Genomic DNA, 141,742 nt, shown 5'->3' on the forward strand with positions numbered 1-141,742 from the left:
AGTCAGACTCTAGGATGTGGGGTGCATTTCTCTTAGTTTTCTGAACTCTGTCCCCACCAAACTCTTCTATTCCTTACCCTGTTGAACCTGCTGAGGTTGATCGACTACTCAGAGGGGGGTTTCTTTCACTAGTGACTGAAATAGTCCAGGTACTTTTCAATTCCTGGTGCTCCTTGAGAAAAACAAGTGTAGTTATCATGGGTTTGCAGGCTTCTTCTCAAGGATTGCACAAGGGAATTAATGATTGCCCATTTATCATCACAAAAACCCAGGAGACAGACCCTGTTGTTTTCTCTGCTTACAGATAAGGAAACTGTGACACAGGGAGTTTCAGTAGTGTGTTCAAGGTCGCACAGCCAGGACAGGCAGAATGTGGGATTTTGGTGTAGATGGTGTGTGGTTTCAAAGCCCAGGGAACAAAACTACAACCTCTCTCAGCAAGCTCTCCCTGTACTATGGAAGCTTGGGGAATCCCTTCATTTTTCTATACTTAATTTCATAATAAATGAGGGAAGTAGTATCTACTCTATTCCTCCAAATTATTGTGACATCTTTGGGGGACACGGAAAAACTGTAAAAATACAATAAAAGATTCAGCATGGTTGGTTTAATATCCAAATGGAGGGGTGCCTGCATTGGCACAGCTGGTAGAGTACACAGCTCTTGATCCCAGGGTTGTGAGTTCAAGCCCCACACTGGGCTTAAAAACACAACATCCAAATGGAGAAATATATGACATGACTTATTTTTTTGGTTATAAACATTTTAAAGCCATAGTGGTTCACTTGCCTTTCCCGTTTGGTCCACTGTGTTTATCTGTTCTTCTTGATAGGTGTTTTGAAGACGTTGCAAGAAGCAAGAAGAAGTTGTCTTCTGCAACTCAAAGTAACCATAAGCTCTTCTGGGTGAGGCTTCTTTTCTAGGTTCTTCAGGGGAGCACCTCATGCTTTTAGGTTCTAGGGATTGAGGAGTTTATATAAACAAAATGAGAAATGCATAAGGTTCAAATTATTTACAGTGTCAAGTTGAAGGCACAGGTATATGGCCTGTGGAGTTTTGTGCTAGGAAAACATCTGAACAACACAATATAAGACCTTTTTCTTTGTAAGGGGCACCTGGATGGTTTAGTCGGTTAAGCATCCAACTCGATCTCAGCTCAGGTCTTGATCTAAGGGTTGTGAGTTCAAGTCCTGCAATGGGCTCCATGCAGGCCCTTTGGTCCACTGGAAAAAAAAAATCAGTTGACCAGAGATATATGGATTTATTTCTAAGGTCATGAACTCAAGCCCCATGTTGGGCTCCTACTTGAAAAAAATAAAAAAAAGAGATACGTTTGCAAATATTTTAAACTCAATTCTCCAAAACATGTGGCATTGCAATTGCATTCAGTTTTAAGTAAGGATTATCTTTCTTCCTCAGGGAGAAGAGAGGAGGATCCGAAGGGAATGCATGAGAGAGAGAGAGAGAGAGAGAGAGTGTGTGTGTGTGTGTGTGTGTGTGTGTTAGTAGCCAACCATTCTTTGGTTTATTCTCCAAATATTTGCGTTCCACTTCGTAGTAGCACTAGAAGGTGAATAATATTGGTTTGTTGCTCTTAAGCAGTTTATGGTCTAGCCAGGGAGACAGAGTGGTAAGCAGCTAGATACAAGACAACACAGGGTGGGCTTTCAAAAGAGGTCTGAACAAGTTCTACTGGGAGCAGGCAGGCCATGGGGGCCAAGGGGCTGCCTGAGCTAACAGAAGGGTTCCGGGCCTTTTTTTTTTTTTTTTTTAATGTAGTGTTCAATGATTCATTATTTGTATATAACATTCAGTACTCAATACAGCACGTGCCCTCCTTAATATCCATCACCCGGCTACCCCCTCCCCTAACGCTCTCCCCTCTGAAACCCTAGGATTGTTCCCCAGATTCCATAGTCTCTCATGGTTCTTCCTCTCCCCCTCTGATTTCCCTCCCCTAATGTCCGGAGGGTTTAGGTCTTAAAGGAGGAGCAGGGATCTGACAGACGTGAAGTGGAAAAAGGGCAGAGGGAGGTGGGAAATCCTGGGCACATCTGGCTCAGAGAAGAGGTGGGCGTTAGGTGAGGCGGACGATGGGGTTGTGTGTGTCATGGGGGTGACAGTGCTCGGGGCCGGGCCAGAGGGGGCGAGGGCCTGGCCTGAATGCCACTCTAAGAGTATGGACTCCCTCTTCTTTGTAACGAGAAGCCACTGAGGAGTTCCAATCCGAAGAGAGACGTATGGAGCGTATCATGGGAAGACTCACTTATTAAATGTGGTCAACGTTAACGGAGTGCCTAGTATATTTCTGGCCCTACGGCTGGGTCTGGGTCCACGTCGGTGAAGAGGAGAGATGAAGCTGCTGTCCTCACAGAGTTTACAGAAGGCGTGTGAGGCAGACCAGTGGCCTGTACGGCAAGACCACGTAACTGGCAGTGAGGTATGGGCTATGATAAAGTCCAGGCCGTCACATGGGCATGTCTGGGGGACACTTAAGTTAATCCTGGAGGGTGCAACCTTTACTCTGAGGCCTGGAGAATGTATCAGGGTTGTCCAGGAGGTGTATGGGGAAGAAGCAAGCTGTAGGAAGGTGAAGAGTGTAACTCTGGCATTAATTTGGGATTTGACCTCTGTACTGGGAAGCTGAGAGATGGCTCCTGGCTTTCATTCTCCTCTGTAATCCTCTTCACCTCGAGTGTGGTCTGCAGCCTGCAGAGTCGCTGATAGTGAACAGAATACAGCAAATGTGATGTCACAGCTGGCATTAGGTTACAAATACACCTTGGCTTCCTTTACCCTTTCTTGTTCATCTTCCTGCTCTGATGGAAACCAGCTGCCATGTTGTGAGCTGCTCTAGGCAGAGGTCTACATGGCCAGGAGGCGGAAGGAAGCCTCTAGCCAGTAGTTCTTGAGGAACCAAATCCTGGCCATGCAGAGCGACCTTGGAAGAGACCCCCCCAAGTCAAGCCAAGAGATGAGACTGTTGCCCCAGGCGACACTGCTCTCTGAGGTCTGTGAGATTGTGCCACAGAGCCACAAAGCTCAGCTGCACGGGGATTCCCAAATCACAGAAGCCAGAGGATGATAAAGGTTTGTTGCTTCCAGCTGGTGGGTTCAAGGGCAATTTGTTATGCAGCAGTATGTAGCAATACAAATGCTAAAGGAGTTGAAAACCATGGGTCAGTAAGTTTATTCTCCCATCCTTCCCAGTGGTGGGGAAGAGCTGGGGAACAGAAAGGACCTTCCCCTTAAATTCTCTTGTTCCCCTTATCTCTGCTCACCACCATACCTCAAGGTGCAGCAGCCAGAAAGTAGTCTCACTGGTTCTGCAGCAGCCTCTTGAGGTCCAGATGGGGTAGGGCTCAGTCCTTTTCTCCAATGGGAAAAGTAGACTCAGAGGGAGGAGAGAGAAGGAAGTGGAGCTCCCAGATGCCAGGATCCTCTCTTTGGTTTGTTTGTGAAAGTGAAATTAAGTGTTGGCTGAATTATACAGAGCCAAAATGCACACTTGACCTGGACGAGGTTTGTTTAATGGGGAAACAGCCACACCCAGACAGAGTGGGTGGGAAACCAAGTTCCACTGTGAGGCAGAAAAATAAAAATACTTGAGAGAGAAAGGGCTCCTAGCGAGTCTGGAACCTTGAGTCCAGCAAGGAAGAAGCCTATAACCTTGAGTCCCTGTCCACCTACCTGGAGACCCTAGAGTCCACTTGGGCTCAATATCAGAGTCTTTTTCACCAGCCCCCAGAAGCCCCCAGGCTCCCCTGGCCCAGGTCCCATATCCCTCTGAACTTGACTTTTCCAGTTCCTTGTACACAGCTAGCAGGTGGAATCCATACTTCTGCCTGGTGGGGAAGAGCACAAATTAATATACTAATAGAAAATGAACAAAACAGGATTTATGCCTAACTAGAGGTCTTTTTTGTTTTTTAGATTTATTTATTTATTTATTTGACAGACAGAGATTACAGGCGGAGAGGCAGGCAGAGAGGGGGAAGCAGGCTCCCCGCTGAGCAGAGAGCCCGATGTGGGGCTCGATCCCAGGACCCTGGAATCATGACCTGAGCCGAAGGCAGAGGCTTTAACCCACTGAGCCACCCACGCACCCCACCTAATGAGAGTTTTAAAGAAGGCCTCAAGTCTGTAACTGCCTTCAAACAGAAAAACATAATAAAGATGTCTGCTGATAGGGCCCATCTTGGGTTCCTGGACTCCAAATGCACTTAAGAGAGCTCTTTAAAAAAAAAAAAAAAAAAAAAGATTTTATTTATTTATTTGACAGAGGGGGGCACAGTGAGAGAGAGAGAGCACAAGCAGAGTGGGAGAGGGAGAAGCAGACTCCCTGCTGAGCAGGGAGCCCGATGCGGGGCTTGATCCCAGGACCCTGGAATCAGGACCTGAGCCAAAGGCAGATGCCCAACGACTGAGCTACCCAGGTGCCACTTAAGAGAGCTCTTTACAGTATTTTTTAATATTTACAAAGTTTTAAGTTAAATTATATAGTCATTTCTGTTATGGCCCCAAAGGCTAACCAAGAGTTTACTTTTTCTTCATGGAAACATCTCGTAGAAAATCAAATGTCTTTTTGGTTTCCTAGTTTTATTGAGATATAATTAACATATGACCTTGGATTAGTTTTCTCTTTTTTAAAGATTTTATTTATTTATTTATTTGACAGAGAGAGAGAGAGAGCGAGCGCACACACACAAGCAGGCAGAGAGGCAGGCAGAGAGAGAGGGAGAAGCAGGCTCTCTGCTGAGCAGGGAGCCCGATGCAGGGCTTGATCCCAGGACCCTGAGACCATGACCAGAGCGGAAGGCATTTGTTTAACCAACTGAGCCACCCAGGCGCCCCAAGACATGGTATTAGTTTAAGGTGTACAGCATAATGATGTGATACACACACACACACACACACACACGCACGGAAAAATAAATTTAGTTAACATCTGTTACCTTACATAGTTAAAATTTCTTCCTGTGATGAGAACTTTTTTTAAAAAAAGATTTTATGTATTTGTTTGCAGAGGGAGAGAGAGCACAAGCAGGGTGGTGGTGGGGGGTAGAAGCAGAGAGAAGCAGACTCCCCTCTGAGCAGGGAGCCCGATCCCAGGACCCTGAGCCTCTCAGAACCCTGAGTCGGAGGCAGATGCTTGACTGACTGAGCCACCCAGGGGTCCCAAGAACTTGTAAGATTTACTGTTGGGGCACGTGGGTGGCTCAGTGGGTTAAGCCTCTGCCTTCGGCTCAGGTCATGATCCCAGGGTCCTGGGATTGAGCCCTGCGTCGGGCTCTCTCCTCAGAGGGGAGTCTGCTTCCCTCTCTCTCTCTGCCTGCCTCTCTGCCTACTTGTGATCTCTGTCAAATAAATAAAATCTTAAAAAAAAAAAAAAAAGATCTACTGTCTTGGCGACTTAGAAATGCACAACACATTCTTGTTAACTCTGGTCACCGTGCTGTACGTCCCATCCCCTGGACTTTTAACTGGCAGTTTGTACCTTTTGACCTCCTCCTTCCATTTTGCAGCCCCACCTCTGGCAACCACCGATCTGGTCTATGCCTCTGAGTTCGAGGAATCCAAATTTCTGATTATCCCATAAATATATTTTGATAAGGTTATGGAATCTTCTGAAATAAGAGATGCATGAATGAAAACAAAGACAATAGGACATTCTTAATCTTGAAAAGGTTGGGAACCACTAGTTTTGACCAGCCCCTATGTCACAAAGGAGAATGCAGGTTGTGTGATGTGAAGGGAACGCTGTTGTGTGGCAGAAAGTCTGCCGAGAACCCAGGCCTCCTGGCTCTGTGTCAGCAATCCTTCTACAACGCCATAGCAGCTCTCCCTTCATGGAAAGCACAGATTACATTTCTTAAATGTTTGGACAGAGGCAAGGAGCAAGAAATAGCAGCAGGGAGGGAGAGTTTTGTTTTGTAAAGCAATACACGAACAAAAGTTGGAACTTTTCAACCAGGAAAGATGCTTCCTTGGCTTTGGACGTGTCTGGAAAAACTGCGAAATAAAATGGAAAAAAGGATTATTAGGTTATTAGGTATCAGATGGTATGCTGGGCCTTTCTGGGTTATTTGCATTTATTACTGATTTGTGCCTCCTGTGGTCTTGTAACTATTTTACAATTCTGTAAATTGTAGAAAACTGCTCAGAATGCAAATAACTCTTGTCCATAGAGATGCAAATGAGATCTTTCCCATGGAGAAGCCAGTTTTGCATTTAACATACTCATTTCAGCATTCCTGATTGCCTGTGTATGCGTGTTCCTTGGGTCCTTCCCTCAACAGTTTTTTGACACCTTAATGGTTCCCTCATTAATTCGTCAAATAAAATCTTTGATGTGTGTTCATTTTATAGTTGTCTGAGAGTCATGATTTTATCTTTATTTTCAATATTTTATTTATTTATTTGAGAGAGAGATAGAGCGAGCACTGGGGTGGGGGAGAGGCAGAGGGAGAAACAGACTCCCTGCCCAGCAGGGAGCTGACTCAGGACCCTGGGATCATGATCTGAGCCGGAGGCAGAGGCCTCACCGAATGAGCCACCCAAGTGCCCCTGATCTTATCTTTTTAAAAACAATTATCTTTTAAAAGGAGGCCTTGAATATTCCATCTGTGGATGTGTTCAGGCAGAAGCTGAACGGCTATCCTTGCTCCTTATTCCAGACTCCTATGGCCCTTTCCAGACTTTAATGTAAAGCTCTTCAAATATCTTGGGATATTTCCCTCAGGAGACTCTCTTTTTCTAAGGCGCGGGATCCCGCTATCCCATCCCCACTAACAAAAATTTAAGGGAAGGTGGGATACGGTTTCTGACTTACTCACCTTTTCCATGTATGACCACCAGGGGGCGCAGAAGCCTGCCTTTATCAAGGTCGGGAACCCCTCTAAGGGGAGGCGGGGGGTGGAAGGAAGCGGACCCTACAGGGAGGATCCGGGCTGAGAACCAGAGTTCACCCACCGACCGCTTGCAGACCGTATCTTTATGGGAGGCGATGAAGTCAGCGTGGAGCAAGCACCGAGATCGCAGAAGAGGGCAAAGTTCTGTTAGAATGACGAAAGTACTTACAGCCTTTTAACCTGAATACAGAGCGCACAGTCCTGACCTGAGCATCGAGTCTCCGGAACGCCAGTCCCACTGGCGGAGCTCGGCCCGCGGCTGGACGGATCATTGGTTCCCCAGGAGGAAGACGAACGGGAAAGAGGGAAGGGTGCGTGGGGCGGGGCATGCAGGGAGGGGTCAGCACGAAGAACCCGCCCACTTTCCCCGAAGACACATCCCACCTGCGGACCCGCACCGCGGAGGAGCAGAGGCGGCTTCAGCTTTCCAAATAGACGGAGACACTAGCGCGCGTCCCCATCTCAGCACCTCGCGCTCTGCGGCGCGAGCCAGTCGTTCCTCCCCCGTCGCCCGGGCCTCACGGCACACCCAAGTGGGGATTCACCCTGCCTTACAGACGCGGAAACCGAGTCCCCGGGCGAAACGGCCACTTCCCCAAAGTTGTACACCTTCTGAGCAGCAGGTGCTGGCGTCGGCGCTGGACTGCGCCCCTTCCTCGGAGGAGCCCCGACTGCCGGCTGTGTCAGACCCAAATTCTTCGCCCCCACCTGCCCCGTCCCGTCGCATTCCCAGTTATTTCCTCCAGGAACGCGCGTCCACAGCGTCCGCCCGCAGGCCCCTGGACGGCCAGCTCCGGCGCCCGGAGCGCCCTTCCTCCCGGCGGCGCGCCTGGCTCTCCCGCCCACCTGCGAGGCGCCGAGCGCGTCGCCCGAGTTCTCGGTTCGCCGGACCGCGCGGGGCTGGGGCTGGGGCTGGGCCCGGCACAGCCTGGAGCAGCCGGGGAACGGCGGGCGGGCAGACGGAAAGGGTGGGCTGTCCGTCGGTCCCGCGGGCCCGGCCCTCCCTCAGGACTTCCCCGCCCCCTGAGGGGGCCGCCGCGCGGGTAGCGGGAGCTGTGGGGGCGGGGACCGGCTCGGGCCCTTTAAGGAGGAGCGCGGGGCGCGGCCCAGGTGAGGGGCGGGCCCGCCGGGCGGATCTGCGCTGCGCGCCGGCGCCGGCCCGGGAGCCGGATTTGGAGCGCTGGGCGCCGGCAGGGCCGGAGGGGGCGGCGCGGCGGAGCCTCCCGTGGCCTCGGACGCTCCTCCTAGCCCGCGGCCGCCGCCCGCCTCCGCCTGCGCCTCCAGCTCCGTCGCCCCGGCCGGCCGGCCGCCACTTCCGGCCGCTCACCTGGGACGCGCTCACCTGCCTCGGGGCGCCTGGGCACCAGGATGAAGGACCGGCTGGAGCAGCTGAAGGCCGTGAGTCCCGCCGCCCCCGGGAACTGGCGGGCCGGGGGCTGCAGCTGCGCGGGACCGGGCCTTCCCTTTGCTTCCCACATCGGGGCTAGAGGGGGGGCCCCCGTGCGAGGCTTGAGCTCCCGGAGCTCCAGCCGCATCCGCGCCCCTTCCTCACCCCCCTCCCCTCCTCTTCGGGGTCATGTGGCGGTGATTCATCCCTGGACTGCGATTTCCGTGGATGCCTGCCGCTCTTCCCCCGCCCCGCCCCCTTCCTCCAAGCTGGACTGTCACTCCGGAGCTGGGGTCCGCGGGCCGGGGCTGCCTGAGCCCTGCGGGATTCTCTGTGAAGTCAGGGGTCACCTCCACCTGCCTGCTACTGCCTGGCACTCTGCCCAGGATCGGCCTCCTCTTACCCTCCTTGTCTCCCTCAGTGGGGCGTCGAGTCAGGCTGCCCCTCCCCTGGGTGACCTCCTGAGCTGGGAGCTGGTCATGTGCCAGGAAGGGCTTTGCTCCCCGCCATTCCGAGGTCTATAATTATTAATTTCTCCCCCATCCTTCGGACAGCTGGGCAAAGGATCCGAAGATAGACTGTCTTTGGTCCCACCGCACTAAAGCTGAGAAACAGCCTACTTACCCTTCTGAGCTTCTGTTTCCTTATCTTTTGAGTGAGGATGATCATGCCTTAGAGATTTGTTATGATATCAAATGACATAATGGGACTTGATGTAGAGAATTGTTAAAGCGTGGGTATTTGAGTCATTGACTCATTCTACAAATAATTACTGAGTACATTCTATGGGGCAGGCCCTGTGCTAAGCCTTGGGGATTGGGTGACACAGGCTCTGTCTTGATGGAATTTTAAATCTAGCCTTTGGCAGATACAGAACAGTCCCTCTACCTGGGAGCTTGTTAGGTAGCGAGAAGTCTAGGCCTCTCCCCACCCCCGCCCCACCTGGACCTACAAAATCAATCTGATTACTCAGGAATCTCCCCAGTGAGGCAAAACCACATTCAGCTTTGGGGAGCACAGGAATATATAGAACTGGGTTTGCCTCCTGGCTGCACTGCTTACTCGGAGCCTAGTTTTGTCATCTGTAAAGTGTGTGGTTGTGAGGACTGATAGTGGGAGAGCACACAGACCCCTTTTCAAGGTACAGAGCACAGGTAGGATTAATATACGGTAAATATTATGCTGGTAGCTGTAAAAGCTTTTTGGAAAAATCCAGTCCTCCTACAAGCGTGAGGGACTGCCAGGAGGGCATTGGGTTGGTATTTCTTTCTCCTCCCTTGTCTCTGGTGGGACCTTCATGCCCCCCTCGCCTGCTCTGCCAGCTCTGGGTCTTAGGGCTGCAGAGGGGGCCAGGGTGATGGGGAACGGAGGATGCAGAAGGCACAGCTGCAGAGAGTGGGAGGGAGACTCCCTGCCTCCCGCTCGCCTTGTCATCTGAGCCTCATAACATCCTGGTCACTGACGGGACAGATTTTATTGCCCCTATTTTCATACAAGAGGCAAGTAGAACCCAGCTTGGGTAGGGGGCGTATCCCAGGGCTGGGCAGGGCACAACCCGGAGTGCATCCCAGGCTCCTGACGCTCTCCACCGGACTCTTTTCCTGAGGTGTGCTGGCTGGGGAGGCAGGGAGGAAAGAGGAGTATGGTTTTGAAGCTCTTCCTCTATGGGCCAGCACACCCACCAGTCCTAAAACAGCGCTGAACTGAACAGGGGGCGGAGGCAACTCCCTTGTGTTAGAAAATCCCTTTGCAGAGGAAGATAGCCCACAGCCCCTTTTAAGCCAATTGTCAACAAATAGCAGAGAACTTTGAGTTCTGAGTTTCCTTGCCAGGAAAGCCAAGCAAGTCCCTTTGGGTTGGTTCCCTGAGTCTCATTGTCACCCTCTGTCAAATGGGGCTTCGCCTCCAGGGAAGGTCAGGGTGCCGCCCTAGTGTTTTGGAGCAGAGAGGACCAGGCTGCAGGTTCAAAGGTTCTGATTGTGGCCCAGCCACTGAAGAGCTGTGTTCCTTCCTATCCTTTATCCTTCTGCTTCTCTGTTCCTCTTTTGTTAAATAAGAACTTTTGTTCACCTCAGAAGCCCCTCCTGGTTCACGTCTTCTGTGAGGTCTGTTCAAGTTTGCTTGGATTTTTGTTTCTAGTCTGCACCCCGCCCCTATGCCCCTGCGGGTGAGAGGTGCCTTCCCTGCAGCAGGGCAACCCTCCCTCTGATTGCTTTCGTCGGTGAAGGACATTCTTTACACTGCATGAAACCCGTTTCACGTGGAGGAGTCCTGTGCAATCTCCTCTGTGGGATGTTTCTAAACCTTTAGGGGAGGCGAGCTGATAACTGCCTCCAGATAGTGGGAGGGATGTCACGTGCGGGAGATTAGCTTTCGTCCTTGTAGATAAAAGGAGATTGAAGTTGATGCGTAGAAAGAAGGACTCTCTGCACAAAAGCTTTGTCATTAGTGAGAGCTGCCCAAGGACAGACTGGGCTGGCCGGAGAGGTTGGGAACCCTCAAACTGGAGGTGGGGGGGTGGGGGTGGGGTGAGGCAGGAAGCTTGTGGGAGGTTGAACATTGTAGGAATTTGAGCAGTGAAGGCAAATGAAACGATTTCAGGCCCTCATTCACCCTAATGATGTGTGGATGCTTTGTTGTGTGTGAGTCGGTTCTAGGTGAGGTGAGGCTCTGAGGTTTCCAGGACCGAAGTCTCAGGGTTGCACCCATAAAGCGGGTCATTGTACGGTCCCCCCATAGTGCCGTTGTGGAAGTTGAATGAGATAATCTGAGATAATCATCGGCCATAGGACATGTGAGTTCCCCAACCTGATCTGCTGGGAGCACCGTCCACACTGAGGGGCATTCCTTCCAGAGGCCAGGGTCACAAGACCTGACTCATCCCTTTCCCTGTTCTCCCTGGTAGGCTTAGTCAGCAGCCTGCTTCCCCAGAGAGGAGGACAGGCTCACCAGGAATGGGCACTGCCTACCCCCAGCCCGTCTCATAAGGCGGTTCTTGCTGATTTCTCACTTAGCCGACTTTGGGGTCCTTGGAGTCCATGCAGTTCCTGTCCGTGCTCCCTTTTCATTCCGCAAACATGTACCGAGCACCTGCCATGGCCCAAGCACCAGTGATGGGTATTTGGCTTTACTGGCGATTACCGCCTGTTCTGCATGTTCGTAGGAAGTTCACAGACAGGGAGATGCAGGAGAAGCAGAAGATGACAATCCCGTCCTTGGGGACGCTACAGTGGGAAGAGCCTGTTGACTGGCCTCTGGGGACAAGGCACTAGAGAGTGCTTGCCAGAAGGGATAGTTAGCTGGTTTTGTTGAGACCAAGTCTCCTCTCTCCAGGACACGTAAAATCTGAGAGGGGAGGCTCTGGGATTTTCTGAGCCACTCTCCCACTCGTGAGCGCTTCCCTTCTTCACCACGGTCAGTGCTTTGGGACTTGTATGTGCTGGGAAGGCTCAGCCTCATCCTGTTGGACCTCTTCCTCCTGGACATCATGTTAGACAGAATTAGGACACAGAGTCTGGGTCTTAAAGAGTAAATGGTCACGTATGAAAGAAGAACCCAAACCAAAGGTAGGTGATGATAGCAGGGAAGCCAATGATGTCGGGAATAGAAGTCAAGGACTTTGGACCCCCTGAAGTTGGCCTGCGAAGGACTAGAAATAACTTGGGATACACCGGGCCCTCCAAAGCCAGTGCCAACAGGGACACACTAATGAAATCAACCATGTTGGGCTCGAAAGGCCAGACGGACTCTTTTTTCTTTCTGTTCTGTCTTGTGTCTTACTGCATCCCCCAAAGGCTCCTTGGCCTCCTGTTGCATCTGACGTTCTGGGGTCTCCTTGGGATGGGGGGGCCCCCATGGTAAGGGTTCGAGGGTAACCCCGTCAGAAGCATGGGGCTGTACTTCCCCTTTAAAGCTTACTTCATTCAGTAAATATATATTGGGCTCCTCTGGTGTGCTAGGTGCTTTGGCTCATAACCAAATCTTGACATCCTGACTTGAGAATCTCTTGATGGAGATTCAACTTAAGAACCTTTTCACTGAGCTTCTGTCCTTTAGTGATAAGATTTCTCACTGGTCAGTGGTTTCCTCCGGGAGGATTCACCCCATGGGAGAGTGGTTGAGCTGGAGCAGACAGGAGGCCCCACGGGGCTGAGTGACAGGGGATTGAGCAGGGATTACGGACTCATCAGCCAGAGGCCAGAAGAGAAAGCGCTTGGACAGAGAAGGGGATTAGATTTATTTTTGTTCTGGGAGTGAGGGGAAGGCCGGGGCCTGGCAGAAGCTGGGGGAGAAATGCTTGTTTGTGTCATGCTCTCTCCCTTCTCCAACTATCAAAATTCCTACCTATCTTCCAAAACACATTCTTGACACTCCCCCTCCCTAACTGCAGCCTGATCTCCTCCTACCGTTCTAGGTGCCCACATGGTCTGCACTGCTTTGTAGCAAATGCCTTTCTCCTGTGAGGCCAGTGGGGTTTTTGTCACCACGAAGCAGGCTTGAAACCACCTTCATTTGTTTTTTCATGAATTGGACTCTTTGTCTCCTAGGTCCTCTTGTCTTTAAGATTGATGATTCTAGGGCCACCTGGCTGGGTGGGACTCTATAGCAGACTATCCTTAATCTCAGGGTTGTGAGTTGAGCTCCCACTGGGTGTAGAGACGATTTAAAAATAAAATCTTAAAAATTGTTAATTCTCTTCCTTGTTGTCACCATATCATCAGCTGCTGTAAAAATGACCCTTTCTTGAGCAGCTACTGACTCTCTGACAGGACTTGTGTTAGGGGCCTTATGGACGTTGTCTCTAACCCTGTCAACTGTGCAAGGCAAGGTGATGGTTTCTATGGTTCCCATTTCACAGGTAGGGAGATTGAGGCTCAGATTTGATTGACGTTCCCAGCTAGGAAATGTTGGGATCAAGAATTGAACATGTCTGGCTTTTTAAGGTTTTCCTGCGTCCATATTTAGATCGTCTCCCAGCCACACTGCACTGCACACCCCTTGATGCAGTGGCAGAGAGGAGATTCCTGTGGGGCTCCAGTGCCTGGCACTCTGCGTGGTGGTCATCTAGCCAACATTTGTGTATTGTGTATTGACAAATCCACGGCTTGGCCCTTACACAGCCCTTACTCATGATTATGGCTTCGGCTTTCCTCTCCAGTACGTATAGGTTGGTGAAATGCAGCATTTACTCAGGAAGCCTGTGACTTTGCTTAAGAAGCCAGGGGTCACTGATTCCACCATCAAGGACAGGATGGTTGAGTTCTGAGGCTCCTAGCTATTCCTTAACCCTCAGCCTGGTTCATCATGGAGCATGGCCCCGTTCAGAAGGACAGTGAAAGAGAAGATGTGGATGCCACGGGTGAAAATGTAGCTCATCCCATTTTTCCCCTGGCAAAGCCTTAGACACCTCTGAATGCTCCGGTCCAGGGTCACCGCAGGGCAGCCTCCAGACCCTGAGTGGGCAGCACTTCCCACTCCTCGAACTCTTTATTCTTGCTGGTGGGTAACAGCAGGGACCGAGTGTTGGAAGCTGCCTGCCTGGTGTGTGTGCTGTCTGGGGGAGCACAGACCATAGAGCCCCCAGCAGGGAAGGCTGTAGACCATGCATCCAGTGAATGAATGGGGACAGTCTGCACATGAGCTGACTTGGGATTCTGGAGCCCCCGAGGGGCCATACCTACAGCCACTTGGACTTCAGGTCTATGTGGCTTCCTCCTGTCACCAGTGTCCTCAGTCTCCCTGGTCAGGTCAGCCGGCTTTCCGGCAATGGGCCATTTCCACGGCAGCGTTCCCCTGCGGGCACTGTGAATGCGGTTCAGCCTAAAGGAGGTGGGGGGAACAGCTGCTCTCTGGGGTGCTTAGCTGCTTGGGTGAGGGCAACTCAGTGGGGCATTGGGCTTGCTTTTTTAAAAAAATAAACTTGTAACTTTGGACTAATTTTGGATTTACAGAAAAATTACAGAGACAGGGCAGGGAGACCCTGTCTACCTGCATCTGGTGTCTTCCCTGGATAACACCTTCCATTATGATGGTGCGCTTGCCAAAACTCAGGAACCGGTATTGGCCTGTTACTACCCGCTGAACTCCAGACTGGATTTGGATTCCACTCCTTTTCCCACGAATGTCCCTGTCTCTGACCTGGGCTCCGGTCCAGGACTCCAGATGGCAGTTGGGTGTCCTGCTTCCTTCACCTTCCCTGGCCTGCGACGGTTTCTCTGTCATTCCTTGTTTTCCACAGCCTGGTTGGTGTTTCCACGGCTTGGGTGTTTTCATGCCTTGGAAGCGTGTTTCGGGAGGCCAGCGCTGCATGCCTGCGCGGGGGTGTAGTGGCGGTTGGAGGCGTCGCTCGCGGCCGTGGGAGCAAGGGCTCTCCTGGCTCAGGCGCTCACCATCTGCGCCATCTTGGGCAGGTTGCTTGGCTTCTTTCTGCTTTTATTTTCTCAGCTGTAACATGGGGAGGGTCCCCAGAAGATCGCTGTCGAGGTTAAATGGTAAAGGTAAAGTGCACGTCTTAGACGAGTCCTCAGCCCGTGGGGAGCGCTCAGTAGCTGGGAGCTCGGGTACCTAATAGTGAAGTGTTCTAGAAAGATCGTGATGGGATGGGGCGGAAAGGAAGTGTTGAGCAGGAGGCTGGGGATGAGTCGAGAGGAAGATGGTTTTAGTTCCTCCATTCTGTGTCCTTGAGAATGGGGTGCTGTGGGGGTGTCGGAGGGTGGGGTGCAGAGGAAGAGGGAGTTAGAAAAGGCTGGAGTAGGGGGCAAGAGCTGGAAGGGGACCTGACCCGTCCAGGGAGAAGCAGAAGATATTTTTCAGTTTCTTTGAATGGCTCCTGGGATGTGAGAGGACACAGGAAGAGGGGTGGACTTCTCACTCCGGTGGCCTTCCTGCAGGTATCCTTTGGGTAAACCTACTCATCTTTTAGCATTTCCCCACGGGGTCACCTTTGTAACATTCTCTAATAGACATCTCTCCTTCCCAGGAAGGAATCCCCTTAGATTCAGGCAAGGTTGGGCACCCCATCTTCGCCTGGGTGTGTGATTCCTTCAGTGCTATCCTCGCTCAGCATGTGGAGCTGTAACGACCGGTGTGCCTCCCAGTGGAGCTAGTGAGGTCCTGGAGGACAGGGCGTGCCACGCTTGGTCTGTGCATCTCCAGTGTCTGTACTGTTGTCTGGCAAATGATGGTTGTTCAGTAAATACTGTTGGGTGAGTGAATGGATGGGACTTCATCCTGTGGGAAAGAGGATGTGTGGCTGTGGGGTGGGCTGTGACATCCCATCATCTCTCTAAGTTCATGCACCATGAGCCCAGTGGATTGGGCCAGCAGCGTTCCATCCTGGCTTGGTTCCATGTTAGCCGTGTGATTCTGGACGAATTAACCCCCTACCACAGATTCCTCATCTGTATAGACATCTACCCAGAGGACGTTTTCCCCCACCTCCTTTTCTTTGGGTGAACTTCCATCCCTTTTCACTGTTCCTTCTCCAGACCTAGCTCAGGTCCCGAGAAGCAGAAACAGTTGGCAGTTAACATGGTACTGGGAATGAAACTTCAATGATTTTTATATCCAACAAATGGAAAGCAGGATCTTTTCAAACACATGTAGAAGACTGAAAAATACTGACCGTGTATGAAGACATGAAGAAAATATATGTCGGATTGCACAGAATATGAAATCTTTTAGGCCATGTTCTCTGATGATGACATAATAAAATTAACAATACAATAATCCTCCCCCCTGCCCCACCCCATCCCCCTGGGAGGCTTACCTGCTTTAGAAATTTAAAACATCTTTCTAAATAACTCTTGGATTAAGAAGAAACCAAAAAGGAAATGACAGAATGTTTAGAGTGATAATAAGAGTAGTGGATATCAAAATTTGCTAGAAGTTGGCAGAAGCCAAATTCAGAGACAGCTTTATTTCTTTAAATGCATATTCCAGAAAAATGACTTTATTCAAATAAATGAAGGAAGTTTCAGTTCCGGCTGAGAGACCTTCTGTCCTCACCTGAGAATTGGTATTATTTATTTCTACCACCTTGGTAGAAACTCTGTTCAGAGGACACAGGCCCGGTTCTAGATTAGGTGGCATGGTCTTGGGCATTTAATATGTACACAGCACTGCTCTCAACATTACATGTACTGACTCATTTAATCCTCACAACAGTTCTGTGAGCAGATTCTTCATGTTGCAAAGGAGGGAGCCCCACCAGAGAGGTTCAGTGACTTGTTTAAGATCATACAGCAGCTGAGCTGCAGAGCTGGGTTCTTAACCTGGGATGTCAGATGTGTCTGTGTGTCTCTGTATAGGTGTGTAAGATTCATAGGATTTACATACGTGGATAAATTTTAAATAAATAATTTATTTATTTTGGGGGGGGGAGAGAGAGAGTAGGGGAAGAGGGAGAGAGAGTCCCAAGGCAGACACTGCTAAGTGTGGAGCCCGATGTCAGGCTTGATCTTATGACTCAGATCATGACCTGAGCCAAAACCAGGAGCCTGTTGCCTAACTGACTGAACCACCCAGGCACCCCTGTTCTGGTAACTTTTTCATTCATGTGTATAGATTAATCCAGTTCACAGCATCCCCTGAAGTCAGCAAGGCTGTGTCAGAAGCTGGAGTGGGAAGGAGCTGCAGGTGGAGTGCGGAGGGAGGGACCAGAGCGCTGGTCCCCGCAGACCCTCTGTCAAGCCCTCCTGCTGCCCCTTCCTGGCCAGAACCCCTGTGGACACAGTGTTTAACTGCCTGCTCGAGAGGTGGCTTCGTGTCAGTGATGAAATACACACCTACAACAAGAAGTAGTGTTGTTGAGGCAGAACCTGTGGCGTGGGGCCGTCAGGGACTTCGGGTCCTGTTCAGTTGTCCACGGACTCGCTGGCCTTATTGGCCAGCCTGGCCCTGGGCTGGTTCCTCAGTTCTTCGTTTTCCAGACAGGGCCACTGTGGGCCTCAGGTTACTCATCTGGAAGACATCTTGAAAGTAAAAGTGCGAGGCTCACTAGGGTGTTGTTCACGGTGGATTTCCTCTTGATTCCTCTGGCAGGCTTCGGTCAGAAGGGGAAGTGTCCCCCTCCCTGGAGGCTTTCACTGGAAGAGAAAACAGGCTGGGAGGGAACATGGGTGTTGGAGAAGGGCCATCGGCCGCTGTAAGTGGGGAACACGAGCACCGAGTACCTCTTGAGAGCTGACACGCTTACTCAGAATTTCTGGCTCTTTTAATTGAAGAAGAGGGACTGGAAAAACCAGATGTTGGGCCGTGTGTCATGGGCATGTGTGTGTGTGTGCGTGCACACTTAGAATCCTCATTGGTGCTTTTTGTCTCTGGGAATCCACAGCCCTCATTCCAGAGGGAAGCGGATGGGGGAGGGGCAGCAAGGGCAGGGAAAGTCTCATGCCATTGTCCCTTTGAATTTAACCGGGGCAGAATCCGGGTTTATGCAGAGGAGTGGGTAGCTCCCAAGCAAAGAGCTGTTCCTTATGTGGAGGAGGAAGTGTACAAATTTGTGTTCACCTGCTTGAGCCAGGAGAGCCCTGCCCACCCCCCCACCCGCTCCAGCCGCAATCCTTTAATACCCCACTGGGGGAAGTTAAGGACCAGATGTCCCTTCCTAGTCCAGACTGCTAGTGCCTTCCCCTCTGAGTATTTCCCTCATCCCGGGCCTTCTGGCATGTCCCGGGACCCTCCTGTCTTCCTGCGGCCTGGCAGCTGTGGCAAGGCGGGAATCGGGGACGTCTTCATTTGGGATGCTCCCTGTTTCTTTCTTTGTCCCCCCCCCCCCCCCCCCCGTCTTGCTGCTCTGATGTGTATGATCCTTGAGGAATGGCTGATGATTTAAACTTACATTGCAGCCATATTGTTTTTTTTTTTTTAAATTTTTAATTAACGTACTGTCAAAATATGATGTTATCTTAGTTTCAGGCATACAACACAGAGATTTTGATAACTCTCTGTGTTACGCAGAGCTCACCACAGTAAGTGTGATTACCCTCTGTCCTCATACAACCTTATGACAGTATCCACCGTAATCCCCGTGCCATACCTTTCATCCCGTGGTTTATTTTATAACCGGAAGTTTGTACCTGGAAAGGAGGGAGAGGCTTGCTTTCTCTATCTCTGTGCTCCAGAAGGCATCTATTTGTTGAAGCCTGTGGTTTCCTGGCTAGCTAAGCTTGCTGGTTTGCCTGCCCGCTTCCTTTTTTCTTCCTTTCTTTTTTGACAACAGGACTCTTCAAATGCAATGTTATATTCAGCCCTGGGGTATAAAACAGATAAAAGGGAAGGTGTGCAGATTTCAGAGTAGGGAAGGGCCTGCCTGCTTGGCTCCCCGTCCCTGGCTTCCCTGGGTGGTTTGGGAGGCACATCTCGAATGAATGTCCTGGGGTTCCACAAAGCCGGGCTGGAGAGCTAAGCTCCTTACTTGGTGAGAAAACCCAGGCTTAATGAGACAAGCGCCCAGCTGGGCTGCTGCTCGCTCTGGCTGCTGGTTGCTCTGGGCGATAGGCCGCTTTGGGAAGGTGCACTGGAATAACAAGGGCATAAGACAGACAACCCAGGTGTGAGCGTAGACGCTGCCGATCAGCGGCTGGGAGACCCCGGGGAACTTTAGCACGTCCATGGCTTGCAGGTCCTCAACTATAAAACATGTACGGGGCTTGCTGACATGATGAACGTGAAGCAGCTAGGGGGTCGTGGCCAGGGGTCTGTGGGGGCGAACAAGGGGGACCCGAGTCCAATGGACTGAGGTTAACAGAGAAGGCGGTTAGTGTGGAGTGAGAGGAATTAGGGCTTTGGCCCTTGCACTTTGTGCTCTAGGGCCCTGAACTCTCCCCACTCTGCGGAGGAGGTTGTGGTCACGGCTCCTTCACAGGACTGTGGGGCACATTTGGGAGGCAGGGGTGGGCGACAGACCCAGTGCTGCCCCCTGGTAGATCTCCCATCTCTTGGGGTGGGGGTGGGGTGGGGCGGGCAGCAGGAGGCTGTGCCTATGGGAGGGGGAAGGAAGTGGCCGAGCTCAAGGTTCTCAGAGTTTCTGCTGCGGCCCCACGTTGCAGTTCCTGCAATGTTCCTGTTACCACACGCCTTGATTCTTTGATAAAGATGGTGAAGTTCTTTTCTTGGCTGTGCTCAGTCTTGTGGGCCGAAGAGAAAGGGTGCTGCATGCTTGGGGTCCCTGAGGCCTCAGTCCAGAGAGCCTTGGCTGTGTCAGAAGAAACAAAGGGTCTCCCTGGGACCAGTTAGATCTCCCAGTGTAAAAGCCTGGTGGGAGTCCCCATGTCCCACGACTCCGGATAACCCGTGATGACAGGCTCTTGCTTGGATTCTCTGACCGGACTCAAGCTGTGCTGTTGTCGTTGGTGTGGCTGTGTTACATTTTTGGAAGTGGCCCAGCCTGGTGGGAAAGACTGTGCAGGGGAAGATGGGAATCCAGAAACCCGAGCTCTTTTCCTGGCTGTGTCCATAACTCAGCCTTTGGCTGTGGGCCTTGATTTGCTCATCTCTAAGTGAGAGAATTGATGATAGAATCTGTACAGTTGCCTTCAGCTCTAAGAGTCATGTCTCTCCCCCCCCCTTCCCCATTTAAAGATACTTAAATTCAGGTTGCAGCTGTAGAGAAGCTGGCTAGATCTTCTGCATGGCGGCATTTTTGAGTTGTAACTACGTGCTGTCTGTTGCCTAAGGAACTTTAAAATATTATTGAATCCTCACAGAAGCATTGGTGGATACTATTATCCCTATTTTGTAGTAAGGAAACTGAGGCTCAGAGATGCTAAACCAGACGTGTAAGGCTTGGCGACCAGTATGTGCTGATGTGAGCCTTGGATCCCACCTCGCCGGGATGCCCTGGAGCCGACCTTACTGTCCTAGCTGTTAGTGTGAGAACTTCCTTGAAGGAGGAGAGCTCCCTCTTTTAGACAACATGTCTTTACAGCAAGATGATAGGGAAACTGGTGTGTACCCAGTGTTGTGCTGGAGACCTTCCAGATGTGCTGTTTTCTAATGCCCATCAATGTCGTAAGGTGTGTAGTGTTATTACCACTTATAGGTAAGAACCCCAGAGCAGTAGGAGACTTGGTTGGGGTCTCACGGCGAGCAAGTGGTTAACAACATGTTTTAGACCCAGGTTGTGAGTTTCCAAAGACTTCTCTTTTCCTGGCTCACACATTTCTCTCACTGGAGATGGAGCAGTCTGTGCCCCCCACCCCCCCACCCCCCAGGCCTTCTCCAAGCCAAGAAGCGATGTCTCGGATGGGGGGAAGCTTTGTGCAAATTCCAGGGGCCTCAAAGATGTATGTTACGATGGATTGCTAGGTGCCTGCCTTCCATGCTCCAGGACACAGTTGTTCTCAGCTTCCAGAAACCTCCCTCCGTCCATGCCAGGGTGGTAGCCTCATCCCACTTCCATGACGTCTGTAGAGAGGAAACTCAACAAACACTTGTTAACTCACCTTCCCTGAGGAAGACTGGGACCTTGTATTCCAGTGAGGGTCACAGAGATCCTTCACGGGACACGGAGCTCTCTCTGGAGGCTGCCAAGAGGCCCACGTACTGATGATAGTTGATAAAGGAAGTGCTCTGTCTCCACTTTAGAAACTGCTGGCTAACCCCGGAACAAATAATGCATTATATGTTAATAAACAAACAGACAAACAAATAGAAACTGCTGAGTGCAGGCTGCATCTCTGCAGAGGCTAGTCTATCACTGGGCTGAAACTGATTCCATTTTTTTACATATCTGGCCCCTGGTCAGTGCTCAGTATACACCTGAATGAATGACAAGAGCCAGTTCCTCCAAAACGGAGTTTTTGAAATATTAGAAGAGTACTGTTCAGCTCATTGGAGGAGTGCTAGGAACCTCTGTGGAACATGCCGGAAGCTGAGATGCCGCTTCAGAAGGGTAGAGGCAAGGGTGACTGCAAAACCAGCAGGTGTCTCTGTTGGGCACTGCTGCTGGCCGACTCAGCTCTGTTCACTGTGCCGTTCAGATCCCTCAGGGAGCCGGGGTCCAGGTCGGTCCCCTTTACCTTTCCCACACAATTCTGGGAAGGTCCTCTGCACAGAGGAAGGTGTCCTGGGCAGGCAGGGACACTCAGAGTGTCTGTTACAGTAGGTGAGGCAACCCTGGCCCTCGGGGTTTACAGCCAGGGTGGGGAGGAGATGAAGATTGATAAGCGAAGGAATAATTAACAGTAGGCTGTGCTGGGTGCGCTGTGACCTTAGTGGGGACCGGGAAGGCACACAGAGAAGCTGGTCTTGAGATTGACTTTTAAAGGCTAGGTACAGTTTTTCCAGCTGGTCCTTGTGTGACATTTGAGCAAATGAAAGAATGGTGTGTCCTGGAACAGCCAGGAGTTGCCAGTGCCTGGTCTAGAGAGTTCACCCTAGAGGGTGGCGTGTGGGTGGGGCCAGCCTTAATGGGTCCCGTGTGCTCTTTTAGGCAATGGGACTTTCAGTCCTGGAGGAGACGAACAGAAAGAATGACTTTTTAGGAAGTCGATTTCAGGGGCTGGAGCGCTGCCCTCAAATTCAGTTTCTTGGAATATGGCTGTCAAGTTTGGGTTGCTGATGGTTCCAGACAAGCCAGAGAATGCCACGATGGGGGAGCCAGCTGGTCAGAACGGACTCTGCAGGTGTCTGGAGAGTCTCAGATTTCAGTGGGAATTCCTAGTAATTCCATCATCTGCTGAGGGTGGGGTTGGGGGGCGTGGGTGGTGGTGGTGGTGGTGGTGGTGGTGTGTGTATGTGTGTGTGTGTGTGTGTGTGTGTGTGTGTTGGGGAGGAGGTTGGTAGCAGGTAGAGAAGAGAGGCCCCTGGTGGGTTCAGAGTGTCTGGGTGACACATCTTGGTTTAGAAAGCCCCCTGGAGGTCGTGGAGAAGCAGGTGTAGGGGGATTGCCGCTCCCCACTTCTACTGCCAAGGACCCGTTTTCCCTCTGTGCTTAGAAGTGGTCAGTGTGTTGTGTGGCGCTGGGGAGAACGTAGAAACAGCTGAGGCCCTGGATGCTGAGCGGGAGTGGAATCAGTTCCTTTAGGTAGCCGTTTTATGATTTTGCAGAGGAAGTGGAATGAGATCAAGAAACCTGGGGTCCCCAGGGGTTGCCGGGGGCTGAGGGGAGAGCTTCCGTTTCCTTATAAACATGCGTTCTGACAGGGAACAACACACAGTGCCGGGTTTTTTGCAATAGGTGGTTTATGAAAACAGGAAAATCTTTGCTCCCACTGTGAGGATCAGAAGCGAGTGCTGTGGAGGAACTGAGGCTAGAAACTGTTCCAATAGAGATCTCTGGTAGGGCAGACACGCATTTGAACACTGTGGGGAAGGCGCTGGCAACATGGGGTCCAAATCCAAGAGACAGGCTAGAATCTGTTTCCACATTTTAGCTGTGTGACTGTGGCCAAGTTGTGCAATCACTCTGTTTTAGGTTCTCCAACTGGATTGAGTTATTATACTACCCCTACTACTACGTACCCTACTACCTCCAACAACAACAGTAACAACAACATTAAAACCTAGCATTTATTGAGTACTTACAGTATGCCAGGCACAATGAAAACGTGTTTTAGCTTCATTGTCTCATTTCTTAACCACTCCCCCTTCTTTAGTGCATTGTCCACATTTTACAGATAAGGAAGCCGAGGCACAGTGAGGTCGGTAGCTTACCCATCCCTCCCTTTCTCTCCCACCCCACTGCCAAAAGTCAGTAAGCGGTGCAGCTGGGATTGAAGTGCACACAGTGTGAGGTTGGAGTTTGATGCCTCATAGAGCTGTTCTGAGTTTTAAGGGAGATCCTATATGTATAATGCTTAGTATGGGCGTAGCGCCGGTTGGTGCCCACAGCCCCGTCTCGGGTCCTGATCCTCACTCTGCTCCTTTCTGTCTCCCACAGAAGCAGCTCACACAGGATGATGATGCGGACGAGGTCGAGATTGCCATTGACAACACGGCTTTCATGGATGAGTTCTTTGCGGAGGTAGGAGACCATCTTGAATGTCCATGAAGAAACTCGGCTCTTTCAAGGGTAGCAAAGGATGGTCGGTCTTTTTCTGGGGTGGGGGCGGCCAGGTCAAGCAGTTGCCCAGAGATTCTCTTCCATACATACTTGGGAGGGGCTGGATCTTTAATCTTACTGAGAAAGTCAACGGAGGGTTAAATTATACGTAAAGAGATGTTTTTAAGGTCTTATGCTACATGACACCATTTTTATGATACCCTTTCTTGCCTAAATTTTGTGATTTCAATACAGGATCAACCATGGGGGTCACGTCAAGAGTGTAGAAGAAAAAAATACTACATTTTTTGGTCCATGATTCAGATAGATCCTATTTGTTGTTTCCAAAAACTCAGGCTCTTTAACTTAAGTCTAGTGATAACTGTAGCACTTAAGAAACGAGCAGTTTATGTTTTTGGAAGTTCAACAGGGGCAGAGATCCCCATCTGTAGATCCACATAATCTTTGATCTTGAAGGTCCTCGTGGGGAATGCCATTGTTCGATGGTGAGTGGTGGAGTAGAGTCATGGGTTCACATCTCAGCCCTGCTGCTGACCTGTGGTGGTTCCTTCCCACACATGGTTTCCGTATCTGGATGGATACTATAATCCTCCGTGGGGTTATTACGATGATATCCTGGAATAATGTTTGTAAGGCATTCAGTGTAGTATCAGACCTGTTCGGGTCTGATGGATATTCCTTCAAAACAAAAGCATGAAAAGTTCCATGATGGAAGTTTCTGCCATCATACTGTGGGTTTTTTGTTTGTTAATTTAGGCTTTTTATATTTTTGGAAAGAAGACAAGGAGCGCTACATTCTTTCCGCAGGAAGAATGGGGGTACCTCCTGTCTCTAGGTCGGGGATGTGGGAAGTCGCCCTCGAGCCCTTGTCTAAATAGCATGGCGGTTCACGGCAGGTCGTCTGTGGGAGTCGTTAGCGGGTAGGAGTGAACTGCAGCGTGTGCTGGCCTGATGGGGAAGTTGTCTGTGAACGCCCGCAGTTCCCCACGCTCTCCCTGGGTGGGTCTGTCCTTCTGGTCGAGGAGTCCCTGTGAGACCCAAGAGCACTTGAGTTTTGTGAGTCCAGTGCTGTCCCAGGTGTGGATCGTGGCAGGAACAGATCTTTTCAGGGGTGGGGAGGACCCCTGTAGGCACGGTAGCTTGTTCTGATCTTGCCTTGGAGGAGCAGAGACGTTAGAGAACATCTTCCCTTAGATAAGGCAGCTTTGCCAGAAACAGTGCTTTGCCCCTTGTAAGCCAGCGTGAGGGTCCCCGGAAGGCAGGGTCCCATGTGAGGTGGGAAGATGGTGGGCCTCCACAACGTGGACCCAGTTCCTCAAGCATTTCTTAGCAGTTGATTTTGGTCCAGTCACTTAACGCCCTTGGCCTCTAATTCCTGCTCTGGAAATTGGGAATGTCAGTACGTACTTTCAAGGTTGTTATGGGGGTAACGTGGGTTTCAGACATCCGGCAAGGGTTCTCTGAACAGACAAGTGCTGGCTGCATCAAAGTCATGTTTGGAATCTTAACAAGACCTCAAGGGCTGCTTTTCTTTTTTGCTTTCTTCTTACCAGATGCTTTTCTGTCATTGAGGAAAAGGAAAAAACAAAAAACAAATCCAAACCCTGTCATAATTAGAGTGGGGGAGGGGACTACACAGTGGGGTGGAAAGAGAGTCATCTTTGGAGTTAAGTTCTTTATCTGCTACTAGCTGTATGGTCTTGGACATGTTTCTTGACTTCCCCCAGTCTCGATGAGCTGGTCTGTGAAATGGGGAGCAACACAGTCACCTTGCAGATTTGTTGGGGAGTAAAAGAGTTGACCCCCAGAAAATGCTTTGTTTGGGCTTAGGTAAATGTCACTCCCCTGCTTTCCATCTGACGGCCCCCCGTCAGTGGACGGCCCCCCGCCCCAGTGGGGCGGGGACGGGGGGAGGGTTAAGGGTGGCCTTGGACCGCTTGTGTTCGTGGGTCCTGGTCCAGATCTCAGCACCGCCCTGACCAGCAGCATGACTTTGGAAAAGTTGTTTCACTACCCTGAACCCCAGCTTCCTCTAAAGCAGGACTAGTGGTGTTACCTGCTAGATATTATAAATGTAAATGGAGAATATATGTAGATGTACCGTGCACAGTGGCTGACATACAGTATGTCTTCATCTGTCTGAGCTGTGCTCGCTGTTCCTGATGTGTTTGGGAATGTGGACTGGAAATAGCCTTGAAAGTGGGATAAAGTACGTGCCAGGTGACGGGGGGTTTGGACATGAGGAGGGGCCCCTGCATGTGGCTGGGGACACACTGAGTGCATCCTGCGGGAGTAGAGCCAAATAGATGGCTTGGGAAGGCACTCTTGCGAGATGCCTTGCTTTCTGGACTTGTTCCAGCAAGCAGGTCCCCGCGGCTGTTTGTTGAGGACTGAGTGTGTGAATCACAACCCGGTCAGAGGGGCGGGTGCAAGGTGCAGGTGAAGTCATGGGACCAGGACGTTTTCAGAATGTGCACTGCACTGTAAAACTCAAATGGGTTCTCCAGCTTCTCAGCTGTTACAGAAAAGAATTGGCCCTTGGGTCCCCAGGCCTGTGATGATTACGCCAGGGGCCGGTAAATGATAAACCTCCGATTAGTGTCTGATTTGTGCCTGTCTGTATTTTCTTTGCTCTGTTTGCTCAGTTGGCAGAGAGAACACATTTGCAGAGGAAACGGACCTGCCTGCGAAGGCAGAAGCATCAGGGGCTTACTCTGTATCCGTTCGTCCATTCACGAGAATACACACAGGCTTACATCTCACACGGCGTGTTAAGGGCTGGGACTAACAACATTCTGTGTGACAGGGTCCTTTGCCCTCTGGTGTCCCTTTATCTGGTGATTCACCGAGATAGAGACATCAGGCCCCGGGGGGAGCACAGCAGGGGAGAGCGGAAGGTGAGGGAAGCCCCGGTGGTTCTGAACTCCACCGGCCCCTCAGACTCACCTGCGGAGCTTCCCGCCTGTCCATGTGCCCCATTCAGGGGGCCTGGAATGGCTTAGACTTCTAGGTCTTTGGGAAGTCTGTCCAGATGAGGATGAGTCTTCTGCTTCTGCGGCTATAAACTGCGTCAGAGTGACAGGGGAGCCTTTGAAGGTGTTCAGCAAGAAAATGCTGGGCACAGACTGTGTTTCAGGAAAATCGTTCTGGTGGCAGTTCGTGGAGGCGGGGGAAAGGCCAGCAGTGGAAGGACTAGGCGGCTGGCTGGTGCAGCAGCCTGTGGGAAGGGGGATGAGGACTCTGACCCGGGTCTGGGACCGTCTAGGGGTCATACCACGGCATTCCGTCTGGGGTGCTTTTGAGTTATTGTGGCTTAAGCAATAAAGGTGCATAATCAGTTCCCACGTGAAGACGTCCGCGTTGAGGTTGGTGCGGTGGGTTGAAGGTGGTGGGGGTCTGGTTCAGTATGTCTGTGATCTTCTTGGCTTTTCCCTTGGGACTGGGAAATAGAGTCTGTTCTGATTCCCTGTTGCCATACGACAAATCACCCCAGTATTTAGGGTGTCAAAACAACCATTTTATCGTGCCAACAGAGTCTGTGGATTAGGAATTCAGGCACAGGGCACAGTGGAGGTGGGTGGCTTTTGCTACATGATTTCCGGGGACTTAGTTGGGAAGACTAGAACAGCTGGGTGCTGGAACTTAGAGTGACTTCTTTATTCAGATGTCTGCTGACTCAAGGGAAATCTCCATAGAGACCCTCCATCAGAGCGCCTCTGCCTGACCCGTCTCTGCGACTTGGGTTCCTTAGCCCGGCCGACTCAGCATCCTCAGGGTCTCCTCTCTGTCACATGGAGGCTCAGGGCTCCAACGCAGGGTTCCGGCTCTGGAGGTCCTATGGTACATCATTTCTGTGCTTGGATGTCAGAGCAGTCACAGGCCTGCCAGGTTCACAAGAGTGGTGCATAGATACCCCCTCTTAGTGGGAGGGCCGTTAAAGAACCAGTGCCACGTTTTAAAAACTTCCAGAGCCACAGCTCCATAACACCACCGTGTACCAGCATCGCAAGAAGTCAGAAACGGGGAAGCCAGAGCAGTCCCGGATCCTTTTATGAGGTGAGAAAACCACCCAGATCCTCTAAGTTGACTTCCCCTTGGGGCCCACTGACCAGCAGTGGATCACATGTCATGGCCACTGAGCTGGGAGGGGCACCAGGGATTGACATGGAACTGATCCTGACTCATCGTCGTGTGGGGCTGACGACATTGCCGCCCAGGCAGACTCGAGTTCTGTTCACAAGGAAGGGCAGGGGCAGGGGATGGCTATTTGGTGCATCAGAGTGCTCGTCAGAGCTGGTGAGCAAATATGTTTGAAAATGCTTCATACTCTTTTCCTCCTGTGGGGAATTAAAATGTACATGAATTTACTAAAGGCTCTGAGATGTCTCGTAATAAAGAAAACTGTTTAATTTGCTTATCTGAGCATTTTTTTTTCACAGAATGCTTTCTGATGCATAACTTCTATTAGCAGGGGTGAATAGTGACGTTTCAGAAAATGCTATTATAAAGTTTTTGGTGTTTTTTTTTTTCTTAAAGATTTTATTTATTTATTTGACAGAGATACAAGTAGCACAAGTAGGCAAATCAGCAGGCAGAGGGAGAAGTAGACTCCTGGCCAAGCAGGGAGCCCGATGTGGGACTCAGTCCCTGGACCTTGGGATCATGACTTGAGCCGAAGGCCGCCGCTTAACCGACTGAGCCACCCAGGCGCCCCAGAGGAAGTGTTTTTAAAAAAAGTCTGTGAGACTGTTTGGCAGTTCCAATGGTCTATGAAGCTTGCTTGTCTCCCGAATTACTTGCATTCACTTATGTACTCAGTCAACAGACTTACACTGCGTCACGCCCCATGCTTGGCCGGTGATGGCTGTGAGGTAGTGCAGGCAGGAGGAGGTCACTGCGTCAGGGCTGGGACAGGTGAGAGTGCAGGGCGTGTGTGCCAGGGGCTGGGGGCCTGGCAGGGCGCAGCGATGCCTACTTAGAGGAACTGGAGGCAGAGGCATTTCTGCAGAGGCTTAACTTTCATTAAAACTAAGAACCTCAGAGTGAAAGTAACATGGAAACCTCGGGATCGAGTCACATCTGGCAGGTTAAGGACTCTTGAGTTTCTTTTACAGGTGGAATATTTGGGTGAATCAGTGAGCTGGGCAGTGTGAAGCCCTTGCCCGTCGCGTGTCTGTTTGCCCTTCCTGGGCTCTGCTCCGTACCGAAGGTCACTCATTTCCCAGGTTCCCTTGCCCGCTGGCTTTGGTGCGTCTGCCCTAGGGGAGGCACTGACAGAAGACTCAAGGAGGAGGGAAGAGGCCAGGTTTTCCTCCCCAGACATGCCTCCTCTGTGGCCTCCGTTGTTGCTGGGGAGAGCCTGCCCCCATGGTGCCCGTTCTGCTGGGCAGCTCCAGCATGCTCTGACTCCCATCAGAGGGCCCCTGGCCTTGGGCTCTGGTGACCCTGCTGTTGGTGATTTCCAGCATGCCTCACCGTCCTCTGTTCGGCCTCTTGGCCCTTCCATCCTGGGGGAAAGAATCCCTGCATTCTGTTATTTTGGCTAAAATAACTAGAGAGATTTTTGCTTTCCTGACCACATTTTGAGTGATGCAAAACCAGAACGTACTTAATTGATTTGAGATTGTTATCTAAGAATACAAGTTTCATCGGTCAGAATGACTCTGAGACTGCTCATTTCTTTTCGTTCGTGAAAGGGGAGTTCACTGGTTTATCACTAGTCTTGATAAAACCCCGGACAGACTTGACTTCTGTTGCTTGGGCTGAGACCTCTTTGTTCCTTCTAGTCTGTTTGTTTTCCAAAGCCAAGAAGCAAACAAATCAAAGAGGACTTGACTGAGAACTTATGAAACAGGAACTGTTTTGGATTCTCCTAGTTCTGAGGACTAGAAGGTGTATGAACCGTGACCCTTACAATCCCATTACTTTGTCACCGTCACGAGGTGGCACATAATAAATATGCAGGAATTAATGTATGTCTAACTGGGGGTCCAGAGTATGTGGGAACTTAGGGGAGGCAGATACTCGTAAGTACAGTGGACAAAGCCTTCCACCCTCCCGCACGGCAGCACGCCGCTTCTCCAAAGAAGGGACTTTCTCTGCTTCCCATTATCTAATTAGATTCCACTGTCTCCTTAGGTCTAGAAGAAGGAGGCCATCCATGCCTTGAAAATAACTCCCTCCTTCTAGTTAGAGGGTGGTGATTAGTGTAATCTGGTAGTCATAATTGGTTCCCTGAGGCAACACCCAACGTGGAGAGCGACTGACTTGCTGCCCTACTTGATTTCCTGGGGTGGCTGCGGACAGCATCACAGGGCATTTTGTTAACACTAGGGATTGCTGGGAGGTGTAGATGAGGCGCGCTTGTGAAGGCAGGCATAGCGCCTGGTGCGTCGTACACACGCGGTAATTTCTGGCTGTTCCTGGATTTCTCTCATCATTTCAATTCACTTCATGAGCATGTACTTCTCGTTAAGCCTTTGACATGCGTTATCTCATCTTATCCCCGCAGAAACTCTACGGAGTGGGAAACAGGAAAATCCTCGTTTCACAGAGAAAAGAACCAGGGCTGGGTGTGTGTGTGTGTGAAAGGGGGTGAGCGGATTGTTCAAGGTTATAAAGCTGCTGGGACATGGAGCCGAAACTTGAGCCTGGCCTGTTTGATTCTTAACATTTTCTGAACTGTACTGTCTGAATGGCCACATTACAGACAAGTCATTGAAAAATACATTTTTTAAAAAATCACTTTAAAGATTTATTTGAGAGCGAGAAAGAGAAGAGGGGCAGAGGGAGAGTATCGCTAAGCAGACTCCCCACTGAGTGCAGAGGCCGATGTGGGGCTCAATTTCATGACCCTATGATCATGACGTGAGCTGAAATCCAGAGTCGGATGCTGAACGAAGCCACCAGGTGCCCCCAAAAATACATTTTGAAAAGTAACATACAATCAGTAGGCACTGAGGAAGTACTGGCTGCAAATTTAGCATGATGGTTAAAAAAGTTACGACTTTCAGATGGGTTCCCTCCATCAGCAATGATTCTTGAGGACTCTTGGCGCTTAAAGCTCTCTGTAGGAGAAGGAAGCAGTAAGCCACATGATCCCAGTAAACAGCAACTGAGCCCGTCTCACAAGACAGGGAATGGAACATGAGCGTTAATGTGACACTGGCTGAATACACCGGGACGAGGGAGAGAAGAGAGAGGAGCCTCCCATTGGCAGTTCTTGCACCTCTGTACCTGGTTCAGGAGACAGGGTTTGGGGTCTAACAGACACCCGGTTTCACCTCTTTCTGCAGCATGGCCCGCAGTGAGCGCCGTCCTGTGAGCTGCAGTATTCTCAGGCTACAAAAAGGGGCTAATGAGGGTGAGCTCACAGAAGTGTCCGCTTGTCTCTGACATGCAAGTTCGTTAAATCAGTTCAGTTCTTAAATATGTTCTTGTATAAGGTGATGTCAGGACACGGGAACAGCCCCCAACAAACACAAACAGCCCTGGGGCTTTGGGATTCAGCCTGGTAGGTTTCATACCAGGTTCGCTCCCCCACCCGCCAGTGAGGCTTCAGTTATCTGGCAAATGCACAAAAGAAAATAAGTTGCATGTAGCTGCCACCATGAAATACCCAGAAAGTCACCTTGGAGGAAAACCAGCACTTCCAAGAAAAAACAGAGACACCCGAGTTCAAAAAAGGGAAGCTTTGTGATCAGCCAGTTGCCCCTCCTGAAGGTCTAGATGGGCTCTGTGATTGTTTGGTGAATTGACAGTTCCTGTATTACTAAATCAGAATCCCCGAGATGCCTCCAAGTGGTAGGGTTGATGGGGACAGAGGAAAGAGGGCAGCCAGCCCACACTGGGTGGAGGGTGGAGTTGCTGGGAGTGGGAGCCCGTGCTCCCTGGGGTGGGACGTTCCACAGGCAAGCTGAGGGTGCAGCACCCAGGGCTCGGCTCTCCCATCCACGGGGTCCGATAGGCCATCTGCCTGCTGGTCTCCGGACATCTGGAGTGACAGTGGACGTGAGGCCCTGCAGCTAACAGCTTCCTATCTCATCTTTCTACCATTGACCAAAGTTCAGATCAGGATATTCTTTGCTTTATGAAATAATATTCCAGAATATATATTCTAAGACATCCAATCTGTTGAACATGCAAAATCTGAGGCCTTATGGTGTGTTAGATGTGTGAAACCCTTTTTGAAGTGGTTTGTGCATTTTATTCCAGACAGCCTTTTCCCTCAGTCCTATGTGATGTAATGGAATTACTTTGGCAAGACAGTCCCATGATAGAAATGGAACGTGGTGTGATGCAATGACCTTTTATGAGTTGTGAGAGATAAGAGAAGGGAGGGGCAAAGTGGCAATTTCTGGGTTGACCCGAGGGCCTGATTCTGAGGTGGTCACACCTCTAGAGCCTGCCAACATTCACAGGTGGTAACACAGACCCTTGTTAGTGATGGGTGGTCTGGGATTCTGCTACAAGTTAAAGAGTATAGAGAAGCCAAAAGATCAAGTCTTAGAAATAATGCAAAAAAGCATCTTAGAAATAATGCAAAAGTCTTAGAAATAATGCAAAAAAATGCAAAAAATGCTAATGCAAAATAATGCAAGTTTTAGAAATAATGCAAAAAACATGCAAAAATCAGGTTAGAGTCTGGAGTGCTCTAACATCCAAACATCCCTATTTGAGTGTCATCATACTATGTGACCTGTGATGTCCTCAACCTTTAGGTTCCTCACGTGGACCTCATGCATCACTGTGGTTGGTTCTGCCAGCTGCGAACGTGCTTCACAAATGCGTGGGTAGCAACTTGTACTTTGATTTATACTCTGATCACACGGTTACATTGACAGTTCATCCTGCATCCTGAAGCAAGAGAGTCTGCTCTCGAACTGTGGTTCTTCACAACCACTGTGTTTGTAGAGAGGCAAACTCCGCGGTTCCACTGGCAGCAGGGCTCATTTGAGGGTTAGAGAACTCAAGTTTTATTTTTCCTGTTGTCTGTTAAATCTGGAAAGCTCTGACTAGGTTTTCAGACACAAGTGAATTATGTGCTGGAAGAAGGCATGCTGGACACTGCATACTGAATTATATTTTACTGTATCCCTGATGGTAAGATCCTGCCAGATGGTATTTTACAAAATTTGTTGGTTAATTGCTGCAGTGTTGACAAGCCCGACCTTCTGGAAGTGTGTCAGCTAGACCTGGAGGGCACTGAGGTTTGTGTCAGGCTCCTGCATCAGCAGGGGCCATGGTGCCTGAGTGCTCGTGCATCCGTGTCTTGTGATGCTGGAAATATTTTATGATGTGCACCTTGCATAATCAGGAACTTTAGACAGGTGTAGAAATGGTCTGTGTCTGGAGCATCTGGAGGCTGATCATCTTGGGAAATGCAGCAGAACACGTGTCCAAGGGAAGCTCTGGCATCCCCTGAGGGGGCCATGCTTCCTAGTCTCTCGCTCTCTCTTCTTTGTTTTCACTCTCTATATTTATTCTCTCCCATTCCTTACCTTTCTTTCCTCTTCCTTTTCTCCTCTCTGCTCTCTTTCCACCTCTGCTGTTCTCATCCTGGGGATCTTGACGGGTCTGCTTGATGGGGCTTATTGGCCTTGTCCTTCGACTCATCTTCATGGGTTTTCCCGGCTCTTCTTGTCTCTGGTCTGCAGCCTCCCGTCCCAGATGGGCGGATGTGTTCTTCACGAGGAGCAACACGTGTGGGTTTTCGGTGACTGCTCTGGATGCTAGTTTATCTGGCCATGCAAAGGGCGCTTACCCAGGAGCAGCAGACTTTTCAGTCCTCATTAGCTGTCCCACAAACCCAGAAGGCGGGCAGCTTTCACCAGTGAGCTCTGCTAAGCTTTTGTCTCAGTTGTGGACATGTTCTTCCTCTCCCAACAAAGGCCATTGTCTCTGTGATTCTAGATCGAGGAAACTCGTCAGAACATCGACAAGATCTCAGAGCACGTGGAAGAGGCTAAGAAACTCTACAGTATCATCCTGTCTGCACCGATTCCTGAGCCAAGTGAGTGTTTCCTTAGAGCTGAGTCATCCAGCGACGGCCCTTGGCACTGGGACTGAGCCAGTCTTGCTCCTGTGAGCAGCAGGGAGTGTGTGCGCCGCCTCACACTGTGGACACACTGGCTGCTCTCCGTTCCCCTTTCCCTGCCTGAGCTCACACCCCCAGCGTGGCCAGCACTTGTCTTCATGGTCCTGCGGAATCCACGTGGCTCTGCTCTGCTCTGCTCCCATCCAGCCTCTCTCATGCCTGCAGTGACGCTGACTGCTCCTCACGCCCCCCATCTCCCACCCTTGGCAGTACCTTTGCGTGTGCTGTTTCTCCACCTGAAATGCTTTTCCCTGTCCCCAACCAGATCCTGCCAGATCAGGGCCACCTTTTTTCCATGAAGTGTCCTCCCATTTGTTGCTGCCACCTCGGCAAACTTTCACATTTTTAGAGTGAATTTTAGGTTCCTTAAGGACAAGGAATGAGCCAGACAGTATTATTTTGCTCTGAATTGATCAGTGGCTCCCTAGCACCTGAAGGTTAAAGCTGGAACATTTCAGAGGAGCATGTTGGAATTGTCTTGGTCACATGCCTGCCGTCCTCTGGACCTTTTCCTCCTGCTACCTCCGCACGTCTCCCTTACTTTAGCCAGATTGAACTTGGGCTGTTCCCCAAATAGTTCTTGTCTCATGTCTTCTACATGTTGTCCCTTCTCCCAGACACTCTGCTCTTCTCCTCCTTTCCTGCCTGGTTAATACTCCTGCCTTCATCAAGACGCGGTCTTACCGTCATCTGTCTTTAGAAGCGTTTCCAGATCCCTCCAGGCTGTGCTACAAGCCTCTTCATCACCGTCCTGTGCACACCTTGACCAGAACTCACACCTTACTCCACTCTGCACATGAGAACAACAGATTGATTCATCCCTTGTCCCTTAGTAGGCCCTGAGCCCCTGGAGCCAGGATCTCTGTCTTTTCTCTGAAGGCTTGGTGTCTAGCTCAGGTCCAAGCTTGTAGCAGGGGCTGAAACATGGTTTCTGAATGAATAGTCCTGGCCAGTGCTTACTTTGCTCCATAGATCCTAGAACAGCATTGTGCACGTGGTAGGTATGTCATAAATATTTGCCTGAATCCCATGAAACTCTCTCTTACCTTTGAGTTGAAGCCATCGTGGTAAACCAGATGATTTTCTCATAATTTAATTTTGTGTGCTGGAGAGTACTTGGGAAAGCTTTTTTTAAAAATTCAACTTAATTAAAGTTAGTTAACATGTAGTATATTGTGAGGCTCCGGTGGAGGTCAGTGATCATTGGTTGCATATAATACCAGTGCTCATTACATCAAGGGCCTTCCTTCCCTCCCCTCCAGCAACCCTCAGTTTGTTCCCTAGAGTCAAGAGTCTCTTCTGGTTTGCCTCTTTCTCTGTTTTTATCTTTCTTTTCCTTCCCTTCCCCTCCCCTATGCTCATCTGTTTTGTTTCTTTAATTCCACATATGAGTAAAATCACATGGTATTTGTCATTCTCTGACTCACTTATTTTGCTTAGGATAATACTGTTTAGATCCATCCATATTGTTGCAAATGGCAAGATTTCATTTTTTTTGATTCAAGTAATATTCCATTGTGTGCGTGTGTGTGTGTGTGTGTGCACGCACGCACATGAACGCACGCGCACCCCACATCTTTATCCATTCATCCGTCAGTGGACATCTGTGCTCGTTCCATATTTTGGCTGTTGTGGACATTGCTGCCATAAGCATTGGGAAAGTTTGTTAAAAGACAGCCTGTAGGGCTCCAGCTGTGGGGGTTTTAATTCTGTAGGTCTGGGACCAGGGTGCCTGGAAAAGTGCCTTTTAAGTGAGCTGTCTGTGATGCCTGGGAGCATCCCAGGATAAATACTGCTGGGGGTGGGAGCCTGAGAAAGCTCCCACCTCCCTTTGATTAGTGAGGCTCACAAAGCAATTAGTCTTACTGATTCTGCTTGCCTTTGTTTACCCAGAAACCAAGGATGACCTAGAGCAGCTCACGACCGAGATCAAGAAAAGGGCCAACAACGTCCGGAACAAACTGAAGAGTACGAAGGGAGCAAAGGGAACAGGCCAGGCCAACACGACCCCCTCACATCCACGGGGCCCAGCACCACCCCCTCACATCCATGGGGCCCAGCACCAGCCCCTCACATCTGTGGACCCAGCTTTTCGGGACCAAAACACATCCAGATGATACACTCGTCCCATCTTTCTTTGCGGTTTGGGCACTGCCCCTGAAAGTTTGCCTGTCCTGGAAGCAGGACGGCAGTCGAGAGAGTGCAGAACTGAAGTGTGCTGCCGGCTGCTGAGTTGTTACGTGACTTGGTGCTTTAACTTAGCCCCTTGACTTTTCTCTTACTCGTCCCATTTCCCAGCGTCTGCATCCCTGTGGGCAGAAATGCTGGAGCTGTCTAGATGCAGAACATGTTATTATTCAGTGTGCAGTCATTTCTTGGAGGGCCAGGTCTCCACCGCTTCAGTTTAGACCTTTGTTCAGTGAGACCCCGGTCACAGATGGGGTACCCCTGGGGCCAGAAAGGTCCCTTTCTTCCAGCTGCACTTTTGCCCCGTTGTTTTGGGAATGCAGGCTGTTGGTCAGGGAGTGGAGGCAGCACTTAGCATTTCTTCCCCCCAAATGAATCACAGTCCCTGTTTTCTTGGGCAGAGGGGGAGGTGGCTAGGGGCAGCTTCCAGTAGTAGCTGGGAGAGTGTGCAGAGCCCTGTGTGCTCTTATCCACTGCCCGCGGGGTGGGGGAGGTGCTTCCTTCCTCCGTTCTGCATACGAGCGGACAGGAACACTAAGGTGACATGGCCTTCCCAGAGTCACACAGCTATCGAGTGGCAGGGCAAGGATTTGAGCCTGAGCCTCCTGCTGACAGAGACTCTTGCTGTTAGCTGGGCCATGGTACAGTCAGACAAGACCTGGTCCAGTAATGGGTGTGGGACGTGAGGCCTGTGGCTCCCTGGTGAGCTGGTGTGTCGGGATGGTGGATGCCTGTTGTGTCTACATCTGCGGGCTGGGTGTGAGAGGGGGTGCGGGAGCCTTGCACTGAGCTATGCGTCTTGGAGGAGAGCAGCGATGATGTTGCCAGAGTAAGCTTGCTGTGCTCCGCAGGTATGGAGAGGCACATTGAGGAAGATGAGGTCCGGTCGTCCGCAGACCTTCGGATTCGGAAATCCCAGGTAAGATGTTCCCTGATCATTTCATCCAGTCTTAACTTTGTTGTTGTTGTCATTCTTAGCTGTGGAGCCTCCCCCCCCACCCCAAGTACAGTTCTTGTTTGGACTCATTTGGAAGAACTGGTAAAGGATTGCTGCCCAGGCTGAAGCAGGAGAGGGGCCAGAGGCCAGGCCTTGTGGCCACTCTGCTACCCGGGCTTCTCTAAGGAGGCCCTTAGAGAACTTCTGAGGGTCCCCCTGGGCACAGCTGCAGAATTATTCACCTCCTGAGGGCATGGAGGTTTTCTCTCTGAAGATTATGGTCATTAGTTGTCCAGTTTGGAGTTAGGCTCTCTGGTGGTGATCAAAGATATGATCCGTGTCCTCAGAGAACTGTCAGTCATGTTCAAGTGGCATGAGGAAGCTGTCACGTAGGACCCAACAGAGCGGTGGGAAGACTCAGTGACGTGCACAGTGCTCTCAGCATTCACAGAGCTCGGGCAGAGTTGGGGGCGGTCAGAGGGGGCTGGGCCTTGGGTGGGCAAGAGTGGCAACGTGGCTCAGGGGTAGAGAGGTTCCTTTAAGAGGAGCGTGGGGACAGGAGTGGTGGTTATGTTAGTAGCAGTTGTGGTAGTGATGTGGGTGGGGCAGGGGTGAGGGGCAGGCATGGAGAGAACAGCCTGTCTGGAGAGAAAAGTTAGTTGTGGGCTTGTGGCTGTTGAGGTTTGGTTTTATTTATTTATTTATTTTTTTATTTGATAGACAGAGATGACAAGTAGGCAGAGAAGCAGGCAGAGAGAGAGGGGGAAGCAGGCTTCCTGCTGAGCAGGGAGCCCGATGCAGGGCTTGATTCCAAGACCCTGAGTTCATGACCTGAGCCTAAGGCAGAGGCTTAATCCCCTGAGCCATCCAGGTGCCCCGTGGCTGTTCAGTTTTTATCAAGAACTTAGTGCTGTATTTCAGAGATCTCTGAATACCTGTCCGGGGAACCAGATAGCCTGTGTCCATTTCCTTCAGCTTGTATTCTGTTAGGAGACAGTCTGGGAGCCTCCCGAAAGTGGGACCAGAGTGTGGGAGGGCTGAGAGGCAGGTGTCTCTCGCTGGGCGTCTGCAGTGACTTTGGTTTGAATGTGCGTGCTGCAAATACTGGTGATTTTGCAAGGGTGAAGCCAGTAGGCCTTGATGTGGAGAGGTGGGCAAGGAGTAGAAATCATGGTGAAGACTGGAACACAGGCACAGGGGGCTGTTGAGCGAATGCATTGCGTTATAGGCAGGGGAAGATAGGGAGGTCAGGTTGGGTAAGAACTCAAGAATTTTGGCACGTTTTGGATTTGGAAGGGAGTCTGGCAGCTTTAGAAAGCAAGCCAAAGGTTGTGCCAGAAAAAGGCAGCTAGTCGTGTGGATGCAGGGCTCTCCTTTGGCCTCAGGATTACCACGTGAGGTCAGCAGACAGATACTGGGCACATGCCTTGGAAAGGTCAGCAGACTCTCCTGATGGTGTGAAGTTAGGAAAGCGGAACGCTGAGTCTCATACCTGGTCTTCCCTTCCAAGTGCAACGCTGCCACAGACTGGGCCGTGTGGGGCGAGGGGCGCGGGCTCTCTGACATTGAGGGCTCCCCGGCCTTCCGCTCCCGGGGGCTCACTGCATTCGGATGGTTCCCACAGCACTCCGTCCTGTCCCGGAAGTTTGTGGAGGTGATGACCAGATACAACGAGGCTCAGGTGGACTTCCGCGAACGCAGTAAAGGGCGAATCCAGCGGCAGCTCGAAATCAGTACGTGTGTGAAGTTTGGCGCACGCCCCTGTGCCTTTCCCTGCCCTGGGCTGTCTGTCCCAAGTCGGGAGAACTGGGAGAGCGAGTGGCAGCCCCCCGCTTGGCCTTCTGCCTGCATTCGCACCCGAGCCCAGGAGAGGCCTTCGGTCACTGGCGTGTCTGATGCCCGTCGTGGCTGAGGGTGGCGCGATGCTTGTGGGCCCCGGTTGTTTGGTTCCTGGGGGCGCCAGCATTTCCTCACACGGAGGGGAGGCGCCTGCTGACAGTTGTTGTCCTGGGGACCTGTGACGTCTTTTTGTTGTGTCTTTGACAGCAGAGAACATTTATGAGATGATAGTATGGCGCAGGGTGCTGTGAGGAACGTGACAGATGTGACGGACATGACATGACATTCAGGGACTCGGGGCACTGCAGGGTGCCAAGGGCTCTAAGTGGAGGAAGTGTGTGAAGCAGCACGTGGTCAGAGACACGCGAGTGTGTCTGGGAGTGCTGCCCCTGTGCAGCCTGGGAAGAGGGAGCCCTTGGGAAGAGCAGTGTGGGGTTCGGTGGAGGAGGGCGGGCTCGCCTGGGAACTGGCTCCCGATCCTCCGAGGCACAGTGCATGGGCCGGTCAGCTCTCTGAGCAGGAAGGGATGTGGTCAGACTCGTGCTTCAGGAAGTAACTGCGTGTCATGCTAAGGGTGCACTGGATTAGGGGAGAAATCAGAAGGAAGCAAGACGCATCGGGGGCTCTCAGGGGTGTGTTATAAAGGCCACTGTCTTTAGAGTGAAGTTACCGTGTTCCCACATGGTAAAAGTTCCAGAGACTTTTTTTTTTTTTTTAAGATTTTATTTGTTTGAGAGAAGCAGAGATAGTAACAGAGAGCATGAGTAAGCACAGGCTGGGAGAGGGAGAAGCAGACTCTTCGCTGAGCAGGGGGCTCAGGATGTGGGGCTCGAGCCCAGGGCCCTGGGATCATGACCCGAGTTGATAGCCAGTGCTTAACTGACTGAGCCACCCAGGCACCCTTTTCAGGGAACTTTGAATTGGTGTGCTTTGATCTTGTATTTGATGCTCTGCTTCTTTCGTTATAAAGCTGGCAAAAAGACCACAGATGAGGAGCTGGAGGAGATGCTGGAGAGTGGGAACCCTGCCATCTTCACTTCTGGGGTGAGTGTCCAGGAGCTGGGATGCAAGTCCCTGTCGTGGAGACTGGAGGCTGCTGTGGAGCTGTGTGTGGTTGGTGAGGGCAGGGCTGCAGGTGCAGGGAGGCAGGGAGGCAGCGGGCTTGGCTGGAGTGTGGGTGGGGGCTGTGGCAGGGGTGCTGGCTCATGGTCTTTGTGTGGCCTGTTGTAGATCATCGACTCTCAGATTTCCAAGCAAGCCCTCAGTGAGATCGAAGGGCGGCACAAGGACATCGTGAGGCTGGAGAGCAGCATCAAGGAGCTTCATGACATGTTTATGGACATCGCCATGCTGGTGGAGAATCAGGTAACCGGCCGTGGGCACCACCCTGGGCAGAGGGAGGAAAGCTCAGGTCCTGCTGAGAAGGGCGCACTCCTGAGAAGGGTGGACTGGAGAGTCAGGTGAGGTGCGGTGGGGGAATCTTCGGGAATCTTAGGGGGTAACAGGATCCCAGTGTCCTGGAAAGGAACGCCCTCCCGCGTCTGTCTCAGCCTCGTCCTCTTGCCCGCTTCGTCGGCCTCACTTCTGCCTACTGTGGGGTTCGATGCGCTTGGTCAAGTATTGCCTCCTTCTGTCTTAGCACCTCTTGTGCCTTTTTACCTGGGGATGTGGGTTCTTTTTTTTTTTTTTTTTTTTAAGATTTTATTTATTTATTTGACAGAGAGAAATCACAAGTAGACGGAGAGGTAGGCAGAGAGAGAGAGAGGGAAGCAGGCTCCCTGCTGAGCAGAGAGCCCGATGAGGGACTCGATCCCAGGACCCTGAGATCATGACCTGAGCCGAAGGCAGTGGCTTAACCCACTGAGCCACCCAGGCACCCTGGGATGTGGGTTCATAATGGGGTTGCCTTAAAGCGGCCTCCTGATGGGAACTATTTCATGGGTGACACCAAAGACAGGATCATTTCCCCAGTTCATAGTGAAAAGTTAGCTTTCCCAGAGGCTTTAATTTTTTCCCCATTTTTGTTTTATCTTCTGTGTGTTTTCCCCAAAATTTTGGCACTTTTTGCTAAGGAACAAGAGCAGATAACAAAAGGGAGGGAGGAACAGTAGAATAATATTTATGGGAACTCTCGGAACACCCATGGTTTGACAGCTTATTTTGTTCCTGGGCTGCTCGCTCAAGGCCGTGCGTCCCTGTCACCTGTACGCGGTGCTGGCTCCACATGGTCAGGCGGCCACTGGTCCTTAAGATGCAGTCAGAGATGCCTTGGTGTCCATGTGTGGCACCGTTACCATGAACCCCCTGGCCGCTCTGCCGCCTGGGAAGGACTGACAACTGCTCCTTGTGGAGGGGCTGCAAAACCTAACTGGAGCCTGAGCACCGCTTGGCTAGTTTCTGACAGCTGTCCCCTGCTCAGGGCCCGGCTGCCTTTCCTCTGTCCCCTTCTGGCCTTTCGGACCATTCCTTAAGTGCCCTCTTCCCTGCTCTTCTTTTTTTCTCTCCTCGCGGCCTTGCTGAGGACTTGGTTTGAGAGTCAAGTGTTGGTAAGTGCCTTTCTCTGTTTACAGAGTGTCGTCAAGCAACGGGTTGGGTCGAGGCAGGTCTTGGTAGGGGAGGGGTGTTCCCATCCTAAGATGCTCAGAGTTAATTGGAGTGACCAGACTTTTGTGTCAGGAAGTAATCGCTGGGAGATGGTTGGGAACCTCACCAAGAGACTGTTGTCTCTTAATAACTTCATAGATATAAGATGTAACCAGATAGCTTAGGTAAACCCCGTGCCTGTCACTTAGGGGCTTGGGAGTATCTCTTGGAGAAAGCGAATGTTCCCAACCATGGGTGTTTATAGCTCCCGTTTGCTAGCACTGTTCCGAAGCACAAGTCCACACACTTGCCTCAGGCCAATGAACTTGGTTCAGGTCTGCACGACCAGGAAGAGGCCAGCATCCCAGTTATGCCCTAAGATACTCTTATTTTGGTTTCTCTCCTCATATGCTTAATTAAAAACAGAGCAGTGGTGGTGGGATCAGTCTTAGAAAACGTATTTACCAGGCATCTTGACAGTGTGCTCCAAGTGTCCCCTGCAGTGCCTGTCCCCAGAGAAGTGGTACTGAGGGTTGCTTGTGTGAGTGACCACGACCAAGGACTGGGGGGCCATAGGTAATCCCATGGAAGATGGAACGTGTGCCCCACAAAGGACTTCCCCATGCTCCTCTTTGCACTGGGGATTATATCAGAAAGCCCTGTCCCCAGTGAGCTCTGACTGTCCTGGGGCAGGTTTATGGGGTGTAACTTGTGTCTGTCCTTTGCAGGGTGAGATGCTAGATAACATAGAGCTGAATGTCATGCACACAGTGGACCATGTGGAGAAGGCACGGGAAGAAACTAAAAGAGCTGTGAAGTACCAGGGTCAGGCCCGGAAGGTGAGGCTCTCCAGCTGCCTTCAGAGAAGAGAGTCCATTCTGCTTGCTCTCTCTCGCTCTTTCTCTCTTCCCTCTGCCTGTCTCCTTTTCTGCTGCCACCACCTCTTGCATCCGGGCAAAGGGAGCCATGATTGACCGTATCGAGAACAACATGGACCAGTCAGTAGGCTTTGTGGAGCGGGCCGTGGCGGATACCAAAAAGGCTGTCAAGTATCAGAGTGAAGCTCGGAGGGTGAGCGCCTCAGTCTCCACGGGTCCGGCTTGCTCCTCCTCTCTCTGGTCCTTCCCACCCGTGTCCTTAAGCCCATGCTTTTTCTCTCTGTCCCGGCTTCATCCCAACACCCGTGTCAGCCTTTCCCAGAGAGTAGCTCCTTCCTTCCCTGGCGTGCCTTGCATGGATCTGGCTCACATGTTCTCTACCCAGGAACCCACACTTGAAGGCAGTTCTGCAGCGTGGATGCGTTGCCCAGTGTCATTGCTAGTCTTCTCCTGCACAGAGCTCATGATCCTTTCAGATGTCACACTTGACTCCTCTGTTCTTCAGAAACCTGTTCACTCTCCTCCACTCCATTAACCAGGCCCAGCCCTCTTTTCTCTGCTGTGAACCCCATGCTGTGCTGATCTCCGTGCAACATGACCTCCTATGTTACGGAACACCTGTTATTCCTACTTACAGGTGAAACAGTTGAGGGTCAGAAGTTCCGTAATTGGCTTCATGGTACCGAGTAGTATAGGAGTGGGATTCCGGTTCAGGTTCCAGTCACGCGCTTTCCACTGTACCAGCATTATTTACCCTCTTCCGCTGCCCCTGTTGCTTGAGGACTTCGAAGCTTCTCTGCCCACTGGGGTAGCCAGCTCTGGTGGCTTGCACTTTTTAGACTGTTCTTTTCTGACTACTTCTCCTGGGCTCTGATACTTTCGTTCTTCAGTTCTTTTTCTTCTGCTTCACCCATTGCTTGTGCAGGGATTCAAGGAGTTGGGAAGTTATTTTACCTGATGAATCCAGGCTGGCTCACAACCGGACCACAGTCCCGCTTTCTGTTCCCTAGTCCCTGGACTGGGTCTGATGGGTGGGCGTGTGCTTTAGGGGAGAGACAGAAGTTTGAAATTAGAGCTATTTGAAAATATACACTTCTTTTTGAACAGGAAAAATTGGTCCCTTGATACCATGGCCGGTTGTTGCTAAGAGATCCTGTGATGGTGGTTTTTTAAATCTGTGCATGCACACAAGACTGAAGTGTGAGCTAAGAGTCAACAGAAGCTCCGTATTTCCATTTGCTGGCCTTGCGAGCCAGGAAGTCACTTAAGATATGTAAAATATCCTAGTAGAATGTCTTAATGTAGAGCTATAGTCTTTTTTGGGTTGATAAGAGTCTTTCAGTGTGGAGGTGAGAGGGGTTGGGTTTTGGATGAATTGTTATTTGGTTGTTTCTAATGATGGTTTGTTTTGTTTCTCTTATCCTCTCCAGAAATTGATAATTATCATTGTGGTAGTAGTGGTGTTGCTGGGCATTTTAGCATTGATTATTGGACTTTCCGTTGGGCTGAAGTAATGGTGGCCCGAGTGGCTGCTGCACTGAAATGTAAGTAAATGGAAGGTTCTTGGGGATTCTGGATTGGCTTTCTCTTGAGAAATTGGCCTGGGGTTTCGCATGGCAGTGCTCTTCTTTTGTGATTGTCCTTGGATTCACAGAGCTCTCTCGGACTTTCCATCGCCTGTGCCTTCTTTCATCTCCTTAAAATACTCCTCTGGGCTTCTAGCCCTGGAGAAACTTCTCTTCTGGGCCAGGCTCCCATTGGTTCCTCTCCTGGGGACTCTGTCCCAGCCCTTTTTCTAACACCATGTTTTGCCACCTTTCCTAACACACCTGAGCACCACATTTTTGCTCCTTTTACTTGGGAAGCATGCTCCTAATTGGGAACAATCTGTGTCCTGGGTCTGGGGTTCATCTTCTGAATTCTTGCTGACTTTGATGGATGTTGGGCTTTGCTTTCCATATCCTTTTTAGTGTCAAGAAAGCTCTGGGTTGGGGTGTGGGGTGGTGCGGTTTTGTTTGTGGCTGATGGGTTGGATCTTGAATGATAAAGCAGTTAACATTTTTGAGTGTTGAGTCATGCCAGACCATGTACTGAATACCTCATACACACGTCCTTGAATCCCCACAACACCTTCTGGAGGTAGGTACTGTTGTTTACCGTATTTTACAGACAAAGACACTCAGGCTTATAAAGAGATCTTAAGTCAAAGGACAAGTTTGAACACACAGCTGATGGGGGGTTCAGGAGAGTTCTTTCTTACGTCTTAGCTTCTCTTTGTGAAATCAGGTAGCCATTTATCATTGTCCACAAAGTCTAGAGAACCTTGGAGGAGAGCGAGTTTAAAATTTAGGTTATCGATTTCTTTAAAATCTGGTGAAAAGAATAGAGCTGACCACTGAATCAGGGCTTCATGGGCATAGCAGCGTGATGGGAATGACCTAATTGGCCCTGTTAACACACTTGTAACTTCCTAAATATTACTTTTCTGGATAAAGTATAGGATGTAATGTTAACAAAAACTTATAAAACAGAAACCGTAAACAGAATTTTTAATATTATTGTTGAAGACCTTGTGGCATGCTCACACACTCACACATGGTCCACAGACTTCAGAATATATCAGTGGTTTTAGACCCGGTCCAAAAATCCTGTGTGTCATTCCACATCACTAAAATCTCTTGGTGAATCTAATTTCCAATGCAAGATTGTGAGTATACTCTGAATTATTTAATACTTCCCCAAAGTTGGAGTTTTGCGATTACAATGTTACTATAACGAATGGTGTGACTAATCTATATTTTTCTCATTTTTATTTTCTCTTTATTATGAAATTAGAGAATTAGGATTGCTGAGGTAATAGATACAAATGTCTTCAGTACTCGTCACATTACTTCCACGTTGGTGCCCAGACCTGATCCTTCTTTTCATTTTTTGTTTCTGTGTGCCTCTTCCTTCTTCCTGCTCCTATGAGCCAGAGGGTCTCAAAGTCAGATAATTATAGCACTGAACAACAATTTCTTCTTGAGAATGTAAATGAATCCCTTTTTTAAATGAGGAGACTAATGAATGTGTTGTTTTTATTTTTTTTTTTAAAGATTTTATTTATTTATTTGACAGAGAGAGACCACAAGTAGGCAGAGAGGTGGGCACAGAGAGAGAGAGGAGGAAGCAGGCTCCCTGCTGAGCAGAGAGCCCGATGCGGGACTCGATCCCAGGACCCTGAGATCATGACCTGAGCCGAAGGCAGCGGCCTAACCCACTGAGCCACCCAGGCGCCCCAAATGTGTTGTTTTTAGTTGACTTACCTGATGTCCAAGAAGCTGCCTCTCGCTGAGCAGTGTTGAATTTACTGTAGTGTGTTCCATGTCCATGAAGTCACGACTGGTTGCTCCTTTTAGGTCTGGACCCACCCATCCCTCCCATGTGGCCTGAGGACGAGGTCTCTGAACAGGAGGGAAGACAGCCTACCTTTGACTCCCTAGTTGTGTGCCAGGTACTATTCTAAGACAGTAACATGGTCCCTGTTTTCAGATGGGAAACTCTGAAGCTCAGTGAAGTCAAGAAACTTGTCCAGGCTTACCCAGCCATTTAAGAGGAGCAGCCATGATGACCTCTGAATTTCTCTTTTTTCTTTTCACGGTGTAAGAGAAGTGTGGAGCAGAGGAGTAATGGAGCAGAAGATTCCAGTTCTGCAGCTTGTATTTGAAAAGTGCTGATGAGGACCCTGTAGAGAGAACAGGTGTTTTTGTACAGTGACTGCCTCCCACTGATGTGACAGCCTGTGTGGAAGGATTACAAGAAGTCCAGGGACTTTTTTTCCCCCTCTCATAATACAGCTTTTTGTTTCTGTCACAGCAGGATATTTAGTTCCGGATCCCATATCCCGTCCTGTCTTGGGTTTGTCTGTAGGATTTCTCAGGTTTAGTGTTGACTTCTCTATCACTTTCCTTTTTTGCGGTGACGTCTGATCTTCTGTCTCCACCTTCTAGGTTTGTGACTAAGTGTTAATGTTGCTCTCCACCATCATTCTGTGCACTGATCAGCAACTCCTTCCTGTGCCTCTCTTAGAACCCGATTTCACTCCAGCCTGGTGTGGCCACCCTTGTCTTCAGATGGGAACGGAGTTTGAATGGCTTTCCTGAGAGAGAGTGGGACCTGTTCCTTTGTTTCCTTGTAACCGTCCTTGGACCTGACCCAGCAAACAACTTAGCCCCGGAGGAAGCTAATCTGCCTGATGTAACCCTGAGTTCTCAGAACCTTCTCCTGCCCCACCAACTCTGAAGTACCTTCTCTCCCGGACAGTTTGAACCAACCCAGCTTTTCTTTGTTCCCTCTGAATGTGTCAAAGTAAGCCTTGCGCCTTGGAAATCCGATTCCAAACCTTCCCAGGGTGCTGTATTTTCTACCTCATGGAGTATTCTTCTCCCAGAAATTGCAACGTATTTTTTAAGGGGTATCTTTAACAACACAAAGGGATTCTTCCAAGTGTGGTGACAGTAAGGCTCAGCTCGAGCCTTGTACTTGGCAGGGTCTTGGTCCTCATAGTTTGTTGTCCCTATGTCTTGAAAATATGTGGAACTGGCAGATGTCACTTTGGTCTTAGCAGCTGACTTGTTTGAAGTTCAATCTTAAATTAAGCTCTTGGTATGTTCAGCTTCATGGCCAACTTCAGTCTTTATGTTGTGTTCTCTCATGTTTACTCAAGGAGGCACCAGGATAATACGGTTGTCTGACGTTATCATTTGTAAAGGCTGAAGGTATGAGATATTTGTTTGCCTCTCTGAGTCTTGGAAACCGGCTGTTCTCCTTTGGAGCAATGCTTTGTGAAGCCACTGCCTTGAGGCCAGAAATAACCAGGCACTTAAAATTGGGCCAGGGACAAGGTGCTTGAGTCTGAGGCTCTGGAAATGCTTAGATTGGTGCGAGTGTTCAGTCACTCATTTCATATGTTCCAGATGTACTTTTATAATCGTGTGTGAGACGTACATATATATTTGCCTGTCTCTCTCAGGAAGTAGGAAACTAGAAATGGAGAATATTATAACATCAAAAAACAAAAACAAAAACCTTGGGCTGAGCTAAAAATTAGGTAAGACATTTGCTTATTTGCAAATGAATCACAGCAGAAATAGGATCTTCCTGTGTCATTGAGAAACCTTGTTTTCTGGATGAGTGCTGGGAGGATCATAGATCTCTGGGGTTAGGACTACACTGATCCCACTAAGTTTTTCTGCTTAGCTATGACAAGTTTTGGCACCTCTCCTTGCTGCTGCATAGGTGAGGCTTGTCCTGGGAGTATCCCACAGCAATCTTAGATCATTCCTGGGGCCTTTAGGATGATCCTGTCTCCAGGGCTGAGTCAGCTGGGGGAGACCGGGGACTACTGAGTAGCTGGTATTGCTACCAGGTAAATGAGCTTGACAGGTTCTTTGTCTCCTCCCTCCCCAATTCTTATCATGGAGGAAGCAACAGCCAGGAAATGATTTCAAGTGTAGTGACTATGGTGACCCAGTGGTGAGCCCCTTAGATTCCCTGCCAGTCTCCCTGATGTATAATTGAACTTCGACACTCTAGGATAGAGTGAGCACCTAATCCAGGCACTGCCCTGGGCTTCCTTTGCAAAGGCTATGTACTCCGTCATTGCTCAGCACTCCGACAGAGCCAAAGGGATGCGCTCTTCCCATGGCTATGAAGTCAGACAGTGGACTGGCTCCAGCAACGAGGGAAGACAAGCTCTTAACCATAGGCCTTTGCTGAGCCCTGGGGCTTAGTTTGGAATACAATAAGTGAAGGTTTTTTTTGTCATTTGTGTTTTTTAAATGTAAACTTGATTATTTTATTGATAATTTAAAAATAAATGACTTTATATTGATCGTGAAACAGTTCTTGCTCTATTTCCCTACAAAATAGTGGTTGGGTGCCACCATGTGGTGGTTTTTGTTTAGGTTTTGGAAACAAGGGTTAACAGTGCTTTTTATCCATGTGCCAGACTGCATGGATCAAAAGTTCTAATTTTTGAAAATGTGTTAACTCTCAAGAATATGGTTTAACTATATTTGAGTTTCAGGTTTAAGGTGGTCTCCCTAAGAATTCAGTTGACTCATCAGGAGTATCTGTCTCTAGGAGGAGATGGGGTAGCTCTGGTGTGGTGGGAACCAGAAAGCAGAACAACATACTGAACATCCTCAGAGACTGCTGTTGATCTCATTTTGAATCTCTTGCCTGAAAGCATCGCTTCTAGTAACATCCTGGGTTCTTGAAGCCAGATCCATCACCCTTTCCCTTCACGTCTTCCTCCGTGTCTGGATCCACTTTCGCCTTCCTTCCCCTGCAACTCTGCGCAGTGATGCTGCTTCTCACATGCTTTTTCTTTCCTTGTCTGGATGAGCAGAAGAAGATCATGATCATGATCTGCTGTATTATCCTTGCGATCATCTTAGCTTCTACCATTGGGGGCATATTTGCCTGAAAAAGGTGAGCCATTTGTGGGGAGATGATTTTTTTCTTTCACTTACTTGAAACTCTTACATGCTTATTAAAAGCACTTGTCGCTGGTTCCCCAGATTTGGGAGGGAACAGGTATTAGACTAGAAAAAGGCTGGAGAGAACTATGAAAAAAGGTTTCATAGAGAAGTACGGATGAATAACGAGTTGGCCATAGATGGGGAGGCAGGGGGCAGTCTGCTCTGTTTAGAATGATTTGTAGAAGGATGTTGACTTCCAGCAGCAAAATTTGGGTGGTGGTGTCTGGGAATGGCTAAAGGAGAAAGAATTAGTTCTTGCACTGGAAGCACCCCTCTCTAGTAGGAGAGAGCCAGCCAGTAACCCCAGAGTAAATTAATGTCCTCTCTTTGAGGGTTAGGACCGTTAGTGCAGACTTGCCGAGTAGACTCTTTGCCCCTGCAGAGGAAGCATTTGGTGATCCTGGATCCAAACCTCCTGTTGTATAACCTGTGATTTTCTTCCCCTTCCATTACCCCTTGTAGTCCTCACCGATGGAGCCTCGGCCGGCACTTTTAATCCTCCTTCCACTTTCTGTGGTGCCATCACTTCTCCACTGCAGATTCCTCAACAGCTACTCCTTTCCACTGTGAAACCTATGACATAGGGTCTCCATCAACCACCTCTTAAAAGTTATGCAAAGGTAGACTTAGGACAGTGCGGGATTGGGGGGGGGGGCAGGGCTGAAGGAACACGAGCTGGTTAGGAAGGTGGTGTCAAGGAGAGGCTGAGGGGTAGAGAACACGTGCTTGTTGGGGAAATAAAACAGAGCCAGGCAGGTATTGGAGCACACCCAGCTCATCAGCATTTAATTTTCTCTGACCAGTACCAGGCCTGTTACATCTGGTCTTCAGGTTCTTCTAGGTCTCACCTTCGACCAACGCTCCATCTACTTCCTTCTTCAGGGTCTGATAGTCTAAAGTGAAGATGGTCTAACCACAGGTGCCACGCATGTCTTGCTCACAGCTGCGTCCCCAGTCCTTAGTACAGTGCTTGCCACTTACAGATGTTCAAGGATGGGTTGACTTAATTAGCTGTAATTAAGCTCTGATTTCTGCTCACGGTTGAGTCTGTGGGTTTTACTTTGAAACCTTTTAAGGCATCAGTGGTAAGTGGGTTTGTTAGTATGAGAGGCTGTGTGCAAATACCTGTGAAGGGGCTGATTCACTTATGCAAATATATGACAGGCTTCCCACTACTGTGACATGGTCTTTTTTTATGAATGGCGATGGGAGTTGACAGTCTCTCACTCTCAAAGACTGCTGGTCCCAGGATTGTGGCTCCCAAACAAAAGAAACAGGTTTATACCATGACTGAACTCCCAACAAGCATCAGGACCATGCTCTATGAACTGTAACAGAGAGGAGAGGTCAGGTCAGAAAAGTGACAGGCAGCTACCACTTGCATCGTTTCTTACATGGTTCATGTTGCTAGGTGAAACTGAATTTTCTTGGCCAGCAGTGTGCCTAAAACTATCCTGAACAATGGCCCCAATTCAAAGTTCAGATGTGTTCTAATGCAATTTAGTAATTATATTACAAGAGCTTCACTACAAATACATTAACCACTACCATGTGCAACTCTTGAGGACCATGTAACTGTTTAGATATAATTGCACTTTTGAAAGATTACTTTCTTTGCCACACGTCTTTTTTAAGAAAGCGGAATTTTAAAAAAAAAGCTGACGTTTCAAGTCAGTGTGCTCTTTCTACCCATTTTCAAAAGCAAATGGTGTACGATTTCTATCCATTTGTATTTCTTTCAGTTTGAATAGGGGATAGAAAACTGCTGGGTAGTTCTGGAAGAGATGAATCTTGTTACAGACCAGACAGGAAGGTGGAGCCATGGGGATTTGAGATACATGGGGCCTTTATCCATCCAACAGTAACTAGTTGAGTGCTGTGCGGCACCGCACTGTCCTAGAACCTGTGGGGCCACAAAGGTAGAGCCAAATACATGCCCTCCTCGGAGTTTCAGACCTAAGAAAGGCCAACTTCAACTTTTATCACTTACTTGTGTTAAAAGGCAAGGGTATGTTCCTTATCATATTGTCCAACATTCCCCTTTGTCTTCTAAAATTGAGAGATGGGTAGTTGGGCATGAATAAATATCTGTTGAATTAATGTACGGACTGGTGTGTTTTTGCTTTCCAAAAACATCTGTAACTAGTAAAGACAGCAACTAGCTCCTGTGCTATAAAAGGTGGTACAGAATTCTCCCAGTGTCCAAAAGTAGTGTTCCTAAAACTGAAACAATGTACAGTGAAAAATTACCATTTCGTGAAAGCAAAAATCTTCAGATTTCTTTCAGCTTGAGGAAAACAGGTACCAATGTAGCTCTTTGGTAAAAGTGAAGTGATGTGAAGCAGACTTGGACAGCAAGGAAACCCAGGCAGATGTTAAATCCAACTTATACAGAGATGGGAGATGGAGGCATTTGTTTCAGCCCTGAAGATATACATCTTACAGCTGGGGAGAACTGGACCCACTAACAATCAGTGAAGCTGGCTCGGTAATCATTTAAGGATTAGGAGTGACCAATGAGAAGTTACATCCAATAAAATATATTTATTTTATATAAATATAATGCACTTAAAAAAATCAATGGATATTCTATAATTTTTCACAAATCATTTACTCGTACTGTTCCTGGGTTAGATTATCAGTGCCACCCACAGACTCTTAAAGGCAGGCTGAGGGGAATAAAAATGTAGATTTTCTTTTGGTACCTTTTGTATATTTGTGTCTCCCATTCTCACTATACACGTTCAGGCATATAGAACTTTCCCCAGTACCGCCCCTTCTGGGTTAAGTCATACGGGCTCAGGACTTTGCGTATCCCAAGCATGTTGGCAGTGGCTATGCGCTCAAAGGTCCAGGGGTTTTGGTTGTTCTGTTCCCGTTCCTCTTGATCTTTCCGCATCTTCTCTAGAGTCTCCCGGCTCACGGCCTTTGCTGGGAAGGGCAACTTGTGGGCAACCTGGTCCAGGAAACCTTGTACCTCTTTGAATTCACAACGCCCACCCACTTCTACTATGAGACGGCCAGCCTTCACGGGAGTCACGTAGTGATCAATGGCACCTTTGCCTCCCCCCATGCGCTGTCCCATACCCTTGCGGGTGATGGGCTTGAAAGGGGCTGGTACTCTCCATAAAGCAAACATGTTCTTGGGGTCCATAGAGCGGTTGATCGTCAGGCGCATCATTTCAAAATGGCCCCAGTGGAGGTAACCACCACCCAGTGCCTAAAAGTGGATGAAAGAATTAGAAATACGTGGGGACTTAGTTATCTTGCATGTGCTCTTTCACAGTAACTGTGGCTTCAATAATTTACAAAAAAATAAAAAGTTCTGGTAAGGACCATGGAGAAAAGCCTAGGGTACAGAAGTAAATGAAAACAAGGTGGACCCATTTCAATGGATAACCAGGGAAGGCCTCTTTGAGGAGCTGGTATTTATTTACTTAAAAGATTTTGTTTATCAGAGAGAAGTGGGGCACACAGCACAAGCAAGGGGAGCAGGGACATGATCCCAGGATCCTGGGATCATGACCTAAGCCAAATGCAGATACTTAACCAATGAGTCACTCAGGCATCCCGAGGAGGTGATATAAAGCTGAGACCAGGATGGCAGGAACCAGCCAAGGGAAAACAAGTTAAAGGAAGAGGAATGGCTTGGTGAGTGTGAGCAGAAGGCAGAATGGCTGGAAGAGAGTGAAGGACAGGGTATGGGCTTGGGCCTGTGAGAAGCAGTCCAGGGCTGATCAGCAGGTGGCGGGAAGGACTGTAAACTATTGCTCTGGCATCCCGATAGGAAATCAGTCCTAGTCCACACCCATTTGTGCAGCTACTGACATCAAGTCTCCATGGAAGCCACTCTAGGAAGGAATCGTGTCCTGCATCTTAAGTCATGGATAGTTTTATTTTCACCAGAAGCCTGTGAGGATTTCATAGTCTGATTATAGGGGCCAATTTGGTAGCCTGCCTTCTCCTGTTTTTGTATTATTTTCACTTGACATGAAAAAGAAATTCAATTGTTCACTGGGTAGTGCACATCAGTTTAAAGAACAAATGGTGGCCATTCCAATAAAACCCACGAAGGACGAGAATTAACTCTAAGAGCATGAGATTTTGCTAATCCCTGGCTTCCATCATGCAGCTGCTTGACACTGAACTCACTTACCAAGATTGCAAAACTGCCTTCTGTGAACTCAGTAGCTTCAGTAGAAGGTCCCCGGATGTCCCTCAAGTTCTTAGGTTCTCTTCTCACTTTTGGCACAAGTGGTACCCTTTCAATAAATCGAAGCTTGGGCTTTTCAGGAATGGAAACATCTAAAAAGGAGCACAGACAGCCAAGAATAAATAAAACCACACATCTCCAAGGATCCAATTTCTTCCTACAAAGATTTATATTAATCAAGTGGAAGTCTTTTTAAGAGTTACCACTGAAAAAAATAATTTCAAAAGTATATTAGGTTTTTCCTGTGGCTGCTTTTTTATTGACACTCGAATCTTTTGATTATGACAAGTATTAATGGAGAGGTTCTGAACCTTTGAAGATAACGAAGTTTCAACTTTCAAAGGAAATGCACTCTACATAACACTAGAAAAGAGACCATCTGGGAAGGTACAGAGATTGAGACTGTCACAGATAACACTGGCTAACTTTTTTTTTTTTTATGTTTACTAAGTTATGTGCGGTATCTCATTTAATCTTTTTAAAAAAAAATTATTATTATTATTTTTAAAGATTTTATTTATTTGACCGAGAGGGATCACAAGTAGGCAGAGAGGCAAACAGAGAGAGAGGAGGAAGCAGGCTCCCTGCCGAGCAGAGAGCCCGATGCGGGACTCCATCCCAGGATGCTGAGATCATGACCTGAGCCAAAGGCAGAGGCTTAACCCACTAAGCCACCCAGGTGCCCCTTAAAGATTATTTTTTGACAGCAAGAGACATAGCAAGCAAGGTAACAAGCAGGGGGAGTGGGAGAGGGAGAAGCAGGCTCCTTCCTGAAGAGGGAGCCTGATGTGGGCCCAATCCCAGGACCCTGAGATCATGACCCGAGCCAAAGGCATATGCTTAACAACTAAGACACCCAGGCACCCCTCATATAATCTTTAAAACCGCTTTAGAGTCTTGGTAATTTTTTAGGCCTTCCCTTTTTAAAATTTTGAACTTTGAAGTTTGGCACACATAATCAGAAGGGCGCCTGGGTGGCTCAGTGGGTTGGGCCACTGCCTTCAGCTCAGGTCATGATCTCAGGGTCCTGGGATTGAGTCCCGCATCAGGCTCTCTGCTCAGCGGGGAGCCTGCCTCCTCCTCTCTCTCTCTGCCTGCCGCTCTGCCTACTTGTAATCTCTGTCAAATAAATAAATAAAATCTTAAAAAAATGTACAGGTCAGTGAATTATTAGAAAGTGAATGCATAAACACATCCACATTAACAGTCACCCTGCTCAAGAAACTGAACTTGAGGCAAGTACTTTTTTTTTTTTTAAGATTTTTAATTTATTAGACAGAGATCACAAGTAGGCAGAGAGGCAGGCAGAGAGAGAGAAAGGAGGAAGCAGGTACCCCGCTGAGCGGAGAGCCCAATATGGGGCTCGATCCCAGGACCGTGGGACCATGACCTGAGCCAAAGGCAGAGGCTTTAACCCACTGAGCCACCCAGGAGCCCCTATTTTTTTTTTTTTTTTTTAAATTTATTTGACAGAGAGAGATCACAAGTAGGCAGAGAGGCAGGCAGAGAGGGAGAGGCAGGCTCCCCGCTGAGCAGAGAGCCGGATTCAGAGCTCGGTCACAGAACCCTGGCTGGGATCATGACCTGAGCTGAAGGCAGAGGCTTAACCCACTGAGACACCCAGGTGCCCCTAGGCAAGTACTATTTTAAATCTCCATTTTATAAAAGAGGAACCTGAGACCTAGAGACATTTTATAATCTGGTCTAGGCCATCCAGTGAAAACAGCAAAGCCAGATGGATTTTTTTTTTTTTTTTCTTAAATACTGCACAGCATCTCTGGATGTTAATTGGGGTGGTGGAAAGAATACTACACTGTACATGAAAATACTTAAGTTCTGCTCTGCCAGATTGTTAGGAAACCTAGATCCTAGGAATCTTTGATCTATGCTCTATTTCTACAGGGGCTTTTCATGCTGGCACCTGTGCATTTCCTACAATGTGCAGCAGCTTGCTGTGTTGAGAGTGGATGGATTGAAATGCAGGCTGGACATGGTACATCTTTTTCATAGCAGACATTCTGACAAGTTGGGGGAAAAAATTATTAACTTGAAAGGCACTTAAAACATGTCTCTGGGGGCGGGGTGCCTAGGTGGCTCAGTGGGTTAAAGCCTCTGCCTTTGGCTCAGGTCATGATCTCAGGGTCCTGGGATGGAGCCCCACATCGGGCTCTCTGCTCCACGGGGAGCCTGCTTCCTCCTCCTCTCTCTCTCTTGCCTGTCTCTCTGCCTACTTGTGATCTGTCTGTCGAATAAAAATAAAAATCTTTTAAAAAAACCAACAACCTGTCTATGGTAAAACAGGCACAGCTTTATCATGGAGTCAAATATAAAACAAGGGCCTTCAAGGAAATACCAAATTGGCTAATATGGACGTAGAAACTGCCACCGGCTCTCCTCCAGTTTTTTTCTCTTTTTTAAAAAAATATTTTAATTTATTTGAGAGAGCATGTACAAGTAGGCAGAGAGGCAGGCAGAAGGAGAGGGAGAAGTAGGCTCCCTGCTGAGCAGGGAACCAGAAGTGCGACTGGATCCCAGGACGGTGAGATTATGACCTGAGCAGAAGACAACTGCTTAACCAAGTGAGCCACCCAGGCAGCTCTCTCCTCCACTTTCTATAAGCAGCTACAGAGAAATTTAGTGATGCTGTCCCCTCCAAATCCACAAGAACTTCTGGAGCATACAGTAGTTTCATAATTATGTGTAGAAGATAAAATCCTCAGAGCTCAAGGACACTTTCATATTTTTTTTTCCAATTGTTTTTCTTTTTTTAAGATTTCCAATACAGTAAAGACATGATAAATTATATTTACAAAATTGTGGTTTACCTTAACGTTTGTATTTAACAAGTTAATGCTTTCCCCATAGTTCTATGACTGCATAGTGTAGCATCCTTTAGGGAGAACGTCAGAAGTTCTAATTTGATGGCAATATGCGCTGGCTGGGGACGAGGGGTGCGCTGGGGGGAACCGCCCCACACAGTACCACAGGGGAGGTACCCCATTACACAGTCGCGCCGCAACAGCACCTGTTCTATCCCGACCGTTTACACCACTTCCTGGCACACCGCATGCCCTCTAGGGGTGTTCACTGAGCGAGTGAATGGAGGAGGGAACGCAGGACCCGCCTTCATTCTCGCCTCCCCTCTTGGGGTCCCATCAGAGAAGACAAACCCGAAAGGGACGCAAGCTCACCCTCAAAAGTCGGCACCGGGAGCAGCGTCTTGAGGCCAGCGCTGGCGGGCGGGACGGCCCAAGAATCTACAAAAGCAAATCATATAAAGATCCGGAAGCGACAAGACCCGGGCCTGCTCCGACCCAGACCCAAGTCAGTCCTGACGCAGGGCCCCGAGGGTCGGCCGTGGGGTTCCGCTACATGCGCTCACAGGCCCAGCACCAATTCCCACCCCCGCCCCCCGGAAGCCAGCAGGGGTCTCCGAACGTTGACCCCCGCAGGTGGCCGTGGCCCCCCGGCACGAGTCCCCACGGCGGGGACAGCGCGGCCCCTACTCAGCTTCTCAGCTCTGGGGCAGCGGTCGGCGGAGCCGGTTAGGCGCCGCACGGGGGTGGGGAGGTCTTCTGAGGGACCGAGGGCCTCCTGACCTGACACCCGCGCTCGCAGGAGCGGCGCCCCAGCACGAGCCAGCAGCCGCCACATGGCCACGCGGGGTCCACCGCCGCGGGCCTCCCACCGCGAACGCAGGGACTCCCTGGACCTGGCCGGGCCGGAAGTTGCTTTCGCAACGGTCCGTTCCCCTAGAGATCCCGGCGGAAGCAGAGGAAACCGGGCCGCCTCGCTCGGGTTCCCGCGCCGGCGTGTGCTAGTCACGCCCAGCGCCGCTTTAGGTTTCTGGAAGCCTCAATACATATACTCTTGGGATCTCTGCGGGCAGCGGGGTGGGGATTTCCGCTGTTTCTTTAGTGGGGGAAGCTCAGAGACATTGGGAAAAGCCCACTGACTGACCATGGCTTGAACTTGTCAGTGTTCGGTGGCAGTGTGGTAGGCGTTCAGTACCCTGTCATTGCCTGTGTCCTTCAGAGTTCAGGAGCTAATGACGTCATGACACCCATGTGCAGATAACGTGCCAGGGGTCGAAGGATTTCACTTAGGGTCACACAGCAGAAAACGGTAAGATCAGAATTTGAGTCTGTCACTCCAGGGACCCGAGGGACTGGACTGGATCCAGATTTGATGATCAAGTTAAAGTCATGCGTGACTCTTCTGGGAGGATGATGGTAAAATCATGGGTCTGAACCCTTTAAATACTTAGAATGAGAGAGGCTCTTTTCCCAAGCTTCTGGGACACAAATGGGATCAACAAATGGAGACTGATGTCTGTTGTATTTAAATCACGCTGCATCTGTGTATGGTCTTTCCCAAAGGATTAATTTCAGAAATGGCAAAAACTAAAACCTCTAATGCTTGCAAAGTTACTGGGAGAACTTTCTCTGTCCACAGCGTTAGGTGCTCTTGATAAAAGCTGTCTCAAAAAAGAGTTAATGGACTTTATTTTAGCCATTTCTGGCCGTGTAGAGCAGTTCTGAAAAGGTTTAACTGTCCCCCACTCCCAAGCCAGTGTCAGATTCTAGAGAGCTCTTCCCTACTCTCTTCCACCCAAAGTGGGAGACCTGAATGTGCTCAGGCATTTAAAAATCTCAGGCTGAATATTGTGTAATTTTATCTTGGATAGAAAGTAAAGTGTCAGTACAATCTCTCTGGATTGGTTTCTATGACTCTTGGTGACCCTTCAGATGCAGATCAGGGGGCTAATGATAATTGCTAGCATATATCTTGGGGGGTGGGTAGAGATAAAGGAAATTTCCAGAGGGAATGATCTTCACCAGCAATGTATCAGAGTGCTTATTATCCACATCCTTGCGGAGTTGTCTTGCATAGCTTTGTTTAGAGCTCTGCCAATATGAAAGGAGAGAAATTATACCCAATATTATGTTTATAAGAGGCTGTTCGAACAGGATTGTGTCTGACTCCACTTTGCCTGAAGCCCCAGTGTATGTGGTAATCTGTACATTCCAGAGTGAGGTGCTGGGCCTTCTGGACAGGCCTGATGGATTGATTGATTTTAGATTTTATTTATTTATTTGAGAGAGAGGGAGAGCATTAGTGCTCAGGGGGAGGTCAGAGAGGGGGAAATCTCAAGCAGCCTGCATGAGCCGAGTGTGGACTTGATCTCAGGACCCTGAGATCATGACCTGAGCCACAACCAAGAGTCGGAGCCTAACCATCTGTGCCACCCAGGAGCCCCCTGGGTAGGATTTATAAAGGAGGTGGTAGGAAATGGCTTTGTTATTCTTAGATCCTTACTTTTTTCCAGACTGTAAAAAGGACTGGGAAAATCAAGAAAAGAAGTGGAGACTGGAAATTACATTAAAGATTTCTTTGGACTGAGTTGTTGGTATATTGTGAGTTCCACTGTTCCTCTCTAATGGCACGGGATTGGGGTGCTCCATCAAGCTTCATGAGAGAGAGCGTTCAAGACCACTCAGCTTGATATGGGCCCACTGTTTGAGAGGGATTGGTGTTTGACAAAAGTCTGTGTTTGGAGGTTTGATGCAAAGTAGAGGGCTGCAATTGGGAAGTAGTTACATTTCCATTGATGGTGGGTCAAAGGTGTGCATACCTTCTTCACCAGACATGGACCCCCAGGCAGTGTACTGGTTTAGGGATTTCTTATATCCCATCTAACAGGCCCCCACTGAGAAGCAAGGAGAAAGATGCTGGAAGAGATGAAATGATGGGTGTCTAGGGCCCGAGGGAAGACTTGTATGCAACCAGCCAGTCATTCAGCAGAGATGAATTTGCATGCATCGAGATATAGCCTCAGCAGTTAGGGTAGGGTGTGTGTGTGTGTGTGTGTGTGTGTGTGTGTGTGTGTGTTTCTCTGAAGAATCCATAAAGCTCCCCTGAGAGAATGAGTGTACTTTAAACTATACCAGGAGCTGAGTCAACTACTGTTGGGTGCTGTATCATTTTGCTAGGGCTGCTCTAACCAAGTACGCCAAACTGGGGGGCTTAAACAACAGAAGTTTATTGCCTCACATTTCTGGAAGCCTGAAGTCTAAAATCAAGGTGTCAGCAGGATTGGTTCCTTTTGAGGGCTGTGAGGAGAGGGCTGTTCTAGACTTCTTTCCCAAGCTTGTGGATGGCCATCTTCTCCATCTTCTCCCTTTCTCTCTTCCTTTATATGTGTCTTTGTGTCCAGATTTCCCCATTTTATTAAACAGTAGTCATATTGAATTAGGGCTCACCGTATTGACCTCATTTTAACTTGATTACCTCTGTAAAGACCCCTTCTCCTAACAATGTCACACTTTGAGGTACAGTGGATGGGGGCAGAAGTGGGGAATAGGGGGGTGGAGGGGGTGATTGGGACTCCAACACTTATTGGTTGGTCAGGGGGGAGGTGGACATACTTCAACCCATATCAGGTGCTATGCCAGTCTTCCCAGAGGGGTCAGCAACAGAGGTGAGAGATGAGGGGCAGGAGAGATCTTACATGACTGGTAAAAGAGCAAAGTGAGGAAATAGAGAACCCTCTACCCGACCTCATTCCCATTTTGTTTCCGCTACAGTCACCCTATCTGGAGCAGGTCTGAACTAGCAGAGGGAGGCAGCTTCACTGTTAGACGGAATTCAGAGTTGTGACTATTACATGGTATTGGGCATTTTAGTTACTGAAATCAGAATTATCTTTTTTCTTTCTTTTTTTCTTTTTAAGTCAGAGAACTGAGAAAATACAGACCCCCCCCCCCCCCAGTCTGACAAAGTTGGTTTGGAGTTTGGGTAAGTAGGAGCAGGGTAACCTAAAGGTTTTTTTTTTTTTTTTTTTCTGAAAGATTTTATTTTTATGTAATCTCTACCCCCAGTCTGGACTCGAACTCACAACCATGAGATCAAGAGCCACATACTCCACTGACTGAGCCCTCCAGGCACTCCTAAGTTTGATTTCCAATACCATTTTCTGAGTCCTACTTTATATAATTTACACACTGAATATACATTAGTTTGCAATTTTTCAATGACTAGTGATGTTGAACTTTTTCTCCTACCTTTTTTTATATGTTTATCCATTTTTTCGTATGTGATTTGTTTGTGTACTTTCTGTATGATTCAAATGTACTGTTTCTTTTTTATCAATTCTAAAAGCTTATTGTATATTGATCATATTAACTCTTGTTTGTATGATTCAGTTTCTTGCAGTGTTATTATATCCTCTAATTTTATTATATTATTTATTTTATTATATTCTTTAAGTTTTAAATTTTCATGCAGTAAAATCTTTCAGTTATTTTCTTAAGAGATTTTGACTTTGCTAAGATGCTTATAAGGCCAGAAGTAGGGATGTCCTTTGGCAAGTTGAAAATTCTCATTTCATATGTGATTTTTTGGGGTCCCTGGGTGGCTCAGTCAGTTAAGTGTTGGATCTTTGATTCCAGTTCAGGTCATGATTTCAGGTCCATGAAGTGGATGCCTGCATTGGACTCCATGCTGAATATGGAGCCTGTTTATGATTCTCTCTCTCTCCTTCTGCCCCTCCCTGCTAATGCAGGCTCACACTCTCTCTCTAAATAAATAAAATCTTTAAAAAACATGTGATTTTATAATATGCTAAATTCTCATGTAATATATTTTTTTAACATTTTATTTCATTCCCTTGCTCTCCCTGATCTGAAACCAGGGTTAGACTGTTTTAATTATCGTTACTTTATTACATATTTTTATATGTTTGGTCAAATTCACTTTACTGTCCAAAAAACATCATGGCTGTTTTGCATGTTTGGTCTTCAAGATAGAATTTGGAACTATTTTGTTCTAGTCTCTTTCCCTTTCTATTTTTATTTTCTTGGCCAGGATTCTTGTCGTTGTTGTTATTATTCCTCTTCTTCTTAGAAATCTCAAAGGCGTTTGTGCTTCTGAGCAAGATTCTTTGTCATTTCAAAGACTTACAGGATCTTAGTTGGAAGGGGCTGGAGGAGGCTCTCTGTAGTTCCACTTCCTCACCAGGGTGTGATCTTCAGTCGCAAACTTGGCATACATCATTCGTATATCTAGTTAAAGGAAAGTACAGTTGGATTTGGTAACAATCTTCCCACCTCTCCCCTGCATCTTCGCAAAAACAGTAACGCAGAAAATTGACCACTTCCCTGAAGGAAGTTTAGGCTTTACCATCCATGGCCAGTAGAGGTCGCAAAAACACTTATGATAGTCTCTCAGAGCATTACCAAACCCGTGCTTGGACAGTTATGCAGCAATGAACACACACAGACTACATTTTATTACAGCACTTCCTCAAAGTGGAATCGCAACTTGTCATAGAGCCATTGTCAGCTTGCTCACCTGTCCCCCATCCTTGCCAATACAAATAAACACACCCAGTTCATTGCAAAAGTTGGGGGACAGTGGTTCCCTCTCTCTCTCTCTCACACACCCCTTCCTTTCATTGCCTAATTTATTGATAAGTAAAAAAGTCATCTTTGTTAAAAGTAATTTTTCCCATTTTCTAGTCCAATTATTGTATCGAATGGAGAGAATGTAGACACTAGAGAAGCAAACAAGCAAAATCAGTTACCAGTAATTCCATCACAGTTAACCATTCTAATACTCTGGCATGCATGGCATCAGGGTGATCATGAATGTCTTTCTATGTCAGCAAGTATTTATCTCTGGCACAAATTTTACTGACAGTTAAGAAAATAAATTTAAAAGAGCTGCCAGGGTGGCTCGGTCGGGTTGAGCATCTGGCTCTTGATTTCAGTTCAGGTCATGATCTCAGGGTCATGGGATCAAGCCCTGGTCTGGCTGCAAACTCAGTGTGGAGTCTGCTTAGGCTTCCGCCCCCCCCCCATAAAAATGAAAATATTAAAAAAATTAATTTGTATACTTTTTAAAAATTAATTAACTTTTAAAAAAGTATAATTAACATACACTGTTATATTAGTATCTGGTATACAAGTAGTGATTGAACACTTCATACATTACTCAATGCTGATCCCCATAAGTGTACCTTTTAAAAATTTTTTTTAAATTTTTTAAGATTATTTATTTATTTGTCAGAAAGAGCAGGAGCACAGAGAGCTGCAGGCAGAACAGGCAGAGCAAGAAGCGGGCTTCCTGCTGAGCAAGGAGCCCAATGTGGGACTTGATCCCAGGACTCTGGGATCATGACCTGAGCTGAAGGCAGATGCTCAGCCAACTGAGCCACCTAGGCATCCCAGTGTACATTAAAAAAAAATTTTTTTTAACTTATTTATCAGAGAGAGAGAGAGAGAGAGAGAGACTGAGCACAAGCAGGAGGAGTGGCAGACAGAGGGAGAAGCAGGCTCCCTTCTGAACAATGAAACCTGATGTGGAACTCGATCCCAGGACCCTGGGATCATGACTTGAGCTGAAAGCAGACGCTTAACAGACTGAGCCACCCAGGCGCCCCTCCATAAGTGTATTTTGAACCTTCTCCATCTATTTCACCCATCCCCACCTCCAGTTCTCCTCTGGCCACACCAGTTTGTTCCCTCTAGTTAAGAGTCTGTTTTTTGGTCTCTTTTTTCTTCATTTGTTTTGTTACTTAAATTCCACATATAAGCCAGTAATTCCTTTACTGGGTATTTGCCCAAAGAAAATGAAAACGCTAATTCAAACAAATATATGCACCCCTATGTTTATAGCAGCTTTATTTACAACAGCCCAGCTGTTCATTCGTAGGTGATGGATAAAGAAGATGCGGTGTAGCTATGCAATGGACTATTACTCAGCCATAAATAAGAATGAAATCTTGCCATGTGCAGCAGCATGGGTGCTCTAGAGGGTATAATGCTAAGTGAAGTTGGTCAGAGAAAGATAGATACTGTATGTCCTCACTCATATGTGGACTTAAGAATTTCAGTGACTTTTAAGTATCCCAGCATATAGATCCTCCAGGGTTTATCTCTTCATTGCCCTGTTGTTGGGCAGGTAGGCTGTTTGCGTGTTTTCTATATTATGATTATCAGGGCATGTTGTGAGAGATCACTTATTCACATTCCTGGAGGGTGCCTTCCACCACAGCACCAGCGCTGGGCTTTTCCTGGGGTTCAGTGATGTACCTAATGGTATGCTTGGGCTGGTGGCTCACACCTCCTTCTCCTGGGAGCCCCTGTTGCCAGAGGGCAGGCTCTTGCTCTGAGCAGCTGGGGCGGGGAGACTGGGCTGGGGCAGGTGGAGCTCTGCCTTGGGGTCAGTTCAGGAAATGTACTGAGTGAAATAAGTCAAGCAGAGAGAGTCAATTATCATATGGTTTCACTTATTTGTGGAGCATAACAAATAGCATGGAGGACAAGGGGAGTTAGGAGAAGGGAGTTGGGGGAAATTGGAAGGGGAGGTGAACCATGAGAGACTGTGGACTCTGAAAAACAATCTGAGGGGTTTTAAGTGGTGGAGGGGTAGGAGGTTGGGGGAACCAGGTGGTGGGTGCAGAGGGCACGGATTGCATGGAGCACTGGGTGTGGTGCAAAAATAATGAATACTGTTATGCTGAAAATAAAAAAAAAATTAAAAAAAAAAGGAAATGTACTGAGGCTCCATCTCTAGGGTTTGCTCCGTAATTGCCTCAGCACACATTTTGATTCCGGTATATCTGTGCCCTATTGTGATTCTCTCCTTTGTATACTTTTGAGAATTGAGATTTTGGAGGTTGTACTTGCGTCTGTTTTAGGTCTTTTGATACAATTTTCATATCCTTCACTAGAAAGTTGGTACCAGTGTTGACTCCTACCAGCAGAGAATAGAGTTACGACTGTCTTTGAAAACTTAATTTTTCTTTCAAATGTAGGTATGGGGTGTGGTTATAGATCTGTATTTCTATTTACTGTGTAAAATACATATGTTATATGTGTGGTTTGGGATTTTAAATGTATATTTATATTTAATATATAAAATAGATATAAAATATAAAATAGATATCAAATTTTATATTACATACTGTAGGTTATACTTACATATTAAATGTGTGTATTTAACTACAAATTATATAAAAATATACATTTTAAACTAATTTTACCCAGAATGAGCACTAGAAATGCAAGGGGAGAGTATGAACATGATTTACCTAGTTCTAAACCATCTGGGAGACTCATGAAATAATTTTGGTCATTTCACTAAGTGATTTGAAAAACAGTACTTGGCATAAGAAACAAAAATAGGTTTTTTAAAAATAGGAGTTTTTAATATATATCACTTCATTTGTAGAAATAAAGGAATCCATTTGTTAATTAATCATGAAGATCAGAATGAACTCCAAAGACAACACCTGGGTTCTCTCTCCTCCCCTCATCCTAGGTTTAAATGATGATTGGCAGTCATTGCCTTGAGAAGCTGGACCTTTTTTCATGGGTCACAGATGTTAAGACTCCTGGGAAGTTTGAATCATTTATTCTACATAGTGGTTTCTGCGTTTTTAGCAGGAATATAGCAGCATTGTAGATATCCAGGATATTTTTGCATAGACTTGGAATAAAGTGAACAAAAATTCCACCATCTTTTGAAGATGTTTGAGAGAACCTGAACCCACCTTGTCCTTAGTACTGTGTGAAATTGGCCGTGATGTGCTCATGGTCGGCGGGTTTGTAGTCGGCAACTCCTGGAAACAAGCAGAGAAGAACATGAGGAGACCATGGTGCATGTAACCACCCCCACCTCCCAAAGGACCAGCCCCCTTGCTAGAGGAGGAAAATCATCCCAGAGTGCAATGGGCAGCTTGATGACTATGGAAGAGCATGGAATTGAGATTTAGGGAGTCTTTGTTTCCAGGCTCAGAGTTGCCACGCGGAGCATGTTTTTGGACAAGCCCCTTAAATTGTGAGATCCTCTTTTGCCTCATGTCTAAAACTGCACTAATAATATTTACCCCAAAGAATCATTTCAGTATTAGGAATAATGACTGCCAGAAGCCTAATATAGTACCTGACACATGGTAAGAGTGCAAGAAAATGACTTAGTTAAGCCAAGTTTAGAACATTCGAGGTAGGAACTCATGTTCACTTTTGAAGATTTTGCCAAAAGTAGGGAAGGGCAGTGGGTTGAGAATTCTTGTGTTTCAGGGCGGAGAAGTTAGATGATGGCAGTATTGATGATTAGCTTTCAAGTCACCGGGCATCAGAAAGAATAAGATCTTTCTGGGAACTTTTTGGATTTCAGAGGCCTGTCTGTTTCCCCTTCTTTCCCCAGAAAAGCAAAGTAATTGGCAGACATGAGACGAACCCTGATTTAGGTTCCTGGGTAATTCTGGAGATGAAGGTGATAGGAGAACTAATAATACTTATACTGAGCATTTGTGAGTGCGTGCTCTGCAGGAGACATTGTACTTACTCATTTTAAACATGTTATTTTTAATTTTCATACTAACCCAAGACATGGCTATTACTGTGTTCATTTCATAGCTCTGGAAACTGGTTCTGAGAAGATTCCTCTTTGCCTAAAGCAGCTAGTAAGTAGGAGAAGGGGGCTTCTAACGAACCCTTATGTAACCTTGAGGTCTTTATTATGTGTTTTGCTGCAATTCAACAAATTCTGACTGGACAGATTTTGTTACATACCTGACAGACTCTAAGAAAACATCTCTCCCATCGTAATCTTGGATAATGAAGCATCTTACAAAGCCGCAGCCACAGCTCTGCTGTGACCCTACGTGGCCTCACATCTCCCTGCACGGTGACGATTAACATCCTTTAACTAGTGAACATCTTCCTTAGACAAAATAGCATATGCATGGCTCTTTAACTTAGAGTTATTTTTAGTATTTGTGCAAAATTTTAAAGAATGTTAAGGTTTTGCTGAAGTCTGAATTTTATTCTTGCCTCTTCCCCACAAAAATGTGTATAAACCTTCTTCTATTTGGAGATTTTAAAAAAACATTAGAGCAGGAAGAAAAATGAATGCTGAGTGAAGCTGTGGGGGAAGGACAGTCATGCTACAGTTTGGAAGCGTGGTCTGGATGATCGCTCAGTCCCACCCTAGATGCAGGACTTGTCAAGTCCCTTTAACGCCTCCGAGACTTAAGTTTCTCTCTCTGTAAAAAGAGAATCACTGATATCTACAGAGTTGACATGTGGCATACAATAACATCACTGCACGAAGAGCTAGGTTTCCCCTTCCTCATGTTTGTTTCCCACAGGCTATGAAGTCACAGTGGTTTTATATTACATGATGATATTTAATTTTTAAATCCTAAAGTGGCCATCTTCTTGGATCACATACTACTTTTTCTACCTTTATTATTACTATTATTATTATTATTATTATTATTATTATTATTATTATTATTATTTGTGTCTCATGTTATCTGGGTTTTCCTTTTTCAGCCCCTATTGCTTTAAGTAGTTCAATCCACTTTTCTTGGTCACTGGATATGTCCCCATTGGTTCAGGGTGGAGTCAGGATTCTTCATTTTCGAAAAAGCTATTTTAGAAAGCCAGCCACCTGTTCTATCATCCATCTACCTACTCATCATTTATCTGTTATTCAATCAAATCAATTCATATATATGAATATATATATTCATAATACATGTGTACATGTACATGTATATTTTATCACTGTATACACAAGTATCTCACATATCTCACATGTGAGACATACAGTCTCACAGTTTTTGATTAAATGAATGAATGAATTAAATAAGTAAATGAAAGAAAGCAGCCTGCAGACTATGGAAGAAAGTCCCAGATTCCTTTCCTTTCCTCACCTTCATTCAGAGGTGTCTTGCCACTAAGGAACTGCCAGTATGTCCGCTCATGAACACTTTCAGTGATATCATTGATAGAAGAGACGACAAGGCCCCAGGATGTCATCGTGGTTTCAAATCTGTAAGAATAAAAATATATGTGATTAACCTCATTTATGTCAGGCAATAAGGTGTTAAGGTGAACGGACAGAGACATTCTAAATACTTTAGAGATCATATAAAAGCCTTGAAGTGTCATGTCATCCACATAAAGTAACCCCAAATTACTAGAATTCATAGAGCAATTCACCAGTGCGGCAGGATACAAAATTAATGCGCAGGAATCAGTTGCTTTTCTGGGAAACAAACAGAGTTACAGAGGGGAGGGGAGGGGAGGGGAGGGGCAGTGGGGTAACCTGGTGATGGGTGTTAAGGAGGGCACGTGTTGTGATGAGCGCTGAGTGTCATACATAACTAATGAATCACTGAAAACTGGTCAAAAACTCATGATGTACTATACAGTGGCTAACCGAACATAGTTAAAAAAATGTCTCCCTTTAGGTACAAATAAAATTAATGCAAATTAAAAACATGTCTATTTTTAAAAATGCTTAAAAGAGAAATTGCTAATGACTAATGGATATGAAATCACTTCACTTGGTACTAAATGATATTTAAATGAATGGGTTTTAAAAAAAACCTATCAATAAGCAAATTTTAAAAATGTAAACGCCCAACAATGGGTGAATACTTACATGAGTGATGAGATGAATATTCAAGACTGAATTTTTTTTTTTTGGCATTGACAAAATTGTATTTTTCCACACTTTTAAGTGACATTAAAAATGCTCATGCAACAATTGTTAGGTGAAAATGTGGGACACAAATTTTACATGAAATAACTATCCCGCCCATGTGAGGGGTCATAGCTATCTATAACATGCACAGAAGAAAACACCTACCAAATCATAAAGAAATGTCAACAGTGATTACATTATGGACATACTGTACATGCTTTGTCTTGTTCCTTTCTTTTTTTTTTTTTGAAAATTTCTTTTTTTTTTTAAATTTCTTTTCAGCGTAACAGTATTCATTATTTTTGCACCACACCCAGTGCTCCATGCAATCCATGCCCTATCTAATACCCACTACCTGGTTCCCCCAACCTCCACCCCCCGCCCCTTCAAAATTTATTTGAATTCAGTTAATTAACAGACAGTGTACTACTAGTTTTAGAGGTTTTGCTCATTATTCATCACCCCCCAACGGTCCACTGTATGTATTCATAACATGCATGGTCAGAAAAAGAAAAATCAGGCAAAATTATAGTTAAGCTTGGAGAAGTAGTAAGGTATATTCTGAGGGTATTTAAAACCTAAGTATTCTTGAAACGCAACTTTTGTCTTGACCTGTCTGTGGGAGTCAGGGAATTACGGAGCTGGGCTGTGGACAGCAGGCACAATGTATGGAACCTAATCCTGTGGAACAGGTTCCACATCCCACTCAGGTGTCACTTCCTTGGGCTTGGTCAGTCTTTCTCTCTGGCATCTCTCTGCAGAATTTGGGTCACATCATTGTCCTTTGAAGGCCTCTCCTCTTTTCCTTTCCAGGACCTGGCATTTCCCCTCTGCTCTTTCTGTGAGCTTAGTTTTCTCCATATTTCTCTACTGCTTCCTCTTCTTGCATACTATGAAGACATCCCAAGTTTAATTTTATTTCTCAGGATTTATTTCTATATTTTGTCCTTTCCTGACTAGAGAAGAAAAAAAGTGGAAGGAACAGTGGAAGGAACGTAGCTTCACAGTCAACTTAACTAGTTACATGTCATGGCATCTTAGGAATGTTACTTAGCCTCTTTGGGACTATGTGGTGCTATCTGTAAAATGGGCATATAGATCATGGTTGGTTTGTTTGTTGTTTTTAAAGTGGACTTACGCCCAACATGGGACTTGAAGTCATGATCCTGAGATCAAGAGTCGCCTGCTCTGCTGACTGAGTCAGCCAGACACTCTGGACTTGTGGCTTGTTGGGAACTTGTCTCTGCTACCTCTGCACAGTTCCTCAACTTCAGTCATCCCCTCTATCAGATGACCGTCTGACCTCTTTCGCCTGGCCTGACCTCTTTTTCTAGGCCTTCATCTAAACCTCCAAAAGCTCCCTAATGTTGCTGTTGTGAACACCCACAATTAGACATGTCTAAAGGAACTAAGTCTTTTTCTCTGAAAGACATTCTTTCCTCCTGACACTCCTATCCAAAGTTTGGAAGCTTCTCTCTATTGCTGCCTCCTCTCCCCCAGTACTCACAGAGCCAAGTGGCGTCTTCCTTGGTGTGAGTCTGTTTATCCTAGAAGAGGTCTTCATCACCTCACAGATTCGTTACCTCAGGCTAGCCCCAGATCTCTCCTTGTCTCCCATTCTCGAACCAATTAACGTTTTACAACGTGACTTTTCTTAGTTGAAAGCTTGCAGTGCTTTCTCTAATAGAAGTCTGATCTCCTTAACCTGGTTTTTCAGACTTTGTGTCTCCCAGCCTATCCTTACAGGTTACTCACTTGATTCAGTCCCCTATTCTCTTCTCTAGTCAAGCTGGCCTACCCACTGACCCTGAAGTCCTTGCTTATTCCTGTCTCAAATGCTTTGTCCTAGCCATTCCCTCTTTCTAGAATACCATCTTTCCCCATCTTCCTAACAGTACTTATTTTTCAAATGGGCTCCAAAGCCACAAGCCTTCCTGGACTGTTCTAACCCACAATAGACTCTCCCCCCTTTGAATTCCTGTTTGTAAAACTCCATCGTATGTTGACTGGGGTGATTGAATTTTCCTGAGCCAGCTTTGATAGTTAGATTGCACGCTTCTCAAGGGGGGATGAAATGATGTTAAATTATCAGAAGGAAAAAAAAGTAAGAAAATGAAGGAAGGTGGGAGAGAATGGGAATTCAGGTGGGGTTTGGGGAGAATGGTGAACATTGCTTACAGCACTCACTTGAACGTGGGATTTCTGCGTTGTGCTTCCTCTAGGACAACAAGTAGTACTGATCCACTTTTCACACTAATGTCCATGGTCTCATTGAAGAGCAGACCCACCCCCCTCAACTGGTTATTTATGGTGTATATGATGGTGATGTTGTATGCTGTGGTGGGAACAGGGCTGGGTTGAGTGGGGAGAGTTGGTTGCACTTCAACACCTGTGAAGAGCGAAGAGGCCACATTTGTTAATGATTACAGGGCTTTTATTATAGGTGCAAAAATCTTTGTTATTGGCAACTTATCCTAAAGAAACATTTCAAGAAATGGCAAAGATTTTGTGTCCTTTGTGTGTGGTTCTGAGGAACTCATGTGATCTATGAAGCTCTCATTCCAATCTAGAGAATTGCTCATAGCTGAAGAGCTGATGGCTCATTTTAACTGTTTCTTTTCTTTTTTTTAATATCTTTTTTATTTTTCATAAACATATAATGTATTATTAGCCCCAGAGGTACAGGTCTGTGAATTGCCAGGTTTACTCACTTCATTCACAGCATTCACCATAGCACATACCCTCCCCAATGTCCATAACCCACCACCTTCTCCCTCCCCCCCTCCCCCAGCCCCCCTCAGTTTGTTTTGTGACATTAAGAGCCTCTTATAGTTTGTCTCCCTCCTGATCCCATCTTGTCTCATTTATTCTTTTCCTACCCTCCAAGCCCCCCATGTTGCATCTCCACTTCCTCATATCAGGGAGATCATATGATAGTTATCTTTCTCTGATTGACTTATTTCGCTAAGCCTAATATCCTCTAGTTCCATCCACGTCATCACAAATGGCAAGATTTCATTTCTTTTGATGGCTGCATAGTATTCCATTGTGTGTATATATACTACCTCTTCTTTATCCATTCATTTGTTGATGGACATTTAGGTTCTTTCAATAGTTTTCCATAGTTTGGCTATTGTGGACATTGGTGCTACAAACATTCGGGTGCACATGCCCCTTCGTATACATTTGTATCTCTGGGGTAAATACCCAGTTGTGCAATTGCTCGGTTGTAGGGTAGCTCTATTTTCAACTTTTTGAGAAACCTCCATGCTGTTTTCCAGAGTGGCTGCACCAGCTTGCATTCCCATCAACAGTGTAGGAGGGTTCCCCTTTCTCTGCATCCTTGCCAGCATCTGTCATTTCCTGACTTGTTAATTTTAGCCATTCTGACTGGTGTGAGGTGGTATCTCACTGTGGTTTTGATGTGTATTTCCCTGAAGCTGAGTGATGTGGAGATGGCTCATTTTATATTGAACATTAGTTTTGTTAAAAGAATTTATAACCAGGGGCACCTGGGTGGTTCAGTTGGTTAAAGCCTTTGCCTTCTGCTCAGGTCATGATCCCAGGGTCCTGGGATGGAGCCATGCATGGGGTTCTCTGCTCAGCGGGGAGCCTGCTCCCCCCCCACCCCCACCACTGCCTGCCTCTTTGCTTCCTTATTCTCTCTCTCTCTCTCTTTCTCTCTCTCTCTGTCAAATAAATAAATAAAATCTTTAGAAAAAAAAAAAAAGAATTTATAACCAGAAAGGAGGATGGTTAGCCCTAAGTCATGTGTTTTACATGGTTGAGTTCTGTGGATTTGTGGGATTTTTGGTAACACTGTGAATCTGGAAACAAAGGTAGTAAGTTTCAGACCATCTAACAAAACACCTGGGCAACTATAGTGTAGAGTCCTTGGAAAGACTCCATGGCCATCTTGTCCAGGTTGGGAAATCACTGGGAAGCAGCCTAAGGAGTTCGGTGAATATAGCTGTGTTTGGTGTGATTAGGATTGGGTTGCTTGATTACAGTCTGTATAGACTCTGTTCTGAGATAGGCAAGGAATTTAGTAATCTCTGCTTATCTCAACAAATCCATGTAACATAAGACATCAGTACTCTATACTAGTATTTGTCTAGAAGGAGGAGTTGGAGCTGTCTTTGCCAAGACTCATTATCGCTGGAGAGATAAAATTTTATGCAGGACTCCCACTTTCTTTGTGCATATTTCTACAAAGTTTGAATTTTTAAGTAGCCCTATATTATATTTTTAATTGGCTAAAATAGAGATATTTAAAATAAAAAGGCATATTAATGCCTCGTTTCCACCCTATTCCTTTGGTGTGCCAGGAGCACCAGGCCTTGTATTTAGATCCCCAAATCTGGGCTTAAAATCCAGCTCTTTTTCTCATAAGTGTCTCAGACCAGCTCAATGATTGGTCACACTTTCTTTGCTATGCACTACATGTGGCTTCTATTTCTATGTAATACTTATTTCATTCTTCCAAATGTTGTAGTTTTTGTCTACATATCTGTATCCTGACCTTGTAAAGAGCAGGTATCATAAGATAGTGCATGAGGTTTGGTGCATTTGTCAAACGAATGAAGGAAGTTATGTATCATCTGAGTGTTAGGACCATGGATGTCCCCTCTTCACCAGCGTCTCACAAAATGCTGTGTATAGTAGGTGTTCACTTAATGTGTACTGAGTGAAGTAGACATGGGGGCTAAATTCTGAGGACAGGTTGCCATGGCTGTGTGTTAGCACACAACGGTTGGGGACTGGATATCAGATGTGGCTCTGCCTACATAATAAGCCTGTGTGCCACTTAAAATTGATCCACATAAGGAGCCACTACTTTATGACATAAGGAAAGGCAGATGTTAAGAGTTCTTACCAGGGCTGCAGGACACATGGGGCACATCCAGGTATGTCTTGCCTTTCAGGGACGGGAGGATTTGGGCAATGGACATGGGATTGTGGAATTTTCCCTGCTCAATCTCCTGAAGTATTGTATCCATGGTCTTCTGGCAGTTCCACTCCTTGTTAGGTTGCTTAGGTGTCACAGAGAGAGCCTGGGGGCAGGAGAGAGAGGGAGTGAGAGATTGATTAGGCATAGCTGAGAGTTGGCCTCTATAAGCTTTACAAGAGATACTTGATCACTAATCTTGGGGGATCACTCAGAGTCCAAAACTGAGCTGCCCAAGGTTTGGGACATTGTCTGTCTTGTTCCCTGCTGCGTCTCCACCTCTTAGCTCAGGGTCTGTCACATAGCAGTCACACAACAAATATCAGTGCACCAGTTAGATTTGAGGAACACTACTGGGGCTGCTGTATTTATAGCATATGTGTACAAAACAGTTCTTGAATGTAGAATGAAGGTGAGTCCCAGGGAAAGCAAGCTCCAGGAGCAGTGTTAGTCTGGGACATCTGGTCATCCAAACATAGCAGTGCTCTTTGTTTTGTGTTGTCCTGCACAGCCTTTGGCGGACTCCTCCCGTACTTTGTGATCATGTCAGGACAGTTAGCCAGAGGTTCCACAAGCCTGGCCACAGGGGTGGACTCCTAGCCTGGGCTGGGGTAATCCTAGAGTGCCATCCTTTTGCTAACAGTGATTAGTGGGCACCCCACTAGCCAGCATCCTTCCCTGACATACAGACATTCAGAGAGAGAAACACGTCTTTTCCTCCTGCTGGGGTATTCAGCTGGGACCATGTAAGTAATCACTGGGCTGTGACCATCTTCTTCAGCCCCTTTGAAGAAACCATGCCATAGGAGACAGTGAGGAAAACCAGGGCTGAGTGACAAAGAAAAGTAGTGCCTAAAAGCACAATCTGAGCCCTTTATTCTGCTTAATCCTGAAACCATTTAATCTAGCCATGGACCTTCTAGTTTATAACATGAAATAGTAAATCCCCATTTTTTTCTTAAGCAGAAATTATTTGGGTTTCTGTTATCTGCACCGTGGTTCTTGATTAATGCTCCAAGCAATTCATTCTACTTCGCTGAGATTTGTATCACATGAGTAAAATAGAAATCACAATTTCTTCCTACCTTTGCGGGTTCATTTGAGGTTCAGATGTGGGACAATAAGCAAAAGCATTTTGTTATGTGTAATGTGTAAGCTGTTATCACCACCTCCCTCCCTTTAGGGTTGTGCTGACCATGACCCTCAGAGTAAGTCAGTGGTTTGAGATTGCTGGTGACTGATTCACCTGAAGCTTGGAATAGGAAGTGAGAGAAGAGAGTCAGATCAGAAATGGATAAGGAAGATGTGGTCCATATACACTATGGAGTATTATGCCTCCATCAGAAAGGATGAATACCCAACTTTTGTAGCAACATGGACAGGACTGGAAGAGATTATGCTGAGTGAAATAAGTCAAGCAGAGAGAGTCAATTATCATATGGTTTCACTTATTTTTGAGCGTAACAAATAGCATGGAGGACAAGCGGAGATGGAGAGGAGAAGGGAGTTGAAGGAAATTGGAAGGGGAGGTGAACCATGAGAGACTATGGATTCTGAAAAACAATCTTCGGGTTTTGAAGGGGCAGGGGGTGGGAGGTTGGGGAAACCAGGTGGTAGGTATTATAGAGGGCACGGATTGCATGGAGCACTGGGTGTGGTGCAAAAACAATGAATACTGTTACGCTGAAAAGAAATTAAAAAAAAAAAAAAAAGAAATGGCTCTGTGAGCCAAAGGCAGCTGATGAACGACCCAACAGTTTTTGACATGACCAACACTGTTAGACCTCTTTGCTCTGCCAGAGGTCACTTTACGGGGCAGCTTGGCTTAAGGGGCTTCAGGTAGATCCTCCTCAGCAGCCAGATCTTGTTCATTTGCCATATTCACCTCTCAGATCCCCAAAGCAAGATGGATCCCCTTGGGATAAAATATTACCAATGCCAACACTCTAGAGAGGAATAACACATTACCTATGAGAACTCATTAATGGCTTTGCATAAAGATGTTTATCAGATCCTTTTTCCAAGTTAAATCCCCAGGTTAAGAGGAACTTTGAAGGCTTTGGATTCTTGACAGAAAGCAGAGAAGAAATTCTACAACAGAGGAAGTGCCTCCCGAGTGCCTAGGAAAGCCAGGTGGGTGGCCCAGGCTACTTGAAGGGCACTGGCATCCTGAAAGAGGATGAATGAAGGCTGGAGAGGAAGCTTAATATCACCACTCTTCCACTGGCAGAAACCATGAACACTTATTGGCATCACATTGTGCTTGTGATGTTTTAAAAAAATACCTTTGCAACCTTGTTTTTATGGGGAAAGTGAAATTCAGAAAAATTCAATATTTGCCCACGGTGGTGGGAGATCTGGGATTCAAACTCAAGTTGTGACATCTTGAGAGCCCTTTGCTTTTCCACAGAAGAACATTTTAAATTAGAAAAAAAGTCGTGTATTAGATATCTGGTGATTTCAGACTTCAGGCTGCTTGGGTAAATTCTCCTTATGTGCCATAACTCGAGTAAGGAGAGGTTATGTATCCTAACTGATTAGAAATACATACGACCTATGATATCAGATAAGGATGAGGTCTTGCCTTTTCATAAATAAAGCTTTAATTCTTAGGTACAGCTTATCAGAGTGTACCCTGTGGGTGAGAAAATCCCAAATGGAATTCATAAACCTAATTAGCAAAAGCAAACATTTCTCTGTCTGGCACTAAGGGGAAGCAAGTTTATTTTAAGTGAGGTATAGATAAAACCCATCTTATATCCTGTCCGCACTGCCTCTGATATTCCACAAGGCTTTCTAGCCCTGAATCCCAGGATTGTTCTTGTATGAGTCAGCCGTGGTAACAGTCTTTTTTTCCATGACAAAACTTCATTCACCTTGACATGCCATGGAAGCTGATTAGTTGCTCCAATACACTGCACATTGGAGTGGTGATATTGTATTTACTTTTGTGTTTAACATAAACTAATTTCTAATCTGTTTATGTCCTTTGCTAATTTCTAATGTGTGGAACATCAGGGGCAGTCTCTGCTCCTCTCCCCCAAAGGATTTCTTTTCACCACTAGTCCAGAGGTATATTAGGTTTAGACCTGGCATTGTAACTCCAGGGTTCTCTGTTTCCTGGGCTTTCTGAGTTGAGAAGGTCATGGTACAGTTTTTCCATGAATCACATAAGGCATTTTATGACTTCGGAGCATGAACTTCTGAGTTTGGTCTAGACGATTTGGCCACAGATGACCCTTTAATTTCTGATGCTAGCTGGTTACCTCTCCCCACTATTATTAGTATGTCTTCCATGGGAAGATGCTGCCCTAGTCAACCCTAATCAATGGGGTGAGGGTTGCATTTGGAGATATATCAAACAGCATCTTATGGAGTCCAAGCCTGGGTTCTGTACTAGGGAAACATAGGATTGAGTATGGACAGAGTACCAGACACACCTGATTCCCATTTAGAACACTGTGTGAAGTTGCAGTGAGATCGAGATTATAGGAGCTTGACAGGTCAGCTTTAGGTGTTTTCACTGCTGTGTTCAGGTTGTTTCAACCTGTGTTAAGGTTGAACATAAGCCTACATTTTCTGGATCAAGATAAAGGGCTAAAAAAAGAACACTTGACTGGCAAGATGGAATTAGAAAATTTAATTTTTTGGAGGGCCTATTTTAATATCTTATTTTTTATACATCAAATTCTCATCAATCTATGATTATTATGAACACACTGATCATTGTCAGTAATAACCTGATATGTTTCTGGGATTTATTTTTTTTCCAAGAAAGAGAAAGGAATTCTTATAATTTTATTTTCACCCTTTACCTATGAGGTAAGAAGGAATTAACACCTGTGTTTTACCAGTAGAGAAACTGAGACAAACACCACGAGGAATCTACCTCAAGTCATACTAGCTTATCTTCCCCAGAGATATAATTGTAAGAACCTGGTGTCTTGATCCCACAATCAAGTCTTATCATACTGGCATGGGCTCAACAAAGAAGCATAGGTGATGTGTTTACCTGCATGGCCAGGCCAGTACTGTAGATGTCTCCAATGATGCCATTGTCTTTGATCCTCATGCTGACATTCTTCACGACTTCCTGTAGTACCTCACTGAACAGAATTTTGAAACCTTCATCTGAACCTTCTGGGATCTTGTTGTACATACAAGTCAGAGCCAAGGTCGCCATAGCTCCTGTGTCTGTGAATCATGGTTGGTGGGAGGTGGGTGAGACAACCATCACCCGACAATATGAACAGCTAACATTTACTGTGTGCTTATTGCGTTCCAACTACATTATCTCCTTTATTCTTCCGGACAACCTGTGAGATAGGACCTATAATGAACTCCACTGAAGGGATAAGGAAATGGAGGCACATAGAGGCCAAGTCATGGCCCAAGGCCACACAGCTGGTAAGTAGCAGTGCCAGGACCTGAACCCAGATCTAAGGCTCATGTTTTTAAAAAATTCATGTAGACTGGTGCTTCATTCAGTCTCATTTTTCTTGTCCCAGTGTTTATCTTTTAAAAATTTCACCGGTTCTGGAAGGCCCGGCCATCACCACCTTTCAGTGAAACCTTTGGTCTGCCCAGTGCCACAGGTACAGTCTCTTTTCTGAACTTTTCAAAAAATAGGCTCCACACCCAGCATGGAGCCCAATGTGGGGCTTAAACTCCTGACCCTGAGATCAAGACCCAAGCTGAGATCCAGAGTTGGACACTTAACTGAACCACGCAGGTGCCCCTCTTTCCTGAGCATTTTTATCATGTGTTGTTCGGACCTGTTTTGCCATCTCAGCACTCTCTGCTCTGTTTTATCGTTACTGTGCTCTGTGAGCAACTGGATGGTGGGAACTTTGCACGCCCCAGGGCACCTGGCCCAGGGGCATTTTCATTATTTGCATGGGAAAGTGTATGTGAATTGAATGAGCAAGCTGCGGCAGGACAAGAGAGAACAAGTGAAAGACTTGCCAGATGACTTCTCTGATCTTCTCCCTCCTATAATCACCACCTGAATTGTATAACCTCATTAAGGATGACAGTGTTGTTGAAACCATTGGTGGCCAAGAAGTCAAATCTCCTGAACTGACAGACTCCCTAGCAATGCATGAGGTCCCAGATGGAAAACAGAGGCCTGTCTGCTCTTGAGCCACAGGGAGGGCACTAGAGTACTTGATTATGATCTGAAAGAGACTGAAATGGGAGAGTTTGCCTGAAACAAGAGAGGTTGCAGGGGCAGGGTGGTTAACGGGGTGAAAACCCGAGATATGCTATTGCTTGTGAGTCCAAAGGAGGAAAGGTGACCATGAATGAAGGGCACGTGATAATGTCCACAGAGAGGGTGTTACTCAGGGCAGGTATCATGACCTGCAGAAGGGTGGACAGAAAAGGACGTGGTGCTGTAGGGGAAAAAGCTTCTCTTACAGAATGAAGAAGTAACATGGTTCCAGTGTATCCTTGAAGGGGAGGAGCATCATGGGTTTAGGGTTCAGAGATTATCTGTTTACTAGAAAGAGAATATCAGGATGTTATAAGAAGAAACATGGAGAGGAACAGAGAGTAGAATCATCAGTAGTGATAAGAGAGAGGGTTCAGGGGGCCTGGGTGGCCCAGTCATTTAAGTGTCTGACTTGGTTTTGGCTCAGGTCATGATCTCAGGGTCGTGAGATGGAGCCCTGTGTCTGGCTCTGCAGTCAGGGTGAAGTCAGCTCGAGGTTCTCTCTCCCTTGTCTTCTGCCCCTCTCCCTGCTCTCCCTTTCTCTAAAATAAATAAATGAGTCTTTTATATATAATATATATATATGTAATATATTATATGTAACTATATATAATATGTAATATATATGCATAAATATATATATTATATATATAAAAGATTTTATTTATTTATTTGACAGAAATAAATGAATCTTTAAAAAAAAAGTTTCAGGATAAGACTTGGGTCTAGACATTGATTTAATCGTTTAAGAATTTGTCTGGGCATAACTGCTGACTTGTGTGACTTATTCATTGTTCCCGGTGGAGATTCTGTCATTATCAGACATTTCAAGCGTTGCCCTGGTTTCTTTGTTTTACTGTCTCCCTTTCACTTATTCCCTAATTCACATGTCCAGCAAATGTTTGTTCAGTGCCTTCCATCTGCAGACATTTTCATGACCCTTGGCTCCTCCGCCATGGAAAGCTCCCCCTCCCACTTTCCCCTCCTGCCCCCCTCCCCCACTGAGTGTCCTTGATATTCCCAGCTCAGGGCAGTGTTTGGAAGTGGCAACCAACTCACCCGTATTGAAGGGGGAGGAACCAAACCTCAGGATCTTGGCAAAGCGAGCTGCTATGGGTAAGGCTCTTGTTGGGTTCTCCTGGCACAACGCCAGGACCGCCAGACTGGGCCCATAGAAGTTTGAAGCTGGAGCACGGGGACCTGGGAAGGGGACAGAGGGTCTCTGTAAGATTAACATTCACCATAATGGAGGACATCTGTGAAAAAGATAAAAGTCAAACCTTTAAAGCAGAAATTTCCAGAAAACCTGTCCAAAAAAGAAAGACTCCACATTGGCAAAAGCTAACTTTAACATTTCTCAGAATAAAAATGTCACCCAGCAGGACAAGAGAATAAAAAGGATGACTGTCTTCAGGTGACGGCACAAGTCTGTTTCCCAGGATGGTGATCTTCTCTAGTACATTTGGAATCGAAGTGAATATCTCACTGTGTGGTCATCCAAAGAATCCTGAGTGGAGATAACTTGTATCCCCTCCCTCATTTTCCACTCATCCATCTTTTTATTTTTTTTAAGATTTTATTTATTTATTTGACAGAGATCACAAGTAGGCAGAGAGGCAGGCAGAGAGAGAGAGAGAGAAGCAGGCTCCTCCTGAGCAGGGAGCCCGATGTGGGGCTCGATCCCAGGACCCTGGGATCATGACCTGAGCCGAAGGCAGAGGCTTTAACCCACTGAGCCACCTGGGCGCCCCTCACCCATCTTTTTTGTTCTAGGTTTAATACTCTCAGGAAGGACCATTTGCCTCACCCCCCCCTCCCTTCTGCTGAGGTCTTACCTGAGGGTGGCCAACTTTCCATTTGTCTCTGTAGAACTGATACTTTATTCCCAGGGTCTCGGCAGGAGGAGTTGAGGGCCATGATGGTAAGGGCGAGTTGACCAATGGTCAGGTCTGTGGAGGAGAGAACAAAACAGTCACAAAGGTATTCTCAGGGGAGAGTGTGCCAGGGGTCAGGGCTGAGCTCTCTGATCTGATCGCCAGATCATTTTGATTTTTTTTTTAAAGATTTTATTTATTTGACAGAGAGAGATCACAAGTAGGCAGAGAGGCAGGCAGAGAGAGAGAGGAGGAAGCAGGCTCCCTGCTGAGCAGAGAGCCCGATGTGGGGCTCGATCCCAGGACCCTGGGATCATGACCTGAGCTGAAAGCAGAGGCTTTAACCCCTGAGCCACCCAGGTGCCCCCATTTTGATTTTTTAATAATACGATTAGAGTCAATTATATGGTTTCACTTATTTGTGGAGCATAACAAATAGCATGGAGGACATGGGGAGTTAGGAGAAGGGAGTTGGGGGAAATTGGAAGGGGAGGTGAACCATGAGAGACTACGGACTCTGAAAAACAATCTGAGGGTTTTGAAGGGGCGGGGGGTGGGAGGTTGGGGGAGCCAGGTGGTGGGTATTAAGGAGGGCACGGATTGCATGGAGCACTGGGTGTGGTGCAAAAAACAATGAATTCTGTTAACGCTGAAAAGAAATTAAAAAAAAAAATCTTCTTAAAACATACCAAATCTTGTCAGAGTGGAAAAAAAAAACCCAATACGATTAGATAATTTTTTAAAAAGTTTTTTTTTTTTTTTTTTTTTTTAAGTAATTGTTATACCCAGCCTGGGACTCAAACTCACAATCTGGAGATCAAGAGCCACATGTTCCCACCATGGAGCCAGCCAGGTACCTCTAGATAGTTTTTGATCTTGTTTTTCTTAAGGAAAGAAGTATGGAGAAATGTTCAAGGAGGGTTTAATCTAGTGACCACTGTGTGACTCGACAACTTCCTCAGGAATCCCTGGTATCTATTTAGAAAAGCAGCATGGGCACCCATACAAATTCATACCTGAAAATAATTTTAACTTTACTATCTAACTTGATCCTCAAGGCAACTCCTGTGAAGTAGGCAGAACAGAGATTTGATTATTATTATCATTGTTATTATTACTGTTAGAGTCCTTGTTATTAGAATCAGCTGCATTTTGAAAATGAAGGCATGAGGTTGGTCTGGATTTGCGACCTGTTCAAGGTTCCAGAGTTAATACATGGTGGAGCCAGAGCTGCAAGCCCCCTCTTTTTAATATCTGGTCTAGAGCTTATTCTGCTCTCCTGTGTAACTCTACAGATGCTCTGACTTCACGAACCTTTCGTTCCAGGTACATAAGGAAAGGTGTTTGGGTGATTCAGGGACAATCACAGGTGGCACTGGTGTGTGTGGGGATGTGAAGTTGGGATCTGAGCCTGGAGAATCAGGGAGCGTGTAGAAAGGCTCTGATTTCTCACCTGCACTGTCACTGGCCATGAGCTTGTCAGTTAGGAGCTTCTGGGCCTCCATGTCGTAGGCTCCGGCCAGGTTCATGGCAATCAGGATGCTGGGATTGGGGTGGGCTGAGCTGGTCACAGAGTTCTCCATGAGCACTTGTATGCCATGAACCAAGGACTGCTGTGCTGGGGGAACAGCTGAGAAGAGAAAAGCCATTTACTAAACCCCTAATCTACTCTCTCTCATCTCAGAAACGTGTTTCCCATGTGTCACTCTGTTAGAAGACAGGATTAGTTAGCATTAACATTTTCAGGGACACCCTCTAGTGTCCCTAATAGGGATGGAGGGGCACCTGGGTGGTTGAGTCATTAAGCGTCTGTCTTTGGCTCAGGTCATGGTCCTGGGGTCCTGGGATCAAGCCCCACATCTGGCTCCCTGCTTAGTGGGAAGCCTGCTTCTTTCTCCCTCTCCCACTCCCCCTGCTTGTATTCCCTCTCTCGATGTCTCTCTCTCTGTGTCAAATAAATAAGTAAATAAATTCTTTAAAAAAATAAAGAGAGGTAGAGAGAACATTGACATTTTCTTTTGAGGCCAGGTAGACCAGTTAGATGTTGGATCTCCTCAAACAACCCTTATGTTTAATAAGGTGACTTCTCACTTAGGAAGTTCAAGCAATATGGCTCATGGCTATTTCATATTATTTTTAGCAGATTCCTAGAAATCACTGCTTTCCTTGTATTTTTTTCTCACTCTTTTATTTTAAAGTTAGCTTTTTTCAGGGAGGTGCCTGGGTGGTATAGTTGATTAAGTGACTAACTCTTGGTTTTTGGCTCAGGTCCTGACCGTAGGGTCCTGGGATGGAGCCCCACGTCCAGCTCTGTGCTCAGCATGAAGTCTGCTTGAGAGTCTCTCTCTCTCTCTCCATCTTTCCCACCCCACCTCACTCTCTCTTTCTCTCAAATAAATAAATCCTAAAAAAAAAAAGTCCTTTTTTTTTTTTTAAAAAAAAGGATTTTATTATTTATTTTTTTAATTGTTAGATTAAGAGAGAGAGAGAGAGAGAGAGAGACTGAGAAAGAGAGTGAGAGTGACCTGGGGGCCAGCAGGGAGAGGAGCAGAGGGAAAAGGACAAGCCGACTCCTTCCTAAGAGCAGCACTCAACGCTGGGCTTGATCCCACCACCCTGAGATCATGACCTGAACGGAAAGCAGGAGTTAGATGCTCAACTGACTGAGCCACCCAGGTGACCTTCCTTTTTAAAAGTTTTTTTTTTTTTTTAAATCTCTGCACTCTGCATGGGGCTCGAACTCACAACCCTGAGATCAAGAGTTCCATGCTCCTCAACGAAGCCAGTCAGGCACCCCCTTTTCTTCTCAGTCTTACATGGAAAATGTGGAAGACATGGAATACGAGCTGTCCTCAGTGAGTTCCAAACATCCCCCAGCAGTGGCATTTGGTCAGAACAGCTCTGAGCGTCTCTCTTTGTGCTGCCATCCATTGCTCCTGCACCACTATTTTAACCTCTTCTAAGGTAAAATGCATAGACTTGCCTCTCCAAGCACTTACGGGGTTCAGTCAGGAAGGATGCAGCACACACTCACTCTGACTTGCCCACTTGGAACTCCTACAGTGATTGCCGTTTTCTTTCTTTTTTTCTTTTCTCTCTCTCTTTTTTTAAAGAATTTATTTATTTGACAGAGAGTGAGAGAAGGAGAGAGAGCACAAGTGTGGGGAGCAGCAGAGGGAGAGGGGGAAGCAGGCTCCCTGCTGAGCAGGGAGCCTGATGCTGTACTCAATCCCAGGATCCCGAGATCATGACCTGAGCCGAAGGCAGAGGCTTAACCCACTGAGCCACCCAGGTGCCCTGTGATTGCTGTTTTCAGTCACCTTCTCCTCAGCAGACCTCCGTGTGAGAGGTTTTCCCCTGTGGTCCGGGGGAACTGCTCCCCTGACCTCTCTGGAAAAACCACCATACTCACAGCATGAGCTTCGGGTCCAGGTGCTGGTCCCAGCTGCAGCCCAGAGAAGGTTCAGGAGGGGGAGGGTGAACCAGGTCATCCCACTCTCTCTTGTTTAGTCTACGGCTCCCGTGTACAGATCCCCCTGTTTGAAAGCAGGGTGTTTCTCTACTTTCTCTTATATGCGCTTCTTTTTGTCAAACAGTCTGGCATCCTTCCCGTTCTGGCCACTCCTAACCACTTAGGCTGACCCCTCCTTCTCTGATAGAACGAATTTCCATAGGCTTATCTAGGTTCCCGCCTATCCATCCTCCCAGGAGTGTGGAGGTGACTTCTAGGAGGCACAGTCGTAGGAGACACTTGGGGCTGAGTGTGGGGTGATGGCCATAACAGAGTGTCCTTTCCCACAGTCCTGGGTCATCACATCAGGAGTGCGGCTGGTGTGCGAGTGAGTGTAAACAGGCCTTCCTCCTGGGCCTGTACACACCTGCCCAGACAGCCTCCTGGCTGTTGGTCAGTAGCCACTTCACCGAAGGTTAGGCAGTTCTTAAGGCACCACCTTGCTTTTGTGAAGTTGGCCTTTATGCAGTTAATAAGTTGCTGTGACCTGAGTCCCAGCCTAGGCCCTTTAAGGTTGTTTGATTTCAGGTGAGCAATGGACCCAAGCTTCCCAGAAACTGTATGTTTGTTTTTTAAGTAGGCTCCATGCCCAGTGTGGAACCCAAGGTGGGGCTCCAGCTCATGACCCTGAGATCAAGACCTGAGCCTACATCAAGAGCGGATGCGGACCTGAACCACCCAGAGGCTCCGCCCAGAGATTGTTTCATTGGACTTTTCTTTCTTTATCTGGGAACAAAGCAGTTTCAAACACCTAGGGCTTTCAGATACTATCTTTTAAAGTAAGTAATTAGAAAATGTGGATCAATGGACTATATTAAATGTTAAATGCAGCTATATTAAAGCAAAGTATACCTTCCTATAACATATAACCAGAAATAGTATTTGAAATTATGAAGGGAGGGGCCAATTTTTTTGTAACTACTGGAATTTAAGCAGCTTTATTTGGCGGGGCCGTTCTTTAGTGACTCTGATCTTAGAATAAAATTCAAAGTCATTTTTAATGACAAGACCCTGTCAGTTCTGGCTCCTGGTTGCCTTTGGATATCCCCTGTGACTTCCTTCTCCCTTGCTCCCTCTGCTTCAGCGGCACTGAGCTTCCTGTTCTCTGAACCCATCACCTGCCTTTGGATTTGCTGTCCACACTTCCCGGGACACTCCTCCTCAAATATTCTCACTGTGGCTCCCGCACTTCCTTCATGTCTTTGCTCAAGGACCAGTTCTCAAAGAGGTCTTCCCAGACCATCTCTCTTATGTAGAAGACAGTGTTACCCCCATGGACACTCACTGTGCCCCTTCCCTGTTATGACCCCTCACCCTCTGTCACACTGTGTGGTTTGTTTACTGTCTGTCACCCTCTCCACTGGAAGTTCACTCCAAGGGGGAAGGGTCTTTGTTTCTTGTTCACTGTTCTATCTCCAGCCCTTGAGCTACTGTACTGCTTATTTCACAGTAGGAACGGAATAAATAATTTTTGGATGAGCAAATTAATGAACAAATATAGGACATTTTTTTTTCTTTCTCAGGGGAGTGTTGGTGGTTTTGTGAGATGAAAGCACAGGATGTATATTGGAGTGCATTAGATAGCTTTGACATGGCCCTGTGTTCCCACATGCCGATATCCATGCCCTTGTGAAATCCCCTTCCCCAGAGTGTGGGCTGGCCTCACTTCTTATGAATATAATACAGGAAAAGTTATATGATGTTACAAAGGTCCAACTTCCCTCTTGCTTGAAGTCTCTCTCTGGTTCTTCTTGCTTCTTGCTCTGAGAAAGGCAGCTGCCATGTTCTGAGCTGCCTGGTAGGGAAGTCTCTATGGAAAGAACTGGGGGTAGCTTCCAGTCAACAGCCAGGGAAGCAGAAGTTCTGCCAACAACCATGTGAATGATCTTGAAAGCTGATTCTTCCCCAGTTGAGCTTTTAGATGAAGCTTCATTTGACATGTTGACTGTGGCCTCATTGAGAGACTCTGACCCACAGAAACTTGAGATAATATATGTGTTGTTCTAAGCCATCAAGTTTTGTGTTATTATCTACTATGTAGTGTACAGTGGGGTGAGGCCAGAAAGACAGTTTGAGGGGTTTGCATGTCATGTGAAGGAGTGGTAGGCACAAGTATGCCCTCCCCCCAACACCATGCAGGTATCTAATCTCTGAAATCTATGAATATGTTAGATCACATGGCAAGGGGGAACTAAGGTTGCTAAAATGAGCTGATTTTAACATAAGAAGATTATTTTGGTTTATATCAGAGGATCCACTGTAATCAGAGGTCCTTATCAATGGAAGAGAGAGGCAGCAGAGTGAGTCAGAAAAGGGGATATGGTGATGGGAACAGAGGTGGGAGTGATCTGAGTGCTGCTTTGAAGGTGGAGGAATGCTGGCTTCCTCCAGAAGCTGGAGTAGGTGAGGAAATGGGTTTCTCCCCTAGAGCCTCTAGAAGGAACTCAGCCCTTTCAACACCTTGATTTTATCTCAGTGAAACCCCTTTCTGACTTCTGACCTCCACAACTGTACGATGATGTGTTTGCCTTGAGCCAGTAATTAGTGGTAATTTTTTGCATCAGCAGTAAGAATCTAACACAGGATTAGGATCCCAGCATGGCACTGACTTTGGGTTTCAGTGCCTGATTGTGCCCATCCTGAGATAAGCCACAATCCCTTCATGTGCCTGTTCTTTAAACACACTTTTCCTTATAAATTGCCACAGTTGTGGTTGTTGCAAGACTGATTATGATACAATTGTCTCACTTAGCAAGTAACTTCCGGAACAGAAACCACACAGGCCATACATTTCTTAACTCATATATTTCGACAGTCCTTGAGGGAACTATTTTTTTTTTTTTTTTAAGAGACCGGGGTGGGGGTGTTGGGGGAAGATGGGGGAGGGGCAGAGTGAGAGAGAGGGAGGAAGAGAATCTCAAGCAAGGTCCATGCTGAGCACAGAGCCTGACTTGGACTTTGCTCTCAGCACTCAGATCATGACTGGGCCAAAATCAAGAGTCAGATACTCAACTGACTGAGCCACCCAGGCATCCCTTGATGGAAAATTATCAATTTATTTGTCTGTTTTCTCCTGTGCCTCACTGTCTGGTATCCAAGCACGCAGACTCTCAATGGACGTCTGAGAGGTTTATTTGTGTTGATTATTCTCTGCTGTGACAGCAGAGGGAAGTTTCTGCCCTCAGACTCTCTCGGTTCTGTCATAGTGTTAAGCCTTAGAGCTTCTCATAAGGCAGGTGTGGCCAGAGCTAGGATTCCCTGGGCAATGTCAGTAGAATGCAAAGGGAATGTTACTCCATTTCTCTCCATGTCTGTCTCTGTGATTAAATGCATTCCTATCAGATAGCAATGTTACTATATTCTACTATGGGACCAGTGATTGGGAGAAATTGAGCTGTCTGCTAAGAATGGAGGCTCCTGGTGCTACAGGGAAGTGTTAGAAACACAGTGGTATTAATGGAGATTTTATGTTTGATCCAACGAAAGGAATTAAATGAGAATTGTAAAGGAAATGACTTTTTCATGCTGTGATAACCTGTTATTTGATTCTGTGTCAGTGTGCCAACTAGAATATCCTTATACCATGTTTGGGAGAATAGGTCTAATATAAATTGTGTGCTTTACTCATGTTGAGTGACTATTATTGAAAGTGATCTAGAATCTTTGTGTGATAGTCTGCAATCTCAAAAGGACCCATTCCAATTTCATTATTTTGAAATTCAATTTCAGTGGTCCATTGCAGGTTCAGTACTTCCTGTAATTTTTTTGCTGGAGCTTCATTATTTTTCCTAATGGACAAAATTAGCCATATGTACTGTTTTTCCCCCCAGGATATTACCAGTTTCTAATCTGTCTTTTTGAGCGTAATTGTTAACAGTGTTAACAAACAACACTGTTTACAGTGTTGTGGTTGGATGATAAGTTGTATGGTCACACTGTGTATCATAGTCAGGAATAGCAATTATGTAACATTCTGCATATTTATTACCATAAGCCATTATCCCTCAATTTCACATAGCTTGTAGAGTCTACAAGCATGTCTGACAGCTGCTGCCCCAATATGAGCAGCACCATGAAGGTCTCCTGTCTCTAGCTTAGCTTTCAAGATGAAACCCAGACCCAAGGGGATAGAATCCATTGCTGTCTAGTGATGAAGGCATCTGTCATATCCTGTTAATGAAGAATCATGTGGAGATGACCCTGAGGGTTGAGGACCAGTATCAGAAAGCAATGGTCAGAGCCTGACTATGAAGAAGGGTTGCTGGTGGTATGGGAGGAAGCTAAGAGTATCATGAAGGGAACACAGGAGAAATGAGGGAGGCACTTATAAAGTAATTGAATTGAACTAATTCTGCCTGAAGGCGTCTTCCTTTTGGGGTATCTTTATTTAAAGATTTTATTTATTTATTTGAGAGAGAGTGAGGTAAGGAGCAGAGGGGGAGGCAGAGGGAAGGGGGGAAAGGGGGAAAGAATTTCAGGCTGGCTTCATGGTCAGCATGGAGCTAGCCGTGGTGCTAAACCGCACTGAGCTCATGACAGCTGAGCTCAAGTATGGGACACTTAACTGACTGAACCACCCAGGCACCCCTAACTTATTTTTATTTTTAGATTTATTTATTTGAGAGAGAGAGAGAGAGAGAGAGAGAGAGATATGGGTGAGGTGCAGAGGGAGAGGGAAAGGGAGAGAGAGAATCTTCAAACAGACTCCTCTTTGAGCAGGTAGCCCAACACCACTGATCCCAGGGTGTTAAGGTCAATGACCTGAGCCAAAACCAAGAGTCAGCTGCTGAACTGACTGAGCCACCCAGGCACCTGTAGGTGCCCCTGATTTAATATATATATACTTTAAAAATGTGAATTCTACTGAAATCATCAAAGGTGATTTTTTCCTCATGTGTATTTTGATGATATGAATATCAGAGTGATTTTTATGGTGAAATAAAAGGAAAATACATGTGGAAGAAGAAAAAAATGGAACCCAAGGGAGATAGCTGGAGATTATTCCTGAGACTTTATGGACTGGTCTTTTATGTAGAAGTCTCACCTTTCCCTCTTTCTCAGACCTTTTTCTCTCTACCCACTGCCTTTCTGAGGTCAGTATGTCCACTCAGTTAGTCCTTTACATCTGGGCCTCAGAGAACTGCCTCCCTAGAGATTTTCTACCAGATCTCATTGGCTGCTGCTTCAACACTAGATCTAGAACCTTATCTCCATTCCCACTCACTGCCTGAGGTCACCCACACAGTTAGCAGTGGAACCGTGAGTAGAACTCAGTTTAGACATATGGTCTAATCTCTCTTCCCTTCCCTTTCCTTCTACCAATAATCCCCCTTTAAAATGAAATGATTAGAAAATGCTCCTTTTGTATTGTTGCTGATCTTTAATTGAACACCTAAAGAGAGAAGGGAGCTTATTGACGCTCCTATTAAAATGGAGATGAGAGAAAAGGAAGGGATGAGGCCAATCTCTGCCTGTAAGTCCACTGTTTGAATTTATTAGTATGTGCTCCAGCGAACCTCCAAATCATCTCCTGCATGGACAACATAACTACCAGCTCCTGAAAAGGAAGAATGAAAAGTGGGTCAAATTATTCTTTTAAAGATTTATTTATTTTAGAGAGAAAGAGAATAGGAGCAGGGAAGGGGAGAGGCAGAGGAAGAGGGAGAGGGAGAGTATGTCAAGCAGACTCCTCACTGAGCATGGAGCCCTACTCAGGGCTTGATCTCACAACCCTGAGATCATGGCCTGAGCTCAAAACAAGAGATGGACACGTAATTGACTCAGTCATCCAGGTGCCCAATGGTTCAAATGATTTAACTACCAAAGCACCAAATAATGGTTCTCACTTTCCCAACACCTTCGCACATTCCCCACCAGAGCTTACACACTCACTTCTGGATGTTTGGGGGCATTGTCACTCTGTGGGGCTTTTTAGCCCTCTCTCCCTTACCTTGGTTCAGGTGTTCACCATTGCTCCGGAGCTCCCAGTAGGTCCTGTCATTAGTGCTGGCCTTTATGCCTCGAACACTGATGATGTAGGGGCCCCATGCGGTCTCCTTTGTTTTGAACCTGTGGGGACAGCAAATGGGTTTCAAGAACTTAGAACTTTCAAGGGCAACTTTAATGGGCATTTCTCAAACTCCAATGGACCTAAGAATCATTTGAAGCTATTATCAAGAAAAGCAGATTTCCCGGCCCTATCCACAGATAATTTGATTCTGTAGGTAAATAGGTGGTGCCTAGGAATCTGCATGTGTCATAAACACTCCAGGTGGTTCTGATGCAGGCACCGCACAATCTCTGCTGAATTAGAGGAATGAATCTTATTTCTGCCCTTGCCTCCCTTTGTGGTAAACACTCTGTATTTAACAATTGCTAATCTTCTACCCCAAGATAGTAATGGTTGAAGAGACAAAAGCAGCAGAAGAAAATGTTAAACTCACATCCTAGAGGCATCATAAGTAAGTAGGTTTTCTCTTAGGAAAGAAGAACAGGAAAGAGCAACTTAATATTTCATGTTGTGTTTATTAAAAAGTGACATAGCCAATGTTTGTTTCATATTCCCGGGACACATTTCTCTGCCTTCCTGGGAGCCCTTGCAAGCAACCTTTAAAATACTTACATTATGTGTGTGTGTGTGTGTGTGCACACACGCATAACATTTACAGTACATACTATATATATAAAATTTTCTCTATGGCATCTTACATTATGTTACTAGACAAAGTAATTGCTGATTAGGTTTAGGGAGTCAAGTGAATCATACCTTTCAGAGGCAAAGTTAATATCTTAATTTTAATATTTGACCTCTTTAGGCCAGGAAATCTAAATTTGGGCTCCATGAATCTGAAAGGGAGGAGCATGGAGAGACTCAGGGCATTTGTGAAACCTCTGATTTAAAGGAAGTTTTGTGTCTGTGTTTACTTGTCTGGAATCAGAAGCCACTGCACTCATCTGATTGTCCAAGGGGTCAGTGATTCAAAGATAATGACCCAGTGTTCTGAACACAAAATGGCTGAGCTAAGAGGTTCTCTTTGTTGAAGGAATTTTACTGACAGAAGAGAGATCCCTTGGACTTATTCACCCATTAAGTGACCATTAATTTAGTGTACCTACTGTGTGTTGGAAGATGGAAAGTCTCACCTTTTTTTTTAACCCCTGCCATGAGATATAGATGGAGAGCAAAGTACTAATGAAGACTTTTCAAATATACTTTTCAAATATACTTTTATTCAGGTACTTATGTGTTCTTACTGAGTCTTTCAAAAATCACCAACTACCTTCACCTTAGGTTAGGCCCAGACATACCTAAATAGAGTTGGATTTTCTTTCTGAGCTTGTTCCATCACATTTAGGAAGACAGAACCATCTGTCACAGAGACCACAATGCGATCTTTTCTTTTATCAATTACCACAGAGTAATTTACTTGGATTTGTGAAGGTGAGACAGGAGGTGTCACTGATACAATAGGCTCCTGAGTGGAAGGGTGGAAGGAATCTGGCAGAAACAGAAAAGCAGAGAAGAATTACTATTCAGAAAAATAAAAATGATGTTCAAGTTTACAAACATATCCAACCCCTCCCCCAGGCCTGGTAGAGGGGGATTTTTCTTTAGGTAGAGGAGGATTGCTACAAGGAGCAAGAATCATCAGCCAAGGGGCGGATCTCTTGTGTGCCTAAACCAGATAGGCATCAGCTTGTTAATGTGTGGTTCAGCTTCACTCCCAGCTGTTTAAACAGTGCAGGTTCCCTGTCTCTTCTTTCTCATCAACACTCCTGAATTTTTCTTTTCTTTTCTTTTCTTTTCTTTTGTATAGCCTATAATGATACTTTCCTTTTTTGGGATGCCTTTTATTTCTTAACATTTATTGAAGACATATTAAGTATCAGGCACTGTACTAATCATTTCACATAGCTTATCTTATTCAGTCCTTACAACATATCCATGTTAGGTATGTTTATCATTTGCAGGTTTTATATTCGTAAACTGAAGTTTAGAGATTAAACATTTTGTCTGAGGTTTCTAAACCTGCAAGTGGCTGAGCCAGGAATGAACATAGATAAAAGTCAAATCTTCTTTCATCCCTGGTTTAAAAATCAGTTGTTTGAATAAATGATTCATGTTCTAATTTTCTTCTTATAACCCTTTCATATTCCTTCCATATTCCTCTGAGTTCCCTGAGGGCTCACTCATTGTGCATAACGGAGAGTCAGAGAGAATACTTTGTTTAGAATGGGAATGATGCTCAGAACATCTCTCTAACCATCAGAAAACATCCCTTTGAAGACAGACATTACTGAATCAAGTCTACATTGTTTATCAGTGTTTGAAACAAGAACAACCATCTACGACACTGTTAAGAACAAATCCTCAGGTGGTTATAATCACTGGTGACACATGGAGGACCGCATTCTATCTGGGAACTGTTATGCTTTAGGGGTTTATCTGGTCAGTTTTGGTCCCTAAGAACATCTTAGTCTCACATTCTTTGGGTATTCTGCTCTTTAGTACTCTACCTGAGCTATAGACGCAGGAAGAGTCTTTGTTAACATCCAAGTAGGTCTTTCCCATCAGGGCTGGTAAGATTTGAGCTGCAGCAGTTGGCATACGGAATGCTCCTCGAGAAATTTCTGTGAGCACTGTATCCCGTGTTTTTTCGCAAACCCATTGATTTTCGTTATAATAGTTGGATGAAACAAAGAGAGCCTAAAGTGTGAGAGAAAGAATGAAAGGGAATGAGAATGAATGAGAGAAAGGTCAAATAGGGGCAAAGCCTACATCTAATGAATTCAGTGAATATTTACTGGACACTGACCACAGGGGAAGCACCTTGGATAACTAGGATACCTTTCCCGACACCAAGAAGTTTAAAAACTAGCTGGGGGGGAGATGGAGAATTGCTTAATAACACAACCAGTAATGACATCAATAAGAACAGACTTTACCTATTCACTCTTGCAGCCTTGGCACGGAACAATACCTTTCACATGGGAGATACCTGATAAATGCTGTTAACAGACAATCATGAAGGAGTCCCTAAGGCGAATGCCTTAAGAGAAGCATCTAGTGCCATGGCTTTTCAGAAGAGGGAGAGCACATACTTGAGGAAGGTAATACTTGAGGTAGGCCTTGACGATATGACAGCATTCCAGTAGGAGACAGGAGAGGAGCACTATACCCAGAGGGAATAGCATGATCAAGGATGCTAGAGTAGGTGAGGCCAGGGCATGGCCTGTCTCTGATGACACTGTCTGCAAAATCCCTGGGGAATTCCTCATGGCCTTGGAGGACTGGTGTACAGGGGAGACTCAGGGTGATTGTGGAAGAACAGGCAGAGAATGTGGTCGGGGCCACATTGGTGGATCCCTGAGCTTCAGAGTGAGATGTCTGACATTATTTCCTTAACAGTGTGGAGTCAGATAGATTCTTGAATAGAAACTATAGAAGCAGCAAATGTAAACCGGAGGGGACAGCATGACGGGGTAGGAAAATTTAGGAAGGTATCAGAGTGAGTAAGACAAGGACAAAAATGGGTTGGTCCTGCAGACGTCGCTCTGTAGTTTCTAAGTTTCTAAGGGAAGGACGGTTCCTCTTTTCATTTTTCCTGAAGACTCTTCAAGTTAACCAAGAAGTCAACAAGCATTTGTGGGATATTTTAAAAAAAGGATTATAGGGGTGCCTGGGTGGCTCAGTGGGTTAAGGCCTCTGCCTTTGGGACATGATCTCAGGGTTCTGGGATTGAGCCCGTATAGGGCTCTCTGCTCCGCAGGGAGCCTGCTTCCTCCTCTTTCTCTGCCTGCCTCTCTGCCTACTTGTGATCTCTGTCTGTCAAATAAATAAATAAAATCTTAAAAAAAATATATATATATATATATTTCAGTTCATCTTCAAAACTGTCTTGTAGGCACGCAATTCCCAAGTCTGCTGTGAATAAATATCCCCTGTAGGGTTTCAAAACCAGACCAAGCTGGGTGTTATATGTAACTAATCAAACATTGAACATTACATCAAAAACCAAGTCATGTATTATATGTTGGCTACTTGAATTTAAATGAAAAAAATGTAAAACTGGACCAAGGCCCATGCTCCACCTCTCAGTTTCTCTACTGACTGGCTGATGGAGCCTAAATATTAGTGTTTTCCAAAAGCTCCTCTAGATGATTCCTATGTGCAGCCAGAATGGACAACCAGTGTTCTATGAAGGCCAAACTCAGCAAGACAGACAACAGCCTCTCACCAACAGTAAAGACAACCTGCGTGATTGGACCACTATTAAACCCCAGCTTCTTGTAATTTTTCTCAAGGACCCTCACTGGCCACATTGAACACCTTGATCTTGCTAAAATGTTCTTTCATGCTTCTGGTCTTTGTCCTTGCTGTCCTCTCTCCCTTGGAAAGCCCTCTCATCCTGGGGGGGGGCCTGGCAGACCCCTAATCATACTAAAGATTCAGTGAAATTTTGTTTCCTGTCAATCTTCCTTCATCTCTTCTTGTATCTACCCCGCAGGGTCATGTAAATCAGTGAGTGAATGCAGGAATAAAGCCCCAGACTTCAAGGAACATATACAGGACAGAGTGGGTGCCAAGTATGAGTTTTGAAACCAACTGTTTAGGTTCCCTCTCCATGTAAATCACATTTTGGCCTTGTAATGTTAGGCAAGTTACTGATACTCCATGACTCATGCTCTTATTCTGGGAAATGGAGCTAATAATATTTTCCTCACTGGGCTGTTGTGTGCATTCATGAGCATGCCAGTAAATACTAGCTGGTATTACTGGCACTGCCTCTTATCACTTGGACAGCCATAATCTAATTTGGGAGATAAGAGGCAAGCACCAAACGCTGGCATATGGCATATGGTGAAATTGCATGTGATAGAACAACATAGGAGGTTGGAGTAGACTCTAAAATTAAGAAAAGTTGTAGTCAGGAAAAGCTTCATGGAAGCACTGGACATGGAAATCTAAGGATCAAAGGTGAGGAGAATACATTTCCATCAGAGGAGAAGAATCACATAAAATCAGTTCGTATAGGAAACAGAGTGGATAATATCTTCTGGGGCCAGGAAGAAAGGATACAGATATTTCTTTCCTTCATAACTCTCTTCTCTGTCTCCTGTTTTACCCTATGACTTACCTGCATAGCTTCTCCTGTACTATATATGTTTCCAAGAAGACCATTTTCTGTTTTCTGGGACAGAATCTTGTTTATCAGTGACTCTGTATAATTATTAATATTCTCTATATCCTTTTTATCTATTTGTTTCTGCCCTCTTGTTTTGTTCTTCACACAGGTCAGAGCCAGGACAGCCATCGCGCCAGTATCTGCCAGGAAACAAAACATTGGTGATAGGTTGACCAACCATTCCAGTTTGCCTTGGTCTGAGGGGTCTCCTGGTAAGTAGGATGTTCAGCACTAAAAGAGGCTCTCATATCTGGACAAACTGGGAAGATTGGTTATCCTAGTTGATGATGGGAGAGAAGGATTTGAAGAGATAGCAATCATCTCTTCAGCACTAAACACTCAAATATTTCAATATCCCTTTCTTATGTTCAGTATCCCTGTGCCTTGTACACAGTAACTCACCTGTTGGTCATAGGAACACATACAGATTTGCAGGTGCATACACATGGACAGTTTTCCACTTCTACATCTTGGCTGTTCTCATTTTTTTTTCATCTCTCAGCCATATTGGCAAAGGAATTGGGAGAATTCATGATGATACCCCAAGCAACATATGTCTTTGCAATGTTCCAATGTTTCCATTAGGCTGATTAGAAAAATAGCACTTAAGAGAGTTGTTTTCCAATAAAGCTTCTTAAGCGGGAGGATGAAGCAAGAGTTTGGAAGAAAGGAGGATAAAATCTTTTTTTTCTGGCTTGTTACTTAGTTCCCCTGCTGGATTCTTTAAGTGTGGTACCTTCCCTCTCCCATGGAAAGAAATATCACCTCACTATCCAGAGATACTGAGTGGTGATTCTCTTTGGGCTTCTTGGAGAAAGATGAGCTTGTGTCTCTGGATCCATAAGGCCTGAGCAACAATGCTAGTTGTCTAGAGGGGGCTTCCTTTTGGATGTATAAACTGACCAAGGAGAAAATTTCTAGTCCTTGTCTATTGAAGGTACAGACTTTATTAAACAAAATATTGGGCCCTTGTCCATGGAGAAGTTGTGTTGTCCAAGTAAGCCCACACATTCAGTGCTCCCAATAAATTAGAGAAAGAGGTGAAGTTAAGTTAAATGAATTCCACTGTTTTCCTGCCTCTATACTTACACTTCCTAAAATGTCTTATATGAAGATTCTCACAATCTATCTTTATTTTACAGATGGGAAAATTAAGGTCAAGGGTTAATATCCACTGGTTATATAATTCAAAGAAGGAGTAGTGTGGGAACTATATTAGATATCTAGAAAGATGCTTAAATGCCCCCCAATATTCATTCTTCTCAAAAAGAAAATTCTCCTCCCTGATCACTAGGGTAAAAAGGATAAAAATAAAGTCCAAGTACTTACAGGTAGAAAAACTAAAAGGAAAAGACTTACCAGTGACTGTGTCCTCTATGCCAAGGGAACTGGGTATAATCACTCACCTACTGAGAACTGTCCATGAAAATAGTAATTTTTATTTTCAGGATTGAGGAATTTAGCAACTTCAGTGATTGAGTAATTCCCATTGAACAGACACAAGGCCAAAATGTCCAGGCTGAGCTGGTAGTAGTTAGTCAGTGGATTGCCATTATGATCTTCTGTTAGAGAGGGAAGAAATACCTTACTCATGGAAGTAATAGTGGAGTAATAAACTTTCAATCTATTCCTACCTGCTTTTTTAGAATTTCTTTACATTTAAGAAAAGGTGAGTAATAGAGGGAGAAAGATCACTCATAGAATCATCAAACCTAAGAAATGTAAAGGCTGTTAAGAGCCACCAAATTAACTCAACTCCTTTCATTTTATAACTGAGGTGACTCAGCACTAAAGAGATTAAAGTACCATCCTGATACTCAGGTGGTTACAGAAGTAGGACTAGAATACAGATTTCCCACCACTAAGCTTCTTGCACTTTGAATGGAAATGTGTTGGAACTGGAAGTAGAAGAAGTAGAAGAAGTAGAGGCCATCTCACAAGAAGATGGGATTAGAACAGCTTAATGGATAACAGGATGAATACTGGTTGGGTGTTGAAATAAAAACAATGCACCTCAGTAGCCATGATCACAATCAGCCTATTTTTCCCAGTGATAAAGCACTTTTGGCCATCTTTATCTCTTTATCTCTTTTACTAGTATCATATGTTTTGGTACTTCTGACATAGTGTCTTGTATTGATCAGCCATTTCTGGTGTATTTAATTATTTGTCTAAAAGTCAAGCTTCTAGAGAACAAGAAAACTGTGTTCCTTTAGTGTGTGTGTGTGTGTGTGTGCGTGTGTATGTGTGTGTTCATCATCTTATGTAAGGTGGATGTAAAGTCCATGCTCATTTGGATCTATTTGAAAAGAAAATTCAAGATGTGTGTTGAAAGAGGGAAGAAGGGAAAATGATCAAAGTTATGTGGGATGAACAGAATGAAGAGGAGAAGGAAAGACTGAAGGGAAACTTCTTGAGATCTGGATCAGTGGAGGAGAAGACAAGTTGTCCAGGGACTCTGAACATTTGACTCTCACCCATATTTCTGATTTCTTCTTTGTATTTATTTCCTAGTCTTTTGACCAGTTCAGAATAATTTATAGACATCCCATCAGGTGCTTTACATGCTCCCAAAGCCAGTATAGCCAAGGCAAGCTGTCCCGAGGTTAAAGATGGCTCTGAAAAGAAAGGTATTCGAGTTTAACAAGGTACATGTTTGTGACTTTTTTTTGGCATCTTGTCTTACTTCACCTGTCAATTCTCTCCTTTTTTCCACTCTATACAAATATTTACTTCTTTATTCCCAAAGCAGAGACTTTTCTAGCAGTGCTGTATAAATGCCAGCTAAATCATAGTCTTCCCCATGAAATCATGAAGTGTTTTGGGAATCCTGCAATCCTTATAACAATTTTAAAAGGAAAAGAATAGATAATAAAACTTTGGGATTTACTTTCTTTGTGGGTGCCATCTTGCCAAGATAGTAATAATTGACTTGGATGTTCTGCCTTGTAGAGTATCAAAATTCTCAGGTTTCTTGTAACTCTTAGAATAATATTGTGAGGTAGGTAGGGGTGGCTTCATTTCTCCCTTATCTCAATCAGAAAGCTAAGGCTCCCTATTGACATGAAGGGCTCAGCATGTAGCCTGCATTCAACCCCAGTGCTCATCTGGGGTGCCTGGGTGGCTCAGTTGGTTAAGCATCTGACTCTTTGATTCTGGCTCAGTTCATGGTCTCAGGGTTGTGGGATTGAGCCCTGTATTGGGGTCTGCACTGAGTGCTGAGCATGGAGTCTGCTTAAGATACTCTCTTTCCCTTTACCTTGGTCCCTCCCCACCTCTCTAAAACAAACAAAGAGCAAAAAGAGAAACAAAACCAAGAAGACCCAGTCCTCATCTCTATTTCCCTGCGGTTTCCTTGCTATTGTCCAGTTTCTTACATGTGGGCCATATCCCTCCTGGTTGTGAACTCAGGTAACTTACAGAACAGTATTAGTAGATAAGAGTCTTTAATTTATTTTGATTTTCTTTGTGACTCTTTAAAGGAAAATGTTTTTCAGGACACAGACAAGTAAGGCCTAGCAGTAAATAGCAAGAGGATTTGAGGTATCTTTCTTTCTTTTTCATTTTATTATAATTATAATTATAATTATTTTAAATTAACAAATAATGTATTATTAGCCCCAGGGGTACAGGTCTGTGAATCTCCAGGTTGACACACTTCACAGCACTCACCATAGCACATACCCTCCCCAATGTCCATAACCCAACCACCCTTTCCCAACCCCGCTCTCCCCGGCAACCCTCAGTTTGTTTTGTGAGATTAAGAGTCTCTTTTGGTTTGCTTCCCTCTGGATCCCATCTTGTTTCATTTATTCTTTCCCTACCCCCCAACCCCCCCCATGTTGCATCTCCACTTTTTGAGGTATCTTTCTGTCCCTTCAAGTTTTATACAGCTAGAATAGATGTAGCAGGGACACTTTGGATACAAAATTGTCTAAAGATCTGTTGCTGGAGATAATCTTTATAGATAGGTAAGTCTTCTCCTAAAACTTCCAAAGAATAAAGCTACTCACCTGTACTGTTCACAGTGAGTATGAATTGTTCAGTCAGATGTTGATCTTGGCTTTGGTTCAGGGACCCACAAAGTCTGAGGGACAGCAGTGCATTGGCGGCATGGATTCTTTCGGTATACTTTGAATTGATCATTGTATGTATCAGAGGTTTTAGAGCAGTTTTGTTTTCCTTGCTTACCTCTGTGGCAGGGGAAGGAGGAAATAAGAAGAAATAAGAAATGCACACTAAGAAAATATTAAGGAAGGGACGCCTGGGTGGCTCAGTTGGTTAAGCAGCTGCCTTCAGCTCAGGTCATGATCCCAGCGTCCTGGGATCGAGTCCCACATCGGGCTCCTTGCTCGGCAGGGAGCCTGCTTCTCCCTCTGCCTCTGTCTGCCATTCTGTCCGCCTGTGCTCGCTCTCTCTGACAAATAAATAAAATCCTTAAAAAAAAAGAAAATATTAAGGAACAGGAACCCTAGGAACAGTGTTGGTATTAAAATGTTTTGTAACAGACATGTTTAGTAACAGGGCCCAGGGAGAACAACCCAGTGGTCACTGACTGTGTTGCTGGAACAATACAAAGGTGGGTCTGGAGTCTCTGCTCCTTTAGCAGCGTGGAAGTGTTTCAATTTTTTAACAGCTTTTTCAGCCTTATTATTGTGTATTGGCAGATTATCAGTCCTGCCTGGGAGATCTAGTAGGATTCCCTGATTTTGAGGAGGAAGCCTGTGTGTCCCTAAAGAAATCCTGAGGCCAGGGTGTCCTTAAAGAAACTTCCATAATTGAAGGCTTAATGGAGACTAAAATACAGGTCTTCCCAATCCCAGTCTGTAGTCCTCACTACTTGCTGGATTGAGTTCCTTCCCTTCTCCATCTTCTAACTCAATCAGGTTATTAATACTGAGGGAAAGAGAGCAATAGTTCTATGGTACGGTGGTGACTGACCCCAGAGATCTGAATTGTCTGGTTGTCCAACTGATCTGGCATCAGGATCGTTATTCAGCAACCTGTACCTTTCAGAAAACCCTCTAGTTTTAGCCTGTAATATGACCAAATCCCAAAGGAAAGGATGGAGGAGTCACATTCTGCTGTGGAATTAAGAGTCCTGAGACCTCAATAACTGGAGGAAAATAAGAAGAGTTAGTTTTAAGAATTCTAAGAGTTACCACTTAAAATATTTTTTGTTGGTGGGAATGCAAGTTGGTGTAGCCTTTTTGGAGAACAGTGTGGAGATTCCTCAAGAAATTAAAAATAGAACTTCCCTATGACTCTGCCATTGCACTACTGGGTATTTACCCCAAAGATACAGATGTAGTGAAAAGAAGGGCCATCTGTACCCCAATGTTAATAGCAGCAATGGCCACAGTCACCAAACTGTGGAAAGAACCAAGATGCCCTTCAATGGATGAATGGATAAGGAAGATGTGGTCCATATACTCTATGGAGTATTATGCCTCCATCAGAAAGGACGAATACCCAACTTCTGTAGCAACATGGGCGGGACTGGAAGAGATTATGTTGAGTGAAATAAGTCAAGCAGAGAGAGTCAATTATCATATGGTTTCACTTATTTGTGGAGCATAACAAATAGCATGGAGGACATGGGGAGATAGAGAGGAGAAGGGAGTTCGGGGAAATTGGAAGGGGAGGTGAACCATGAGAGACTATGGACTCTAAAAAACAATCTGAGGGTTTTGAAGTGGCGGGGGGGAGGTGGGAGGTCAGGGTACCAGGTGGTGGGTATTAGAGAGGGCACAGATTGCATGGAGCACTGGGTGTGGTGCAAAAATAATGAATACTGTTATGCTGAAAATAAAAAATAAATTAAAAAAAAATTTTTTTTTTCTGCAAAGAAGACATCCAGATGGCCAACAGACACATGAAAAAGTGCTCCATATCACTTGGCATCAGGGAAATACAAATCAAATTAAAATATTTTTAAATGAACTTTGCTTAGGGGTGCTTGGGTGGCTCAGTTTGTTAAGCAGCCAATTCTTGATTTCAGCTCAGTTCATGACCTTAGGGTGGTGGTATCAAGCCCCACTTTGGGCTCAGTCTGCTTGAGATTCTCTCTCTCCCTCTTCTTCTGCCCTCCCCCAAATCATGGTCATTCTCTCTCTCTCCTCTCTCTCTGTGTCCTTTTCTAAAATAAATAGATACAATTTTAAAAAAATGTACTTTGTTAACACTCCCAAGAAAAATCCTACCCATCTCCAGATTATTTCTTGGGTTAGTGGGGATACTGAGAATAGCACGAGCTCTTTGTTCAGCCAGACCTTGGCTGGATTCTCCGGTCCCTAACTTATGACTATGGGTGATTTATGTAACTTTCTTGACCTTCAGTTCCCTCATTTCAAAATTGTGGATATTAACCTTTATTTTATAGTTATTGGACAAGAAATCAGTTAACAAACTATAAAGTACCACACATATTATCACTCTTAGCTCAATTGTAGTTTCGATCACTATACTTAGGGTACTGAGGCAATGTGAGTTCTCTATCCCCGATGTGGGGCTCAGGATCACCACCCTGAGATCAAGAGTTATATGCTCTGCTGACCGAGCCAGCCAGGCACCACTCTATCTTTCTTCTCTTTAAAAGACAGGGCGATCTGGACCAGTGGTTGTAGAAAAGTCCTTCTTTGTTAGAAGAACAACTGGACAGTTGTTGAGTCATGACTGAGATTTTATGGAAACATCCAGTTCAGCAGATTTTCCGGCACTGAAACAGACTTTTCATTTCCTGGTCAACCTCTCATCAGGTTCCTTGTCCACTAAAGACAGGTAATTATTTTGTACAGTGGATTGAACTTCAAAACCTCCACAGAGACCCCCTATTCTTAGGATACAACAAAGGAAATGAAAGGCCAGGAAGAAGAATTAGAGTTGGCAGCATTTCTGCTTTAGCTTGTGTGAACACAAGTCTTTCAGCTGTGGTGTTGACCTCTTCTTGTAGGCTACAGAACACCAGGAGCATGTAGCCACCGATGGCACCACATAGTCATCTTTGGACTGGGTTTAAGCACAATTCCAGGGTCAAGACTTACAAAAGAGAAACCATGAAGCTGAGAGCTATACCAAGCTTCATAACATCACTTGCTCCAACACCCTTCCCCAACTCTCCTCAATTTATGGATAAAGCTAAAAATATTCAAAAGCATTGGATCGTACAGCTAGTAAGGGGTCAGACTATACCTGAACCAGTTTTTCTTTTTCCTACTTAGTAGTTTTTAATAGAACCTCATAATCATGGATTCCTATACCCAGAGGAGAGGTGATGGGCTTGTATGCATGCCCTGTGGGGATGAATTGGAGAGGCTGATGTGTACCTTGGAACATCTAAACTCAGTAATGACAAGGGAGAAGTTTTTGTTATTTGAAAGGGATTTTTAACATTTTTTTTCTGTGCAGTTATAAGGGGTTAACCCAAAACCCATGGGTTGAACTTCAAAAAAATAGATTGCATCTCAAATTCAAAATAAAGCTTTCTATGATCTTGAAAAATTTCTGGTATCCTGAATAGTCTATCCTTGAATAGAAGAGGAATAGACAGTTTCTTGGTAGGGTTCCTATGGTGGAGAAAATCTAAATATAGGAAGAATAGTTAGGCAAGTTAGCATTAAATCTACAACGCCTCTTAAAACAACATATGTTATCAAACTTTCCTCGCCATGTCCTGCCAAATTTTACATTACTCAGTCCAACCATATATAGAACTGAAATAGGGGGGCATCTGGGTGGCTCAGTCAGTTAAGTGGCTGCCTTCTGCTCAGGTCATTATCACAGAGTCCTGGGATCGAGTCCCGCATCGGGCTCCCTGCTGAGTGGAGAGCCCACTTCTCCCTCTCCCTCTGCCTGCTTCTCTGCCTACTTGTACTCTCTATCTCTCTGTAAAATAAAGAAATAAAATCTTAAAAATAAAAAAGAACTGGGATAGGATATTTTCTCAGGTCACTCTACACAAGTCCTCTGCCAGGAGACTTTAGAAGACTATCACACAAGGAGTAATTTTAGCTCAATGCGTACTTACCACAGATCTCGCATTGTTGTCTTGGAATAAGAGAAAACAATAGGAGCCCCAGTAGGGGCAGCGGGTGAGATTGTCTCATCTTTCCAAGTGTTCTGGAATGGTGAGGGCTTGTCTGGCTATTTATTGGGTGATGGCAGATGGTAATGAGAGTTCCTCCTTTAGCTTGCCTCAGCCTCTTTCACTTAAGCAAATATTGAGCAATGTCAGGGGGTGTGGTGTGGTGAAGTGTATTTTTCCAAGAATTGTGATAAGCCAGGAAGAAGACTTGAAAGATAAATGGTCATGGAGGAAGAAGAACTAATATTCTTTGTTCCCCATCCCAAACTTTAGGATTCACAGTCCTTACTTTCCTTCAACCCAGTGTGAGGATAAATTAAGTTTCCCTCTTTTTCCATTCCAGTTTGGTTGTATTTTATTTATGTCTCTTGAAACATTAGATTTGATGGGCAAGGGCTTAACACATAAAAAAATGGAAGTAGAAGTTGTAAGACTGAAATTGACCAGGCAAGTTGCGGGAGCCTGGCACCTGAGGATCTTTGGCATCGTGGTTTCTGATGCATGATTTTTTCTAAGATAGATGCCCTGCGAGTTTCATAGCCCAGGAGGAACACTACAGAGATACACATCAAATGTGGATTTTTGCTGTGCCAGGAAAGATGCTACAAGCTCCATGTAAGATGTGTTGTCTATCATAGGTCTCCCAGAAATTATTAGAGAATACTATCAGTTTGGCCTTAAAATGTTTGTTATGGGTCAGCCAGATGGTGGAATATCCCCCCACAGCAACAGTCATTTTAGCAGCCATCCATGGACAGGGGTTTCTATGTGGGAATTTTGTGTTCCAAGTAAGAGGTTCAGAAACCTTATTGCAGCTGCTGAGGAGAGCTGCAATGAAAGAACATACCAAAGAAGAAAGACTTGTATTCAAAAAAGCTAAAGCACAGAATTTGCCTGCTCTGATTTTTCTTCCTGGCTTTTTCCCTGTTGTATCCTGAAGAGCCAGGCTCACTGACCATGGTCCTGGGTACTGACCAGAAAACAGCCTCATACCCTTGTGGACTTGGCTCTGTCAGTGTTTGGCACTGGTTCTGTGAATTGCACCATCAGCCAAGGGACCTGGAAGGAATCATGCCCACCTGAGCCTTGGGTGATAGGACTGCTGACCTTGGTTAGGGCTGAGGAGCCTGAAGCGCTATGACCTGGGTACAGCATGAGCCATGGTCTGGGAGCAGTCTTTCCCACCCAGGCGCCTAGCAGAAGACACACCCTTCAGTGCCTAGGAGGCAGACTGGCTGACTATGGTCCACCTATGGATCCTGAATGGACCCTGTGACCTGGCTCCATCCCCTCTCAGCTATGGTTCAGGGACAATCCTGCCCATGCTGGGATCTCTCCAGTGACCCAGCAGGAGCCAGGACTGTCATGTACCTGATAATAGACTTGTGGTTTGCAGACCTAACCGAGGACCCAGCAGCAGCAAGGTGACCCAGTTTCATCCAACCTTGGTCACTGTGATCCCAGAGAGAATCCCATCAGCCCTGGGCCTGACAGGAGAAGGTCTTTACCTGTCAAAAACAGGCTGTAAAGATGGATAGGTGCTTGTTCCTTCAAACACACAGACACAAATATAAGGCCAGACAGATCACAAAGCAAGCAAACATGATGCCAAAGAAAACTAATAAACGGACTTAACATACATAGAGAGAAAACAAAGCAAAGAAGCTCCTTGACATAGACCTTAGCAATGGTTTGTTTTGATCTGACACTGAAAGCACAAAAAACAAAAGCAAAAAATAGAAAGTGAGCGTGCTTCAAACTGGAAAGCTTTTTGCATAGCCAGGAAACAATAAACAGCATGAAGAGGCAACCTATAGAATGTAAACAAATTCTTTTAAATCAGATACCATATATTTAATAAGGTATTCATAAAAATAATCTATAATGAGCTCCTACAACTTAATCACAACCCCTCCCCCAAATAATCCCATTGGAAAATGGGCAAAAGACCCAAATGGACATTTTTCCATCAAAGACACACCAATGGCCAACAGTTACATAAAGAGGTGGTCAACACCACTAATCATCAGGCAAATGTATAGCAAAACCACAGTGAGATATCACCACCCCCTCTGTTGGAATGGCTGGTAGTAAAGTGATAGTATGTGTTGGCAGGGGTGTGGAGAAAAGGGAACCCTCGTACAATGTTGGTGGGAAGGTAAATTGATATAGTCATTACGGAAAACAGTATGGAGGTTCCTCAAAAATTAAACGGGGAACTACCATATGACCCAGTAATCCCGAATATATATCCAAAGGGGTAGCTGCACTCTCATGTTCTCTGCAGCATTATTCACAATAGCCAAGAAGTGGAATCAACCTAAGTGTTTGTCAGCTGATGAATGGATAAGGAAAATGTGGTATGTATATATGGTGCAATATTATTCAGCCATGAGAAAGAAGGAAATCTTATCATTTATAACAACATAGATGGATCTCAAGGGAATTATGCTAAATGAAATAAGTGAGGCAAAGAAACACAAATATTATATGATATCATGTGGCACTTTAAAAAAGTCAAAAGTCGAGCGCCTGGGTGGCTCAGTGGGTTAAGCCGCTGCCTTCGGCTCAGGTCATGATCTCAGGGTCCTGGGATCGAGTTCCACATCGGGTTCTCTGCTCAGCAGGGAGCCTGCTTCCTTCTCTCACTCTCTATCTGCCTGCCTTTCTGCCTACTTGTGATCTCTGTCTGTCAAATAAATAAAAAAAAAATCTTAAAAAAAAAAAAAGTCAAAAGTCATAGAAGCAGATGGTAGAATTGTGGTTGCCAAAGGCTACAGGCTGGAGGAATTGGGGAGATGTTGGTCAAAGGGTACAAACTCTGAGATATAGAGTGAACAAATTCTGGGGATCTAATGTACAGCATCATAGTTATGTTTATGTCTCCTGATGGTTTAGATTTGATGGGGCAAAGCCTTAAAATATATAAAAATGAAAGTAGAAGTTGTAAGCTTCTTAATTGAAATTGGACCCCTCCACTAAGACTGATCTTATCAGGATCATTTCCACACTGCTGTTTTCAATGTTGATTAAAAATTTTTGGAGCACCTGGGTGGCTCAGTGGGTTAAGCTGTTGCCTTCTGCTTGGGCCAGGATCCCAGGGTCCTGGGATCGAGTCCCACATCCGGCTCTTTGCTCAGCAGGGAGTCTGCTTCTCTGCCTCTCCCTGCCACTCTGTCTGCTTGTGTGCTCTCTCTCTCTCTGACAAATAAATAAATAAAACTGTCAAAATAAACAAACAAATAAATAAAATTCTCATTTATCTCACCCGACATTGATTATTCTTTTTTCCTTACTTACTTTACTTGGCTAGAAGTTCATTCTTCTATGGAGTTTTTCTTTTTCTTTTTTCTTTCTACTGTCCTGACAGATCCTTCTTGAGGTTCTCTTGCTGGTTCCTCATAATGCACCTAAATTTTCTAAAAGTTGTCATATTCTAAGGTTCAATTTCTAAAACTCTTCTCTCTCCTTTAGTAGTCTTATTAAATCTCAGGGTTTTAAATGATACCTACATGCTAAAGTTTTTAAAACTTCTATCTCACATGCTTTGTCTCCCTCTCTGATTTCTTCCCATTCAGTTTCCCTGCATTCCCCTATGGTCCTATCAACTCTGGACTCCAGGAAATAAACTGAGGGTTATAGAAGGGAGGAGGAGGAGGGGATAGGGTACCTGGGTGATGGGCATTAAGGAGGGTATGTGTTGTGATGAGCACTGGTGTTATATGCAACACATGAGTTGTTAAACACTACATCAAAAAATTATGATGTACTATATGTTGGCTAACTGAGCATAAACAATTTTTTCTACCTCTGTACAGGAGTATATTTAATTTTAGATTTGAATTTAGCCTTGGTCATGTCATTTACTTTGGTCAATAGGAAGTTAGCAAATATGATGTAAGAGGAAGTTTGAAAATTGCCTTTCAATTGAATTCTGTGGTTTGAATCCTGGACCTGCTATATGTAGGAGCAAGAACTAGCCTGCTGTAAATGCCACACAGGGGAGAACTCAAACATTCTAGTTGTCAGCCTGCCAGCTGCCTGATGTTGTGTGAGGAGCTTTTAGCTCATTTAGCATTGGTTGAACCACCTGATGAATAAAATAATGTGAATAATCCTGGTCAAAATTAATAGAGTATCTAGTTAAACCTAGATGGTTTAAATATATGCGTCAAATTGCTGACCCATAGATTTGTGAGAAAATGATTGTATTAAGCTACTAGGTTTCAGAGTGGTGAGTTTTGCAGCAGTAGATAAATGATATGCAATATTTAGAATTTTTCCAGTTATATAGTTTAAGCAATACTTTAGGAAGCTGATCACCTATTTCATTCCTAGGTACCTCCTGATTCATTAGCTGATGTCATAGATCTCTGTGAGTTAAAATATTCCTATTGTTATTCTGGTTCTGTTGCCTGTTCCAACCTTGTCCAACTCCAACCATGATTCAAGTACTGTCATCACATCTGGCTGATTTAGGGTGACATTATACCAACTGAGATAATTGGAATGACCATATCTCTATTATTTCCAACCATTTTCTTTCACTAATTGATTTCCTAATGTCATTGTGACTCTGGACTCTCCCCCAAGGAAGAAAGAGTCATGTGAATGGGTTGCCCATGATAAAAATCCTCTTCAGTATGGCCATCTCCTTAAGACTTTGATGGTGCCTTTTGGGCATCACATTCTTACTCATGTAGGTCATTATTGAGTCCAGCTTCCATACTAACAACCAAGAAAAATGGTGGAGCCACTTGCTGTTGCTCAAGTGCTGACACTTCATGGTCTCTGCTAACTGCATCTATATTGATAAGTTTGGCATCATCCAACATTATATTCTGTTTTCTTTGGTCTAACACATCAATGATCCAATTCTACACATGTTTTTTAGGTTTCTGCAAATGTTAATTATGAAGATCTTGTAATTAGTTTTGTGTTTAAACTATCTTCTCTTGAGTCTAACTTTGCCCCTGTCTTCTTGGGTCACACTGGGATCTGACAATAGTGATGGCTCTCCAGGCAATGAGTAATCACAGGCACAGGTTTAGGCAGAACAGGCATGTCAGGGCCTCCAAGCAAAGGAAGACTAGTCCTTTCAGTCTTGATGGGAAAATCTAATTCTGTGAAAAAGGAAGTTTCAAAGCGATTGGGTGATTCAAGATTCTCAGATTCTTTGAAGTATATTCAAAATTCTCACCTTGAGTCTCAGAATCCCACTCCTTCCTTGTCAATGGCCACATCTTTACCATGGAGATTTGGTAGGCTATATACTAAACTTTCATTCTGCAAGCTGTACAATTAGATTGTGCTCTAATTTTCCTAAGTCCCATGGCCTGTGGGTATAAGAAATAAATGCATCTTGTCTAGCTCATATAGAAGCTGTCTGGTTTTCTGATTTAAGGTGAACAGAGAGGGTAAGATTTTGAATTTATAATTTTATTCCTGTAAGCTGACCCATGATGTCAGAAGCAACATCTAACCACATATTCCTCTTAATCATGATTTCTGAAATCAGCATCTAACCACATATTCCTTTTAGTCATGATTGCTGAAATCAGCATCTAACCACACATTCCTCTTAATCATGATTGCTGAAATCACAGGCAACTGCAGAAACTAACTGATCTCCAAAAATCTAGCCCTCAACAGTAGGCCCATCACCCTAAGAAACACTAGGTGACCGATAAACCAATGTGATGCCATCATATAACACAGGTTATTTTAAAAAATATTTAATTTATTTATTTGAGAGAGAGAGAGAGAGAGAGCATGAGTTGGGGGAGGAGCAGAGGGAGAGTGAGAAGCAGACTTCCACTAAGCAGAGGCTGGATCCCAGGACACCAGGGTCATGACCTGAATGGAGAGCAGATGCTTAACTAACAGAGCCACAGAGGCACCCCTCCCACGGGGTTTAAAATGTCATTTTTAACTAACACTGAGGTGATACTGCATTCCTACAAAAATAAATAAGCATTCAATCCCCAGATTGTAACTTAAGGCTGTATTTTGTAAGACCGCTCCTGCTTTGAACTATTCTGTTCAGGGTCTGGTTAGGAAAGCAGAAAACACACCAGATAGCTCAATAGAGTACTTTAATATGCGGGTTATATTTTTGAGATTTGTGGGAGCTGAAAGAAGAAATAGGAGAACATAAGGCAACTCAATCTAACAACTGCAGAGAGACACCATCCCAGCCCTGGAGGGGCTGATGGATGCAAGGGACCCATGGAAAGGGAGGGCTGCCTGGCAGGAGGTAGACCGACTGTAGATGTCTCAGGATAAGAGATTCAGGGGAGAAACCCCATAGACCCTCCTCTTCTCTCATCCTCTAGTCTCCTGGCACTGCCTTGGCAGTGTCTCCTCTGTTCTTCCAGCAGAAGTGAGGTTAGATGCAAATTCACAATCCAACTCATGAGGCACAATAGGCTTCACCCTGGCTCAAGTTTGCTTAGCTATAAGGAAGGCTTCAAGACATGAAACTACTCTGCGTGCTCACTCAGTATCAACACAGAGGAGATGTTATGACTCCCAGGCACAGCTTCTGATGTTCCATTCAGTCTGAACTTGAGATGGGCATGGCCATGAGACATGAGGCTTGAGCGTACGTGGACAGCCTTAGCTTAAGGGAACCATCAGTGCCGGGGTCTCCTCACCTTTTATATCTACGTGTTTAGTGACACAGGCCCTCAGGTATCTAAGACTGGCTTCCGTTCTCTGGCGTAGCAGCAATGAAACAGTAAATAGTCTTCTTTTAGATTGTCACTTATTGTGCATCTCCTGTAAGTATTCGTAACAATTCTCTGAGTTAATGTTAGGAGAGTTAACCAAGGGTCAAATACCCTGGCATCCTTGGAGAGTAGACAACAGCCCATGAACCAGCTGTAAATTTCTACCGTCCAGCCTCCCGTCAATTACTTCTTTTCTTCTTTCTTTCTTTCTTTCTTTCTTTCTTTCTTTCTTTCTTTCTTTCTTTCTTTCTTTCTTTCATTCTTTCTTTTCAGCATAACAGTTTTCATTGTTTTTGCACCATACCCAGTGTTCCATGCAATCCGTGCCCTCTCTAATACCCACCACCTGGTTCCCTCAACCTCCCACCCCCCACCACTTCAAACCCCTCAGATTGTTTTTCAGAGTCCATAGTCTCTCATGGTTCACCTCCCCTTCCAATTTCTCCCAACTCCCTTCTCCTCTCTAACTCCCCTTGTCCTCCATGCTATTTGCTATGCTCCACAAATAAGTGAAACCATATGATAATTGACTCTCTCTGCTTGACTTATTTCACTCAGCATCATCTCTTACTTCTAAAAAGGAGACAGTAGAGGGATCTTGGGAAGAAGTTTGCTGGGATTAGTCCTCTGACTCAGAGCTGAGCAGAGGAAGGCAGGGAATAGTCAAAGGGTTGGAAGACACTTTAAACGTCTTCAGTTGTCCTCTGCCTCCACCATTGTACCAAACTCCTCAGATGATTTTGCCAACAAGCTGTTCCCAAAAGTAATAGACAGCTCACCTTCACTTTTAAAGAAACAGTTTTTGTTAGTAATAATTCACATCCTATACAATTTAGCTGTAGAAGGTGGTTTCAGTGGTTTCTGTTTCCATGGACTTTTGTGTGTTCACAGGTATGTCCAACCATCACCACAGTCAGTTATGGCACATTTTCATCACTCCAGAAAGTTTATTTGCCAGTTTTTAAACTGGGTCATATCTTTTTTATTATTGAGTTGGAAGAGCTCTTTTTATATTCTGGAGACAAGTCCCTTAGTAGAGAGGTGATTTGCAAATATATTCTCCATTCTGTGGTTTGTCTTTTCTACCTGAATTCTTATGAGCACTGAATGTAATAGATTCTCTAATTTGAGATACATTTTCCCCTTTTATGACAGTGACCTCAAACTTCTCCCCCGATTGTCTTCCCAGACTTTTTGACTGCTCCTTTGTACTCACTACCAATATTTTGTTTAAACTTTGTATGTTATTATGTCTTCAGGACTTTGTATTAATCTGTTCTTGTTTCTCATGCTACACACTCAGGGGCTAGTTTGAAGCCTACAAATATACTAACATTTCCCACATTTTTATTTCTATTTTGGATTCCCTTCTGAGTCCCAAGCTATGGCCAAAGACTTTCTCTGCATTTCTACTTAGATGTCTCATAGGAATCTCAAAGCTAGCATATCCTAAATTCAAAGCTTTTTCATCTATTGCTAACTTGCTTTTTTTTTTTTGAGGTTTTTTTTTTTTTTATTGCTTTTTCATTGGTGATTCTTTGCTTTTTAAGAGCCATGTGACCTTAGGTAAGTCTCTTAGGGAACCTCTCCAAAGCTTAGTTTATCAGTAAAATGTAGACATTAATAATTCTTATCCCCTGTTTCATGAGAGTTTGGTGAGTACCACAGAATTGCTGAGAATAGTACCTAGTCCATAACAGGCAGTACATAATTTTTAGCTCTCATTATCTCACTAATAACCATCAATTCATTTGATTGCACCTAAAGTCTGGTTGTCAAGCATGATACCTCTGTCTCCCCATAAAATGATCTAATCAAACACCACTTCCCTGATGGCCCAGGGGAGAAGAATGAGGCACAAACAAGTCAGCTGCAAGAGAACGAAAGCAGGAGTTGACCACTGAAAGGACTGTTGTCTTGAACAACTCCTCAGTCCCTTATTTATTAGATACAAGATAATGATCAACAAAGGAGTCAAAGGAGATTATAGATAAGCAAGAAGATAAGTAAGATATGCTTGGTCAAGCAGTATAGGATTTTGTGGTTGAGTAAACACATTTAAAGGGATATAATTTGTTGTTGATTCTCCAGTTCTTTAAGGTGTAAAGACAGCTGGTGTATTCTGGATTTTTCAATTTTTTTTGAGGGAGGCTTGGATGGCTATGTATTTCCTATTTAGGACTGCCTTTGCTGTATCTCATAGGTTTTGGACCAAAGTGTCTTCGTTCTCATTGCTTTCTGTGAATTGTTCAACATAGTGTTAGAAGTCCTAGCAACAGCAATCAGACAACAAAGAGAAATAAAAGATATTCAAACGGGCAAAGAAGAAGTCAAACTCTCTCTTTTTGCAGATGACATGATACTTTATATGGAAAACCCAAAAGACTCCACCCCCAAACTACTAGAACTCATACAGCAATTCAGTAATGTGGTGGGATACAAAATCAATGTACAGAAATCAATTGCTTTCTTATACACTAACAATGAAAATACAGAAAGGGAAATTAGAGAATCGATTCTATTTACTATAGCACCAAGAATCATAAGATACCTGGGAATAAACCTAACCGAAGAGGTAAAGGATCTGTACTTGAGGAACTACAGAACACTCATGAAAGAAATTGAAGAAGACATGGAAAGATGGAAGACCATTCCATGCTCATGGATCAGAAGAATAAACATTGTGAAAATGTCTATACTGCCTAGAGGAACCTATACTTTCAATGTCATTCCGATCAAAATTCCACCAGCATTTTTCAAAGAGCTGGAGCAAATAATCCAAAAATTTGTATGAAATCAGAAGAGACCCCAAACTGCTAAGGAAATGTTGAAAAAGAAAAACAAAACTGGGCTCATCTTGTTGCCTGATTTCAAGCTTTACTACAAAGCTGTAATCATTAAGACAGCATGGTACACAGAAACATAGACCAGTGGAACAGAGTAGAGAGCCCAGATATGGACCCTCAACTTTACAGTCAAATAATTTTTGACAAAGCAGGAAAAAATATGCAGTGGAAAAAAGACAGTGTCTTCAATAAATGGTGCTGGGAAAATTGAACAGATATGTGTAGAAGAATGAAACTCGACCATTTTCTTACACCATACACAAAGGTAAACTCAAAATGGATAAAAGACCTCAACGTGAGGCAGGAATCCATCAAGATTCTAGAGGAGAACATAGGCAATAACCTCTTCAACATCGGCCACAGCAACTTCTTTCAAGATATGTCTCCAAAGGCAAGGAAACAAAAGTGAAAACTAACTGTTGGGACTTCATCAAGGTCAAATGCTCTGCACAGCAAAGGAAACAGTCAACAAAACAAAGAGGCAACCCACAGAATGGGAAAAGATTATTTGCAAATGGCACTACAGACAAAGGGCTGATATCCAAGATCTATAAAGAACTCCTCAAACTCAACACACACAAAACATAATCATGTCAAAAAATGGGCAGAAGACATGAACGGACACTTTTGCAATGAAGACATACAAACGGCTAACAGACACGTGAAAAAACGTTCAGCATCACTAGCCATCAGGGAGATTTAAATCAAAACCACATTGAGATATCACCTTACAACAGTTAGAATGGCCAAAATTAACAAAACAGGAAACAACATATTTTGGAGGGGATGTGGAGAAAGGGGAACCCTCTTAGACTGTTGGTGGGAATGCAAGTTGGTGCAGCCACTTTGGAAAACAGTGGGAGATTCCTTAAGAAATTAAAAATAGAGCTTCCCTATGACCCTGCCATTGCACTACTGGGTATTTACCCCAAAGATACTGCTGTAGTGAAAAGAAGGGCCATCTGTACCCCAATGTTCATCGCAGCAATGGCCACAGTCACCAAACTGTTGAAAGAACCAAGATGCCCTTCAACAGATGAATGGATAAAGAAGATGTTGTCCATATATACTATGGAGTATGATGCCTCCATCAGAAAGGATGAATACCCAACTTTTGTATCAACATGGACGGGACTGGAAGAGATTATACTAAGTGAAACAAGTCAAGCAGAGAGAGTCAATTATCATATGGTTTCGCTTATTTGTGGAGATAAGGAATAACATGGAGGACATGGGAGATGGAGAGGAGAAGGGAGTTGGAGGAAATTGGCAGGGGAGATGAACCATGAGAGACTGTGGACTCTGAGGAACTAACTGAGGGTTTTGTTGGGGGGCAGTGGGAGGTTGGGTGACCCTGGTGGTGGGTATTATGGAGGGCACATATTGCATGGAGCACTGGGTGTGGTGCATAAACAATGATTTCTGGAACACTGAAAAGAAATTAAAAATAAATAAAAATAAAAAAAATAAAGGGATCATCTAATTAACTACAGGCAATCTCTGGAGAAGGGGAGATAACAGAAAAAAGAGGTAGGCAGCATTCCACCCTGAGCGGGCTGCTCAGCTTTAGGGATGTATATCATCCTCTCCCCCAGAGGCCTGTTGCCAGTACATGTTTAAGCATGTTTGGTGACTAGTATAATCAAGAAGTACATTGTTATGAGGGACAGTTACATGGAGCCAATCTGCTTTTTTTCTGCCTCTATTGCTATTACTCTGGTCTAGATTACCAGGGGTTCTGTACCCCAGCCATAACTTCCAAATTTTTGTCTTCACTGCTTGTACTTCCAAGACATTCTCCATGCAACTCCTAGAGTAGCATATCTCAAATATGGTTAATACATAATCCCTATTTAAAGAAAAGAAATTCTCCAGCAACACAGTTTGACTACCTAAGACTATCCTAGGACTTTAACCTATTAAAATGTCAGTTTGCATTTTTCTTGCAGATGAGGTATTTTACTGTTAACACTGGCAGTGTTTGTCAAAAGCTATTGTAATCATCACAGAATTGAAGATATGTCTGTGACTCTTTGGGCTCTGAGTATTCACTTTCACTCCTATAATGATCTTCAAAAACACGCTTCTGATTATTTGCTTCCTAGTCAAAAACCTTGAAAACTTCCATTGTACTTTGCGAGAGACTTCATATTTTAATGTACTTTTGTTTTTCAAAGGTTTTATTTTTTTATTTCACAGACAGAGATCACAAGTATGCAGAGAAGCAGGCAGAGAGAGAGAGGGGTAATCAGGCTCCCCTCTGAGCAGAGAACACGATGCGGGGCTCAATCCCAGGACCCTGGGATTATGACCCCAGCTGAAGGCAGAGGCTTTAACCCACTGAGCCACCCAGGTGCCCCGAGACTCCAAATTTTAAATGTGAATCTTTCAGAATCTGTACCTTCTGACCATGCCTGTGTGTCCAGCATTAACCTCATTATCTTGTCAGCTATGCTATAGCCTCACTCACTCCTTTTCTTCCATTGTGCCAGGTGCCTTCCCTCCTCAAGTCTCATTTGCCCTCATGGTTTTCCTCTTGAAGTCTTGCTTTTGGGAGGTGCTGCTTCATGTCCCTCAGCTTAAGTACTACTTCCTCAGGGACACTCTGTCTGCACCCCGAGACCAGGTTCTATTCCCTGTTATCTACTCTCTCTGCACTCCATACTTTCCCTTGTAACACTTGTGAAAATTCCCATCAGTCCCTTGCAGAATTATTTCTTATCTGTGTTTGTTTAATGTGCTTGTCCTTGCCAGCTTGTGAGTTCCTCAAAGGTAAAGATAACTCTTTCAAGTTCACTGTTGTATTTCCGGCTATATCCTGGGGTCATCAAATATTTGCTGAAAGGAAATACCTATGATCCCCAAGGCAAATGATAAGTTAGGAATATGTGTTGGTAGATAATCTCAGAATAAATATTAGACATTTATACAGGAGAAAACTAGAAAATAAAAGTAAATGATTGGTGTGGCTTCCATCAGGATTGAGAATGAATTTAGGATTTAAGTATTGAGTTTGGAGTCAAGGTCACCAGCTATTAACTAGGCTACAGTTGCCTATTTAGCATTTCTTTATCTAAACAAGAAGATTCACTTTGAGATAATTCCTACTTCTTTTGTTTCATTTCTCTTTGAACTGTCAAGCAAGAGTTATGTAATTCTGGTTATTTTGACTCACTGAAGGTATATTGCAGAGTGAGTCCAGAACCATGATGTCTTGTAAAACCCAGTTCCTTCAAGCCTTATCAGCAGGGTCCTAAGAGCTCCCAGGGATATCAGAAGATATCCAGCACAAGCCACTCTGAGTTGAATGCCAACGGCTGCAGGTCTTTTTCTCCCTAGCAGGTTTTGGGGACTAGAGCAATGGTACAAGTGGAGGCATATCTGCCGTATTTGTAAAAGTTATAAATCAGTTGAAGAAGCTTAATCAAGATAGGTTCTGCCCTCCTGTTCTGGCAAACCAACTTTCACAATGAGATAGACAGATTTAATTTAGCATCCTCAGCCCTCAGAGTTCCATGCTGGAGCACTGTGGTGTGGTACAAGCTACTATCCATCACTATTCCACTCACTTTCCTGTGGCCTGTGGTCCACCTTCTCCTCTCTTTCCAGCCCATCTGACCTGCATTGTAAAGGGTCTCCCACTCATGGACTACCTGTGTGTGGATAGTACAGATGACATGTCCAAGTTCTATCCACAGTCCCAGTACACAACAGCCCAATGGCCACCGACTAGGCCCAATAGGATATATACTTGGGAGGGTAGACCCAGGAAGGAGCTCCCACGGGCCTTGGATGTGAGTTCAGGGCCATTTGGGGAGGTAATTCTGGCGACTCGGGTACTTGGGGTCTTGTCCCCTTGGTCTCACACACCTTTTGCCCCAAGGGAGAGGTAACAGTGGAGAAACCTAGAGTGAGGCTCTTCCCTGAGTAGAAGTCCCTTTTGGCAGATCTGGGAGTGACACAAAATACCATGGTAGCAATGAATTTATCCCATCTCTTTTCTCCTGTTATAATGTGATGTCTAAATGGAGCTAAAGCTGAAAGGGAGGTGAGAAATTGGGTGACGGTTTTCTGCCCCGTCTTTGGGAAAGGCTTTGATCAGACTGCTGATTCTGGAACAAGATGTAATGCTATACTTGTTGTTCTGGTCTCTCTATTTTCTTTTAGGTCATTCCTGAACCTCAAAAGACCACAACTACTAGCACAAATAACATAAATGCTTTATAATGTTTATATTATACAGATGCTGGAAATAGCAAGAGAGTATATGAAGAGAAGCAGGATTTGGATTCATTTTTGTATTCCTCACTGATTTGTTAAAGATGACATTTATTGAGTAGCACCTAAGCATATCTGATTTCTTAGAATTGCGATTTTACACTTGAAATCAAAAAGCGAACTTCCCTATGACCCTGCCATTGCACTCCTGGGTATTTACCCTAAAGATACAGATGTTGTGAAAAGAAGGGCCATCTGTACCCCAATGTTGATAGCAGCAATGGCCACAGTCGCCAAACTATGGAAAGAACCAAGATGCCCTTCAACGGACGAATGGATAAGGAAGATGTGGTCCATATATACTATGGAGTATTATGCCTCCATCAGAAAGGATGAATACCCAACTTTTGTATCAACATGGACGGGACTGGAAGAGATTATACTAAGTGAAACAAGTCAAGCAGAGAGAGTCAATTATCATATGGTTTCACTTATTTGTGGAGCATAACAAATAGCATGGAGGACATGGGGAGTTAAAGAGGAGAAGGGAGTTGGGGTAAATTGGAAGTGGAGGTGAATCACGAGAGACTATGGACTCTGAAAAACAATCTGAGGGGTTTGAAGTGGGGGGGGGGTGGGAGGTCGGGGTACCAGGTGGTGGGTACCAGGATTGCATGGAGCACTGGGTGTGGTGAAAAAATAATGAATACTGTTTTTCTGAAAATAAATAAATAAATTAAAAAAACTAAAAAAAAAAAAAAAAGGCAAAGCAGATTTATAATATTAGGAATTTTTTAAAGATGGCTCCAATGTAAAACAGATGAAAATGGAGTGGAGCTAACTGAAGTAGAATTGGAGGCCTGCTTCATTCCCTCCTCATCAGTGGCCCTACGGACATGTTCAAGGTTTTCCAAAGTGTCGGTTTCCATGAAGCACCTGGGGGCAATTGTTAAAACCGGGATAGACTCTGGGAAGTTTCATTTTCCGCAAGAACCTGCAGTGATTCATATGTATTTTAAAGCTTCCAGCTATGAATAATCCTACTGGACCACAGTGGGGTTGAGACATCTTTCTAATAGCATTTCAGATAATTTTGATTGCGTTTGGGAGCCATTGAACAGGGTGCTCCCTAAGGTGATATTGACTATGTTGGTGGTGTTCCAAGTATAGCCCTGGCATCAGCATCATCAGCATCATCTGCATAATCTGCATCATCTGAGAACATTCAGAAATGCAAATTCTTGGGCCATATAAGAGTTTGAGGAAGAATGTCCTGGAACACAGCCCAGCAATCTATAGTTCAAGAAACCCTGCAAGTGAATCTGAAAGTTCTGAAGCTTCTAAAGTTTTCCAAACACCCTAAATACCTTTCCCCAACAATTCGGTAAACACCTGTTGACACTCCCTGAACATTTTCTTTTCCCAGGAATTTCAGAGGGCCTGGAGAAGTCCTAGTTCTCAAAGACCTGGTGGTGGCACTGTTGCTCCCCTGATTTCAGTACTGGAGTGATCAGTGGGAAGTCAAGGTTCAAGAGGTAGAAAGCAGTTTTTCTTTGAATATAAAAATGGTGGCTTTTTTTTTTTTTCTTAAAGTATGCTTCATGCCCATTGTGGAGCCCAACATGGGGCCTGAACCCACAATCCTGAAATCAAGACCCGAGCTGAGATTTACAGTTGGATACCCAACTGACTGAGTCACCCAAGAGCCCCCAAATAGTGGCTCTCATAAATAGTTTTTATTTTCTTCTTTGTACTTTCCATATACTCCAAGTATTAATTTGGATCAGCAAAAACACAATACATATATTTGTGAAAAATGAAAGCGATCAGCAGAGTGATTTTTTAAGTGCCAAAAGCTTGGGGTTGGTGGTATTGGCTATAAAATGACCCATGGCTACTAGGCCAGGTGCCTCTAGTATCCTGTGTTTTGGTCACTGGTTGGAGGTTGATATCATGAAGGATTTTGTAGGGTTACAATCATTTCTACTTTTGTGCATGATTTTAGCTTTTTCTGAGCAAGATCCAGGTACAGGAGTGTCCTCATGATTTGTTGTTTGAGTGTAGTTTCTACACTAAGAGGTTGGAGGGCTTTTTATGGCATGCTATTTTGAGTGGAGGTGACTTGTGCTTTCTATTTTTCTGACTTTTGTAGTGATATTGATTTCTTTCTTTTGCTCTCCACCTTACCCCTAAGCAAATGATTTATCTAGTTTAGCCTTATGCTTGGGAAAGAGCTAGTTTTTATTTTTCCTTCTAGATGTAGGTATTTTCTATTGTGGAACACACCCCATCCCCATCCACCCTATGTGGGGAAAAAGTTTCCCTATTGCTATACTATATCCCACCCTGATCTCCCAATCTACTCCTAAGCCAGCCACCCTACTCTGGTCATCTCCTGTCCACTCCCTAAGTGATCATAGCTCTAAACCATGTTGTGGAAAACAAAGCTCTTTACTTTTTCTCTTTTCACTTCTTATTTATCCTGAGTCATAAAGTTATCTTTTAACACCTGTTGTTTTATTCGTGTTGGCCATGTGTCTGTCCTACCTGTGGCTTATTTTACAGCAAGCTTTTCTCACCAAATATATATATATTTTTCCTATCCAAAAAGTCACTGGATACTGTGTAGAAAGTAAATACCATTTCATTATTTCTAGCTTTTCCTTATGAAATTCTAGTGATGGACAGCTTTATCTGTGTAACCTATCTTTGCATATCTATCTAAAAACTCCCTGAGGATCTAATCCTGGTAATAACATTGATGGGACATCACTACTGTGGATATAATGAATGGAGTTGACACACTGGACACAAACAGGCTTTAATCTAACAATTCTTCATTTTGCTTGATAGAAGGACACAGGGCAGGAGACAAAGAAGGTACAGCTCTTCATTTTCTTGGCAGATCCTGCTCAAATATGTGGTTTCCTTTGTCCCTTTCCCCACAAAATGCATGTTTAACTGCTATGAAGGAGGGCCAGCAGCTATGGAGAAGCTGCAACTTCTGTGTTCCACTAATTATTTACATTGGCCTGGTTATGCAGATCCAAGAGTATACACCAGTTGGAGGCTATCCCAATCCAGGGGACATCCCACACAGCAAGCAAAGCAGAGACAACATGTAGCTTCATGTAGCTAAGCTCTCTAGTTGTAAGGGGATGTTTCTGGGCAAAGGAAATGATGGGGATTATCCCTAGATAGCCTCTAAGAGCCTAACCTGATGTCAATTTTTTCACTCACGATGGCATGGCTTTATATGAATGATCACACCACATCTCTCAAGGATGTTCTGGTGTGCATGCACGTGTGTGTTTATTTATTTATAAATAAGTGTATTTATTTATAAATAAATATGCTATGCTCAAATTTTCTGAGTGTCCTCTGGGACAAAAATTTCTATCTGAATCTTTCCTCGTTGGGTTCTTTGAATAGTGTCGGTAGGATATACATCTTTTGCTTTCCAGGCTGTGGTAGGACCAACTATACTTGGTCAAGATGACTTTTTGCATTCTGATGAAGCTTCTCTGGGAATTGGCTGTTCTGTAGCCAACATAACTGAGAAGGGATATGAGTTTAATTACCTTGTCACCAAGTGTGGAATTCAGAAAGACCTAATAGTTGTGACCATTTGAAATCATTACCTAACACTTAGATCTTAACACACAGTGGCCCAGTGGTAGATAGTGCAGTCAAGGCCCAAGATGAAGAACTTGCTCATGTTTATGACACTTGAGTTTGGTCCTTTTAGGATAGAAGGACCAGTGGGATGCAGAAGTTGGTCTTGAAGAAGTCATGGCCTTTTAGGGGGTAATGTGTTGATGTATATACTATTAGGACTTTCCAAGTACTCTTAAGTCTTCTTTAGTCCTTCTATCTCCTAAAATCTAGAAACAATGTAAAGAAGACATGGTTCCCAGTTTTCATATTAAATAACTGAGGCTAAAGGGCTGACAGTTGACCACAGGTCATGCAACTGTCTAACAGAGAAAGGACTGAATTTTAGATATTGATCAGTGGTGATTTATATTCTTCCTTTGTGGAAGGAGGCAATGAGAGACTGTAGACCGGAAAATAGGCCAGAGATAAGGAGCACCATGGGGATTCAGAAGAAGGGAGGATCAGAGAATGTGTGATTAGAGGTGGTTTTTGCCTGTACCTTGTTTACGATTTTTACATTGATGTCCCAGAATGAGTTTGGTCTATAATCGTCTTTTCTAATATACTCCTTGTCGTGTTTTGGAGAAGTTTGGGTGAAACTGGAATTTTTCTATCCCTGGATGTTCTATAGATCTTGGTGGCAAAAATTCTTGAATCTTTCATTTTTTCTTAGTGATTATGTCATTAGAATGAAGTCAAGGCCAGAGGACTCGTATAGTAGAACTAGCAGAACTAGGCAGCAGGAAAGCCAGAGAATGAACCTTGGTTTTCTTTTCTTTCTTTTTTTTAAATTTATTTTTTTTAAATTTATTTTTTATTAACATATAATGTATTATTAGCCCCTGGGGTATAGGTCTGTTAATGGCGTGTGTTCAAACCTGTTAATCACCAGGTTTACATACTTTACAGCACTCACCATAGCACATACCCTCCCAATGTCCATAACCCAACCACCCTCTCCCTACCCCCCTATCCCAAATCTTTGTTTTCTAACAGCAACTTTGAGAGGATTCAACATTGACCTTTGATGGAAGATTAAACAATGGACTCTGCATTCAACAGGCAGTGGTTTTACAACATGAATTCAAAAGAAACAGAGGCAAAGGTAAATCAAGTGCAGAATAACTCAGCTATCAATTTAGAAGTGTGTATGTGTTGATTACAAACAATTCTAATTTCCTTCAATATACTACTTCATAGCTAGAAGTCTTACTAATTCAACTTCTCTGTGGAGGTTCCCATATATCTAATTTCTTTGGCTCTTATGTTCCTTTCCTGTATTTCAAAGCATGCCTTTATTATGTATATAAAGGGGGAATTTTGGAGGCTAAAGGATTGATAGCCCGACTTTACAAAGCTGATACCACTAAATGAGAGAAGCAGACAGATCAATAACAATGTTATTAGAGGGACAGTAAACCAAAAAGTGCAACAAGCAGTCAGAGCTACAGATTTCTTTTGAAAGTTATCTTCCTGGGGCATGAAAACCATTTTTAAAGTTGTAACACCTCTTTGAAATTGTACTTCCAAAAGCATATTGATATTTATGGATCAACTTGCTTAACAAATAGAAAAGTCTCCATTTTCCATACCACACAAAAACCAGGGCTGATATTCTTTTTTTCTTTTTAAAGATTTTTTAAAAAAAATTTATTTATTTATTTGACAGACAAAGATCACAAGTAGGCAGAGAGGCAGGCAGAGAGAGGAGGAAGCAGGCTCCCCGCTGATATCGGTCTATTCAGGTTGTCGATTTCTTCTTGGTTCAATTTTGGTAGTTTATAGTTTTCCAGGAATGCATCCATTTCATCTAGGTTGCTAAGATTATTGGCATATAACTGTTGATAATAACTTCTGATGATTGTTTCTACTTCCGTGGTGTTAGTTGTGATCTCTCCCTTTTCATTCATAATTTTATGAATTTGGGCTTTCTCTCTTTTCTTTTGGATTAGTGTGGCCAATGGTTTATCAATCTTATTCATTCTTTCAAAAAATCAGCTTCTAGTTTCATTGATATGTTCTACTGTATCTCTGGTTTCTACCTCATTGATCTCAGCTCTAATCTTGATGATTTCCCTTCTTATGTGTGGAGTTGGTTTGATTTGTTGTTGATTCTCCAGTTCTTTAAGGTGTAGAGACAGCTGTTGTATTCTGGATTTTTCAATTTTTTTGAGGGAGGCTTGGATGGCTATGTATTCCCCCCTTAGGACAGCCTTTGCTGTATCCCAGAGGTTTTGGACTGAAGTGTCTTCATTCTCATTGGTTTCCATGAATTGTTTCAGTTCTTCTTTGATCTCTTGGTTAATCCAAGCATTCTTAAGCAAGGTGGTCTTTAGCTTCCAGGTGTTTGAGTTCCTTCTGAACTTTTCCTTGTGATTGAATCCTAGAGGAGAACATAGGCAGTAATCTCTTCGATATCAGCCACAGCAACTTCTTTCAAGATATGTCTCCAAAGGCAAAGGAAACAAAAGCGAAAATAAACTTTGGGGACTTCATCAAAATCAAAAGCTTCTGCACAGCAAAGGAAATAGTAAAAAAAAACCAAAAAGGCAACCCACGGAATGGGAGAAGATATTTACAAATGACAGTATAGACAAAAGGTTGATATCCAGGATCTATAATGAACTCCTCAAACTCAACACACACGAAACAGGCAAACATATCAAAAAATGGGCAGAAGATATGAACAGACACTTCTCCAATCAAGACATACAAATGGCTATCAGACACATGAAAAAATGTTCATCATCATTAGCCCTCAGGGAGATTAAAATTAAAACCACATTGACTCCTGGGTGGCTCAGTTGGTTAAGGAGCTGCCTTCGGCTCAGGTCATGATCCCAGCATCCTGGGATTGAGTCCCAATCTGGCTCCTTGCTCGGCAGGGAGTCTGCTTCACCCTCTGCCTCTGCCTGTCATTCTGTCTGCCTGTGTTCGCGCTCTCTCTCTCGCTCTCTGACAAATAAATAAAAAAAAATCTTAAAAAAAAAAAACCACATTGTGATATTACCTTACACCAGTTAGAATGGCCAAAATTAACAAAACAGGAAACAACATGTGTTGGAGAGGATGTGGAGAAAGGGGAACCCTCTTCCACTGTTGGTGGGAATGCAAGTTGGTGCAGCCTCTTTGGAGAACAGTGTGGAGATTCCTCAAGAAATTAAAAATAGAACTTCCCTATGACCCTGCCATTGCACTCCCTGGTATTTACCCCAAAGATACAGATGTCATGAAAAGAAGGGCCATCTGTACCCCAATGTTTATAGCAGCAATGGCCATGTTCGCCAAACTATGGAAAGAACCAAGATGCCCTTCAACGGACGAATGGATAAGGAAGATGTTGTCCATATATACTATGGAGTATTATGCCTCCATCAGAAAGGATGAATACCCAACTTTTGTAGCAACATGGATGGGACTGGAAGAGATTATGATGAGTGAAATAAGTCAAGCAGAGAGTGTCAATTATCATATGGTTTCACTTATTTGTGGAGTATAACAAATATCATGGAGGACAAGGGGTGTTAGAGAGGAGAAGGGAGTTGGGGGAAATTGGAAGGGGAGGTGAATCATGAGAGACTATGGAAAACAATCTGAAAAACAATCTGAGGGGTTTGAAGTGGCGGGGTGTGGGAGGTTGGGGTACCAGGTGGTGGGTATTATAGAGGGCACGGATTGCATGGAACACTGGGTGTGGTGAAAAAAGAATGAATATTGTTTTTCTGAAAATAAATAAATTGAAAAAAAAAAAAAGGTGTTGTGATCCTGAGCTCCAGACCTCTTAGCATCACCGGCAATGAGTGCACGGAGGTCTGGGTTTGAACTCGTAATAAACGACCCTTGCTCTTTGGCTTTGACTCTGTACTCTGGTGGTCGTCTTTGGGGGGGGGTCTCAGAATTTGGGCATATCAATACAATGATAAGAGCATTAAAAAAATAAAATAGCTAATGGGACTGAAAACTGATGAGGGGCTGTTTTAGGGAAGAGTGCTCTAAGATGGTGATAAATGGAGATCTGAATAGTGAGAGGGAAGGAGCCATCACATACATTGGGGAGAGATTGCTAAGGAGAGAGATCAAAAAGTTGAAATATCATGTGGTGGGAAGGTATGGCAATGCCACTGTCTTGCGTCACTCCTCTGTTAGTGTGAGTGGAATCTGTGATTATGCGGAAACATTAGTCCTATGATTATTTTATATCCCGTGGCAAGGGGGATTGTTCAGTTGATTTTGAGTTAATCAGAAGGGAGATTATCTGAGTGGGCCTAATCTAACCACAGGAGCTCTTACCGGGGAGAGTTTTCTCTAGCTGGTGGTGGAAGTCATCGACAGGCTTTGGGAGTGTGAGAAGAACCAGCTTCTTTGCTTGTTCTAAGATGGAGGTAGCCCTCTGAAGGAAGTGTGGACTGCCTTCAGGAGCTGAGAAGCCTCTGGCTGAAAGCCAGCAAGATCACAGGGACTTCAGGCCTTTAACCCCAAGAAATGAACTGAATTCAACCAACAATTTGAGTGAACTTGGAATCAGTTTCTTCTCTAGAGCCTGCAGGTAAGGGCCCAGCCTGGCTGACATCTTGATGTTGGCCTGATGGGACCCTTAGCAGACAACCCAGTTGAGTTTGTGTGGACTTCTGATGTACAGAACTGTAGCATAATAAGTAGTATTGCTTTAAGTGACCAAATCTGTGGTGATTTGTTATGCAACAATAGAAAACCATACAAATAATGTTTGGAGTGCTTGAGAAAATTAGGTCAGAGTTGCTGGAGCCTAGTGAGGCAGGAAAGAGCAGTACAGAACACAATCTAAGTGAAGAGGAGTAGATCAGATTTCACGTAGAAACATGGAGTTAGCTCAAACACAGAAAGGTGAATGAACAATGCAAGGAAAAAACGTAGAATGTATAGCACCAAACTATTTATAAACACACATTAACATAGATTTTTCACATTTGTACATACATGTAAGACAACACTGGGAAAATAGTGTGGAAGTATATACATTAAATACCTTTTAAAAAAATAATAGCAATGCCAGAATTTTATTTATTTATATGAGAGAAAGACAGTGAGAAGTGGAGCAGGGGGAGGGGGGAAAAGAGAGAGGGAGATGAAGATTCCCTGCCAAGAGCAGAGCCAGATAGATGTGGGGCTCAGTCCCAGGACCTTGAGATCATGACCCAAACCAAAGTCAGATGCTTAACCAACTGAGCCAACCATGCATCCCAACTTGAAATACTTTTAAGTGTGGCCATTTAAGAGCAGGACGTGGACTTAAGGAAAAATAAAACGAGTCCATAGATCAGTAATGCTGGTTAGCTGTGCTAGCATATGATCAAACAAGCTCTGGCTCCCGAGAGTCACAATTACAAAACATCCTAAGACAAAACAATAGGCAAGAAAAGAAAAAAAACAGGAATAATTTCAATTATGATTGTGGCTGACATTTGTTAAGAATTTACCATGTGCCAAGCACTTCTCAAAACATGTAGTTGTATTAACACATTTAGTTCTCCCAGTGGGCCTGTGGGGTTGCACTATTATATTTCCATTTTACAGATAAAGACACTGACATTCAGGCAGTTTAGGGAGCCTACATAAATATCATGTAGATATTAAGAGTCCATAAAAATGAAAATCCAATCAGTCTGTCTCCAGAATCTATTTTCAGATTTCTGTGCTAAGGTGGGTCATTAGGTTTTATTTCCATCAACAGATTTCATCTAGGCCAGTGGTCTTCATATTGGAATATTTATACTCTTGAAAGTACACAAAGACTTTCCAGAGGGAGTTCATGCATTGATAATTTAATGCATTTAACTTCCAGAGACTCAGCTTCCATGGATACACTTTCTAAATATTGATCCGCCAGAAATTAAACATGAGTGCCCAGTGTCCTTAAAAAAAAAATCAATTCAATTAATTAACATATAGTGTATTATTAGTTTCAGAGGTAGAGTTTAGTGATTCATCAGTTGAAAACTATAAAACACTTATGAAAGAAATTGAGGAAGACACAAAGAAATGGAAAAACCTTCCATGCTCATGGTTAGAGGAAACAATAGTGTTAAAATGTCTGTGCTACCCAGACCAATCTGCACACCCAGTGTCCTTTTATTTTACAAAAAATGTAGGCATATTTCTCCCCATCCCAAGTGAGACTAGATGATGCCATGGGTAATAAAACCCAAAATGTCAAATAAAATAATACCTTGAAATACTGGTTTAGCAGTGCTTCCTTAATGAAGACCAAGGGTCAGCCACTTTCAAGAAAGAGCCAGCTAGTAAATATTTTGTGCCTTGTGGTTTCTTTTGCAGCTCAAGTGTGCTATTACATTATAAAAGCATAAGGAAATGAATGAGCAGGGCTGTGTTTGATAAAATTTTACTTATGGGCCGTAGTTTGCCAACCCCTGATTTCTGTCTTTCCTTATTGTATGCATATTTCTGTTAAGGATGAAGCTCGGCATCACAAAGGGAGAAATTAGGCCAAGATAGAATGCTCTGGATTCAGAAGTCAAAGAAGTATTGGTTCCTAGTGCTGATTATTTTTATTTAATGTTTAAACTGCATATATCTAAAAAATGTTTTAGAGAATTAAATTCTCAAGACACAGATATTTTTATATAAAATCCAATGAATTATGGTTTGGTGGTGGTGTTGGACTAGTAGTTGACAACCTAGCCAATACCTCCTGCATTGGTAGTGTAGGCCTAAACCTCTCTCCATGTTGGCCACCAGTAGTGCCATTAATAAAATGAGAACATTTACAAACAATTGTCTTTCCTCTTCTTTTCCTCTTTGGAACTGAGTCATGTGAGCTGAAATAAGCAACTTTAAACACACAACACTAACTTCATTTGTTTCTTGCAGTTTTTCAATTTCCTCTGGCCAGTTCCAAACAGATTGGCCGAAATTCTAGACTGTATTATTCAGCATAACCAGCATTAACCTCTGACTATAGGCACTGAACAACCAATGAAAACATAAGCTTGCATATAACAGGTTTTACATATGATGAAGTACCATAGCACTGCAACTTAAGAAATCATACATAACCCATTAAAAGAGAACACATTTTATAATTCCTTATGAAGTTAATAAAACAGAGGCAGACCCTTCTAAATAAGGGATCATGAAAAAACAAAGGGCCATTCCATAAAAAACAGGCTTCTAAAACATTTAAAAATGTAAGGTAACACACAGGATCCTCCTACAGTATTCCCACTACCAACATGCAGTTCGCTTATCACAACTTTAGGGGTTTATATTCACCTTCCAAATTCTCAGGTGGAGAAAGATGAGCCATGTGATTTCTTAAGTAACAAAACTATGCATTAACATAGTTGTTCTCCAAAGAGAGAAGGAACCAGAATCCACTCCAAAGCTGTTCTCTACTATTTGCCTCCAAAAGCCTACTGTTCCCCAAGTCACAGGAAGGGACAGTGAGGATGGAAAAGAAAAGAGGTTCTGGGTCATGTCCAGAAAAAATTAATATAGGAGTTATATGTGTCTAAGGATGTAAGTATTTTTGCTTCTTTTAACCATGACTATTTCAGAGATATGTAATACATATCTTTTTAAAAATATCATCTGTCACATATCTCAAATTTTAAAAAGTGCTTACCATCTCCAGCTTATAGCTCTTTCTGTTCAGGGAGAGCAACATCCCGGTGTGTAATACATATAAGAGTGTATACTCAGAATTTCCTTCTTAGTTACCTGGGAAGGGAAATCCATATAATTTAGGATATGTACTCCCTGACAGGCATTTAATACTCTCAAGACTGAGTCTGAGTATAAGATATTTCTGAGTGCACATTCTCATGGATTATCTACATTATCAAAGTCTACATTCTATGATCTCAGTATTAATTTTAACACATTTATATTTAATATTCTATTGATGTTGATTTTGGTAAGAGCCACCTAGTGCCTCATCCTCCAGGGCTCCTGAAAGACAATCTGAGTCATGTGGTTAATATGCCAGTTCACACAGGACAGACAAGGGAAAGGGACTACGAGAAAGATTGACATCTCTAGTAAGAGAGCATTTACCAGCCTTTCCTGAATTGGAAGAATATAAGTGAGGATTGGTGAGGTGAGATCTGGAGCCAATGACCAAGAAAGAATTCTTGAGACATCTTTGGTGCAAAATGGTGGTTTAGTAAAGTATGGGGACAGGTCCCATGGGCAGAAAAGCTGCTGCCCCGGGGTTGTGAGGAGTGGTCCATTATATACTTGCACGATGGGAGGGGATCAGAATTAGTGTCAGTCTCTAAGGAATTTTGGAAGCAAGGTTTCCAGGACCTTGAGGTGATATTTGTTGCTGGGAAAAGGTCATTTATTACTGTCTAAAAAAACCTTAGTCATGAGACCCTTCAGATATATATCGGTGGGCCAAATGCTTGGGTATGATCGCCAACACGTATCTCAGAGGGTTTAGAGATAACGGAAGTTTCTAAAGGAATTTTTATATGTTAAAGTAGAACCACAGGATCCTGGTTTTGGGGGGCGTGTGGCGGTGGTCGGCTAAGAATGCCTTTTGCCCTTAGCAGAGCTTTAAAGTGGATGCAGTTGAGTCCCTAGAGGAATGTCACTCTGCCTGTTTCAAGGGCTTATCAGTGAGTAAGGAAATTTAATAACTTTTCTTCTGCCTCTGTTTCCCACATCATTAGCACAGGCATTTATATAATTTCCCTGTAAAAATCTTATTATTTGCCACTACAAAATATCCATGGATGGCATTAACCTATGTATTTTCAGTGATGTCACCTTCTCTTTCATGTTGACAGTTTTTCCAATGTATTTGCTATTCCTGGGCTTCTCTTGAGGCCACCTTGTTTATTTTCATCATTTCCTGTGGTTACTCTTATAGGAGCTGGATGCCTACAGAAGGGAGAATCAGATAATGAGAGAGGAATGGAATTAAGATCCATGTAAGTCATGATGATTGAGGTTCAGAACCTGAAATCAAGCCCTTGACCCTTACTTTTCCCTCTTTGGCATCAGTGGTTTCCACTGGTGGGAGAAACAGTATGAAATGTTGTCATCCTGTCCTCCTTTTAAAAAATGGGTTATTAAAGAACTGGACCTTGTAAATGTTATGCAAAAGAAGGCCCTCCCAAAGATACCACCAGATTTGCTATTAATTAGTGAGAAGTCAGTATGACCTTAGATCATCTGTAAAAAGTAGATGCCAAACAAGCTAATGGGAGTCCTATCCCATGGGTCAAAAGAGACAGTTAAAATATTTAACATTAAACTGTTTAAAACTAGGATTGTAGTAAGCTTCTCTTTTCTCTTCAACTCACAAATTCACAGTAGTGCGTGCACAGTACTCCCATCCCCTGTAGGTGAATCAGGACCTTTAATATTTTCAGTTGGTCTTGGCTAAGAGTCAGATGGACGTAAATATAATTAGAACAAACAAATTTCTCAGTCTAAGAGCTTCTGGGTAGGTGGTGTAGTCAGACTTGTCATCCTACATGCAGCTCTGTACACATTCATGAGAATGGACTGTAGCAATGCTGACAGTAGCCACTTGTAAGCAAGAGCTGTTCCAATCTCTTGATGTACACCATCTCATTTAATCCTCACTACAAATCTGTGAAATCCACACTATTATCTTCACTTTTAAGTTGGGCAGGCTGAGGCGCAGAATTATAAAGTAACTTCCCCAATGTCACAGTGGTAGTAAGTAGAGGTTCCTCATGGAGGTTGGGTAGAATGAGATGGGTTATGGGGAAAGGCAAGGTATCAAAGCTTCCTGTGAGCATTTCCAACCATCTACAACTCTCCTCATACTTATGCCCTTATTCTACCATCTTGACCCCCCAACCCAGGGAGGGGCACCAGATTTATTGGGAGGAGCTGAGAGGTCAGGATGTGGTTTGGGCAGTCATTTTAAGGTTAAAGGTGTCAATCACTCACATTCTTCCTCTGTTTGCCTAAGCCAGGAAGGACTGTCTGCTACTTCAAGCTATAAAAATTTAGAGGGATATGAGTCTTTTTAAAAAAAATTATGTTATATTATCATTATACAGTACATCATTAGTTTTTGATGTAGTTTCCAAGATTCATTGTTTGCGTATAACACCCAGTCCTCCATGCAATACATGCCCTCCTCAATACCTAACACTGGGCTAACCCATCCCTGACCCCTCCCCTCTAAAATCCTCAGTTTGTTTCCTGGAGTCTATAGTCTATATATATTTCAAGCTATATTACAAAGCTGTGATCACCAAGATAGCATGGTGCTGGTACAAAAACAGACACATAGACCAATGGAACAGAATAGAGAGCCCAGATAAGGACCCTCAACTCAATGGTCAAATAATCTTCAACAAAGCATGAAAAAATATCCAATAGAGAAAAGACAGTCCTTCAATAAATGGTGCTGGGAGAAGAATGAAACGTGACCATTCACTTACACTGCACACAAAGATAAACTCTAAATGGATGAAAGACCTCAGTGTGTGACAGGAATCCATCAAAATCCTAGAGGAGAACATAGCCAGTGACCTCTTCAAAGTCAGCCATACAACCTCTTGCAAAGCACGTCTCCTAAGGCATGGGAAACAAAAGTGAAAATGAACTTTGGGGACTTCATCAAGATAAAAAGCTTCTGTACAGCAAAGAAACAATCAACAAAACAAAGAGGCACCCCATAGAATGGGAGAAGATATTCACAAATGACACTACAGATAAAGGTCTTGTATCCAAGACCTATAAAGAACTTCTCAGACTCAACACCCCCCCAAAAAATAAGTGAAAAAATGGGCAGAAGACACAGACACTTCTCCAAAGAAGACATATGAATGGTTAACCGACACATGAAAAAATGTTCAATATCACTAGCCACCAGGGGAATTCAAATCAAAACCCCATTGAGATACCACCTTACGCCATTTAGAATGGCAAAAATTGACAAGGCAACAAATAACAAATGTTGGAGAGGCTGTGGAGAAAGGGAACCATCTTATACTGCTTGTGGGAATGCAAGTTGGTACAGCCACTTTGGAAAATAGCGTGGAGGTTCCTCGAAAAAGTAAAAATAGAGCTACCCTATAACCCAGCAATTGCACTACTGGGTATTTACCCCAAAGATACAGATATAGTGAAAAAAAGGACCACATATACCCCAATGTTCATAACAGCAAAGCTCACAATGACCAAACTGTGGAAGGAGCCGAGATGCCTTTCAACAGATGAATGGATAAAGAGGACATGGTTCATATATACAATAAAGAAAAATCTTACAAAATAGCTTTAGAAATATATTTTCTACAAAGAAAGCTGTTGTATGGGGGAAATATCAGAATAATACATATTGCTGAATCTCTCCCACAGGTATGGAAAAAACCCAGAGGACAATGTTCAAATCAAACAGTGTGTATGATCTATTTAATATTTACAGCAAAAAGCAAGAGTCATGGTCAAAACAGCCCTTATAGTGGCTCCCGCATTCCTTTCTCAAAGTGTTCTGAGCTGTATTCCTTTCTCAAGGTATCCCATTTTGACATGATTGAGTTGACTTTTAGGAAAGCATTTTTCTCCTGTGATGTTAGGTTCCAGCTACAGAAATAGGTCCAGATTAATAAGGTTGGGAGACTTTTGGTACCAAAAACATCCATGGTTAGAGAAATGTCTGTTTGTGGTATTCAGTGGTATAACAATTGGATGTATATTTGTGGGATTGAAGGGTAGGTTGTATATCTAATAGTTTATCAAATTCAGGGCTGTAGCAGCTTCCCAAGACTGGCATACTATTGACATCAGCAAGGCAAGAGTCACATGGCCTACCCTGCAGGAGAAAGAAGACAGGTTAGATCCCTGCCCCCTCTCATCCCTGAAGCCATGTTCTCAGACCCAAAGGAGGTCATGTCCTATCCATTGAGGGAATTCCTCCCCATTGACTGAAAAAGATAGTTTATCCTGTACCACAGTCAAGGATAATGCTCTTGATCCCACACCCAGAGTGGTGAACGCAAATTATCTGGGTTGGATACTTTTGTGGCTTAATAGAGATTTCTATTTACTATATTGATACCCAGATTATGGGGATACAAAGGCAAAGTGGCAGGGCTATATTAACAAAAATATGGAACTTCAGACCTTCAACTGATGGCCACTATTTTTTGAGGTCCTTGTAGGCAAAAATGCATGATCTGTACCAGGAGGATAAATGGGAAATAAGGTAGTGTCTCCTTGCCCACTGTTGTTTAATTGGCATCCTGATCTGCCACTGATTTGAATTTTCGGGAAAGGATTAGAAGAGATGGAAGTGCCTTGTGCGCTCCCCACCCTCCACACGCCAGACCGACGTGTAAAAGATTGTAAAGAGTGGTTCACAGTTGAAGGAAGGAGATGAGTAGCCTAGTCAAACATGTAGTACAAATGAATACTACCCTTTTGGGGAATTGCTGTATCAAGACCCCACACTACTTACCTGAGATTGTAGCAGAGACTTATCTTGTGTCTTCCCATCAGCCACTTTAGCCTGTTTGTACGCTGCCGGTTCAAATGCTCAACCATCCCTGGGCCTTAGGAGTCATATGGAATATGGAGAACCCATCAGATGCTCTGTTCCTGGGTCCATTGATGTGTAGCTTAGACTACAAATTTGGACTGCATCCGTGATCAGATGCAATATGCTTGGGGAAATAAATAGCAAACAAATGACTCACAGGGCCTGGAGAGTGTGGCCAAAGTCAGTGCAATGTATAGGGATGATTAGGCCAAATGTGGAGAAAGCGTCAATGTAGTCAGGATCCAGCCAGATGCTCTGGGTGGGACTAGAGGCCCAGCAGGGTCTATTTGTTAAGAACATCCTGGCCATTGGCTGCAGGCGTTTGTCCCTGAACAGTATTTTTAGCTTTGGTTGGAGTCTTGCAGGCAGAACTGCTTTTCCATGTCCTTCTGGCAACTTCTATGAGAGTGGCCTTCCATGCATGTGGATCCAGTCCACGATGGTGTCTGAATTTTCATAAGCCACCCTCTTGTGGATCCAGGAGTCACTTGGTTGCACATCTACTTGCTCTGAGATAGAGAATAATTTGGTCTCTGCATTTACTTATTGATTGTGTTCCCCTTTGCTAATGTAGAGACCTTTTAGTGAGTATCCACATGGATAACAAAAAGCTTACTAGCAACAGAGTTCATTTTTATCTGACTATCTCATCCCTAGAGGAGGGCTTATTTTATACACCAGTCTGAGCCTTGCTACTGAGCTGACCAAGCAACCAGGCCATTAGCCACAGCCCATTAGTTGGTGAAAATACAGCAAGTCTCATTGGCTGGGGTGGCCCTGATAGCCATATTGCAGGAGGCTCTGCCCATTGTGCTACATGTTCTTTACCAGAGCAGGTAAGGGAGAGGTCCCTTTTAGGTTAGAATGTAGCCTCTCTCCTGTGCATCCTTATAGAAGGTAACTAGGAGGAGCCATCCGTGAACCAGGCCCATGCATCATCTAGGAGGTCTCTTTATCTGGGTCCTCATTAGGCTGGTAGAGTCAATGGCTCTAAGAATGATATGTCTGGGAGACAGAGAGGCATTTCTGAGATATTTTCAAGTTGGAAGACCTGTATATACCATTTCTTTGTCACTACAGAGGATTTCTGAGCCACCCGAACTCGGTAACTTGGGGCCTCTGTTCAGATGCATAACATGATTGGGACTTCTGGTCCTAAGATTATTTTACAGCCATGGGCCATGTGCTCAGTGTCTACCAAGAACCTAATATGGGCTAATATTTTTCTACTAAACGTTTAAGAAGAAAATAATTCAATCTTGAATAAATTATTTGAGAGAATTGATAAATTGGTAATAACTTCCACCTCATTTTATGAAACTAAAATAATCTTGGAAGAAAACCTGAAAAGGGTAATAAAAAGAGAAAATAATAGGTCATCACTTGCTGATATTACACAAGTATAAAAATTCTTAAAAAAGTTAGAAAAAAACCAAGTCCATTCTTAATCTCACAAAACAAACTGAGGGTTGCTGGGGGGAGGGGTTTTGGGAGAAGGGGGTGGGATTATGGACATTGGGGAGGGTATGTGATTTGGTGAGTGCTGTGAAGTGTGTAAACCTGGTGATTCACAGACCTGTACCCCTGGGGATAAAAATATATGTTTATAAAAAATAAAAAATTTAAAAAAAAAAAAAGAAAAAAGAAAAAAACCAAGTCCAGAATTACACAAATAAAGACACTGCTAATTGAGTTTGCATCAATAATGAAATCTAGACTTGATGTTCTAGAAAATTATCCATGTGTTTTACCACAATAGCAGATTAATGGATGATATAGTCATCTCAATAGATGAGTAAAAATATTTGGTAGAATCAATCAACTATAGGTGATTAAGGAGAAAAACTTTAGTTTGATTAAATTTATTAATTTTATTAAATTTGACCACATATATCAAATTAAAGAACTTTAATAAATTTAAGACCTTTAATTTGATAAAGTTTGACTCAAATATCCTATATGAAATATCACATTTTGTAATGAAATATGGTAACTTTTCTTCTGAGATCAAGAATCAGGTGAAGGTACCCACTATGACCACTTTTGTCACTCTTTGTTGGAGGTTCTGGGTAGAGTACATGGTAGCATTAAGGAATGAAAGATAAAATAGCTATCAAGTAAAAAGAAAACTGCCATTGTCCCCAGGTGAATAGTTTCATATGTGAAAAATACCAAGAATCTATAGATAAATTATTAGAGTATTATATGGAAAGCAACTAAAATTTAGTATACCAGCACAGGTAAAAAAAAATAATATAATTCCAATAGCATGAAAATATCAAATACTTATGAATAAACCTGAAAAAAATATGCAAGGACTCCAAAAAGAAAATTATCAAGCTTCCTGCTTAGACCTAAAAAGAGCTAAAAAAAAGATGAGATATTATGTTCATGAACTAAAGCCATGCATTATAGATTCATTCCAATACAGGTCAAATCACACTTTTTTAAAAGTAGGCTCCACAGTCCCAGCATGAGCCCAACACAAGGCCTTGAACTTACAAGCCCATGATCAAGACCTGAGCTGAGGTCAAGAGTCAAATGCCCAAGCGACTGAGCCAGGCTGGCACCCCCACATCAGATTTTCTCTTTTAAACTTAAACTTGGAAAGCAGTTTTTGAAAATAAAGAAATAGTAGATGAAAAAGTTCTAGAGATTTCTTGTAAAACATGCTTATAGTTAACCACCCCATACTGTACACTTAAAAATTTGTTTAAAAGCATAAGTAAAATACAGAAAAATATATAGAAGTGCAAATTTCAAGAAATTATGGGCAGGCAATTGACCAAATAAATATAGTCAAAGCACTCTCAGAGTATATGTGGGACTTACTATACCTAATATCAAGACAAACTGTAAATTGATTATCAGCAAGATAGTGTGATATTGGTGTAGGAGTAGATAAGGAAACCAACTCAAAACTACAAAACACTGCTGAAAGAAACTAAAGACCAAGTAAGTTCTGTGTTCATGGATTGGAAAATTTATATTATTGAGAAGACAATACTCCCCCCGCTCCCAAGCAATCTATAGATCGAATACAATCCTTATTAGGATCTCAGTGGCATTTTTAAAAAAGAGAAATGGGGAAACTGATCCTAAAACTCATATGGAAATCCCAAATAGGCGAAACAATCCTGAGAAAGAATAAACTGAGATGATATACACGTCCCAATTTCAAAACACATTACAAAGGTATAATAATCAAAACTATGTTACTGGCATAGGGATAAACATAGATGAATGGAATAGAATTGAGAATCCAAAAATAAATCCACTACATCTGTGATCAACTGATTTGCAGCAAGGATGCCAAGATCACTAAATGAAGAAAGAATAATCTCTTGGCAAATGGTGCTGGGCAACAGGATGTCTATATGTATAAGAATGAAGCTGGAATCCTACTACTCCTCATACATAAAATTTAACTCCACATGTAACAAAGACCTAAATGTGGGAGCTAAAATTATAAAATCCTTCAAAAAAAACATAGTGGTAAGTTTTCATAACCTTGGATATGACAAGGAATTTCTATTTTATTCTGTTAATTGGTATTGGAAATGAGATTATTCTTGATTTTCTTTCCAGATGGCTTGCTAGTATATGGAAATGTCACTGATTTTTGTATGTTGGCTTTGTATTATGCCACTTTATTAAATTATTCCTGGTGTGTCCATAGAATAGGTTTAATTTCTAGCCTCATCCATTGCTAGGTGTAAAAGACCTTGGTAAAACTATTAACCAAATTATTTAATTGTATCCATTAGGAAATTGGAGCCTGAAGAGAGTACACATAGTCAAACAGCTCATTTTTGTTAAAACAAGGGCAAAAATTTGAAGCTCCCAACTCAAGGGTTCCTTCAATCTACCATATCATTCTCTCTGGGCTGGGCTCATAGAGTAGCAGGCTGTGGATTTCATGCAAAGAATTTTGGCTTACGACTGCAGTGAGGGGCACATAGATGCAATGAGATGGCCTGAAGCTTTTGGAGGAGAGCAGTATCACAATCAGATCTTTGCTAGTGGAACGAGCTGGCCCTGGAGTATGTGATGGGATGAATGGGGATAGGCTAAGTCTACAAAAACAAGCAAGAAGTTATCACAGTGGTCCATGTGGGGGGGAAAAAAAGCTTCCAACTAGGACAATGACAAGAGTTGTACATGTTTAGCTACCATTTTTGGAGTGCGTACAGTGTGCCAGATATGGAGCATAATCTTATCTAATCCTCACACCACCCTCAGAGCCGTTATTGTCACCATGTTACGGATGAGGAACTCAGAGTCTGGAGTTAAATAACCAGCCCAAGATTATAGAGCTAGTAAGGGGCACATTCAGGATTCAAATTCCAGTCTGATGCTCTTACCCATTCACTGTTCCGTTGCTTCTCAAACTTCAAAATGCATGCCCGTCAGCTAGGGACGTTGTTAAAATTCAGATCCTTTCCCCCTCCAAGTTTTAAAAGAGAAGGATTTTCCCCACTATATTGAAATATAATTCACAAATAGGAATTACATATTTAATCTGCTGTAAGGCTCTCATGCCCAAATTTAATTTAAGCAATAGACACCTAAAATAAATTCCTGTTGATTTTAAAGAACTTAAAATACAGTAAAAATATTTTGTAGAACGGACATAGCCTTGAGGTTTCTTATGATGACAGGTGTACTGTTTTGGTGTCCTTTGTTATATCAATTCATAATCCTGGAGATTCCTATAGCTACATTTGATAATGCTTACCAACAATTATCCTGCCTTTATTTATTTATTTTTTTAAAGATTTTATTTATTCATCAGAGAGAGAAAGCACGCACAAGTAGGTAGAGGAAGAGAGAGAAGCAGGCTCCCTGAGAGGAAGTAGCCTGATGTGGGACTCAATCCCTGGACTCTGGAATCATGACCTGAGCTGAAGGCAGCAGCTTAACCGACTGAGCCACCCAGGCGTCCCTATCCTGCCTTTAGAAGCTGAGGCAATCCATAGGACACATATATAATTTCTAATGGTTAATTTATTAAGCTTTTACTTCTGAGATGGAGCTTCTTAAAGGATGGTTTTTGCCAAAATAACAGAACCAGGTTATCCCTATCCACAATCCCTTTGTCTCAAGATTTTGCACTAGTTTTAATTGGACAAAAGTGCTCTGTGAGTACCTTTTTTCAGCCCCCCCCCCCCGCAAGAATGTACATTCATAAGACGCCTTTTGGTCGAGGAAAATTAAATCAGAAAGCAGTGTTTTTCCAAACTTAGACCACGATTCTGTGAGTTTGTCGGAATCTCCTGGAGCTGGTTACAAGTACAGATTAGCACATCTTGTCCCAGTTTAGTGGGTCTGAATCATTGGCTGGGAGGCAGGGACATTGGATTCTTTACATGAGAATCCAGAGTAAATACAAAATGCAGTATTTTCAATGAATTCATAAGGGATATTTCTGTATCACCCAGAAGGATCCCTCAAAGCATCTTGCAAAGCCCTACTTTAACAGTCCAATCAAATGTATCAAATATTAGGTGAGACACAGTCTCAGACACATCCGTGTGTTTGGGGAAGACACAACTGGTGTGTGGGGCTATAGTCTAGAATCACTTCTCACATTCTCCCTCCTGACTTTTTTTCTTACTTAGAATTATAAAAACTACAAGATGGGATTGGGAGGGAGACAAACCATAAGACACTCTTCATCTCTCAAAACAAACTGAAGGTTGCTGTGGGGTGGACGATAGGGATAGGGCGGCTGGCTTATGGACATTGGGGAGGGTATGTGCTATGGTGAGTGCTGTGAAGTGTGTAAGCCTGATGATTCACAGACCTGTACCCCTGGGGCAAATAATACATTATATGTTAATAAATATAATTTAAAAAATAGAATTATAAAAACTTCAGCTATAAGAAGAAAAAGCCAAAGCTGTGCTGAGGGTACTTTCTAGAATGCTAGGTCACCACCCACAGCTGAAAGGCAAGAGATTTACAAACACTTGAAGAGGCTCACCTCCTTGATTTCTTTTTCCTGTCGTACCTTGGTTTGAGATCTGAAGCAAGGAAGGTTTCTGGCATGTTAGGAGGGCTCCTCGTGCTTTCTGTGTTGATTTATAGTCTTAATTATTGTAAGAGAAACAGGGAATTTTGGAGGGTGATAATTTCGAGCCGTGGAGGTGATTTTTTTTTAACATATTAATATAGCTGTTGACTTTGGGGATTTGTTTTTTAATAACCTGGTATGAAAATTCATGCAAGGAACTCTCATTAAAATGGAGTTGGGAGCTTCAGAAGGAGCGGGGGTAGGGGGCAGTCTCACGCCCTACCACTCCTTGTCAATTGGGAACCCAACAGGAAGAGAGAGACCTTGCAACCTTGCATTAGATACTTTGGCTACTAGGCATTACTGTCCCCAGCAGGGGTCAGAAAGACGTTTGGCTTCCCCCAGCAACAGTCCTGCCAGTGAGACAATCACAACTCAGCTAATGAAAACTCACTATACTCAGAGATCCCAGGTTGCTCCAAAGGTCTTGTTTTATAGCAGCCTGCCCAACTGCCCCTCTTCGTCTATGAAAGAGTGTTCCTCTCCTTTGTTTTCCAGACTTGCCTATAGTTCTGTATTCTTTCTTGTTCTGCTATTCCTGAGAAACCCATCTTTTGCTGGTAAAATAACCAGCATTTTTAATTTTAAGCCTAACACTGCTGATCAATAACCTGCTAACAGCTAACAAATGTCAGGTTCATTCTTCTTTGTTCCACTGCATTTTTTGTTTATTCTATCCATCATCACCATGATTCTGTGCTGCACCTCCCTTCCAACCCCAATCCCTCCTGCAGACTCTAAGCCAGAGGTGCGTGATGATCAGGTGAGGGTGAAGATAAGATCTGAAAACAGAGACCAAGACATAGGTTTACTGGATGAACTTACATTCAAGGTTCCAGGAGTGGTGGACTGGACAAAGGATCTGCTGCTGGGATCTGTGTAGCAACTTAGCCTAGCAACTCTTTGTAGGCTTTCCCATCCTCGAAGGGCCAGCCTTCCAAGGAGGTCACATCCTGCCATCTGAGCACTTCCTTACAAGGGAGATGTTCTGGTTTGGCCATGCTGGGAGTCCCTGACCTTGAATACTGAACATGAATTTCTGCACATTCTGCTCGATTGAATATAGAGGGAAGACAGGAATCTCTACTTTCTTAATATAGTGATTAACAAGGGTATTCAGGATGTGTTTGTACAAACCAGCCTTCCAGCACATATGCCATACAACCTCTGGTTAGGTAATTAATTCTTAATTAATTAATTAATTCCTATTAATTCCCACTATGTTTCACAAACTTCTTCCTGGCTCATGTCTTAGGAATTTTGGATTTGGGGTGAGTTCCTGCCACTTTGATGACAGAGGCTCCTTTTGCCTCAATTATTTGTGCAAATTATGTGTTCAACACTTGTTTTCCTTCCAGAGTGTTAAATTTTGGTATGTGCTAGGCAGTGGATGGTGATGTGATTGGCCCTTGATAAACACCCTGAATGCTGAGTTTGTAGATAACATTTCACATGTCACCACAACTCACTGCAGGAGGAATTAAGCACATCTCGTGTGCCTCCACTGGGAGAGAACCCTTGGAAGCTTGCACCTGTTTTCATTTGGACTCTGGATCATGCACCTTTCCTTCGCTCTATATCCTTTTGCTGTACTAAGTCATGGTGTGATATGACCATGCTATGCCATGATTATCAAGTCCTCCTAGCAAATCATCAAAACAGGGGATGGTTTTGGAGACCCAGACACAGAGGTGATCTTGTAAACTTTAAAAAAAATAAAAATAAAACTTCCAAAGAATTAAATATATAGGAACTTCCACCTTGCTAGAGAAGTAACTGCATAGAAAAAAAGAAACAAATAAATTAAATGGAACTCAAGTTTTACAAAAAAAAAAAAGAAACTATGATAAATAAGAACATAAATTAATATAGAGGAAATTAAAAATTCTTTTTTTGAGGTTTCAGTGATCACTTTTTATGTAAAATGTTGGTAGCTGTTCAAAAGACAGAAATCTAAAGAGACAGAGAACTTAGAACTCATCACATATCTATCAGTAAAATGGTGTTGGAATAGGATATATTCAAGCAAATTTTTCTAACTGTAAACAAAGGAAAATTCTCACATTTCATAAACAATCTTAAACTCTTAAAAAAAAAGGTGTCATATATCTTCTCAATTCATAGTAACTGGCTATAATAGCAGATTCCAAAGCTGTTGTCCCATGTATGAATATAAATGTATAGAAAAATATTGTTTATGGAACAAATTCATGTGTCTGTTAGCCATTTGTATGTCTTCTTTGGAGACATGTCTGTTCATGCCTTCTGCCCATTTTTTGACGTGTATTTGTTTTTTCAGTGTTGAGTTTGAGGAGTTCTTAATAGATCTTGGATATCAGCCCTTTGTCTGTAGTGTCATTTAGGAATATCTTCTCCCATTCCATGGGTTGCCTTTTGGTTTTGTTGACTGCTTCTTTTGCTGTGCAGAAGCTTTTTATCTTGATGAAGTCCCAACAGCTCATTTTCGCTTTTGTTTCCTTTGCCTTTGGAGACATGTCTTGAAAGAAGTTGCTGTGGCTGATGTCGAAGAGGTTACTGCCTATGTTCTCCTCTAGGATTTTGATAGATTCAGATCAAAAGCTTTTGCCCAGCAAAGGAAACAGTTAACAAAACCAAAAGATAACTGACAGAATGATATTTGCAAGCGACATATCAGATAAAGGGCTAGTGTCCAAAATCTTTAAAGAACTTAGCAAACTCAACACCCAAAAAACAAATAATCCAATCAAGAAATGGGCAGAGGACATGAACAGACATTTCTGCAAAGAAGACATCCAGATGGCCAATAGACACATGAAAAAGTGCTCCATATCACTTGGCATCAGGGAAATACAAATCAAAACCACAATGAGGAATCACCTCACACCAGTCAGAATGGCTAAAATTAACAAGTCAGGAAATGACAGATGCTGGTGAGGATGTGGAGAAAGGGGAGCCCTCCTACACTGTTGGTGGGAATGCAAGCTGGTGCAACCACTCTGGAAAACAGCATGGAGGTTCCTCAAAAAGTTGAAAATAGAACTACACTATGACCCAGCAATGGCACCACTGGGTATTTACCCTAAAGATACAAATGTAGTGATCCGAAGGGGCACGTGCACCTGAATGTTTATAGCAGCAATGTCTACAAATAGCCAAACTATGGAAAGAACCTAGATGTCCATCAACAGATGAATGGATAAAGAAGATGTGGTATATATAGGTGGAATATTATGCAGTCATCAAAAGAAATGAAATCTTGCCATTTGCGACCATGTGGATGGAACTAGAGGATATCATGCTTAGTGAAATAAGTCAATTGGAGAAAGACAACTATCATATGATCTCCCTGATATGAGGAAGTGGAGATGCAACATGGGAGGCTTGGGGGGTAGGAGAAGAATAAATGAAACAAGACGGGATCAGGAGGGAGACAAACCATCAGTGACTCTTAATCTCAAGAAACAAACTGAGGGTTGCTGGGGGGAGGGGGGAGGGAAAGGAGGGTGGGGTTATAGACATTGGGGAGGGTATGTGCTATGGTGAGTGCTGTGAAGTGTGTAAACCTGGTGATTCTGTACCCCTGGGGATACAAATACATTATATGTTTATAAAAAAATAAAAAAATAGAAATCTATGGTATTGGAACACTATGGTATTCAATCCAGCATCTTTAAAAATTATAATTCAGCATAATAATTTGAGAAGTCATTTGGGAGTAACAAATACAGCAAATCTTCAGTTTTTGTCTTTCAGCACTTTGAATAGATCATCCCACTCTCTTCCGGCCTGTAATGTTTCCTTGGGAAACTGTATAAAACCTGAACT

General features: G+C 44.4%; 5 protein-coding genes and 2 long non-coding RNA genes across 15 annotated transcripts in view; 3 read left to right on the forward strand and 4 right to left on the reverse strand.

Annotated features, from left to right (window-relative positions):
* Positions 1 to 757: 757 nt before the first annotated feature.
* LOC309873023 lies at positions 758 to 7,821 on the reverse strand. Of its 2 annotated transcripts, none has more exons than XR_014316146.1 (3): positions 5,498 to 7,821; positions 3,691 to 3,845; positions 758 to 3,444 (listed from the first exon to the last, which is right to left on the reverse strand). It is a non-coding gene; the product is annotated as an uncharacterized lncRNA (long non-coding RNA). The 2 variants fall into 2 exon arrangements; XR_014316147.1 differs by having other exon boundaries at positions 758 to 3,639; positions 3,670 to 3,845.
* A 196-nt stretch (positions 7,822 to 8,017) lies between these two features.
* STX3 (syntaxin 3) lies at positions 8,018 to 50,449 on the forward strand. 7 transcript variants are annotated; one of them, XM_082747778.1, is made up of 11 exons: positions 8,018 to 8,309; positions 23,183 to 23,266; positions 33,218 to 33,317; positions 35,295 to 35,369; positions 36,440 to 36,507; positions 38,150 to 38,258; positions 39,335 to 39,408; positions 39,595 to 39,729; positions 41,676 to 41,786; positions 43,256 to 43,369; positions 45,894 to 47,705. In XM_082747778.1, exons 1-10 carry the CDS (start codon positions 8,280 to 8,282, stop codon positions 43,337 to 43,339), a joined length of 870 nt encoding a protein of 289 aa, XP_082603904.1. In that variant the 5' UTR covers positions 8,018 to 8,279; the 3' UTR covers positions 43,340 to 43,369; positions 45,894 to 47,705. The 7 variants fall into 7 exon arrangements, with proteins under 7 accessions (XP_082603904.1, XP_082603907.1, XP_082603905.1 ...); XM_082747781.1 differs by lacking the exons at positions 41,676 to 41,786; positions 43,256 to 43,369; positions 45,894 to 47,705 and adding exons at positions 41,908 to 42,018; positions 48,217 to 48,299; positions 48,812 to 50,449 and having other exon boundaries at positions 8,020 to 8,309; XM_082747779.1 differs by having other exon boundaries at positions 8,020 to 8,309; positions 45,815 to 47,705.
* Positions 50,450 to 50,941: 492 nt separating this feature from the next.
* On the reverse strand, positions 50,942 to 56,329 carry MRPL16 (mitochondrial ribosomal protein L16). The gene is made up of 4 exons (XM_082747965.1): positions 56,162 to 56,329; positions 55,754 to 55,819; positions 52,506 to 52,654; positions 50,942 to 51,569 (listed from the first exon to the last, which is right to left on the reverse strand). The coding sequence occupies exons 1-4, from the start codon at positions 56,214 to 56,216 to the stop codon at positions 51,084 to 51,086; spliced, it is 756 nt and encodes a 251-aa protein (XP_082604091.1). The 5' UTR covers positions 56,217 to 56,329; the 3' UTR covers positions 50,942 to 51,083.
* A 61-nt stretch (positions 56,330 to 56,390) lies between these two features.
* On the forward strand, positions 56,391 to 60,487 carry LOC309873038. The gene is made up of 2 exons (XR_014316161.1): positions 56,391 to 56,687; positions 59,296 to 60,487. It is a non-coding gene; the product is annotated as an uncharacterized lncRNA (long non-coding RNA).
* Positions 60,199 to 82,691, reverse strand: CBLIF (cobalamin binding intrinsic factor). Its single transcript, XM_082747762.1, has 10 exons — positions 82,514 to 82,691; positions 80,555 to 80,731; positions 79,063 to 79,176; positions 78,287 to 78,427; positions 76,028 to 76,209; positions 71,944 to 72,121; positions 69,255 to 69,456; positions 66,292 to 66,410; positions 64,120 to 64,188; positions 60,199 to 60,625 (listed from the first exon to the last, which is right to left on the reverse strand). Exons 1-9 carry the CDS (start codon positions 82,590 to 82,592, stop codon positions 64,127 to 64,129), a joined length of 1,254 nt encoding a protein of 417 aa, XP_082603888.1. The 5' UTR covers positions 82,593 to 82,691; the 3' UTR covers positions 60,199 to 60,625; positions 64,120 to 64,126.
* A 5,281-nt stretch (positions 82,692 to 87,972) lies between these two features.
* On the reverse strand, positions 87,973 to 101,976 carry TCN1 (transcobalamin 1). Of its 2 annotated transcripts, none has more exons than XM_082682514.1 (9): positions 101,825 to 101,976; positions 97,812 to 97,991; positions 96,276 to 96,416; positions 95,205 to 95,360; positions 93,751 to 93,938; positions 91,130 to 91,319; positions 89,921 to 90,110; positions 88,563 to 88,681; positions 87,973 to 88,169 (listed from the first exon to the last, which is right to left on the reverse strand). In XM_082682514.1, exons 1-9 carry the CDS (start codon positions 101,901 to 101,903, stop codon positions 88,108 to 88,110), a joined length of 1,305 nt encoding a protein of 434 aa, XP_082538640.1. In that variant the 5' UTR covers positions 101,904 to 101,976; the 3' UTR covers positions 87,973 to 88,107. The 2 variants fall into 2 exon arrangements, with proteins under 2 accessions (XP_082538640.1, XP_082538641.1); XM_082682515.1 differs by having other exon boundaries at positions 95,205 to 95,357; positions 101,825 to 101,960.
* A 30,700-nt stretch (positions 101,977 to 132,676) lies between these two features.
* The window catches only part of LOC309840410 (oocyte-secreted protein 2-like), a gene marked incomplete at its 5' end in the record, with an annotated part of 15,651 nt that continues 6,585 nt past the window's right edge, over positions 132,677 to 141,742 (forward strand). The window contains one exon of the mRNA XM_082682456.1: positions 132,677 to 132,695. Within this exon, the coding sequence (XP_082538582.1) occupies positions 132,677 to 132,695 (19 nt within the window). The remainder of the gene's footprint in view (positions 132,696 to 141,742) is intronic.

Source organism: Mustela nivalis, assembly GCF_964662115.1.
Source record: "Mustela nivalis genome assembly, chromosome: 9".
NCBI lineage: Eukaryota > Metazoa > Chordata > Mammalia > Carnivora > Mustelidae > Mustela > Mustela nivalis.

Bases quoted from the DNA above. Each gene is read 5' to 3' on its own strand.
- STX3 (XM_082747775.1), top strand. From the start codon at position 8,280: ATGAAGGACCGGCTGGAGCAGCTGAAGGCC. The intron at 35,370-36,439 runs GTACGAAGGGAG...TGTGCTCCGCAG, and splicing joins CGTCCGGAACAAACTGAAGA to GTATGGAGAGGCACATTGAG. The intron at 36,508-38,149 runs GTAAGATGTTCC...TGGTTCCCACAG, and splicing joins TTCGGATTCGGAAATCCCAG to CACTCCGTCCTGTCCCGGAA.
- MRPL16 (XM_082747965.1), bottom strand. From the start codon at position 56,216: ATGTGGCGGCTGCTGGCTCGTGCTGGGGCGCCGCTCCTGCGAGCGCGG. The intron at 55,820-56,161 runs GTCAGGAGGCCC...TTGCTTTTGTAG, and splicing joins CCTGCGAGCGCGGGTGTCAG to ATTCTTGGGCCGTCCCGCCC. The intron at 52,655-55,753 runs GTGAGCTTGCGT...GCTCCTTTTTAG, and splicing joins CCCGGTGCCGACTTTTGAGG to ATGTTTCCATTCCTGAAAAG.
- CBLIF (XM_082747762.1), bottom strand. From the start codon at position 82,592: ATGACCTGGTTCACCCTCCCCCTCCTGAACCTTCTCTGGGCTGCAGCT. The intron at 78,428-79,062 runs GTAAGACCTCAG...TCCCCTTCCCAG, and splicing joins GGAAAGTTGGCCACCCTCAG to GTCCCCGTGCTCCAGCTTCA. The intron at 76,210-78,286 runs GTGAGTTGGTTG...CATGATTCACAG, and splicing joins TTCCTCCCCCTTCAATACGG to ACACAGGAGCTATGGCGACC.
- TCN1 (XM_082682514.1), bottom strand. From the start codon at position 101,903: ATGAGACAATCTCACCCGCTGCCCCTACTGGGGCTCCTATTGTTTTCT. The intron at 96,417-97,811 runs GTGAGTAGCTTT...CTTTCTTTTCAG, and splicing joins ACTCACTGTGAACAGTACAG to AGCCATCTTTAACCTCGGGA. The intron at 93,939-95,204 runs GTGAGTGATTAT...GTTTCCTGGCAG, and splicing joins TCATGGACAGTTCTCAGTAG to ATACTGGCGCGATGGCTGTC.